General features: G+C 38.7%; 1 protein-coding gene, 2 non-coding genes and 1 pseudogene across 3 annotated transcripts; 2 read left to right on the top strand and 2 right to left on the bottom strand.

Moving 5' to 3' along the window:
* Positions 1-20,016: 20,016 nt before the first annotated feature.
* On the bottom strand, positions 20,017-20,088 carry TRNAH-GUG (transfer RNA histidin (anticodon GUG)). The gene has a single exon. It is a non-coding gene; the product is annotated as a tRNA-His (tRNA).
* A 33,593-nt stretch (positions 20,089-53,681) lies between these two features.
* On the bottom strand, positions 53,682-124,775 carry LOC149179440 (heat shock 70 kDa protein 1-like; annotated as a pseudogene).
* TRNAK-CUU (transfer RNA lysine (anticodon CUU)) lies at positions 66,747-66,819 on the top strand. The gene has a single exon. It is a non-coding gene; the product is annotated as a tRNA-Lys (tRNA).
* A 15,333-nt stretch (positions 124,776-140,108) lies between the features above and the next one.
* On the top strand, positions 140,109-141,273 carry LOC149179439 (ACT domain-containing protein ACR4-like). The gene is made up of 3 exons (XM_089422470.1): positions 140,109-140,465; positions 140,677-140,736; positions 140,923-141,273. The coding sequence occupies exons 1-3, from the start codon at positions 140,109-140,111 to the stop codon at positions 141,271-141,273; spliced, it is 768 nt and encodes a 255-aa protein (XP_089278596.1).
* The last annotated feature ends 2,906 nt before the right edge of the window (positions 141,274-144,179 follow it).

The following is a 144,179-nucleotide window of genomic DNA, read 5'->3' as shown; positions in this document are numbered from 1 at the left end:
ACCTTGCAAAGGAGTTAAATTCATGCCTAGATGGTTTTGTCAAAGTTTTGTGCACTATCATATTATAAATTTGCAAACTCATGTTGTTGCACGAATCTGGATCTGAGATCTCGGGTTGTGGAGTATCAAGTGGCCAATGATATATGTCAAAAGTGTTAAAATTAGAGGTAGATCTCAATTATTTTGTTTTTGCGGGGAAGAGATATCTGCGTCAAAATTTTATGTTGCAATCTTGTTCCGATCTCAAATTTTGGAGTTTTCATTTTAAACATATTGAGTTTGGTCAGCTCAATATGTGAGTGTGAGTTTTTTGGAATTGACCACTCTAACAAATGCTGCTTTGTGAAGATGAGAAAGCTCCAAGACAAAGATTGAACCAGATGAACAACTTTTGACATGTGCTGAGGAGGGACATGGTGACTTGTCTATGTCTGAATGATAGTCGATAGTTTGATGATTATTGAGTTTGTAGTTGCGAAAAGTTTCAATTTTGGTTATAAAAAGGGTTGATGGTTCTTAAACTGGAAGCCCCAGTGTCTGAAACATCAATTCTTGTGTGTTAGTAAAGTCAAGTTGTTTGACCAAATTTTGAACACATTCAGTATCCATACCCCCATCCTAGCAATTTTCGGATAGATGAAAGTGAAATATTTGAAAGATCGTGGTTGGTCCATAGGATGGTTCATTACTTGATGACTCTTATTGCAGAAGCCCCGACAAGTCGATGTGTCAATATTTTTGATCTTGCAAATTTTATCAACGATGGTCAGAGGCGGTTAAGTTTTAAATGGAGGTCAAGTGACAGCTCGAAGATGTGGTGATGAAAGAGTAGTGTTTGTGAGATTCCAAAGTGGATGTGAGTGTTGATGAAGAGAAGTCAAACAAATTTTCTTTGTTGTTGTAATATGTGTTGTTCATGTAAGCATTAAGGGAGGGTGTTGGAAGTACTGCTTCCATGTCATGTGTTCCATGTGTATTACAAGTTGTCAGTGAGTATTCTGAGGTTTTCTTCTAGATGTCGTTGTTTCCCATGTGTATGAGTTGTAATTGTGAATCCCAAGGAGTCAATCTAAAAGTTGTTATTCGCCTATGTGTGTGAGTTGTCTATGATTCATAGATCTACCTTCTTCATTTCGTATCATCTAGAAGTGGTGATCTAGTTCTTATATATGTAACTGTTTTATGTGATCAATAAAGTAGAGTATGTGATTTGTTGTGTGTATAATCTCTCTTGACTCTCTCCTATTTTTCTAATATATGTGTGTGTGTGTGTGCATGAAAGGAGAAACCATTAACAATAAATAAGAAATATACTCTTATATATATATATATATATAGATATATATACACCAAATAATAAACAAAATAAGGGAATAATTAAATAATTAATTCATCAATTAAATAAAAATAATGGAATAAATAAAATATAATAATTAAAAAAATGATGGAACCTAAGAAGAAGAGAATTTTGAGGAGAGAATGGGGATCCAATTTCTCCTGATTTTCCAGTTGTCATCCCTATTTAGATTTTTGGCGGCTTGTTTTTCGATCTCGATTGCCTCTCTGAACTTTCTAAGATGAAAATGAAAGATCCTAACAAGGACAGAAGCATCCTCAATGAAAATGTGATGCTTTGTTTTAATATAATGTTCAGTAAGATCTGAAGCACGAGAGCAATTATGTCTAATGTCCGCAATGTGCTCCTAAATTCTATGCTTGATAGACCAACCAATTTCACCTATATAAGTTTTCCTGCATTAACAAGGGATCATGTAGACCCCCTTAGTGTTAGAGGGGTCAATTCAGTCTTTGACAGACCTGAGGGAGGATCTTATAGTATTAAGAAGCTTAAAGGTTGTAGAGATATTTTTTTCTTAATAATACAAGCCAACTCGTCCATTATTCATTGAATAAAAGGATAGTGAACAATGGAAAAATAATTGTTAAGATTAACCTTAGCTTTAGGTCATTTTTTCGTATTTTGGAAGGCTTTCAGGCCTTGATGATTACTATAACCAGTGTTCTTAAAAAGTTATAAAAAATGAGCCTTCTCATCACTGATGTGAGAATCATCAGAGCCCCAAAGGGCTCTGGTAGCAAGGGTGTTTAAAACACCAAATTTTTGAGTCAAGTGGTGATGGGAATTGGCATGGAGATATTGTTCAGTATGAGTTTTCTTGCGAAAGACTTGATGGGAGATAGAGCCATCCTCTTTCCTAGTGATGAGGACATCAAGAAAGGGAATGTTGCCATTAACTTCAATCTCCATAGTAAATTTAATAAATTCAAAAAGGCTATTAAGATGTTGCTTAAAGATTTCAAGCTTTTCCCAACCATGGGGCCAAAAAATGAAGGTATCATCCAGATGCATTTTCCAAAGTTTAGGTCAGAAGGGAACAAAAGTTAGGGTTTTAGCCTAACTTTTAATATAACAACATTACTTGTTTAATAATAAATATACAGGGGGAAATTTGCTTCAATTAAGAGGATAGGATAGGGAGTGTTCCTAAGGTTGTAGGTTTTTGTTTTAACTATAAAATTAGTGGAAGATCTTGCTCTGATGATAATCCTTTGTAGCTTTAAGGTTTTTGACTCATTAGTGTTTGCAGTAGCTCGATGAATAGGGTTATGCCCCCGTACCCTCCCCCTGCTCCTGATATATATGGTTTTAACTAATTGGTTACGAATGGTTCGAGGTTTTAGAAGGAAAACCCTTCTCTCTTCGTCAAAAAATTGGATAAATCCCAAATGTGGAGGTATTTTTGCCTCAGTCAAGAAGTTGAACTCTGGATTTGGCTGAGCATAGCCTATTCGACTAGTTCATGGGGATTTGGCCCTCCCGCATTATGTGAGGTTGTGGGTGGAAAAAATTGGAAACCCATGATATAGGGTTTTGTCTCCTTAGCCTCAGGCAGAAAAGTGTATTTTCCTTTCCTTTTCGATAACAAGGTAGATCGATACTTGATCTTCTTAAGTGGGCTTTATTTCATGGGGGCTCAAGGGTTATATCTAGATCAATGGATGTTGGAGCCCAAGTATTATTTAAAATATTAAATGTAAAATTGAATGCAAAATGAGACGCCAATTAAATGAAATGAATTGTAAGTGTCATGTGTTGCAGGTGGAAAAAATTGGAAACCCATGATACAGGATTTTGTCTCCTTGGCCTCCAGTAGAAAAGTGTATTTTACTTTCCTTTTCAAAAACAAGGTAGATCGATACTTGATCTTCATAAGTGGGCTTTATTTCATGGGGGCTTAAGGGTTATATCTAGATCAGTGGATGTTGGAGCCCAAGTATTAATTAAAATATTAAATGTAAAATTGAATGTAAAATGAGACGCCAATTAAATGAAATGAATTGTAAGTGTCATGTAGGGTGCATTTCATGTGGAGGGAAGGAAGTTGTAGATATTTTCATGGAAAATATTAAAATATTCCCTCTAGGGTTAGGGGTTTTGAGGAGAAAGTAAGTAGGGATTCAAGTCAGTCTTGGAGGTCTCTCTCGATAGAATTAGGAGAAGGTTGTCCTGAGCTACATGAAACGAGTTTTTGAGATGTTGCGTACCCTCCCTGCTTCCATGGCAGGGAGGGATGCAACCTATGTAAATTATGTTTAAGTTAATGGAGAATCCATATTCAATGGTATGTGTGTTCATTGGTAGTAGTATGGTTTTTATATGTGTCATGTGGTTGAAACAATGTAAACTTTGAATGGGAACTGTACCGAGTACCCATTTTTTTGAGGTAGCAAAAAATCATCCGATTTTGAAAAGTGTTGATTCAGAATACACCTTTTTTTAAGCATATTTTTAACACTTTAAATTTTCTATGTATCAAGTATGAACTTTTTTTTTAAAATGTTAATGATTTTCATGCTGATTTTGAAAAGTGTTGATGAGGCATCAACCCCTTTTTTTAGAGAGCTTATTTTTGACACTTTAAATTTTCTAATGTATTAAGTGTGGATATTTTTTTTTAAATTTTGGTAATTTTCATGTGGATTTTGAAAAGCATCAACATTTATTTTTTAAGGCATATTTTTGACACTTTAAATTTTCTTATGTCCTAAGTATGCACATTTTTTTAAACATTGATTATTTAACCATTTTTCAAGTTGTCTAATTCCTCGACAAAAAATTAAAACATTAAAACATTGAAAAGAAAAAAGGAAATAAAAAATATATTGAAACATAAAAAAATAAAAAAACATGGCAAAAAATTAATATAAAATAATATATATATAAAAAAAAAGACAAAAAAAGAACATTAAAAGACAATTAATTTATAAATGATAAAAAATTAAAATATATATATATCTATATATATATGAAAATACTCCAAAAAAACATAATTTAAGAAAAAAAATTACCAAAAAAAAGTTTATATATATATATATTAATTATAGATAATTTAAATAAAAAAACTTAAAAAATAAAAATAAAACAAAAAGTAAAACAAAATTAAAAACATTAAAAACAAATAATAAATTAATATAAAACATTCAAATAAAAAATTAACAAAAGTACATTAAAAACAATTAAAAATAACTAGGGGTGGATGGTCGATTTTCAGAATTAGTCTCGCCACCCCTTGGGCCCCTTGGGCCCCTTGGGCACGGGGGTGGCGACTGCGTGCAACCCTCTCCACTACCCACCCCCACGGCCCAATCAGCCTCGGGATGCAACCCCCTCCAACCCCCACCCTTGTGGCCCAAGGGGTGAACGCTGATTTCAAGAAATGGCCCAGGGGGTGAGGGTCGATTCCAAAAATCGGCCCTCACCCTCTAGGCCCATTGGGCCATGGAGGCGAGGGCCCTTGGACGGGCTCAACCTGATTCCAAGAATCGGGTGAACCCCTAACCCGTTTCTCAGAATCAGGTTGAGCCCACATACGGGCTCGAGGGGGCAATTTTTTTTTTAATTGTTATTAATTTTTTATAAATTTAATTGGTTTTTTTTTTTTTTTTTAACTTTTTTAATGGTTTTTTGTTTGTTATTTTAAATTTTTTATATCTTAATTTTTCAATTTATTTTTTTAAATATTTTTTTGTTTGTTATCTTAATTTTTTTATAAATTAAAATTAAAAAAAAAAAAATTAATGTTTTGTTTGTTTTTTTTCTTGCTTATTTAAATATTTTTTATTATAATTTTTTAAGTGTTTTTTATTTTTAGTTGTTTATTGTTTTTGTCAGATTTAAAATACTAAGAAGGTGGAGGATGAAAAGAAGTTCTTCTTGCGCACATCTACTCTCAATTCCCTATCACCAGCCACACATCCAATCTTCTTGAATTACTAAGCCAACCCAACTATAGTGATCTTGGAATGCTTCTTTCCCTGGTCCTTGATCATAGAAACAACATTTTGAAGAATGACAATCAGACTCTCTTTTCTTGAGGTATGATAGACCATATTGGTCTTAGTGGACGTTAATCATCATCATCATCATCAGTTTGTTATTTTGAATTTTTTTATTATGTTTTTTTATTGTATTTTTTTTTCCTTAAATTGTCCAATAAAGTATTTTTTATTGTTTTTTAATTTTTTGTGTTTCTTTCATTATTATTTTTTGCCATTTTTATATATTTAATTTTTTTGTCATTTTTTTTTTAATTTTATGTTTTTATTTTTCTAATATATATTTTTACTTATATATATATATATATATATATATATATATATATATATATATATATATATATATATATATATATATATATATATATATATATATCTATATATCTATATCTATATCTATATCTCTATCTATATCTATATCTATATCTATATCTATATCTATATCTATATCTATATATATATATTTCATTTTTGTTTTTATTTGTAAATTTTTGTTTTCAATTTATTTTTATTTTTTTTTTAATTTGAAGGTTTTTAGGAGTCATGATAAAATCTTTTATGCTATTATTTATTTATACTGAAAGAAAGAAAAAATGTTATTTCGACATCAACATTGTTTTAAGGGTGTTTTTTGCACAAAAAAAAATCAACATTATTTTTAGGGTGTTTTTTGCAAGAGAAAATCAACAACACTTTTAGTTTTTGAGCTGTTTTTTCACGTTTTTTGGGTGTTTTTTCAAAAAAAATCAACAACACTTGTAGTTTTTGAGTTGTTTTTTCATGTTTTTTTCTGAGTTCTTTTTGAGTTCACATTGCTCATTTCAAAGTTTACATTGTTTAAATTTATAGCAATTCATATACAAAAAATTGTTATGTGGAATAATTAAGGAGTTTTGTTTGCATATGCTTATATTTATTTGCAGACGTTATTAATTGTGTTTTTATTTCTACAATAAGTTTTAGTTTTTAGTTTGTTTCAATTTTTTTTGTTGGCCCTCCTGGCTAGAGTTTCGTCAACAATGTGGACCAGCCGAGAAAGCTTGGTTTCCGTCTCCAGTTGGGTGGCAACAGTGGTGGAGATCCCAAGTGAACAAGTTTGTGGTCGAAAGGGAGTTGTGGGTTTGGCCAACCTACAACCTCAAGAAGAATGAAAAATCAGTCATTTCGTGGCTGGAAATTTTTTGGGTTCTGAAGATGGAGGCTGGCAAGATCATTGGTGTGTTCTTAAGAGTCATCTTTGTTGTGTTAATTTTTCTAGCTTGTGTCTTCTCAGTATGCAATAGTCTCCTATTTTCGAAAATGGCTAAAGGGGAAGAGTATGAGATGATAGTCCACACCTATAGATTGACCACCCAAAAGAGCTCACAAAGATGGTGTAAGGGAGGAGCAATATCATCACGCAGGCCATGGGCATAGGAAAAGGAATGGTCTCCAACAGGCCTGGAATTTCAAATCCTTTCTACCCGTCAAATGAAAATTTGATGACGCTTTTGCATTTTTCATGCCCTTCATTTTACGTTTTAGGCAAATTTGAGAGTGTCGACCTCCCTTATCATTTTCGTTTTGACATTTTTTAATTAAGTGTTTATTTAATATACACTTGTCAATAACGCTACATTTTTTCTATAACCATTAATTTTTTAAGAGTTAGATGAATATATGCCCTTCCAAATAAAATTAAAACCAAGCTTAATTGAATGTTGTGGTCTAAAGCATCCCACTACATTCAATATTTTTTAGGTTTTGTAGTTGAAAATTATCTAACATCCCACAACACTCAATATTTTTTAGATTTTACAGTTGAAAGTTATCTAAAGCATCCCACTACACTCAATATTTTTTAGATTTTACATTTGGAAATTACAATTTCAAGATATCTCTATCCAATTTAAGCCAAAATTAACAAAAAAAAAGAATTGCCCAAAAAAAAAGAAAAACTCAAAAATAGCCTACTTGATGATAGAAGAAAAAATCAACACATTAACCTTTTTTATAAAATCACATAGCACTAAATAAATAACAAAAACAATAAATATATTTATGTCAATAATTATTTAGTAACGAAAGTCCCATCCTTACTGGCCTATAATGAGGCATTAAAAAATGCTAGAATTTATTTTATTTTCTCCCTTTTATAATAAATATAATACACAACAAATTTAACTTAAATTTTGATGCAGGAGCATTCACCCAAGAGGAAATCATTGTAATTAAGTAGACATAGGGGGGTCATGTATTTTTAAGAAGTTGGATTCCTAAGTGATAAATTAATGTAATATTAGGCTTTTGAGCACAGAATAGGAATTAATTAGATAATGGAAGAAATTGTAAGTGCTCTCAAATAAATGAAAACATGAGTGGGAATAAATGACAAGAGTCTAAAGTCAATCAGGACTCTTAGAACAGTTCATGATTCGAGGGACGAGAGAGAGACTTTAGGAATTAATGGAAGTAGAAGTGGACAGAAGATTTAGGAGTCAATACAGAGGATTTAGGAGTCAATTTAGTATTTACCCTAGAATTAGTTCAACAGAACCAATGCTGGGTATATGTAAGCCTACGGGCAGAGTCAGAGAAGGAGGCCACTGACATTGAAAAATAGGCCTATGCGAGACAGAGAAGTCTCGAATGTAATTTTTGCTTTTACATATATATATTCAGAGTTTATTCTTGACTATGTCAGAGAGTGTGAATCGCATGTTTGTGATTAATTATGGTGTGAACTCGTAGGTTCTGTTACAGGAGATTGCAGGCAGAGTTCTGAAGAATGCGCGGAGGAGAGAATGATTTAGAGGAATCATAAGGGATCTTAGAATCCAATTGAAGAAACAGAGTAAGCTCAGGAGGGAGAGTGAAAAGCGAAATAGCAAAGGACGGGAACCTTCAAAAGAACTGAACCACAGAGGTAAAATTGAAGAAACCATAGAAAAATCAAGTAAAAGGGAAGAACAGAGAAGTGAAGTTCGACGCTCAGCAACCATTGGATCACAAGGATCAATGGTTCATATGATGTCATGAGGAAAAGGGTGAAGCATCGCATCGGCGGAATTATTATAAAGGTTAAGTCCCGCAAGCCAAAATCCAGTTTACACTGAAATTGAGTGCAAACCATAGTCGCAATTAAGTTCCGGACTTGAAAATCTATAAAGAGTAGTTTATACCCATATCGGGTCCGAAACAATATCGCATCACAGAACTACAGTGGAGAGGAACTAGCCCTTAGAAGTGCCGAAGTTCGAAGTGCGACTTTCGGATCCGAAACTATAATAGGGAGGCTTTGATAGCATATCGGGTCCACGGTTTAATCAAATCGCAAGACCCAAGCAAAAAGAGATTGGCAAGGAGACATTGAAATTGCCGATTGCGATTTCCGATAACACTACGTGTTATCGCATCGGAAAAGGAGCATTTGAAGGGTCGATAGTTAAAGCGTCGATAGTGTATTTGCGTATAGCGCAATCCTGTGGAAAACTAGTGCCGATAGTGTATTTCCATGGTTTCCTTTGTATTGTGTTCCGATAGTCGCATATCGGAAGAAAAGGGGTGATGAGGCCTATATGACCCATGAAGAGCCGATAGCCGATTGCGATAGAGGTACAGCCTCGGAATCTGTGCCGAAGTCGTACGAAAGGCGGAAAGAAGGTATGTTTGCGGGCATTTTTCTTTGTTAATGGGTTTTATAAGGAATAGCGCCTGCAAAGGGGTTTATGTATAAATATATATATTAACCAAGGTTTAAGAGGGGTGGTTGATATATATGTCAGCTTATGGGTTTATAATGTTATATAAAGGTTCTGAAGAGTTAATGAATCCTGATGGAAAGGAGGAAGGATTATAAAGAGTCTAAAGTCCTGGTAGGAGGTATTGGCGGGGTGATTGAGTTTTGATAACAAGGAACTGCTATGTAGGGCCTTAACCATTGATATTATGAAGATTTGACTCCTTTATGAGTAAATTGCCTGAGACAGTTGTGTTTATGCATTCTTATGCAATCTGTGGGTATGTGTGGGGGTAACCCTGCACTAACGTTTATTTAAATAACCATTTATCTAAACATTATTTAGGCAGCTAAGTGTCCCTTTTATATTTTATATTTGTATTATACAAAATTTTCACTGCACACTTACAGAGGTAACCCTTTATTAACGCAGACAATTATAATCATAAGAATTTAGGATAAGAATTTCTCTTTCCTTAAAACTTTCTAGATCCGAGATCCAACGTTAAGAGGAAAAACCAGAATTTTAACAAGTAAAACACCAACATTACAACATAAATCAGCCTTTAGTCGAGGGTAAACACTTGTTGAAATTAGTTAGATGTCTTTGAACAAAACACCATAATAAAGACCACACAAACATTCGTTGGATTGAAGCCAGAAATTATGCATTTTTGGTTTTTCAAGTTATCACTATCCAACTTTGCTTTCATTAGTCTATCAGCAATTGTTTTTAACTATGACAAATCTATTAATTTCACTTGTTGTTGCTCTATGCTAACTTCTATTGTTCCAAAATCTTTGTTTATTCATGATTATTTTCCCAAGAGAAAAAAGGTTTTATTGACCACATTTCAAAAATTGTACCATGCATATGAAGTTCATCTTCAACACTTTCACTCCATTTAAAATAAACTTACAACCAATCGTAAATGGCGATAGGGTAGCCTCTTTCACTAAGTAGAAATGCCTACATAAATGTCATATATCTTCAATCCAACAAATATAAGAGTAAGGGTAGGTTTCTCACCCATTATAAGTCTCTCTGTCAAAACCTTTTATTTCTGCAGCTTCAGAGACAACATTTCCAGATCTTTCTATAATGCCGAAGTCTTATGGAGTCGACCACCAGACGTTTTCTTCTCTTTGAGCACGCAGAGAGATTGAGCATAGACTCCATTTTTCCCTGCATCCAGCGAAGCTCTGAAGGCTTTGGTGTCGTAGAAGATAATACGCCAATCGATTGAAAACAAAATAACAACGAGATCTAGCTGATTTTTGAAATTCATTTTTTGTTGAAGAAATTCATTTTTCTTACTATTAAATTATTTTTTGATAGGTGGATTAAAGGAACTAATGTCGTAAATTGAACAATGAAAGCGAAGTTTCGACAATTTCCTAGTCACTGCATTTTTGAATCAGTGGTTGACCTGATGTTACGCATTATAATTTGAAGGGTAGATACTACGATGGACCATGGTAGCTCTCGATTAAATTTGGTCATAAATAACATCATTCGTATGGATAATGGTCAGATCATGGATGGTAGCTCTGTGCAAGGAGGAGTTACTCCCAACCGTAAGAAGGAAGGAATGGTAGGCACTAGGTAGTCACGACTAGGAGCATTTAAATAAATTTAAGATCGAAGTTGAACTCTTTTGTGTATGGGTCCACTGCTCCATCCACCCATAATTTGAAGGCGCTTGTAATTTTAGGTATGACAGACGTATCATAGTTTTTTATGATTTATATTTCAAATTAAACGTCAAAATGACGGGTTACAGAGGCATAAGACACGTCAAACTTGACGTGGAAAATTTTGTAATCGTCGTCAAATACGTCTTACAACTCAAAATACGTCCTGTAGGATGTAAAATTCTAGTCCTAGTCTCCAACATAATATGTGAATATCAGGGAGATGGTCATTGGTTGTTGGGACTCGAACAACTTGCTGACACACATAGAACCTAGTGCTCGTGACTGTCAGGTAGTCTCCATGACATGATTCCATGTAAGTGGGTGAGTAGGGGCAGTGAAACAATGCAACAAAGTACAAAGATGTTGCACATTTAGTCAAAAGCCTTTGGGTGTCGACGATATTCCGTCCAATGAGTGTTGTTGTTGCCATAACATCAAGCATGAATGGGATGGATCTTTCCATTCTAGCAGTGGTTACTACGGTGGTAATGGTTATGGTCAGAACGATGGGGAAGCAGGTAGTCGTGGTCAAGTAGCATGTAGCATGCGATAGAGGGAAGAGGAAGATATGACTATGAAGGGAGGGGTTTCCCTTCGAACTACATAGAAAATGGAGAAGATGTCGTAGGTGTGCACAATACCCCTAAGACTGCACACTGACAGAAGGTAAAAATCCACGCAGTGGGAAAAAATAAAAATGGTCTCTCAAACCTCCAATTCTTGCACACCATGCACAACAAAGAGGAACCTGTTTTACCCCCCGGCTATTATTTCAATGAGTGGGAAAATGCACGTAATGAGGAAGATGCCATTCAAAGTCGGGAGAGATGTCATGTTGATGGCCATCATCTGCAGGCTGACTATGCCCACGGTGGGGGAAGAATGTAAAGGATTTTATACTATCGAGTTATCAACCTCAACATCATGGCGAGACCACACACAACGAACTAGTAATGTTAATATTACGTCAATGTTTTGTAAAAATTTTGTCATAAAGAACCTATGATTTAAAAGTCCTATAGTCCCAAGTTGAAGACTAAAGAACTTTGATGAATGATTTTTGAAGTTGTTGGGTATAATAACATTATAAGAGAGATCATTGGCCTTATTGGGCAGCAACTTGTTTCTGGTGAGCCACAGCCTACCATGTGCAAAACCCAGAATTTTTTAATTTTTATTACATGCCTATTTATTTCTTGTTATTTTCAATGTTCTATTTTCCATTTTTCGGCCCATACAAAACCTACCACACATAAATGGAGTTTGGGATAAAGTTTATGGGAATTCTTTATTAAGACCCCCACGAATGTTGTTAGTTGGTCCTGATGAAACCCGCTGACACACTACATTTTTCCAATGTCCCAGAATAGTAGAAGGCCCAAGAAGAGAGATAGTTTTATAACCAAAACCCCCAACAACAACAAATAAATCCAATAACACCAGCCAATAAGAGGACAAAGGATTCAAGTAGACACAATGAACAAGGATAGAGGAAGGAGGGAGAACAATAGAGAACTAATTTAGACTGTAGTAGGCAGTAGAGTAGAGAACTAGAAAAGATTGGGGTCTTGCAAGCATGACGCTAGGATTCCCGTAGCAGGAGGAAGAAGTGTGCAAGGAGGATGAACAAAGTAGAGTATAATAAAGTAGGGGAGCAGCTTGCATTTAAAAATTCAAAGGAGGATTTGGACTGCGTAGCAACAATGTAAGCAAGCATGCATTTATGCCTGCAACTGGCTCAAGGATGAGCCAGGATTTTGTGCCAGGGGCCTATTGGAGCCCAGGTATTAATTAAAATATTAAATGTAAAATGAGATTCCAATTAAATGAAATGAACTGTAAGTCTCATGTAGGGTGCATTTCATGTGGAGAGAAAGGAAGTTGTAGATATTTTCATGGAAAATATTAAAATATTCCCTCTAGGGTTAGGGGTTTTGAGGAGAAAGTAAGTAGGGATTCAAGTCAATCTTGGGGGTCTCTCTTGTTGGAATTAGGAGAAGTTTTTCTGAGATACGTGAGAGGATTTTTTGAGAAGTTTCACAACCTCCCTACTGCCATGGAAGGGAGGGATGCAACTTACGTAAATTTTGTTTCAGTTAATAGAGAATCTGGAATCAATGTTGTGTGTGTTCATTGGTAGCAGTTTGGTTTTTATATGTGTCATGTGGTTTATTTACAACAATTCATGTACAACAACTTTGTTATGTGGAGTAGTTAACAAGTTTTGTTTGCATCTGCTTATGTTTATTTGCAACAGTTACTGGTTGTGTTTTTATTTCTGCAAGGAGTTTTAGTTTCCAGTTTGTTTTGGTTTTTCTTGTTGGCCCTCCTCACCAGAGCATCACCAATAATAGAGTTCAAATTTTAACCTAGAAATTGATGTTGAATTTACAATCCTAGTATGGGTGAAACTCCCCTTTTTTCCATTGCATTGTTGGAATTATACCACTTTCAGAAGTATTGGCCAAGCCACAAGAGGGGATTTTCTCATGCGCCAGTATCTGCATGGAAGTGAATCTGGATAAGGGACTCCCAACAACCATAAATCTCAATCTAGGTAATTGGTCCCATATCCAAGAGGTATACTATGAAAAACTTCCTTTCAAATGTAAAGTATGTCATGAATATGGCCACTTTGTAAGAAGATACAAAAAGAAATAGGAGGAGCAACAAAAACAAGGGGAGGAAGGAGAAAAATGGAAACAACAAAAAAGGAGAAGAGGCTCAATAAAACAATAGAACAATCAACCAAGTCAACTAGATCATATTTGGAATAAAGGGACGGGACCAAGCTCCTCCAAAAAAAGAAATATTGGATTCAACGAAGAAGGAAAAAAATAAAGGGAAGAAATAGAATATTAATAGCTATGAGGCGCTAAATATGGTGAATAAAGAAGGGTAAATTCTACAAAATAACCCCTCCTTGCAAGAGAAAGATCTAAAATTGGTATCAAATACACAAAGAGCTCATGAAAAAATGACGTTGTTAGAAGAAGATCCATTGCCAACACAATAGATCTTGGAGTCTTCTATGGAGGAGGAAGAATTCCTTTCCAAAAAAAACATGAGGATGGGGTCATCTTTTCCGAGTTCGAAAGATGAAAAATCAAATGTTGATAATAAAAAAGAATTAGAGAGGCTCTAACAAAAGGTAGGTCAAAAGACTAATAGAGAGGTGAGATTAGAGAAAACATAAAAAGATAAGGAAATGGGCACTCAATCAATTCTACATCCAAAACTTAGAGGATATAAAAACACTAAACGAAGAGGAAACTCTACCCCTCAGTAAGGTGCAACTCATACAAGTAGTAAGTAAGAAAGGTTCTCTTGTGGAATTGTAAGGGATTAGGGTCAGGACAAGGAGTGGAGGATGTGAAGTCACTAATTAAGAAAGAACGACTCTTAATTCTCCTGCTTCAAGAGACAAAAATGGGGGATCAATAGATATTTAAAAAAAAAACATAATATTTGAAATGGTAGTGGGATTCTTTTTGTTAGTTCAAGAGGACCCTCAGGTGATGTGTCCACCATATGGTCTCAATCATTACTCAGTTTGCTTGATCATCGATTATCCACCCCTTGGTTAGTTACCAGGTATATTCATATCCCCTCAAATTAGTTATGCTCTTTTGTAAATATCTATATGCTAATATAATTTTGAGAAAAATGAGAATGTTGGGATTCTTTGTTAGCTCTTGGGGATTCAATTTTTTGCTATGACTGCATCTTTGGAGGACATGTTAATACAACCTTGCTTTATGGGAAAATAAAATGGGACCTTCAGTTAGAGATCAATTTCAAGAAAATTTGGAAGATCTCATCTATAAATTAAATTTGTTGGACATAAAACCTTCCTCTAACAAATTTACTTAGAGAAAAAAATGTTCTAGACCGATCCATATTGTTGCTCGTTTGGATAGATTCTTAATGCCATACTCATTTTTGTCATAAAATATATTGGTTTCTTCCTAAATCCTTCCTTGGAATAGTTTGGATTACATAACAATTGTTCTTGATATCACCAAAAATATTGATTTTGGGCCCCTTCCCTTTTGTTATTGTCCAATCTAGGAAGGAATGATGGGTTTATTTGATTTGGTAAAGGAAGTCTGGAGAGAATGGGTCATGGGCAACCCAGTGATGATTTGGGAACAAAATATTAAGTGATTAAAAAACATATTAAAAAAGTGGGCTCAAGAATAATAGATAGATAGACAATCAATGATATAGGCACATGAAAAGAGAATGGAATTTATACAATCCAAAATAAAGGATGGCCCTGTGACAAATGGCCTACTTAAAGAAGAAAGGGAAGAATTTACAACTTCTAATAAAGCATTAAAAAAGGAAGAGAAAATTTGGTGTCTAAAGTATCAGAGTATTTGGTTAAATGCATGAGATATGAATACAAAATGTTTTCATAAATAGGCAAAGTTCCGAGTATTGAAAAATAAAATCAAAGAGAACAATAAGATGTACTAAAATATCAAACCTTTCTCAACTCAAGGAGGAGGTGATCCATCACTTTAGTGATTTGTACAGTGCCACGACCTTAAGAAGCTTTGAAGTGGAATTATCAATGTTGGAATAGATTTCAGAATTTGTATCTCAAGAGGATAATATTGTTTTGATTAAAGAGCCCATTGAAGAGTAAATCCATTAGGAAATATTCTCCTTCAACCCAGACAAAGCTCCAGGACCGGATGAACTTTCTTCCCACTTCTATCATCATTTTTGGAGGTAATAATATTTGATTTTTGTAGAATGGTATATTACACTTTCAAAAATAATTGCATGGGGGGTGGAATTAACTCTTCCGTTTTAGCATTGATTCTAAACGAATTAAGCCTTGCATCTTTTTCAAGATTCAAGCCCATTTCACTTTGTAATGTTTCATATAAAGTGATTTCTAAGATCTTGGGCAGAAGACTTAAGCCCCTTCTTCTAAAAATAATATCGGAAAACCAAGGAGGGTGTGTGCATCAAAGGAAAATATTTGATAACATCATTCTTCTTCAAGAGGTTATCAATTCCACTCAAAATCAAGGAGACAAAGGCATGCTTATTAAATGTAACATGGAAAATTCCCTTGACAAAGTGAGTCATGAATTCATATTTAAGGTGATGGCAAAATTTGACTTTGATGCTAAATTCATTCATTGTGTTTCTCTTGGCATAAATTTTCCTTGGATTTCCCCCCTAATTAATGAGAGAGTGGTTGGGTTTTTCTGTGTTTGGTGAGGCCTTCACCAAGGCTACCCCTTATCTCCCCTTGTATATCATTATGGCAAAATCCCTCAGCAATAGATTGGAATTTGAAAGAAGGTGTGAGCACATCCTAGGAATTAGGTTTGTCAGAGTTATCAAAAACATCGACCACTCTCATTATGTAAATGATACACTTTTCATGGGTGGAGCTTCCTCAATAATACGAGGAAGATTCAAAAGGGTTATGGATAATTTTCTTGAAGCTTTGGGAGGACAAACAAATTATGGGAAATCTCATGTTTATACATGGAATATTTCATTTAGAAAGGAAAGACAAATTGGAAGGATAATAGGCTTTCAATCAGTGGAAACATGGAAAGAATTTAAGTATTTAGGCATTCTTATTTTCTTAAAATCACACTCAACCCAAGCCTGGGAAGGTGTTCTTTCAATAATCAAAGGAAAATTCATTGCTCTGGGTGCTAGACGGCTCAATGTTGCAAGGTGTGTTGTTCTAATCAAATAAGTCCTCTTTTCTTTACCACTATATCCATTCTCAACGCTTTTTGCTATATAAAGCTTTATCTTTGTTTTGGAAAAAGAAATTATCAAGTTTCTATGGGAAGGAGGCAAAAAAAGTACAAAGAAATTTCATCTAATTAAATGGGCTACTATGAATCATCCTAAAAATCATGGAGGGCTTGGCATTAGGGACCCTATGGTAATGAATAAAGAAATAGGGGTTAAATTAGTTTGGAGATTCAGCACCCAAGAAGAAGACTGGTGGAAGGCAATGCTTAAGGACAAATACCTTAAAGAAGAAAGAATAAGAAGTCTAGATTCAATTCAATCCTCAAGAGGGTGCTCCCCAGTTTGGAAATTGGAAATTATTTGTATTAATGACCCCTCTCATTCATTCAGGTTTGTATTGGAAGCGAGGAACGTGAGGAAAATATAAAATTGTGGATTGATAAAATAATGGATCAAAAACCATTAGAGCGTTTCCAAGAGTTTCTTTCTCTAAGAGAATTCTTATGTGTTCAAAGAAAATTCGCCATAGTTGATATTTCCACTTGGGATGAGGAAGGTAATTAGATTGGATGAAACCTTAGAAATATTCCATAGAATCTTCAACACTTAGCCTTCAAGATTTGTGATCGACTGATGGGATGTATGCTATTGAGATCAGATGAAATGGATCAAGTAGGATGGAATGTATTAGTTTATTCAATGAAGGAGGGATATGTCACTCTGCTCTTCTAGACTTGAGTTCCTTCAAAGCTAAACAATTGGAAAAAAAATATGGAAAGCTAACACCAATTCAAAGGTAAACCATTTTTGTTGGTTTCTTGCTCATATAATTTTTTTGATAGTTGTGAATTTAAGAAAGAGAGGAATTCATGGCCCCCTCTCAGTGTTCTTTTTGCTTAGATCTAGTGGAAGATGTCTCCCATATCTTTCTAGACTGTGATTATGCCAAAGCGGTTTGAACGGAAACAATTGCCCCACTCTCAAGAAGAGTGAAATGATCCTTTGATTTTCAAAATTTATTCTCTTCCTAGACAAAGAATTATGCTGGAAGCTTTTAGAGGAAACCTCTCGTTAAAAATTATTGGGAAGCTTTCTTGAAATTTATATGTTGGAAAGTATGGTTGCAAGGAATAATGCAATCTTTAATAACATGAATACTCCTTCCCACAACACAACGATGTCAAAATCAATCTCATTGTGTGTTGAGTTTGAAGCTCAAAAGATAAGCCATAACTCTTCTCAACAAAAAATAGACCAAATGGAACGAGATTGGCTCATAAAGTTTATAGTTTTGGACAAATTTTTCCCAAAATACAAGATGGAATAAGCCTGAAACAAATGAAAGATGGAAACTAATACTAAGAGAGGTAGAATTAAGAGCATGGAAGAGGTCATGATAAGGCTAGCTTCTCTATTTGGATGGGGCATCCAAATGAAGCCCAGGGGTGGCATGAGGGGAAGGGGTACTCTATGGCCCCGCAGAGGAGAAGGTGTTCAAGTACTCATAGGGTCTTGGTGATATGACAAATAATCAAGCAGAGATATATGGTCTCTTTCAGGGATTTTTGTTAGCCAAAGAACATTAGGTGGACACACTTACAGTTATGGGAGATTCTCTCCTAATCCTGCATGATCTAGTCATAGGCTCCCTCCCTGCCAAAGGATAAATATATGGATAGTAGCATGAAAGGAATCAGGAAATTTGTGGAAGAAATCACATCCAAAGCATATTTCCATGTCCTTAGATACTTCAACAGAGATGTAGACAAGTATGCTAACAAGGGGTGTAAATTGAAAATAGGTGAATTAAACATTAATGGCCAAATCATGCTTGCTACAATTCCCTAATGACAGATTATTTTTATTAAAAATTTTCTGTAGTAGTATTATGTGTTTTGTTGGGGGTTATTTTTGTAAGGTATTCACCTACAAAACCTCTCTTTTTGTTGTTAGCCAGAATCACCTAAGGCTTAACCGAGGATGGCATAAGGACACAAGGGCCTGGTTAAACTATTGGGAGATCAATGAGAATGATGCTTTGCAAAACATAAATAACATTAAAGATATTGTTACTTCTAAGTTCAAAGAAAAATTGTGGTGTGAGAAAGATTTAGCGTCTAAAAGAAAATTAAGTTATTATAAGAAGGTCATCAACCCCACCCTTGAAGATCAAAAGTATCTCTCTATTCTAACTAGCTCAAAAAAGAAAATTAATATAGCAAAGATTAGAACGAATTCTCATGAGCTCCATAGTGAAACTGGCCGCTGGGTAGTTCCTAAAACGCCATGGATGGAAAGGATCTGCCATATTTGTGAGAATAGGAGCATCGAGGATGAAAACCACTTCCTCTTAGAGTGCCCTGCATACAACCACATTAGATCTCAATTTCACAACCTTTGTTACAATACTGACCTTCCTAGCCTTTTACAATGCCAAAATTATAGTGAACTCGGGAGGCTTCTCTCCAAGCTTTTTGAGCATAGGAATAAAATCTTAAATCAAAATAAATAATTTGTCTTTTTAGGTCCGATAGATCATTATTTGGTCTCAGCGGACGTTAACCATCCTCATCATCATCATCATTGTCCTCGAAAAAATCATGTATTCTTATGGAAAAAGAAAACCAAATTGAAATTTTTTAATAAATTAACTTTGTAATACTTAATTGTATTTTTTTAACTTAAATAATAATAATATTATTAAAGTAATATCAGATAACTTTAAAAATTTATTATTTAAAAGTTTAAATTTATTCAAATTGATCATATTTTAGTCTATAAATTAACTCTGGTTTTTAATTACAAACAATTAATTAATGATGAAACTTATGATTATATACATTTTATTATATTAACTTTTGATATAAAGCTTAAATTTATGATTATATACATTTTATTGCATTAATATAAACTATTAATTAATTAAAATTTACGGTTAAGTATTACACTATTAAAACTTTCTTTAGTTACATTAACTCTAAATTAATACTTTCTTTAGTTACATTAACTCTGGGTTTTGATTACAAACAATTAATTAATGATGAAACTTGTGACTATATACATTTTATTATATTGACTTTTTAGTTACATTACCTCTGAATTAATGCTTTCTTTAGTTACATTAACTCTGAGTTTTGAAATTTATGATTATATACATTTTATTGCATTAATATAAACCATTAATTAATTAAAACTTAAAAACTTTCTTTAGTTACATTAACTCAGAACTTTAGTTACATTAACTCTGAATTAAAACTTTCTTTAGTTACATTAACTCTGAGTTTTGATTACAAACAATTAATTAATGATGAAACGTATGACTATATACATTTTATTATATTAACTTCTGATATAAAGCTTATGACTATATACATTTTATTGCATTAATATAAACCATTAATTAATTAAAACAAAACCAACTTCTGATATAAAGCTTATGACTATATACATTTTATTGCATTAATATAAACCATTAATTAATTAAAACAAAACTTAAATTGTCGTGTGGCTGCTGGGATTCGAGCCCAGGTCTCCACGGCCACAACGTGGAATTCTCACCACTAAACTACAGCCACTGTATATTCTATTTTTGAAATATCGTTTTCTTTAAATGCTTTACTGAAACCTAAATCATTCCCATGGTTCGCCTATTTCAACAAGGCTCTTTTCCCTCTGGTCCGGGATTCAAGCCCAACTGTGGGCATATTAATAATAATTAATTTATAAGTTAATACGCCATCTACGTCAACTTTTTAATAATTGAAAATTTCATAAATACTTTTAAATGTGGATTAATTTAATTTCATAGATATTTTAAATATTGATTGATTTATTCTATTACTCCGCTAACTGCGTCCATTTGTACTATAAATATATAAAAACTGTAAATTCAATAAATATTGATTTTATACGGGTTAATAATCGATTAAGATATAAAATCTTGTTTTTTTATTTTATTCTATTTTAAATTTCATGATTTAGCTATGGAAGTTATTTACTAGTTGTTGGGCATTTAGGAGGTAGATTAGTTTAGATTCATCTTAATTTTAGATATATCAAGTGTAAAGAGTGATCAAATCTCTTTTCATTTTAAAAGAGGTTTCCACTTCAAAAGATTTGATCACATTTTATACTTAGTAAATATAGACTAAAAGATGGATCTAGGTTAATTTAATTACCAACCTAGATCCATCTTAACTTGGGATCTGCCAAGTGTTGAGATGGATCATCCTTCTTTAAGTGGGCTATATTCCACATGAATATCATAGGTCCTCATAAACTTGAAACTCAAAAACCACTGGAAACTCAATCAAGTCATATTTACCTTAACTACCCAACAAAAATGAATAAAAATATATATATTAACTTTTATATATATATATATATATATATATATATTATTTTTATTTGAAGTTATTTTTATTTTAACCAAGGATTATTTTCTTTTATTTTATTTTATTTTGACTAAACCAAAATGTTTAAAGGATATTACAACATCTCTATAATACTAGGATAGAGAGTGCTCAATTACTATAAAAAATAACATTTAAATGGAAGATCAAAATTTTACATTTTATATTATCAATTAATATAGATGTTTGATTCAATGATAAATTAATAATCATTTTATTGTTGGTATAATTTGTTTTTTTGGGTATATATATTAAAAATAAATGTATTAAATATAAGAAAAAATTAAATTTATTAAAATATTTAAAAAATGTTAAAATTCCTCTTACATATTTCATCAATTTAAAATTGCAATAATTATAGCTATAACAAAATAAAAATTAGTGATAATCCAGTTAATGTTATTGGATTGTATATAGTTGAGAGTATCATGAATGTCTCCATGTACCTCAGAAATGATTCTTAAAAGGATTACTTAATCTCCTTGGTGTCTCTTGATATTTAAATCTCCCCCATGTATATTTTTTCAAATTAAAAATTGTCTTCATATATTAAATTATTGAAAGTGATATATTAGTTGATTGTTTTATATTATAAATTTTATATTTGAAAGTATTGTGACAAGGTTGTATGGGAATGTGAATGTTAAGTTTAAGATCATCGAGGATTAGTTGAAAAAAATTGGCTACAATATTTGAGTAAAGTAAGGGTGTCCCTTGTCCTCTACTTTTTTTAACATATACATTAATAAGTTAGAAGAGTGTGGCCTCATTCTTATTGGTACGATAATCACTCTTGGGATGGTGCATGAAGATGATGCCCCCAAAATGGCAATTGGGCCATTAGGAATGTGTATGTATTCCCAGGAATGCACGGATATTCCTGAGCGTCTAGGATCGACAAGACTCGAGCTGCTAACTAGAATACCAATACCAATCAGGTTGCTAGCCCACAATCCATATTTTACCCAATTGGGAACACACGACTTATTTTTGGAAGACATTGAGCAAAATTCTTGCTTCCAAAACAACCTTGAGTGTCAAATCAACATCATACCTTGTCTTTAGAAACCATGTAAGCATTCTAATGTTTTTTTTTAATATTTGGTTTAAAATTGTAAAAAATAACCAAATTAATACCCTCAACACAATCATTGCATTGAATTGTAGGGAAATTGGGTAATACGAAACCTAATCATAATCCAAACCCACCATCATGAAACGAAAAATTAGAACAACCAAACCCAAACCAAGAACCAAGAAATCCAAATGATGAAATTAATGCATCCTTAGCTACATTGAGGTCACATATATAAGATCTCTAAAACATTAGAGAGTTGCCATGAGTGTCTCTTGCAAGGTCATTAAACTCAATTATATCATTCATCTCCAATGCTCAAACCTAGTTAACGGATATTTCTTATTAAACGACTAGAATGTATGAACAATATAGAACTAGTCTAAATAAAGACCAAATCAGATACCTTAATATTTTTTTTTTCTAAATAAAATTACTATATTAACATTAAAGGGTATAATTACATCTTGACCGAAGTAAAAAACAACTACCCTGAAGGAGAGGCAGAGAATATCAGAAACACTGCCCATGACAGAGAACTTAGTCGAGAACTAGTTATCAAATCCCACGCAGGGGAACAAGTGTTGACCTTCTTGATATTACAGAACTTACAGAAATTCACAAAAACTTGCATTTTGAACCATAACTTGTAGAGATGAACCCACGAATAAGCTTGAACAAAAATTTTCCCGCTATTATGGGCCGCATGACATGAAACAAAAGCAACAGAGAGCGAACTAATCATCTGGAGGCTCTTCCACAATTCTGCACCAACCGAAATCAGGCAGATCCCTTGCACGAGCAGCTTCAGTTTTAGAAGGACCAGGATCCGCCGGCGCCATCACCACGTCAAGAGCATTGCAAGCTTGAACCTCTGGAGCCTGCAAAGAAAACGGATTCGGCACAGAGACAGAGCCAGGGCCCTCCTGATGTGAGCTAGACTCTCCCACCTGGGCTTCCTCATGAAAGAACACTGAAATGTGAGTTGTAATCCTTGGACGATTCAGAGAGCAATTGAAGGTGAAAATCACAGAGCCAAATGAGGGAGAAGACGTGGAGTCTGGAGAACAGGGCTCAGGGTAATGGCTGGGCAGATGAAGACGCCCTCTCCCACTACGAGTGCGAGGGTAATGGTCGGCTATGAAATCACTGGAGAAGGAGGGAGAATTGGAGGACGGGCTGGAGGGTGCACGCCGAGGAGTACCCCTGTGGCACCTCATTCTATGGCGAAGACGGGGCATAGTGAAAACAGCAGTGGCGCTATGAAAAACAAGCCGAGCAACCACGATGAATGAGCGCGGGCAAATCAAATAGTCATCCAAACGAGGGCCAGAGGCCCTAGAGAGAAACCAGGGAATTGACGGAGGCAGCTCCTCAGGGTTACCAGAGCCTAGCTCTAGCTTAGTTGCCCCTTTCAATCCGCTAGAGCCAGCACCATACAGACCATAACCAGACCAACAAAGCAACAAAGGCTCCATAGCAATCCCATGGATGAGCCTAAATTTATCTCCCTCAGTCTTGTCTCGATAGCACCCACCATTCCTATGGCATTGAAGAGAGCCGAGGTCCAATGCAGTCCAGACCGTGCGGAGGCAATAGACATATCGGAGGACAGGCTGGGAGGATCAGAGCCGCTTGAGGTGAAGCCAGGGAACCTTGCGATCCCCAAATGCCGAGGTTCTTCCTTCGTCTGGAAATTATCTGTGCGGTACAGGGCAGGCAGGTGTCGTCCCACCTTGCCCCACCCCTATCCCATCTCATTAACACCCTGGCGTGGCACCCGCATCCAGGGGAGCTACATCCTTTTGGACTAGAATTTTGCATACCTGTTCTTGATCATGATTCTGAATCATGTCTAGAGCTCCAGTGAGAAGAAAATGCCCATTTTCCACTCCCAGGTTGGCCAGTAGGTCAGCGACCTTGTTGCCTTCCCGCTTAACATGATTGAATATGATTGCTCAGTTGGTGCTGAGTGATTTTTCTATGGCATCCAGTCTGGCTTCAAGTCTCCAACTGTTGGCAATTTTATGCTCATGAGCCCCATTGAGAAGTTGGTTGGCCAAGTTGATGAGGATTAGGGAGTCACCTTCTATTTCCAGAGGATGGAAGCCATGTTGCTGGGAAAGGAGTATTCCTTTCCAGAGACCCTCCAGTTCAGCTAAGTTATTCGTGTCCCATCCAATGGTGTCGAAGTAAATAAGGAGAGGCAAACCCTTATGATCTCTGAAAATGCCGCCAAATCCCGCTTTGTCGGGGTTGCCCTTAGATGCTCCATCAAAGTTGAGTTTGAAACTATGCCTTGGAGGGGGGGACCATAAGTGCTTTCTGATGTTTATGTTTTCTGAAGGTTTGAGAGTGGGAGTTCCTTAAGGGAGTTGTACAAGGATAATTTTAGGGGCGAATGTTCGCCCTTTGGCGAAATTAAGGGGTTTTAAATTTTTAGTGGACGAATATTTTGTATCATAGTACATTTTTACAAATCACATCAAATAGCCCACCTTATTTTAAGGGAGAGGGTAAAAAAGGTAAATTTAGCCCTTGAAATTAGGACTTACAACCTTCCATTCGCCCATTTTCAAGAATAGGTTTTATTTAAGTGAATCCATTCGCCCATTTTCAGGAATAGGTTTTATTTAAGTGAATCCTATGGGCCAAATACCATATTTATAAAAGAGGTATGGTAAATTAATAAAAATATAAATAAATGAGAGGTATGGTAAATAAATAAAACATTTTTTATATTTACTCCATAAGTCACCTTATATACATATAAGGGTGTAAACAAATAAAAATATAAGTAAAGTGGAGGTATGGTAAATAAATAAAACGTCTTTTTATACTTACTCAAAAGGTATGGTAAATAAATAAAAATATAAATAAACTAGACGTATCATAAATAAATAAAACCTCTTTTTATATTTAGTCCATAACCCACGTTCTATTTATGAAGGCTCAAGAAAGAGGTTTTATTTAAGTGAATCCTATGGGCCAAATACCATATTTGTAAAAGAGGTATGGTAAATTAATAAAAATATAAATAAACGAGAGGTATGGTAAACAAATAAAACATTTTTTTATATTTACTCCATAAGTCACCTTATAATTGAGTAAAATATTCGCCATGCCTGGTGAGAGATTCGCCAAAAAATTATATATACATATTATATTATTGATAAAATCGCCTTCAATTTTTCTTATATACCATGGAGATTTGCCCATTTATTATATTTATAAATTTAGGGGGGTTCTTAAAATTTTCCCTGGAGTTGTATGTTCCAGTTTTCCCAAATGGTTGCCTCATTTTCCAGCATGGGGAAGTCATCCGGAAGCCTAGATTGAAGCGCCAAGGTCTCTTTCAGATTGAGACAAAAGTTGCCCCAAATGATTTCTAAAGGAGTGCTTTGGTCTTTGAAAATACGCTTGTTCCTTTCTTTCCATATTGTCCATAGGAGAAGGCCGGGTATTATTCTCCATAATTGGTTGAGAAGTGCGCTTTTATAAGGGCTTTGGTGCCAATGGCGAATGGAGTTGATAATATCCTCGGACACTTAGCATTTTCTTTGGCAATGGAAGCTTCAGTTGGTTGGCCAGTACAGGAGTCCAAGAGATGTTGAAGCGATTCCTCATGAGAATGGAAATTGGGAAAAATGGGCGACCCATGAATGTTTCTTTTCCTTAAATTGTCCCAAGTTAGGATTTTCCAGTGCCCAGTGAGCTAGAGAAATAAGGATACTTTGGGCCAAATACCCGGAGCCCAGATTCTTCCCCAGATAGGATCCAGAGGCATTGAGTCTTTGCATTTAATTTTGTATGCCTCTTTGGTGGTGAAGGAGCCCCTAGGGGTATATCCCCATCTCAAGATATCTTTGCCTTCGGAATATCTAATGCGATGTTTTTGGAGCTCACTCTCCAAGACCTCTTTAGTTTGGTTATCTGCATTTCTGATCAGCCTGTCGATCTGCTTCCATTGTCTGTACCCTTGTTCTGTCTCCGGAATCCACTGTTGCTTAACGGATTCCTTTTGTTGCTCCTCCCATTCTTGGCAAGGAGGCGGGCTGAGGATGTCGTTGAGCTTTGGGAGCTGATTCCAGGCGTCCGTCCAGAATCGGGCAGTGCTGCCATTTCTAATTTCCCAAAAGCTGTGTTGTTGGATCAGCAAGAAGTGTTGTCTAGCAGCGTTCCAAATTAGCGATCCTTTTTCAATAGGAGTGAATCTAATAAGCTCCTTCACTAGTCTATGATTGGCGTATTTAGCTGTCTAGATGGCTGCCCAAGGCTTATTGGGCGCAGAGAGCCATTGCCACCATATTTTTGCGCCCATGATTTCGTTAATATGATTAGGATCTTGTAGACCTATGCCCCCTTTTTCTTTTGGCTTGCATGTTATGGTCCATTTGACTAGGGCCCATTTGCGATTTGTGTCAGATGCACCCCAGAGAAAATCACGTTGTAGAGCTCTGATTTTTTTAAGGACCCATTTAGGCGCTGCCAGGATTGAGAAGAGATAGAGAGGCATTGCCTGAAGCACAACTTTGATTAGCACTAATCTACTAGCTATGTTCAAAGTTCTGTGAGTCCATAAAGTGAGACGAGATTCAAGTTTCTCAAGGAGCATACGCCAGGAGGCGTGCTTGATTGCAGAGTCTATAAGGGGGGCGCCCAGGTATTTGGAAGGCAGGGAGGCTATGGAGAAGCCGAGAATGCGGGCAATAGCATGTTGAGTAATAGGAGGGGTGTGAAAAAAGAAAATCTGCGATTTTGCCTTATTTATGCTTGTTCCTGAGGCATCAGAGAAATCATTCAAGAGGGATTTAAAGATGGAGGCTTCCTGAATAGAAGGGTACCCGAATAGCATGTTGTCATCAACGAATTGTTGATGAGTGATGGCTGGAGAATTGTGAATGGATATTCCTTTGAGATGCTGGGAGAGAAGGGCTTGCTTGATATGGCGACCCAGACCTTCAGCCATTAGAACGAAAAGGAATGGGGATAGGGGATCTCCTTGCCTGATGCCTCTGGAGGGATTGAAAGGTCGAGAGGGAATGCCATTTATGAGGATTGAGAAGAAGGTTGTAAAAATTAAACTCTGAATCCAGCGAACCCACATTGGTGAAAAACCAAAGGAATTTAACATTTTTTGTATATAAGTCCAACTTAACTTATCAAAAGCTTTGGAAAGGTCAATCTTGAGAATCGTACCTACCTGTTTGGTGTTCTTGAGGGAATGTATGATCTCATGAGTGAGGATAATACCGTCCAAGATTTTTCGACCTTCAACGTATCTGGATTGTTCAGGCGATATGAGCAAGGGCAGAAGCGGCTTCAACTTGTTGGCAATGACTTTAGATATAACCTTGTATATAACATTGCAAAGAGCAATAGGGCGAAATTTATCCGGAGTGAGGGTGCTCTCTTCTTTGGGTATGAGGGCGATAAAAGTTGAATTAAGAGAGGGTAGCAGCCAATGTAGAGTGTGCGATTCCTCCACCACTTGCCACACTTCCTCTTTTATAAGATCCCAGAAAGAGTGGAAGAAAGTAGTGGTGAAGCCATCCGGACCAGGAGCTTTGCCTTCCTTAAGCTAGTTCATAGCCTGATCCACCTCCTGAGGCGTTACAGGTTGAAGAAGGAGATGGTTGTGTTCTTCTGTAATAATTCTTGGCACATTTTGAGTGATCTTTTCTATAGCCAACTATCTATCAATTTGGGGTTCTTGAAGGACCTCCTGGAAGTGACTGATGAGTTCCTGTTCAATCTCTGCATGGTTTTCCACTCTTTCCCCTCCTTGCTTTTGTATGAAAGAGATGGTATTGTGCATTCTTCTTTGAATTGTAGTTATGTGGAAGAATTTAGTGTTCCTTTCGCCTTCTTTCAACCATCGAATCCTAGATTTCTGCTTCCAAATAATTTCTTCCTGCTTTCTCCTCTCCTCCAATTGATTGTGAATGTGCCTTTCCAGTTCCAAAGTTCTGTCCCTGTATCCCTCTGTGATTATCTGTTGCTGGAGATCTCTCATTTCTTTGTTTAGATCTTGTTGAGCCTTAAAGATGTTGCCAAAAGTCTCTTGATTCCAGCGTTTGATTTGGGCTTTCAAGAATTTGAGTTTCTGTTGAAACTGGAACATTTTTTATCCTTCTGGCACTGGGAAGTTGTTCCAAGTGGATCTGATGAGATCGTTGAAGGCGGGATGGGAGAGCCAAAATGCCTCGAATTGGAATGGACATCTGGTTGAGTTGCCTAGCCTTTGCCATTGGAGAGAGATTGGCCAATGGTCGGAGCCAGAATATGGAAGAATAGATGCTAAGAGGTCGCCGCCGAGATGCACTGCGTTATCAGAGATGAGGAATCTATCGAGTTTTGAAGCAATTTGTTCCGCCCAACCCTCCGATTGCTCCAAGTGTGCATTCCATTGGACGATTGCATATCTATTAACAAGTTGTTTGGATAAATTCTTTGAAGTGGTAATTTTCCTGTTCCAGCTTGGCTCGACCTCCATTATTTTCCTCTAACTTGCTGATCATATTGAAGTCTCCTCCAATGATCCATAAAGGATGGACTCTATTGAAGTTAAGTGCTTCTATTGTTTCTAGAAGAGCGATTTTGTTGGCTGCTTCCTGTGGAAAGTAAACATTTGTGAGATGACCATGAATGTTGGTGCCGATTATATGAAACATTGCTTGTATAATGTGATGGGAGGCATGGAAATCTGAAAGCATTATAGCTTGCGTGTTCCAGGAAATTTCCATTCCTCCGGAGGCGCCCGAAGCACAACTGATTGACAACATGGCCATGCTTTTGAGAGGATGTTTCCCAGGGTGTTACTGTTACATTTTGTTTCCTGCAAAAAAAATATCTGGGGTTGTTCCTGCTTTATCATATTTTTTATCATTCTGAGTTTCCCAGGGCTATTGAGCCCTCTTAAGTTCCATGAAGTGAGCTTCATGATTCACTGTTAGTGGTGGCTTGTAATACTTTGTCAATTTAGCATATATGCCTGAGTCAACCAGGATTTTCCCTATGGAAATAGTTCTCTGGAGATCTGTCTTTCTTCCGCGTTTTTTGGAGTCTTTAGGGAGGAAGCAGCCATCCCATTGACTGCCCGACTGTATTCCCAGTTGTTGTTGTTGATAGGCCCTGGATATGATAACTTCCAAAGTACTGAGCTGATGCGCTTGAATCTTATCATATTCCTTCTTTCTGCATACTTGTTCCAGCTCAAAAATGTCTAATCCGCCCAAATCTATGCTTTCTGACTCTTCATCCATGTGTTGCATTTGACTGCTTTCCGCTGAGGTGAGAGCTAAGTGCATAGTTTGGCTGGGGAGACCATCAACATCCATTTCATTGGATTTCCCTTCAGGGTTCTTTTGAGTCACCTTAGAAGTTCCAATGAAGACTTTTGGAGGCAGAGGAGTGGGAGAGGAGGTAGAAGAGGGGCCGGAGGGGAAGGGATGATCAGTGGTGGGATTGGCACAGAGTTCTGGGGTAGGTCTACCGAAGCTTTAGCAAGAACCTCGAAGCTGTTGCTCGTGGAGGGGATGGAAATAGCGTCCTGCTGGGATTTTTTTCCAGAGGAAGGTTTTTTTATGTGAAATTTTGCAGTTTGCAACCTTAGTGAAGCCCTCATGGTCCGCCTTGCCTGAGGGTTCAGAGGCTTGAGGTTTGGCATTTAGAGGGCAATCTCTGAAAAGATGCCCAAGGGCATGGCACTTACGACAGCGAAAGGGAACATGTTCAAAATCTAAGGGTTGAATCCATTCATAGTCATCATGGAAGAGACTTACCGAGTCTGGAAGGGCTTTGTCCAGGCGCATGAAGACACAAATGTGGGCGTAGGAGGTATATCTATGCAACTTCGTTTCTTCAACAATTTTGATGAACTCTCCTAGCCCCTTACCAATGTCTCTGAGCAATTCTTCATCCCAATATTCCAATGGGAGCGAGTACATCCTGGTCCATACTGGCGCCCAACTGAGATCCTCCTTGTCAAGGTTGAATCTCTCTCTCCATGCCCTTAAATATAGTCCAACAGAGTTGAAAAAGTAGGGACCTTCATCCATGACCCTGTTCCAATCTTCGATGCAAATAAAAATCGCCGTGAAAAACCCTTTTGGTCCTAGCTGCAGGGTAACCTGTCCCTTGGGTTTCCATTTGGCAGAGATCCATCCTTGCAGAGCTTTTTCCGTCGGCCAGAATCCAATGAATTTTCCAATGAGCGCATGGTCCTTCATGTATTGGATCTGACCATTGATTCTGTGGCTAGGAAGTGCTATTTTGGGTCTTTCAGCTACTATGGGTCTACATGTCGCTGAGGTAATCTTTGGTGTTTCCTGTTGCTTGGACTTTCCCTCTTGTTCTTCATTGCTTCTGTCAGACTGCACAGTGGAATCTTTTGTCGTTTCCTGCATCATGGGGTCCCATTTGTCTGTGTCGTCCTGTTCTGGTCCCGAAGGCCTGGTCGTATTCATCGCTTGAGGATCGCTTTCTAATGAGGGGGAAGGCATTGAAGCCCCCCCTGGGGGAAAGCCATTGCAGATTAGGGTATAACAGCAATCTGCTGTCACTGGGAGGAAGGCGATCGTTAAGAGGAGTCAGAGAAAATTCAGAATGCGTCGTTGCAGAGACGAGCCAAAACCCTAGGTTACAGAGCGCCTCCAGATGCCACCAGGTTTCCGAGATACCTTAATATTACTAAACACGATTTATTGTCTTTCTTTGTTGACCAAAGAGACAACCAACCGAGACCAGTAACCAAAAAACACATTCGTATGGATTGGTGCACCTATCAACTATTTCTAGACAATGGAAGGGTAGGTGATTTATGGATTTCGATAAACCTCCTTGTAATAATATAGAGGTGCCACTATACTTCTTGAGGAAGTTATGGGAATTGTTTTAACTAGGACTCCATGTCAACTACATTAACATGGAAGAATTCTAGGGGGTGGGTTGTAGGTCTATGCAAGATAGACAAAATTCCAGGCACAATCCAACACTAGGTCCTCATAAGCCTAGAGGTAGTCCTAAGCCCCCCTTCCTAACATCTTCCATTTATGGATAACATTTTTGAGACCCAGACGATGACAACTTCATTGAATTGCATTGTTACACAAAATATTGTCACCATGACTATTTGCAGTCAGTATGGGTCTATCATCACTTATATTGTCCTCTTAAGCAAGTCTCAGACCTCGTCTCTTCATGTCAAGCTTTGAAAATGAGAGAAAGACATTAAAAATCAACAAAGCTCTGGTTCCGCACTTTCTCTCACTATTGCCTGCGGTCCCACACCCCCTGTTCACATTACCTGCGGACCTGCCCGCTCTGTCTCTAAAGGAGTGGGTACGGACCCCTGTGAAAGTAAAAAAGGCGCAAGTTTATTCTAAAAAACTCACTTTGGGTTAATTTTATATGATTCTAGAAGGAATTTTGACGTGGATGGTTCACTCTTAGGTGGTTCATGCATCCCAAAAGAGAAGGAGCTAATCCCTTGATGAGAGGAGCTATCCCTTTGAAGGAGGGCTTTATCCCTTTGAAGGAGGACCTAGTAACTCCCCTCCATTGCACTATAAATTAAGGTATTGGGCTAGTTGCTAGGGAGGTTAGAAGCTGAACATTTTTGAGGGTAAATGCTGGTGGAATTGAGACTTCCTAGTTGAGCTTAAGAGGAGAGATCACATACCTTTTGGCTTCATTGGGAAGAGAGTGAAACTTGTCAAAGTAGAGGAGACTTCTTGTTGGACCCTAGGAGGAGCTTGTACAACATCAAGGCACAGGTTGTAAAGTTCTTCTTTGATTTGAATTAATACAATCAGATTCATTTTTCTCAACAAATTGTCTTATGTCATTTGTTCCATGAATTCCTTGATCACCATGATAATTATTCTTTATGATATTGGCTTTTCAGGTGCTATTTAATTTGTGTGCTTGTTTGTGTTTGCCGATTCGCTACAAGGGAGCTCATTTGGATCAAAGGAGCGAGGCTTCTACAAACTTGCATTGGACCCAAGGTGGGCCTAAAACACTTGTTTGCCTTTGTTTATAAATTGCATATTTGGAGAAAGATAGTTTTTGATTGGCTTGCTTGTCACTAGATATCATTAGATACTAGGGAGGTCGATCTTGTCCGCAAGAACGACGCATTCCGTGTGACAAAATGGCGACCATACTGGGGACTTGATTTCTTGATTTGCTTTACTTTGACCTGAGAAACTGTGTTTTTGTTTCTGTTTTTGGCTTGTTCTGTGTGGAATTGGGTAGATTTAGTAGATCTTGGATTATTTTTTGTTTTTCATAACTTTGGGAGAGGACCGCACCCTTGGCTTGCAACACAGTTGGACCTATCCACACTTTTGCTTTTCACACAGAGCGGTACCGCACCTGTGTGAACTGCGAGCCTACGGACCCTACTAAATTTTTGAAAAACTTAAGATTTTCTCTTTCAGTCAGCTTAGTTTTTGTTTAGATGTTTATATCCCCTGCCCAGACCTGCATGTGACTTGTCAGGAACTTTTCTTAGGTTAATTCCATTGGTGTTAGGGTTTTAGGTGAAATTCCTAGAAGTTTTGGTTGCCGGGCTTGGTTTCCATTTTGGTCTTGTAGGAGCTCAAAGCTTAGAAGCTGTAGAAGCCTCAGATCACCTTGGTTTTTACTGGCCTTCTTATGAGTCTGATCATTTGCAAAATCTACCTTTTTTGAGGAATCCATCTTGTGTTTCTCATTGCAAAACTTCGAAAATACTTGTGTTAAAAGTTTGGATTTCATTTTTAGAAAAGAAAACAAAAATTGGTTGTTTTTTGACTGATTTGTGATTCTGGACAAATTAGTCCTTAGTTTTCTTATAGCTAAGTAAAACATCCTTGAAAACAAATCTTGTAAGCTTTTTCCATAGTTTTGAGTGTTTTATGAAAAATAAAAAAATCTCTTTTGAAAAAGTTTGTTTTTGTAGTATTTGAGTGTTTGAAAGAAAAGGGAAATTTTTGTGAGCATAACTAGTTGTCTCGTTTTGAGTGCATTGGAAAAGACAAAAAGCTCTGCTTTTGATTTGTTTGTTAGGAAAATATTTGTGTTTACAAATAGTTGCATTCTCAAACTCTTTCCTAGCTAGAAATTTGTTGAAGGGAAAAGATTTCTTATCATCTTAAGTGCATTTTTTTATAGTGATTTCAAGTCGAGTCTTCACACCATAAGTTTCATCTCCGCACCGCTTGACTTAAAGAAAAACCAATAAAAATAACACTTAAAGTAAAATCTATCTAGTAATCTTTTTATTTCTAGGGCTCTATTACACCAACATAGCTTAGGCTAGTGTCTTGGGGTAGGGAGTAATTAACTCTCCAAGACAGTAAAACAAACAAGTAGATGTATCCTGCAGTAGGAGAAAATTGTTGCATCTATGCTCTGGGAAAGCTCCTCTTAAAGGAGAAGCATGAGATCGTGTCTGAACCAGTGTGGGAATCAATCCTTCCTCATTGGGAACGACGCCAGATATTCATGTATTAAAAACGGTAAACCTTGGATTAACCATTGTCGAGGAGCCTGGGGTCACTTGTTGGTAAACCTTGGATTATGTCAAGGAGCCTTCAAGGGGATTGAGCTTGTTACTTTGCCCTTGCGTGCGTATCAGATCATAGACTGTTCCCCCAGGTATATTTGTTTCCGTTGGTAACCATAGTGACCATATTCTATAGGATTCCTCCTAAGGTGACGGTGGTGGGAAGATCCCACTGTACCTGGAGCAGACGTCGGCTAGACTCACTTGGATTTTCTGGGGTTTCTCTTCACTCGAGACGGTTTAGTGGAGAAACTTGTGTCAGTCTGTTCATTAAGAAGGTTGTCGGGGCAACTGTTCCAACCGCCATTTCTATATTGAACTCTCCGACGTTGGATTTCATCACCAACTAGTGTTTTCAGTACAGAAAGTTACTATTTGTGTGTGGTTAGATATCCTAGATTCTTTAGGCGTGTGATTCAATTTGTTTGGTTCTTTAGAGGCTTTAGGTGGTTTGCATTGAGATTTTACTTTGTTTGCGTGTGAAGTAGTTAAAATATTTAATCATGGATGAATTACCAAGGAAGTCCCATAGACTTCGGGGCCAACCTCCTGAGTTTTCACCGAGCCAGCCTGAAGGGTTAAGAGCCCTTGTAACTCCTAGAGACAGCTGAGTTGGGTCACCTGAAGAAGGAGAATCTTCTTTAGTGGTACATCCTGATTATCAAGCTCTAGTAGCAGATTATAATCCACAATCTGTGTCTGTTTCCGAAGTTACTGGTAGTTTTTCATCTACTAGTGATTTAGGTGAGGAATCTGAATATCTGAACCTGAAACTGAATTTGTTGCTACTCCAACATCGGGATTTACTTCTCCAACTTCTAGTGGTCTTGGTTCACCCAGGGTAGAAAAAATAATTACCCAAAATCTTCCTTTGGACTTATAGCTATTGAAGAACTTGCTACTCTGGAAGAAGAAGGTATCCCTATCCCTGAAAATCAACCTGTTACAGAATGTAGGGAGCATGAATCAATATTTTACAATCCACCTAGGAGCAGTGCTTGGTATCTTTCATTGACCAATTTTTTGGAAAACCCAGGACTAAGTTTTTCACCACCTCGTATTCCTTTTCACCCAACACTTAGGGGTTACTATCCTTCGTTAAATATGTCAAGACAGTTGTCCATGTTTTCTCAATCTCCAGAAACCTTTTTGTACGACGTTCCTTCTGTTCCCTCTGGGTATCAGTCACTCACTGGTACTTTTTCGGGAGCATCTCCTCAACCTATTGAACAAGGGTTATTAACTGGAAATAATGGAACTAAGTCGTTGAGTGTAGAAGATATTCTTATGATGTTAGGTACTATTCCTAATCCTCAACCTCAAGGTGGCCAGTTACCGCCTAGGGGGCAGCCTCAAAGTCCTCAATTATCGCCTTGGGGGCAACCTCAAGGTACATAATTTGCGCCTGGGGGGCAACCTCAAGGATAGTACATACCTACGGGACAATACGTTCCTCAAGGTCAACCCCAGACTCAATATGTACCTCAAGGTCAACCCCAGTATCAATATGTACCTCAAGGTCAACCCCAGTTTCAGTATGTGCCTCAAGGTTATCAACCTCAAGGTCAGTACCTGAACCAAGGTTTCCAACCACCTTCCGGTCAATCATATGTCCAAGGAGCTGGAAATGTACCTTTGAATTATCAACCCTACCCTCAACCCGGTTATGGTCCTCAATATTCTCAGCCTATTATGGGTCCGTACCCCGGAATGAAATTAGTGTGGGATCCATCTCAAACTCAACAGGTCTTGCAACCGAATGTACAATTGTCATCTCAAACTGGACAACCCTTGGTCTCTGGTTCACCCCAGCAACCTGTCCAGTCTACTATTCAAACTTCTACACCTTCTGTAGTTTCTCAGCCTGGGCCTAGTACGCCTCGTACTCCGCCTCAAATGGCTACTGTAACTGCTGCAACATCTGTTCAATCTACCCCACCTACTTCTGGAGTATCGACAACTCCAGTTTCTACTGTTCCTGTATCAACTCCTCAGACATCTTTACCTCAGTCTGGATCTACAATTAAAAAATCGGTTCAAATGCCTGTAGGACAACCTGGTTCAAGTATGGTTATCACAAGTCAACCTCAATTTACTTATCAACCGTACTAGGGACAGTACCAATTCGGTCTTGCTGTGCAGCAGCCAGTCTATCAGTATCAACCATACCCTAGGTATACATATCAACAACCTCAACAACCCCAGTACGGTCTGGTTAATCCTGGTTTTCCAGGAGGATATAGTATCCCAAATGCAATTCCAATTCCTAGTTATCCTGGATATCCTCCTCCTGGGGCTGGTCTCATGACCCAGAGTTTTAGGGACCCTAATCGTCAATTACCGTTTATCGCAACTTTGGACTTGCCTGACTTGTCACGCCTTACGAACGATCCAATTAACTATCTTCTATTTTGGCCGCCTATGCCGAATAAGTTGCCTAGTGATATTCCTAAGTTTGAAGGCAAATTAGGAGAGGACCCGTCGAACCATGTGATGAATTATCACCTCTAGTGTGCGTCTAATTCCATTTCAGATGATTCAATCCGTTTCAGGCTTTTCTAGCGCACTCTAATTGGTCTTGCAGCCAAGTGGTACATTGAGTTACCGCGAGCCACTTTTTATAATTTTAGTTAGCTAGCTACTTCATTTTTAACTCATTTTCAGTTGCCTGTCAGATATGACAATGGCACGGAATTATTAACTTCATTAAAGCAGTCAACGTCCACTTACATTTCAGATCACATTCATGAATGGAGACGTCGACGGCGTTTAGGGAAGGTTTTTATTCCGGATCAGATCTTAGCTGAATGGTTTGTAAAATATTTGTTCCCGAAGATCACTAAGGATGTAGCTAAGGCCAGAGTCGTTACTAAAGAGCAAGTAATTTCTCAAGCTTAGTACCTTGACTTAGTTTATACGCAGTTAGGTACGTTACATGAGAAAATCCCCGATTTTCCTAAACAAAATCAAATCGCTGTAGCTCCTTCAGGGTCTCATGCCGTTGATGGTATGATTGGTATGGTTAATACCAAAAGTAAGAAGAAATCTTCCAAGAATTCTTCTCCTATCATAACTTTACTAGATTCCCCGACAGGAGATTCTTTCGCGGAAATTTCCGCTAATATTCATGTTGTAGAGTCATCTACAGCCAAATCAAAATCCGGCAGTAAGAAGAAAGGGAAGAAGAAAAATAAAACAGATAAAAATTCGAAAGAGAAATCAGAAAAAGCGGAATCAAATGATGAGAAACGAAAACCTCGTTATCCTTGTCTCATTTGTGACTAAGAGCATTTTACAAGAGACTACCCTCATCGTGCAGAGGTTGCGAAAATTGTCAAAGATTCCCAAACGCCTGCTGTTTTGAAGGATCCTTTTCCAAGTCAAGACAGTAAGATGATAGGTTCTTCCTCAAATGCCTCCGAAGAACCCATAATGATGATGTCCCATGTTAGGATTGCGACTCGATCGCATGATTATGGAAGTAAAAGTCCTGTTGATGGTACGGAAGCAGAATCTTCTCATTCGAACCCATCAACTTCAACTCCCGGTTCCGATCCACTACATATCGAGAAACCTAACCCAAACTTAGTAATCAAACCGCCCGCCAAGGGTATACTCCGAAAGTCGGTTTTCAATCCACATGCGAGAGCAACTCATAACTATAACATTGTTGAAGATTTAGCTGTTTCACCTTCAGCAATGTTGGCTTTGGAAGTGCTGCAATCATGTCCAACACAGCGTAAATTACTATTGTCGGCTATAGGAGCTATTGACTTTCAGGACTCAAACCTTATAATTTTTGATCTAGAAAATAGTACACCACACTTACCTCATCAATTCGCTTTCCAGATCCCAGTGTTAGTCAAAAACAGACCTTGTTATAGGACTGTGATTGATGAGGGAGCCTCAACGTGTATTATGTCGATACAGTGTTGGAGATCTCTTGGTTCTCCTTTGCTAAATCAATCCCAAACGATTCTAAAGGCCTTTGATGGTCGTGTGTTTCATCCTTTTGGCATTCTACAGGATCTACCTATAGGGGTTGAAGGCAAAACTGTTAATCTAGATGTGGAGGTGGTTGATGCCCCTCTAGATTACAACCTTCTCTTGGGTCGTAGTTGGTCTTACGCTATGACAGTTGTCGTTTCATCGGTCTTTCGGCTTATAAAGTTCCCTCATAATGGAAAGATCATAACTATAGACCAGCTGACTTACTTTTCATCCGACCCAGCCTCTTCTGAAAGTATTCAGCATGTCGGCAAAACAACTATCCCGTATAAGGATGTTGGAGTAGGACTAGTTAAAGATTCTAGTTTACTGGGAACTTTTCCTTTTCCTCCTATCAACGCATCGTCTTCTACTGCAACCATTCATATGATTTCGTCAGACACTATTGTTTATGATGATCCTTGGATCGTACCTTCCGAATCTGAGATAGACTCATTTGGTGATGTTATGCCTTTGAGTCCATATGAAATTGCGTATCAGGCCGTGCAGTCGTTTTCCGACCCATCTTCAACCAAAATTGACTTAATGAATGTGGTCCATGAGGAATCACTTTCAACATCAAACTCGGATTCAACAATGTTTTTCGAACTTGTTCACACTGATGAGCAAATTCGTGAAATCCTATGTGTCGATGATTTACCATGGGAAGATCTTAATCATAGATCTTCGTTTTTGCTCGAGAGCGATCATTTTGAAAATGATTTTCATCTATTTTTACGACTGAATATGTCAAGGAACCTCAGAATCCAATGAAAAATCCTGATTCAGAGTTAAATTTGGGAAACATTTCTCGAACTATTCCTATTGATATTTCGATTAAGCCTGGAATTGTTGAAAACATTCATATAGGTGCCTCATGTACGGAAGATGAAATGAAAATATATAAGGCCCTATTTCAAGAATTCTGCGACGTGTTTGCCTGGTCATATGAGGAAATGCCAGGAATTGACCCTAAAACTTTTGTTCATGAAATCAAAACTTACCCGGATGCTAAACCCGTCCGGCAATGTTTGCGTCAGATCCACCCGTGAAAAGCTGCTGCTATTAAAGCAGAAGTTGAAAAATTACTCAAAGCAGGTTTCATTTATCTGATTCCGTTAACAGATTGGGTATCGAATATTGTTCCTGTTAACAAAAAGCAAGGGAAAATAAGAATATGTATCGATTATAGGGATATAAATCGAGCCTGTCCAAAAGACAATTACCCAACTCCCTATATCGATCAAATCATTGATGATTGTGCCAGCAGTGAAATATTTTCCTTCATAGATGGTTTTTCCGGATACAATCAAATCAATATTCTACCTGCTGATCAACCAAAAACGACTTTCATTTGTTCATGGGGGACATTTGCTTATTGCAAATTACCTTTTGGGCTCAAGAACATTGGGGCAACTTTTCAAAGAGCCATGTCTTACGCGTTTCATGACATCAAGCACATTGTGCAACCCTATCTCGATGATTTGCCTGCTCATTCATTACATCGTGTTGATCATCTCATCCATTTACGAGCAATCTTTATGAGGTGTAGGCATTATCAGATTAGGTTGAATCCACACAAGTGTGTTTTTTGTATAGAAACGGGTTGGTTACTGGGGTTTGTTGTTTTGAAAGCCAGCATTTGCATCGATCCCTCGAAGGTTGAAGCTATTGTCAAATTGCCTCCTCCTTCGAGTCTTCGCCAACTCCAAAGTTTGCAGGGGAAAGCAAACTTTTTACGCCGAGGCATTCCTAACTACGCCGAGATCACAAAGCGTTTTACCCGGTTGTTGAAACAGAATACTCCATTCTTTTGGGATGAGATAGCTGATAAATCTTTTGATGCACTAAAACACGCGTTGATCCATGCACCGTTATTGCATCCTCCCAACTACAACCGAGACTACTTCTTGTATCTCGCCGCCTCCCATTCCACCATTGGAATGGTGTTAGTTCAGGAAGATGAATTTGGTACTGAACATGTGATATATTACCTTAGTCAAACTTTAAATCCAACTGAGCTAAAATAAACACATGTGGAGAAATTGGCCTTGGCAGCTGTTCAAGTTGTCCAACGTTTTCATCATTTTACTACGTAAAACTACAGTAATTTCTGATTGCAACCCTATGATCTATCTTTTAACCAAGCAATTGCTAGGGCGAAAGTACTCCAAATGGATTGTCATCCTGCAGGAGTTCGACTTGGAATTTGAAAAGTCTAAGTCGAAGAAATCTTTAGTTTTTGCAGAATTAATGTGTGACTTCCCGCGTGCTGACACGGAGACTGTGGCGGAGGAGCCCATTGCAGACGAATCCTTGTTTCTAATCAACACTTTAGATCCATGGTATGGGAATATCATCGTTTATCTCTAGACCCAATCCTTTCGGCCAGAAATTTCAAGGTCAGAATGTCGAAAAATACGATTCCAGTCCCAAAAATTCAGAATCATTGGAGATACTCTTTATCGTCGTGGGGCGGACTCTGTTTTTCAACGTTGTTTAACTCATGAGGAAGCTGAAAGGGTTCTGAATGACTGTCACTCTGGAGCGTGTGGCAGTCATATGTCTGGGTATGCCACAGCCCAAAAGATATTGCGCGCTAGCTACTTCTAGCCGTCTTTGTTTAAAAATTGTATTAACACAGTCCGAAAATGCCACAACTACCAAATTTTTGATCGAAAGATGCGTGCTCCACCTGCTCCTCTCCACCCTATAATTGCCGTCGGTCTGTTTGCGAAATGGGGTATCGATTTTATTACATGTAACCTCACTCGGCTGGGGGGCATGCGTATATCATCATTGCGGTATATTATTTTACCAAGTGGGCCGAGGCGATGCCTACACTTGAGGCAGACGGCAAAACAACTGCTATTTTCGTGTTCAATCATATAATTGCTAGGTTTGGTGTTCCACAAGCGATTATCACTGATCATGGGCATCATTTTCGAAATGTTATGATGACTGAACTTACAGGCCAGCTTGGCTTGCATCACAATAGTTCAACTCCATATTATCCACAAGCTAATGGTCTAGCTGAAGCCATCAACAAAGTTCTAGTCATCATGATCCAATGAATCATTGGGATTCATAGGTCGAATTGGCATAACATGCTATTTTCAGCGCTTTGGGCGTATCGAACCTCAGTAAAAACGTCAACAGGGTTCACTCCTTTCCAACTAGTTTATGGTCTGGAAGCTGTGTTACCCATTGAATGCGAAATCCCGTCATTGCAAATGGCCATCGAGTTACTTCCAACCACTTCCGAAGAGGAAAAACGTTTGTTATACTTAGCTCAGCTAGATGAGAATTGACGTGATGCTGCATTGGCGATCGAAACTCATGCAAAATGTATTAAAGCTCAGTATGATCGAAATGTGACCCCTTGAAATTTTTCGGAAGGAGACCTAGTCTTATTGTATGATCAAGAAAATGATAAATTAGGCGCTGGAAAATTCGTACCTATGTGGCATGGTCCCTATGTTGTTAAGCGAAAGCTAGCAAAAGGGGCCTATGAATTGGTAGACTTTGACGGGGTCTCTTTAGGTAAACCCAGAAATGGTCTTTACCTGAAGAGGTATTATGCTTAAAAAATGGGTGTGGAGATTTTTAGTTAGGTTAGTTTTCTTTCTAGCTGGTGCGTTTTAGTTTAAATAGTGTGCTAAGCTTAGAGAGTGTTTTTCGTCATTATTCCTACTTATCTTGGTTTTACTCTTGATATTGCAGATGTGTTGAAAAGTGTGCAACAAGAAATGCTTGTTGAGAGTGCAACAAGATGATGGAGCTTAGTGAAAAGAGTCGCCTTCACTAAGTGGGCCCGCAGGCTATTTTTGGCGCAAGTCTATTTTTAGACTATGTCTATTTTTAGACATATGGATCATGTCTATGGATGATTGATCAAGTTGGGAAAAATAGATGGACTTCTATTTTTGATGAAAGTGTGAGTGATCACAGTGTGAGTGATTACAGTGTGAGTGATCACAGTGTGAGTGATCAAAGTCAAAAATAGAAAAGTCAAATATTATTATCTCACAATAATATTTGGACTATAAACTTAATCTTATTCTCTTGGAGCACTTCAGTTTGAGCTACGGAAGTGGCACATGCAGCTGTCAGAAGGAAATTCGTTTTTCTTATGAGTCAGTTGAGTTGTTGCATGCATGACTTCAGTTAGAACTCAAGTGAGTTGAGTTTAGTGGACTGGAGGTACAGTTGATGGAGTTGTGTTCAGTTTAGCTTTGTTAAACTGGTTGTATTTAGTCTAACTGATCAATAGACTAAAGATGAGTTGGGTGAATTAGTTATTAATTAATTCACAAGTTATTAACTCATAATGCAACTATAGAATACATCAGTTAACTCAGTTGCATGTCAGTGCATGTTCAGTTCAGCAGGGACAGGTGTTAGAGGATCAGATTGCTATCAGTTGTGACTATAGCTGTGCATGATGATTTGCACAATCAAAGGATTGAGTATGCCAATGAGTTTGCTCACGTATCTTCATGATATTATAGCTGTTGCTCACGTCCAACATAGTGTGGGTGACTATTTTGCAGTGTAAAATCGAGTTTGGGAAGCTATTCTCATCAGTTCTCGAGCAGGTTTGAGCAGTGGAGGCAGGCAAGCAGCGGGAGAGATTTGGAGATCAAATCTGAGCTGTATTGTGTGTAACAGGTGGAGATACTTGTGAGAAGTATTATGCTTTGTATTTTTACATGATTCAATCAATATAATATACAGATAGTGTGGGGTTTTTAGCGAGATGCTTTCCCCGGGATACATACTGTGTTTATGAGTTTGATTGATGCTTCTATGTGTGCCTGTGAATGTTTCTGCTTCTGTAAATTGATGATCAACGTAGAGGAGATTATGTATTATACATGTTCCACTTAAATTGTATGATCGAGATAATCTCTGTTGAATATGTGTCATATTATTCAAAATTTCTACATGGTATCAGAGCTAGATGATTTGTAGAAAATTTCTACATGGTATCGGAGCAGCTTGATTTGTAGAAGAGATTTTTTTACAGGATATCAAGCGAGGATTGATCATCGGATCTATTATTCAGGAAGTGTTTACATTTTATTTCTTCAGGAAGAGCCTGTAATCGGGCCAGGTAGCCTCTGGATTCATCCTTCCTTTGGAAGGTGAAATATCCGGTGAAAGCCCATACAGTCAATCTCTGTACGAGAAATATTGTGTTCTCACGAATTCTAGATCGGAAGCGGTTGAGTTTTGAGCTGGTGGAATTCGAATTTAATTCCAAAGCAAGAGATAAAACTCAGAAACATTCAGTTCGAGAATGGAGATAGTATGCCCCAGTATCTCACGAAGTTCACCCAATGCCGGGATGAGCTAGGAAGTGTGGGGGTGACTGTCGGATGAGGATGGTGAGTCTAGGACTCCTTGACCTTCCTAAGAGTTGGCATAGCTACCAGGACTCGGTGAATGGAAGGGAGCAACTGCCAAATTGGGAACGACTATGGTCGGATTTGATGCAGGAGGAGATTAGACGGTGCACCAGAGACAGTTCTTCATCTATGCATGATGAGGAGAACTGTGCCTTAGCGAGTAAGGCGAAGAAGGGGAAGGAGAAGGTTTCTCTTTTCGAATCTTGTTCTTTCAGTGATGGGAAGAAAGTTGACAAATCGAAGGTGCGATGCTTTCGTTGTCATGAGATTGGTTCATGGGTCAGGAACCTGTATGCTCTTGAGGTTCAAGATGCATGCAAAGCCTTGAGCAGCGAGGTAACTGATGGAGACTTGGTGGTTGAGAGGGAGCGTATATTACCTCTCAACATGCAGAGCCAGAAGAAGTCTCAGACGATTGTGGAGGAGCCACGATTGGTTCAACAGCTTCAGGAGGTTGTGGAGGAGCCACAACAGGGGAAGTTGAAAGGAGATCGAGTAGAGACATCTACTCATCCAGAGACCTCCAGTAGGGGGAAACTTCAAGCCAGGTGGGCTGAGGGATCGCATGCATCCATACCTCCAGGTAGGAGGTGGGGTGATGTGGATTGATTGTCCCAAGGAGGAGGGGCAGGATCCTTGAGGTACCCAACCTCTTGGATGAGACCTTGCTACGGGAGCCCTGATGTGTAGTAGCAGGAACTGACTGATTGGGTAGAGACAGATGCGGATGGAGCGGCAGAGAGAGCGACAGTGCAGGGAATCCCAGGACAGCGCATAGCTAGCAGGCTGTAGCAATGCGAGAGGCACAAGTGTTTTGCACAGTGCTAGGTGGCACAGAGAGGTGTGCAATGGTGCGAGATGCATGGAGATGTTGCAGTAGCGCAGATGTCAGAGAGGGAGCACGTGTCAGCTGCAGGTAGAGCTTCAGCATCAGAGGATGTTTCTATCCCAACAGGGAGGTCAGTTGGGAGATGCAGTGTGGATGCAATGCTGGGAGATAGAACCAGCAGCAGCACGGATGCAGTCAGAGATCAAAGTGACAGAGGCTAGAGCAGTCAGATACTGAAGAGCACAGAGATGCAGAGTTTCAGTCGACAGAGGAAATAGCAGTCAGAGACTTTGATGATAGAGCAAGTGGACCGGCCAAATGTGTTGCATGGAGAACATTCCAGAGTTACAGGATCGGGTTTGAGAGGAAGCCTTTCTTGTTGAGAGGGAGTGTTGAAAAGTGTGCAACAAGAAATGCTTGTTGAGAGTGCAACAAGATGATGGAGCTTAGTGAAAAGAGTCGCCTTCACTAAGTGGGCCCGCAGGCTATTTTTGGCGCAAGTCTATTTTTAGACTATGTCTATTTTTAGACATATGGATCATGTCTATGGATGATTGATCAAGTTGGGAAAAATAGATGGACTTCTATTTTTGATGAAAGTGTGAGTGATCACAGTGTGAGTGATTACAGTGTGAGTGATCACAGTGTGAGTGATCAAAGTCAAAAATAGAAAAGTCAAATATTATTATCTCACAATAATATTTGGACTATAAACTTAATCTTATTCTCTTGGAGCACTTCAGTTTGAGCTACGGAAGTGGCACATGCAGCTGTCAGAAGGAAATTCGTTTTTCTTATGAGTCAGTTGAGTTGTTGCATGCATGACTTCAGTTAGAACTCAAGTGAGTTGAGTTTAGTGGACTGGAGGTACAGTTGATGGAGTTGTGTTCAGTTTAGCTTTGTTAAACTGGTTGTATTTAGTCTAACTGATCAATAGACTAAAGATGAGTTGGGTGAATTAGTTATTAATTAATTCACAAGTTATTAACTCATAATGCAACTATAGAATACATCAGTTAACTCAGTTGCATGTCAGTGCATGTTCAGTTCAGCAGGGACAGGTGTTAGAGGATCAGATTGCTATCAGTTGTGACTATAGCTGTGCATGATGATTTGCACAATCAAAGGATTGAGTATGCCAATGAGTTTGCTCACGTATCTTCATGATATTATAGTTGTTGCTCACGTCCAACATAGTGTGGGTGACTATTTTGCAGTGTAAAATCGAGTTTGGGAAGCTATTCTCATCAGTTCTCGAGCAGGTTTGAGCAGTGGAGGCAGGCAAGCAGCGGGAGAGATTTGGAGATCAAATCTGAGCTGTATTGTGTGTAACAGGTGGAGATACTTGTGAGAAGTATTATGCTTTGTATTGTTACATGATTCAATCAATATAATATACAGATAGTGTGGGGTTTTTAGCGAGATGCTTTCCCCGGGATACATACTGTGTTTATGAGTTTGATTGATGCTTCTATGTGTGCCTGTGAATGTTTCTGCTTCTGTAAATTGATGATCAACGTAGAGGAGATTATGTATTATACATGTTCCGCTTAAATTGTATGATCGAGATAATCTCTGTTGAATATGTGTCATATTATTCAAAATTTCTACAATCGACGCCTCTCCAAACATACATTGGTTTTGCTGATGGTGCTTGTCGTAATACACAGAACATTTCTTCCGCAACTTGGGTTATTTATTCGCCCTCTGAGGAGTTTGTATCTATGCATGGGGTAAGCCTCGGTCAAACAACGAACAACATTGCAGAGTATAGTGCAGTGATTGAGTTATTGTCTGAATCTATTTCATTTGGGATTCAGAGTTTGATAGTGAGGTTAGATTCTGAACTCATTGTATTACAACTTAATAGAGTATATGACATTAGAAATCCAGTGTTATTAAGATTATTTTTGAGAGTGCGTCTCTTGGAACGTGAATTTGACTATATTGAATATCAGCGTATTCCAAGATCTTTAAATACATTAGCAGATGCAATTGCTTCTCGAATGTTAAGTAGACATTTGCAATAATCATACAAGTAAATCTAAAAGCGTTCCATAACATGTTTTACAAGATAAGCCGGTAATACTGATATAGTATAATATAGGAGTGTGTCAAAATATACATCGTTCTCGATCATAGGTTGAAAAACACCTTATGATTGGCAAAAATGATAGTACAAAAATAAAAAATGTCATATGTGTCTACAATAGGTGAGCATCCTATCACTAGTGATGATCTCGATAAGAAACCACTGTACGGGCCACCTTACAAAGGAACCTCCTGAAAGGTCCTGGGACCCCAATCACATAGCGTTGTAGTCGAAGAGGAATGTCATCTATGCCGGTCTCTGGAATGTCTCCTGTCAAATGCTCTAGATGGCTCTCCAATTCGGCCAAGGTCTCTACTGATTCGTCCTGTGGGGCTAGTGCCGCTGCAGCTGGTTGTTTCCTCTTATAGGGCCGGAGAGCGGTTGGTCACTGTGGACCCACATCTGCATTTGAAACTTTTACTATCAATTTTGGGACGAGATAAAAACAAAAAAAAAAATTAAATTAGGAAAATGTTGAAAATGATTTTACTTGAGTCATCCCATTGCTCTCTTGGTGGAAGAGCCATGTCTGGGTCACCGCGAAAATCTACCCCAGCGTAAGGAAAGTCCTGAATAGAAAAAACCTGGTTTTCCAACCAATGGAAATACTCAGGTGTGAATCGAACGACCTCTGTCCCCTCCTCAAGATGACGGGCCATAACTACAACCCATTGCATCAGTTTGGGCTCTCGAGGAAGTCCAGCTCCAACAGTGAGGTGCTGTGGGACCAACATTGGGACCCTCTCCAAACCAAAGCTCATGACTAAAGCACCATATCCAAAGGTCTTCAGTTGTCTGTTCTTGGCTCTAGTCAGTTGGCCTTTTACATTAGCCAACACAGCATCGCACCAGTTGAAGATGGTGCCTCGAAAGCAGTCAACTGCCATCCGCATTTGGGATCCAGTGGCTATATGTAGTGCTGCGCTCCCGCAAAGCCTGGTAACAGTAAACGCGATTACCATGAGTTCAGGAAGGGATATGGTTTTGATGTCTATCCCTTTGTCTCTAGTCTGGTTGTTACAAAACTCTAGCCGGAGGCTATCGACAGACTGGCCACTTGGCCTAGTCCCAAATAGAGTCAAATGTTCACCTCTCTTAGGCAAACCAGTCAAAAAGTATATGTCTGTCGGCTCCATTTCGAGCTGGTGACCACCAATGAAGAAGCACTGGTCCTGTATGCTCCACCTGTCTACCAGCCACTGCAAGAAGTCCACCTGGGCCCTCATGCCAGGTATGGCCCAGAATTTGTATAAGCCGCATGCCTTCAATGCATCAATCGAAGGTTGATGATTTATCGCGGCAAGATCTACGTCCTCATGCTCCCGTTCTTTCCAATCAAGCATGATGTATACTCTACATTCAACAAAAAGGCGAATTAGAATGTCTAAAAGCAAAGTTTTTGGGTGAATTTTGTGAGATTTAGGTTTAAAAACCCTTGCTGCGGGGACCGCACCCTCTCTTTTAGAGACAGTGCATGGGCCCGCACCTTACCTTCACGGCAAGTGCGGACCCCCGATTTTTTTCCCATTACGAAAAAGTTGGAGTCCGCAGGCTACCTGTGTTGTGCCTGCGGGCCCCTGCGCGCGGGTTTCTAGACTAAAAATCCTCTAAAAAATGAAATTAAAACCTAAAAACAAATTTGAATTGGATGAAATTAAAGAGTAGGATGATGTGGATTACCTGGAGGAGACGGCGTTCGATTCCAACGGACGGATTTTCGGCAATCTTCATGGGAAGTTTCTAACCAAAAGCTCTATTTTCTCACCCAAAACTCAAACGGTAAAAATGAATTGACGAAAGCCCTTTTCACAAGTTTTTTGAATAAATGAGTTGTTAATTTGTTTATGTTTCACTTTAAAAAGGTAACTTTTGCAGCATTTTTATCCATGTTAAACAGGTATGAGTAATGTTTGAGTTTTTTGTTCAGGATAATGGATTTTTTAGGCGAAATCGGTCATTTTCGACAGAAAAACATTAGAGTCACCTTTAAGCTCTTTTCTGACTCCTAAAACATGAAAAGATTGCCGAGTTTTTCTTTTTAAACTCGTTAAAACGGAACTAAAAAGACGGTCCACTTACAACTCTTTTTTTGACCTAAAAACATGAAAAGATTGCCTGATTTTTGTCATTTCAAATTCGATATTGGTTATAAAACGACGTGTCATTGATCGCTTTTTTACTTTTTCGGATTAGAGACACTAATTACGAAAAGTAATCCTTGGTCGTAATGATCAAGCGGTTCTCTCAAGTATTATTTTATACTTTTTCGGGCTTGAGAGACACAAATTTACGAAAAAGGTCAACCATGGAGTTTTTTAAAGTTTTTTCAGACTCTCTAAAATTGAAAAATGCTGAGTTTCTCCTATACTGGACTCGTTAAAATTTAACAGTAAAGGACCTGTTCAATTACAAACAGGAACGGACCACTCCTTCTTAGGGTTCGAATTTAAACTAAGTTGGACTCATCCGAGGGATGAGCTTATAATCAAGCAAATGTTATCCTTCTCAAGCTTGTCAAAAATAAAGAGGTACTTGCCAGAAATGGTGGGGGAAAAGAGAGAAAAATAAGCATGTTTGTCATACTTTGTAACCACTCTTGAACACGACACTTTTATTCACCTGGGTTGGGAAATCCTTTGCCTAACAGTTGATAAAACCACATTGAAAGTCTTCAGCCGGTTTCTGGGTATTAACTTTGGGTCAATTGTCACCAAACCATCTGATGTGTCGTTATGTGTTCAAGAGGTCAGTGCAAATAAGTCATTCATCTGCAAAATATCTGTCATCCATCTTGACCATCCCTGAGTCAGTCCTTGCAACTAAATTTCTTCAAACTTGATCTATGATTTCGTGTTGTGGGCTTGCCCACGACGGATCGCTTTCTATCGACTTCAGCTCATTATCTAGAAAGATGATCTAGAAATCGTCAGTACCTTGGGATCTGCATGCCTCAAAGGCAAGTTTCTCGCCTTCGACGATAGGTTGCATCATTGACCTTCGATCAAAGGATTCCGTGACATGTTCGACATCAACACATCTATTCACATCTCATGGATTGTACTGAGTACTTTGAGAGCCATTGACATTACTGGTGGTTTCTCTCACACTTGTTAATGATTTACATCATTGACTGGTAATCAAGTGGTTTCTACCATGTTCGACTTCAACACATTCATTCGCATGGATAGAATCGTACTGTTTCGGGAAGTAGAAATGAAGACCCTGGATCTAGTTTCTGCCATCCAGGCTGTGAGGAATTTTGTATTCATTATACCGTGGACTATTCATAAACAGATGGTTGCATCCATATTGTGTCTACATGTGTCTATACTTGTGATGTATTACAAGATCATTCCTATATCAGAGCAGTAGTTAGTTTGCTAGTCAGTTTTGATCTGAGTATGGGAATTCCTACCTCAGTGATGATATGATCTCATATATATATTTTGCATTGAATGTTTTTATAGGTTCCAACCGGGCTCTCTGCAAGATGATCCTTGAAATGATAAAGTACTTCACTCTTCCTAGATGATAAATGAAATCCTCATCTACTACAGACTTCGCACTTTAGGGGGCAATCTATTACACAAAATATTGTCACCATGACTATTTGCAGTCAGTATGGGTCTATCATCACTTATATTGTCCTCCTAATCAAGTCTCAGACCTCAGCTCTTCATGTCAAGCTTTGAAAATGAGAGAAAGACATTAAAAATCAACAAAGCTCTGGTTCCGCACTTTCTCTCACTGTTGCCTGTGGTCCCGCACCCCCTGTTCACATTACCTGCAGACCTGCCCACTCTGTCTCTAAAGGAGTGAGTGCGGACCCCTGTGAAAGTAAAAAAGGCGCAAGTTTATTCTAAAAAACTCACTTTGGGTTAATTCTAGATGATTCTAGAAGGAATTTTGACATGGATGGTTCGCTCTTAGGTGGTTCATGCATCCCAAAAGAGAAGGAGCTAATCCCTTGATGAGAGGAGCTATCCCTTTGAAGGAGGGCTTTATCCCTTTGAAGGAGGACCTAGTAACTCCCCTCCATTGCACTATAAATTAAGGCAATGGGATGGTTGCTAGGGAGGTTAGAAGCTGAACATTTTTAGGGTAAATGCTGGTGGAATTAAGACTTCCTAGTTGAGCTTAAGAGGAGAGATCACATACCTTTTGGCTTCATTGGGAAGAGAGTGAAACTTGTCAAAGTAGAGGAGACTTCTTGTTGGACCCTGGGAGGAGCTTGTACAACATCAAGGCATAGCTTGTAAATTTCTTCTTTGATTTGAATTAATACAATCAGATTCATTTTTCTCAACAAATTGTCTTATGTCATTTGTTTCATGAATTCCTTGATCATCATGATAAGTATGCTTTATGATATTGGCTTTTCAGGTGCTATTTAATTTGTGTGCTTGTTTTTGTTTGCAGATTCGCTACAAGGGAGCTCATTTGGATCAAAGGAGTGAGGCTTCCACAAACTTGCATTGGACCCAAGGTAGGCCTAAAACACTTGTTTGCCTTTGTTTATAAATTGCATATTTAGAGAAAGATAGTTTTTGATTGGCTTGCTTGTCACTAGATATCATTAGATGCTAGGGAGGTCGATCTTGTCTGCAAGAACGACGCATTCCGTGTGACATGCACACTAGTGAGGCATGGAAACTTGGTGACATCGTCGTGCGAGGAACCACCAATAAATAATGTTGTGGGTGGGGTTGGACCATCTGAATTCGTAGCAGGGCTTGACTAGCAGAGGCCACATGGAGGATCACGTGAGCCTCACAAATGTACTAGCTACAGGTAGACTTGTAATAGGCTAGATGGAGGGTAGCAAGAAACATAACTTTATGGAGGAGGTTATTATATTGACCATATTTACATTATTTATTTCATACATACATACATATAAACTTTATTGCATAATTTCTCTATCTATCTAATTATATGTTGTTTGCAGTTGATATGCCCTAACAGAACTGTCCCTAGCCCTATGGATGTATTAGTGTCGGTTTTGACCAATGATGTTTTAGTTGATACCACCTATTTATTCGAGGTAGTACACAATCAGGTATGGCGAATTCAAATTTTCCCTCAATTTTTTTTTTCATATTTTTTAGTCTATAATATAAATTATTTTAGTTTTTGGTGTAATTTTAGAATTCATTTAATGTTTTATATATTGCAGTAACACTAGGGAAGGAAATAGGCCCACTTGAGTAGGACATATGTTACCCTTCTTAAGAATCATGTGTCAAATTAAATTTTGTTTAAATGTTTATTTCTTTATCTTAATTTGGTTTACTAGTTGAAATATTATAAATGTATATGTAGGTTCCTCCATTTTCTCAGTTCTCCATTCTTATCCCTCCACATCATTCACCACCATCCATTTTTCACCCACCAATTGTCCACTAATATTGTCACATTCCTGCCAATATTTGAGATCCAACTTACCTTGACCGAGGAATTTTCTTCACTAGTATAACCCATGGGTGTTGATCATCACTTTCCTCCACCACCTTTGCCATCCCATCCACCCACAGAGTTTTCATCCATATACCATCTGACAACCTCTAAGAAAGGTGTATAGTCGAGTGCTCCACCCGTGAATGAATCTACATCATTGGGGGAGACATTCACAGTGAGATCATTCATTGATGATTTTTTTTATGATGAATTGAATTTATTCTAGACATTTTTTATTTAAATTCTATGCTCCAACTCTTGTGACTATTGCAAAGTGGTATAGCTTAGAGGTTAGGGATGCGGAGGAGGACAACAACCTTTGAGTAATTATAGCATCTTTGGTGAGTTTTGTGGGCATGAATGATAAAGTATTAGTTTATAAGTGTTTAATTTATTGTGGAAAAAAAATCTAATGAGAATGTTGTTTCTTTGTGTAGTCCCTAGATAGACGAAGCATGTCACAAAATAAGAAAATGCGAGCTCCTTATTCTAGTAAAAGTAGGAATGTCAACTTCTTGGATCCAAATGATGATGGTCAGTGTGGAAGTGGTCAATAAGTGACCAATGTGACCTATTTTACATATACATCATTATATGCCATAAAATCATGATATAGTTCACGATATGCCATAATTCTGTGTTTAGGCTTGAGGTGTCATTTTGTATATTGGGCATACTATGCCATTTTGTTGAAAATGTACATTTGAGACAATTTCATGGAACATGATCTATGAATTGAAGTGCTTGTTTATTTGATGTTAAAGTGTTAGATTGCTAGGTTGAATTTGCATCTATGAAATTTACACTGTAATAGGTTGCATTGTTGAAGGTGTTTAGATTGGGTTTATAAAGACATTTCAATTAGGTATATTCTTCATTGTACATGTGATAGATGACCTCAAACAAATCGTAACAAGTTTTATGCATTAAGGAACACTTCTCCAAGCATATACCAAATCTGAAAATTACTTTGTTACAATAATTTATATAATAGAAATATGTTTTTTTATCTTCAATTTTTATATTAAATCACGTAATAATATGAGCCCTATGTTTTATCAAATTAGCATGCATGATAAATCTTTGAAATTACTTAAAAAATTGCAAGAAGAAAAAAGACAATAAAAAAAAAATCAAATTTGCAATTGCATAAGTTTGGATAACAAGATATTTTAAACATATATAGAAAAAATGAAATACATATAAACATATATTCTTATATTTACACATTAATATTATTATTGTCATGCAAATTATCTATTACCAAACTAAAAAACAAAACCGGTTAACTATTATCTAATATTACTTTTCTTGTAGCAATAAAAGTCGTAAGAAATTATGATCATTATTGAATTTTCATTATAATATAACTAGCATTTACACCAAAAGGGTGCAAAGGCACATTGATAGAAATGTAGATGAAGTATAGAACAAAGGAGGAAATATTCCTTGGGAAGAAAGATATATGCAAGTAGTTATAGTTGTCTTTGCACCCTTTTGGTAGCATATATTAACTAGATTCTGATATCTCAAACTATTGCATTGAGAATTTGGATTGCCAAGTTCTTGTAGTCAAACCTAACAAAAGTTCAAGGACGAATCTACCTTAGCATGGTAGAACAAATTATCAAATCCAATTCTACAATATTGTTAGCATTGCAAGCATCTAAAATGGATTTATTTGAGCAACGTCTCTACCTGTGTGGCTCCAACATCATACCTCTCAAATGGAAAAGCATGGAAAAATTATTCGAATGTTAATTTCAATCGATGCAACAAAGTTTTGAAATGGCTCCTGCATAAAATCTTCACTAGTAATCCTCTCATCTCTAGTCGCCCAGAGCTTGCACATTGCTGAAGTCACTAACCAAACTACTTGGATTCTCTGTTGGAGTTCTCCAGAAGTGGGAGAACACTGGAAGTAAGTGATAAATTATGCAAATAAAATATTGTCGACACCTATTTGGGCACTTTGTACTTGTGCATGATTTCATATGCAATGCCCTAATTAGTTTCCAGTTTTGAGGGGACTTGCAGACACAGTGTCCTTCACTTTCTCCCTATCATTGCATGCTGGCAATCTTGAAGGTTTTTCAATGAAGCAGTTCCATTCATAGTGTCCTTATTACAAAGCCTTTCATATAAATATATGCATGTTTCAAAGTTTCCCTGCAAGGGAACAAGTACAAATATGACCAAAGTCTCCTATCAATTACAGTTTCTACAACAGAAGATAGACTTTTTTTTCTCTCTCGCATTCTGAGCGGAGTCTCATAAGGGATTTTGCATTTGTGCTCAAGTCCTTTTTGTTTCTTCTCTTGAACTGTTGGACACAATAATAGATGATCATGTTATACAAATCCTCCCCCTCCAAAATGTATGTCCCCTCCAACAAGCTTCATGTCAAATTCACCATTCTCAACAGTAAGAACATAGACATCAAAGGTACCTCCACCTAGGTCAAAAATTAGGATTGTTTTTTTTTCTTTGCAGTCGGTACAAAACCCATAAGCTATAGGTGCAACTATGGGTTCGTTAATCATTTTCTTGATCATGAGGCCCGCAATGATGACAACATATTTAGTAGCCTTCCTTTGATAATCGCTAAAATAGGCAGGAATTGTGATGACAACATTCTTGACATCAAATTTGAGGTAAGCTTCAGCTATCATCTTCATCTTTAATAAAACCATGGAAGATATCTCCTTTACTGAAAACTCCTTCCTTTTCCCTTTGTAATGGACTTGGATAAAAGGCTTACCTTTGTCTCCATAGATGACAAAGGCCATAGTTTCATGTCACTCTGCACACAGGGATCGTTGAGTCTCCTTCCAATGAGTCTTTTGACATCAAAGATAGTGTTGTGGGGATTTGTTATGGTCTGATACTTGGCACCACAGCCAACGACTCTCTCAAAAGGTTTCAATGCAACCATGGAAGGGGTGGTTCTGTTTCCTTTCTCTACTGCTACCTTAGTGAACCAAGAGGAGCACCGACCATATACTTCTTCTTTATAGAGATCTCGAACTGCGGCTATAGAGACTAATGACCCTGCTCTTGGAACTTGGTAACCTGCTTTTAGCTATCAATCTGTAACCCCCTCTCTATCTTTCTCTGCGACCCGGATACGCTGCTTCTTCAACGAGTTGGCTATCAGTGGAACCATATATCCATATATAATATACCCATATATCAAGCTAGTTGGTCCCTATCGCTTCATCATCCTCCTATTGCAAATGGTGGAACAGCAAGATCTCGATCTCGAACTGGAAGGTACGCGTAGCAAGGTGACTATGAATCTGGTTCCTCGACCGGTGCCTCCGTCATTGCCCACGCCTTTGCTCATCATGTTGGTGTTTAGAGGTCAGGTTACGGGTCAACTCCAACTCCTGCCGTATTCCCCATCGCTGGTTACTACTCGGATGCTTACTTTGGTACTGGTGCATCTGAATCTCGATATGGATCTGCTACTACTTGTTCAAGAGATGCTGATAGCTATGTGGCTCTCAAACCACCGAATACAGGGGTGCCTTTGCCGCTGCTTATACTACAGACTTAGCCTTTCCCGTCTCTGCTGCGAGATCTACTATAGGTTCAGGATCTGTCTTTTCTTATGGTACCGGATCTAGGTCAACTGAGTCAAGGTCATCAACAACCAGATCTCGATATCGATCTAGAATAGGAAGGGACATGCTAGAGGTAGCCTTGACACTTGATATTGACTTATGAATCAACAAGTGCTGGCTTTGGATCGAAATATGGATATGACACTCTAAGAAATGGGTCTGGTTCGGATGCTGTAACTATAAACTGGCAAACAAGCTAGCTCCTCAGCTGGGACTGGTTCAATGCCTATCCCTCAACTATGACAAAGCCGGGTTGTTGTGGTTCAGGTACCATATCCCTATCTCCAGTAGGTGCTGGTTAAACCAGCTAATAGATTGGTCTATAGATATGAACTTTTGATATTTGAAGGCAGCAGCACTGGATACTAGCGTTCTGAGAGAAGCCTCCTCTTCTGAAGCACTGGATACTAGCGTTCTGAGAGAAGCCTCCTCTTCTGATGCAAATACCACCAAACTTCGAGCTATATCTCTCTCGTGAAAATGCAATACACCGGCACGGTAGATTCTACCGCGGAAGTCCATGAAAGCAGGAAAATGAAATCGATAGCCATCGTAAGCATGAGCAAGACTCAATACAAACCCCTCATAGCGAGCTCGCTGCACCCGCTTTACGAATTCAATCATAAGACTATCAAAGCTTCTAACTTCCTTAATACCCTCGAAATTGTTATAATAGGTATATCTCAATAGATTAGAAGCCTCTTGTAGATTAACCTTCGCTAGATCTCTCCTCATAAGAAGACCCGCTTCTTCTAAGGTCTCACGATTGCTCCGAATAAAATTCAATACATGACTATTTACTTTAAATCGCTGTGACTGCATTGTATTTAATACATCGCACATCTGCTGTGGATAATGCAATTTAATATAGAAATGGGTTGTGCTCTTAGAAGTAAAGACACGAAATCGATTATAAATGGCTCCTGTGAGTCCACTTAAGTACCCACCTTCAATGTCTTCTAATGTTAATGGGTTAGCTACCTTTGATTTCCAAAGCAATGGCTCGCAAACCATGGGCAGATTGAATTTTATTGGAAGAATAGTGAGATCAAAGTTACACATGGCAAAGCATCCTTTTTGGCCCTTACCAGTCTCCGTATAGTTAAATGTGGTGTCAAGAGTAATTAATTCTCGCTCAACTAATAGTTTAACTAAGCTAGCCCCAATAGCATAAGGTTTCCTAGTAACTTGCTTACCCCCTTTTGCAGCTTTTGGCATACCCAGATGATAAGCTTGAACTCGTACTGCTGACTCAAGATGTTGGATCAAAGTAGAAAAAAGTCATACCCCAAAAAAGTGATTAATCAAATTAGGCCCTATAATGCCCAAATTAGAGCATTTAAGGTAAGGGTCAAATTTAGCCCTATTACCCTATTGCTCAAAAAAAAAAAAAAATTAGCCCTCGCGATAAGGTCATTTCAGGAAGACAAAAAAAATACAAATAATCCTAAACCCTAAACCCTAAAGGAAACCCTAAATCCTAAAGGCCAACCCAACCTCAGATAAACAGTTCGAAAGCCAATATCAGTAGATCCCACAGAGGCAGAAAAGGTTGGAGCAAAGATAGCATCCCTCCCATTTCGAGAGGCATAGCCCGTAATTCCAGTCCCTGTTGGAATTTACCCAGCTCCCCTATCCCCTGTCTGTAGTTACCAGCTCTTTCGGGCTACACTACTTATTTCCCTAACTGTCGAAAATGTGATGGCACATGCACGTAAGTAACAATCCTGTACCGAATGCGCATCAAAGAGGAAACTCGGAGATAGGACAGGAGGATATCTCCCGGGCGGGTAGCGTTTCTCACCGGGAGAAATTGGTGGTATACTGTGACCCGACTGATAGGATACACGACTGATGGAACCTACGACTAGAGAGCCTTGCTTAAATATACGAGGAGTTCCCCTAACGGACCTCCAAACGACCAATAATAACCTCTATAGTCGGAGGGTGGCGGCATCCAGGAGGGAAGGGGCTTCATAGGCACTATCTGGACAGAGAGAAAGGGGGGGATAGTACCCTTAGGCCCATTGTGCGATTCGCCGACATAGGATGTCGATTCACCGACATAGGATTCCCTTCGGTCAATTTGGCGGTGATAAACTAGATTACAATGAACCAAATCGAGATTAGAGAATTATTAACGAGTCGAGTTTCCATATTAACAACGACAGGAGATCGACCCTAAACCGATCAGTGGAATAAGTGGTGGTGTTGTGGGAAGGTCCAGGGAGGTCCTTAGATTGCCCAGCGAAGTGGCCTGGTTTTTAAGACCTTACTCAGTTAAGACCTTACCCTCACTACTCACTAGTGATTTCACTAGTCTAGTTGCTATTATTCTCGTTAGACTCACTCGTGCTTTATTACATGTTCTGGCTATTGTTTCACTAACATGATAATTATCACTTGCTTATTTAGAACCTCATAATTTAGCTATCATATAACTTACATGATAGTGAAATTGACTGCTCAATGCTTGTATTTCATAGTGGAATTGATATCTTTCTTAAATAGTAGTTCAGTTTGCTTGTTTCCCTATCTCGACATTCTTGCTTGTCATGCATCTCTTGCCTAATTGACTTTCCGAAAGGATTTGGATGCTTTGAAAGGCAGGATTCTACGACGACACGCTGGCTGTCGGTAGGAGCTCATCTCCCAGGCACAGGGATGGAGGTTTATAGGGCTGGGATCATCAAATGGAAGGGTGGAATGAGCCCTCGAAAGGGGAATTCTATTGGGGCAGGTAAAAACGCCCTGTGTGAAGTTAAGGTGGTGTGGTGGTGTGACTTACCACTTAACACGGTCGGAGGCGGTCGGTGGCCGGTTCCACGAGCGTGCCCAGACACGTCATGGGAAACAAGCAATGCGGTGCTGCTCCAGTTCTTACTCCTGTAGGTACAGTTTTCGCTCCTTCCCCGATGCTATCAAGGGCTAAACGCTCCTGTAACTGTTCTAGCTTAGCCTGTAGGTTTGCCATATTGTGCACCTGTTGTTTGTCGAGATCAAGACCCAGTTTCTATTGATGATCCATATCCAGATTCTGTTGATCCAGCAGTCAATCCAACAGCAGCAGCTTATCCAGTCCTAAAGTTTGGTTCGCACAGTATTATTCCTCAGCCTAGGTCTGTAAGGTCCTTTGATGGATAAGACCTCGGCTAACTATAACCGCATCCAGATTGTCTTATGGTCTATAGGATGGTTGCACTTATATGGTATAGGTTATGCTATTCATAAGGCTGGATGGGTGGGGTGAAAAAGAGAGATTCTATCGATCCATAATATAGTAAACAGAGCATGCCGATACAAGCTTGACACGAAGTGCTTCACGGGGCATTTGGGGGTGTTTCATTATTTTATTACCTTAACTCACCTACCCCAGCTTGAGTTTCATATAACCATATCAAGCAAGGTAGGTGGGACGGGAACCATAACCAACCCCTAAAGTCTGTATGCCGTTCAGCTTTCAAGCACTCGATCAAGCACTCGAGCCATTATGCCGTTCAGCCTTCTCTGTCTCGGTTGTTCTTGCCATCTGGTCACGAGCGAGCCTTCCATCTGTATGGCACTCGAGATCAGTACAAGCCTGTATGCCGTTCAGCCTTCTTTGTTACTATGGCAGCCATTCAGTATGCCCCTCCCGAGGTATGCGCCTTCTTGCCGTGACAAGCACTCATCAAGGATAATGACCCTCGTATCACGTATCTAATAGATGGTTATGGAGTTGGTGGGAGTGGAGTTTCGTCCTTGTATTCGATCGACCAATGTTGGATAGATACATCCTTTCTTCAGTCACGACAACCAACCATAGATCTCTTGATCGGTAACGGCAAGAATCACTGATCGGTCACGGCTTGCCCCCCCACCCAATAAGTAAAATGAAGGTGCGAAGCCGCCAGAGAAGAAATAGGAGGGGCAAGGACCCGGAGGGGCTTGCGCTTCCTAGTGCAAGGAATTATATAAATTACCATAATTTCATAGATAAATAAAAGAAGGTGCGAAGCCGCCAGAGAAGAAATAGGAGGGGCAAGGAATAGAAATGATTTTCCCATAATATCAAATGAAAGGAATGAAATAGAAATTAGATCTGCCTTCGTACAATGTTCAATGCATAGCTTCGCTTACGTACGCTCAGATGAGATGAATAGATCGATTAGGTTAGGAGTGAATATCCACCTTCCTTCCAGTCACTCTTCATCTCTGGTAGGGAGATCTAAAGGCTTACTCACCATCAGTAATATAGGTCAATACTATCATATAGGTTCGTATGGGGGTGTGTCCGGATAGATTTCCTTTTACTTTCTGTAGGGGCTTGCCTACACGAACACGAAAAAGCTTGCCTATAGGCTTACCTATAGGTCGTTGTATCATAGGTTTACCTGCTCTGGTGAAGGCAACCTATAGAACGAGTCACTTGATGAATGATGCATAATTACATATGAAAGAATGACCAGTATGTTTCTGTTACAACGGGCAACAGCAGCAGCATCAGTAGTTTAAGCACCAGCATAAGCAGCATATCTAGCAGCAGATCAAGATCGATACCCATAAGCACAGCTAGCAGCATATCCAGCACCAGTAGCATCATAGGCAGCATCTTATATAATAGATCCAGAAGCAGAGGAAGCAACAAGCACAGTAGCTAGATTAGTAGTATATGTCCCCAACCTAAACTAATCTAGTTGGGTACCTGAAGTAAAATGAGTGTAAAACCGGGTAGCTCCAAGTATAGGTGCTGTCGGCTGCCTGGGTAGCTCCTCGTTCATTCTGTGGGCTGTCCTAAAGTCGAATCGAAGGGCCTAAACTTAAGCGGTCTCTTGGAACTTAACCGGGCTCAAGTAGATGGATGCTCTGTCAAGGGACTGTCCATAAGCTGACTTCCGGATATAAACAAAGGCTATAATAGTCCTCCCTCGAGCTGCTTGCCTTCCATAAGAAAGTATCCCAGGGAAAGAATCCAATTCCTGGTGATGTTTAGCAGTTGTTCTGGATGGACCTAATGGGCCTACAATTCTAATGCTTCTGAGCTAGCAGAGATAAAGGAGTAGGGTGGGTGCCTATCCTTCACCCCCAGGGAAGAAGAGATCTCAAATTGTGGATAGCTTTCCTCACCTTCCTAAGTCAGGTGAGCCATCCTTCCTTATGACTAGAAGAACATAAGAGTATCGATCTTTTCCCCATTATATCTTATATTACCAGACACTCACACTCACACTAAATCAAGCCTGTCTTATGGTAAGGTCAGTTGTATTAATCATGAGCCCGTATAAGTCGTAGTATAAATAAGTCGTTGTCAGGGATATATATTCTGTATCCTTTCCTTATCACTTGCCCTGTCCTTATCTCTAGATGCATGGCTTTTGGCGGCTTTACCCGCCTCACCGAAAGGGCAGAGCCAGTTACGAGAGCCTTAACCAACTCCCTTCAAGTCAAGGGTTGAGTGCTTGCCTACTGAACTAGGTTCATCAAGTACTTATAGGGAGACAGGGAGACAGACTGGTCACTTATTAGGTCAAGTACTGAAACGTATATAAACTTTAGCCTTGAAATCAGATGTTGGTTTGGTTTTACTATTAGTTGTAAGGGGGCTTTCAATATACCTATGTGTAGCCTAGCTTTCAAATTTGGAATATTGAGCAACGAATGAATGCATAATTACATATATAATGAATGAAATGAACAGATCCTCACCATCGGAATGGTGAGCCCCTCTCCTCTCCTTATCAGTCGAGCCCCCTAAAGGGTCCTTATTAGTCGAGCGTGCTACGCACCCTACCGGTCCTCCTCTTTCTTTGACTTCCTACAAACTACTCTAACTTATCTTTCCTCTTAAAAGTCATACCCCAAAAAAGTGATTAATCAAATTAGGCCCTATAATGCCCAAATTAGAGCATTTAAGGTAAGGGTCAAATTTAGCCCTATTACCCTATTGCTCAAAAAAAAAAAAAAATTAGCCCTCGCGATAAGGTCATTTCAGGAAGACAAAAAAAATACAAATAATCCTAAACCCTAAACCCTAAAGGAAACCCTAAATCCTAAAGGCCAACCCAACCTCTGAGGTTGGGTTGGCCTTTAGGATTTAGGGTTTCCTTTAGGGTTTAGGGTTTAGGATTATTTGTATTTTTTTTGTCTTCCTGAAATGACCTTATCGCGAGGGCTAATTTTTTTTTTTTTTTGAGCAATAGGGTAATAGGGCTAAATTTGACCCTTACCTTAAATGCTCTAATTTGGGCATTATAGGGCCTAATTTGATTAATCACTTTTTTGGGGTATGACTTTAGGCCCTATAATGCCCAAATTAGAGCATTTAAGGTAAGGGTCAAATTTAGCCCTATTACCCTATTGCTCAAAAAAAAAAAAAAATTAGCCCTCGCGATAAGGTCATTTCAGGAAGACAAAAAAAATACAAATAATCCTAAACCCTAAACCCTAAAGGAAACCCTAAATCCTAAAGGCCAACCCAACCTCTGAGGTTGGGTTGGCCTTTAGGATTTAGGGTTTCCTTTAGGGTTTAGGGTTTAGGATTATTTGTATTTTTTTTGTCTTCCTGAAATGACCTTATCGCGAGGGCTAATTTTTTTTTTTTTTTGAGCAATAGGGTAATAGGGCTAAATTTGACCCTTACCTTAAATGCTCTAATTTGGGCATTATAGGGCCTAATTTGATTAATCACTTTTTTGGGGCATTAGTTCGGAACCCTAGAGAATAGAAGGAGAAGGTTTCGAAATCTGGGGTGGTACTAAGTGACTTATTGGGTGGGGGGGCACAACAACAAACATGGATGGATTCAACTGGTTGTTTCTTTTCTTTTATGTTCCCCGATGGAGGATAATAATTATATGGGTCATCCAACCCAATAAAAATAGGTTTCATTGCTCAACAAAATGATACGAAGTTTCTTGTTTTTCATATTATCTTTTCAAAGAATGGAGACTACTAATAAATTCCTTGCCCTCGGAAGCGCAAGACCTTCGGACCTTATATTTTTTTATTTTGGAGAGGAAGGAGACTATAGCTCTTATTTCATTTTTTTTTTATGGAATTTACATAGAAATATAGCATTGACACCGGACATGGATGGATGGGATGGACACAACCTGCTTATTTGCTGGAGCTCAGGGAGAAAGGTTGGAATAAAGCTAGTGGAATCCCTGTGCCTGGGAGATGAGCTCCTACCGACAGCCAGCGTGTCGTCGTAGAATCCTGCCTTTCAAAGCATCCAAATCCTTTCGGAAAGTCAATTAGGCAAGAGATGCATGACAAGCAAGAATGTCGAGATAGGGAAACAAGCAAACTGAACTACTATTTAAGAAAGATATCAATTCCACTATGAAATACAAGCATTGAGCAGTCAATTTCACTATCATGTAAGTTATATGATAGCTAAATTATGAGGTTCTAAATAAGCAAGTGATAATTATCATGTTAGTGAAACAATAGCCAGAACATGTAATAAAGCACGAGTGAGTCTAACGAGAATAATAGCAACTAGACTAGTGAAATCACTAGTGAGTAGTGAGGGTAAGGTCTTAACTGAGTAAGGTCTTAAAAACCAGGCCACTTCGCTGGGCAATCTAAGGACCTCCCTGGACCTTCCCACAACACCACCACTTATTCCACTGATCGGTTTAGGGTCGATCTCCTGTCGTTGTTAATATGGAAACTCGACTCGTTAATAATTCTCTAATCTCGATTTGGTTCATTGTAATCTAGTTTATCACCGCCAAATTGACCGAAGGGAATCCTATGTCGGCGAATCGACATCCTATGTCGGCGAATCGCACAATGGGCCTAAGGGTACTATCCCCCCCTTTCTCTCTGTCCAGATAGTGCCTATGAAGCCCCTTCCCTCCTGGATGCCGCCACCCTCCGACTATAGAGGTTATTATTGGTCGTTTGGAGGTCCGTTAGGGGAACTCCTCGTATATTTAAGCAAGGCTCTCTAGTCGTAGGTTCCATCAGTCGTGTATCCTATCAGTCGGGTCACAGTATACCACCAATTTCTCCCGGTGAGAAACGCTACCCGCCCGGGAGATATCCTCCTGTCCTATCTCCGAGTTTCCTCTTTGATGCGCATTCGGTACAGGATTGTTACTTACGTGCATGTGCCATCACATTTTCGACAGTTAGGGAAATAAGTAGTGTAGCCCGAAAGAGCTGGTAACTACAGACAGGGGATAGGGGAGCTGGGTAAATTCCAACAGGGACTGGAATTACGGGCTATGCCTCTCGAAATGGGAGGGATGCTATCTTTGCTCCAACCTTTTCTGCCTCTGTGGGATCTACTGATATTGGCTTTCGAACTGTTTATCTGAGGTTGGGTTGGCCTTTAGGATTTAGGGTTTCCTTTAGGGTTTAGGGTTTAGGATTATTTGTATTTTTTTTGTCTTCCTGAAATGACCTTATCGCGAGGGCTAATTTTTTTTTTTTTTTGAGCAATAGGGTAATAGGGCTAAATTTGACCCTTACCTTAAATGCTCTAATTTGGGCATTATAGGGCCTAATTTGATTAATCACTTTTTTGGGGTATGACTTTTTTTCTATTAATTTCAATTCTATCGTGCTTCCATACTCCTACGCAACTGTATGTAGTTCCAATATCAATGCCAATAGCCTTACCTTCACCTTTGGCATCGATCGCCTGTACTAATAGCAATTCCTAATTAACACAAGATTACAAATTCTGACTTACAAATCTATCATGGGAATGGAGAATCGGAAAAGGATTCAAACAATCCTCCTTATCGGTGTCTTGTGTTTGCACGAATTGGCTGTAGAAATTTATTCAACGGAAATTATTGTAAGGTACATGTTGGGGGAAAATCCAGCAGGAGGGTGGATTGTGAATCAAAAACCCATCCAAAAGATGAAGGCGCGGCTGAAAGAAGGGGAATCCGATGGCAAGAATTGCAAGGCACAAATTTCCTTTCCTGAGAAAAAAACCACCCATGACTAGAGGTTTGCAGATCTGTTTGCAATTTCAATTGGGAGAAAACTACTGGTAGAAAGAGATTTCAACATGGGGAGTGCCCTACAACCTTTACACGTGTGAATAAAAACCAGCTAGACACCCAAATTTTATCTCTCCTTTGACTTCATTAGTTTTCTTCTTATCTTGGCACAAAAATCAATGTTTTGTGTGGGTGAATGAATAATCTCTAAAGTGGTCACGCTGACTCTATATATACATGTCCAAGAGGGTCGAATAGTTCCCCTAGGGTCGATTTGTCTAAGGAGTGTCGACTTGGTCTTGTGAAGACACTTTGACTCAAAAATAAAATTTGTTTTCTTTTCTTACAAAAAGTCTAAATGGGACTTGACTTAATTACATTTCTTTTGACTCATAAAATATTCTTTTTGACTCAATTGACCCTATAAGCATGAAGACCATGTTTTGACTAATAATAATAATAACAATAATGAATATAATAAATACATCAATGATACATTTGAATTATATTATGAAGACAAACACTAGTTACATTTTCAGCTTATAACTCACTAAGTTTGGATATTAGGGGTAATGTGTCCCATAGATCTAGTCTAGCTAAAGCTAAAACCTGCTCCCGTTTTAGCAATATGTGGAGTTATTAAGGTATTACTCATGTTTTTGCTTGTCACTATTCATGTTATGGCCAAGGCCAGGCAGGTGATAAAGCTCATATTAACAAGCACCAAATGATGCTCAAACTTGTGCTTAGAATAAGTGATAATCACAAGGTAATGATTGCAAACAAAATTTCCCACAAAAATAAAACAAATTCATCAATTGAAAACTTCATTTGTAACATTGGTCTTCATCTGACAATTTTGATGGTACTAAAAATGCACCTACATGTTTTTATTGATCTTTACAACACCAAACATGTGAGTGCACTAAATGTATGATCCATGAATGATTTTAATCTCGAACTTGCTAAGTTCAATATTAAAGAAATTCCAAACATCCAAAGCATGGGGATATTGTAAATCATTTCAAAATTGACATAGAAACAAATGCAATAATGTTCTTTATTTCTAGCACCACTTTATATGCAAGTTAAGATGGTTTTATATGACAAGTTAAGCCTTTCTAACAAGTAAATGTCATCCATAATTTCAGAGTGCAGTGCAACAAAGAAAACTAATTTAAGAAAATTGGGCGGGTAACTAAAGTCCATCACCGATCTTATTATTATTGAGTTTTTTTTTTACCGAGGAAGGAAAGGAGGTAATTATAATATTTGATTAATACAGATAGAACAAAAAATGTCCTTGTTAGATTTTTGAAAAATATCTAAGAATCTTTTGAAAAATGGATACTTTCCATGAATCTATGTAGTTGCTAAGATTCAAGCCCAAGTATCCATGACCATAATGTGGAATTCTCACTAATAAATTACAATCTCATAGTGGCAAATAGTGGCACCACAAAGACTCAAGAGAGCATAGGCAAGTAAAGTGAGTTATTGCAATTTCCTTTATGTAAAAGAATGAGTAAACTCACTTGAATCTTATGACATTATAAATGAGGGATGTGGTGTATTTATACTACTCCATTAGGGATAAAGCATTAGCCTTAAGGAGAAAGCTAGATATAATGAAACATAGTATAATGTAATAAGGGTGCAACTACCCACTACTACCCTCAGATCAAGTCATTGAGACCCTCAACTATCCACTATTACCAAAAGGTTGGCCAATTGATACCTTCAATTACCCTAAAAGTGGGTTGGCACATGGCATGGCCACAAGTGAAGATTAAACAAAATATTTTAACAATTCAAACGAATACCTAAATGCAAATTTCAACCCCCTAGTAGTCATTCATTCCTCAAAAACATGATAAAGCACAATGTTCTTTAAAGTTCCAATTACAACTACTTATAGAAAATAGGCACCCTAAATTTTGCATATCCCGTGCCATGGCTAAACAAAGCAACATAAATATTTAACCATAGCATAACCTTTGTGAGAAAAAACTTAAGTTAAAATAAACAAATAAAAGTTATAACCTTCCATAAAACACATAAAACCAAAATAAAAGTCTAATATATACCGATAAAAATACCAAAATCTTCTCCAAAATCATTATACAAGTAGTTGAAATATACTAAAAACCACATTACAACAAAACAATATTGCAAAACAACAAAAACCTTATTGCAAAACAACAAAAACCTTATACAAATTCAATACTAAGCATAAAACCAGCCCTCCATAGAAATGTCACCAGAAAAAACTATAAATTAAAGAAAATCAACAAAAAAATATCTAATTAATAATTGGTGGAGATACTTTCAACCATCCTTCGAACTTTTTCCCAATAAATCACTCTGTAACTATTTTATTAAATGTTAATATTTATGTATTTTTTTATTTTTTATGTTCTCTATATTTATCCTTTTTATAACCTAATTAAATCCACCGTATTTAGTTATACCCATTTATTTATTAAAGCCAGTAGCAGGTATCACCATTCCTCCTGAATCATAAACCCATATTACTTTTAACTATTTATAATAACAAATGTTACCGCCTTCAGTTGACATCATACCATCTGCCACCGCGCAGAGCTTCAGATAAAAATTCTATACTTTATGATAAATAAATTTCATTCAGATTCTCACAAATTTTAGTCCGCAGCGGGAAGGAAAGAAGAATTCAGAGATATCTGAATGAAAATATACAATGCAAAGTGGCTGCTGGGATTCGAGCCCGGGTCTCTACGGAGTACAGAATTATGAAAAAAATAGAAACCCAAAAAATGAATGTTAAAACTTGTTAGAGTACATATTTCCAAAACATTTTTTTGTGGCCCGTCTAGCTCAGTTGGTAGAGCGCAAGGCTCTTAACCTTGTGGTCGTGGGTTCGAGCCCCACGGTGGGCGCGAATTTTAATGTTCATCTATTCATTTTCGTTGGCCTACTTTATACCTAATAAGTTGCTTTTATACCTAATAAGTTGCTTATTTTAATGTGATTTAAAAAGAATACAAATAAATTGCCTATTTTTTTTCCAGAGAAATAGGCAACCTATTTCGGATATTGATGGGGAAATATATCAAAAAGAATAGAAATGAAAAGATTTCAGATAAAATTGATGGGGAAATATATCAAAAAGAATAGAAATGAAAAGATTTCAGATAAAATTGATGGGGAAATATATCAAAAAGAATACAAATGAAAAGATTTCAGATAAAATTGATGGGGAAATATATCAAAAAGAATACAAATGAAAAGATTTCAGATAAAATTGATGGGGAAATATATAAAAAAGAATACAAATGAAAAGATTTCAGATAAAATTGATGGGGAAATATATCAAAAAGAATACAAATGAAAAGATTTCAGTTAAAATTGATGGGGAAATATATCAAAAAGAATACAAATGAAAAGATTTCAGATAAAATTGAATGCGAAATAATAAGTTGCCTATTTTAATGTGATTTTAAAAGAATACAAATGTCAGTGAGGCAGGGTATTATATTATAATAAATTTGTGTGTGATTAGTTTGCCATTAAGGAAACCATACCAATCACACAATAAAATAGACTCTTGTCTTTTTAATGTGATTTCAAATAAAATTGATTAGGAAATATATAAAAAAGAATACAAGTGTCATTTTTTTTTTTTTTTTTTTTAATGTAAACTCGGAAACCAATAAGTTGTCTATTTTTTTTTTTAAATTGACTCGCAAATATATAAAAAAGAATACAAATGTCAAATATTTTTTTTTTTAATGTCAGCTAGGGAAGGTATTATATTATAATAAATTTGTGTGTGATTAGTTTGCCATTAAGGAAACCATACTAATCACACAATAAAGTAGACTTTGTGTGTGATTAGTTTGCCATTAAGGAAACCATACTAATCACACAATAAAGTAGACTTTGTGTGTGATTAGTTTGCCATTAAGGAAACCATACTAATCACACAATAAAGTAGACTTTGTGTGTGATTAGTTTGCCATTAAGGAAACCATACTAATCACACAATAAAGTAGACTTTGTGTGTGATTAGTTTGCCATTAAGGAAACCATACTAATCACACAATAAAATAGACTTTGTGTGTGATTAGTTTGCCATTAAGGAAACCATACTAATCACACAATAAAATAGACTTTGTGTGTGATTAGTTTGCCATTAAGGAAACATATAAAAAAGAATACAAATGAAAAGATTTCAGACAAATTGAATGGGAAATAATAAGTTGCCTATTTTAATGTGATTTAAAAAGAATACAAATAAGTTGTCTTTTTAATGTGATTTCAAATAAAATTGATTGAGAAATATATAAAAAAGAATACAAATGTCAGTGAGACAGGGTATTATATTATAATAAATTTGTGTGTGATTAGTTTGCCATTAAGGAAACCATACCAATCACACAATAAAATAGACTCTTGTCTTTTTAATGTGATTTCAAATAAAATTGATTAGGAAATATATAAAAAAGAATACAAATGTCAATTTTTTTTTTTTAATGTAAACTCGGAAACCAATAAGTTGTCTATTTTTTTTTTTTAAATTGACTCGGAAATATATAAAAAAGAATACAAATGTCAAATATATATATATTTTTTAATGTCAGCTAGGCAAGGTATTATATTATAATAAATTTGTGTGTGATTAGTTTGCCATTAAGGAAACCATACTAATCACACAATAAAATAGACTTTGTGTGTGATTAGTTTGCCATTAAGAAAACCATACCAATCACACAATAAAATAGACTCTAATAACCATTTCGACAATATTTTATGTTAATTCTACTATAACTAACTTTATTGACTTTAAACCATTCTTTTTCTCCTTATACGCTTAAAAAGAAACTAGACATATTGTTATATATGAGCAACATGACTAATTCATTGAGAGGGTTAGACCACTTGAGTGGTTACAAGCAAGCTGGTGTTGTCATCTAAGACTAGGGGTCAGACCACTTGAGTGGTTACAAGCAAGCTGGTGTTGTCATCTAAGACTATATACATTCCAATTTTTCAAAAGCCCAAGCCATCTTAGTCACTTTGATATCTAGCTTCTTCATTTTCATTTGTGCTCATCCAAGCATAGAATAATTTCTTGTTGCTGCTTCGACTGCTCCACTAGGATTCAACCCATTATAGTTTTAACCTGTCAATATACATCAACCACTTATATGTATATGGTGTTTCTAGTCCTCATTGTCCCTGGAATCCATTTCCCCACTTGAGCAAGTACTTCTTCATTTGAAATAAATAAACGTTCAACTCAAGTTGCATCCTCTGTGTTCTCAATTCATTGTTGGACATCTAAGGGAGTATTGATATGATACATCTGAGCAGAGCTCTTAGTAACCCTGAGAGCCCTAGATGAAGAGGGCCTTGAGCCACGTCATCGACCTCTATGACAATGGCCACCCCTACCACGTGTCATGGGAGTAAATTGACAGTAGGGATGTGTTGACAGTGTTCGATGCCACCAACAGCTAGGGGGTCTCCCCAGTGTGAAATCCTAATTAGACCTCACACCATTTGGGATAAGAGTCCCATCTAGTATGTGGGCTTGACTGCCACCATGAATGTTTCTCTCTTGCTTGTCAAATGAGGAGATGTTGAAGTGAGGTCAAGGGAGAAATGCCCATAAAGTAGGGATGAGGTCAACCTAAGATTGACGACTTGAGGGACGAGATACAATGCAACAACAACAATAATAAGACACATGCCACAAGAGGGATTAGTGATCTAAAACCATCTTAGACACACATAAGAAGAAAGTGTTAGAGGTTAACTACAAATGAGTTCACAATACGTTATTGGCATTGCGTGTAATATGGAAGCAAAGATTCAAAAGCAAACACACTTGAGATAGCAATGAAATAGTTCATAGAAAAATCACTTGTATGCGGAGGCACATAATGGAAACACTGAATAGCCATTATAACCACATGGACATGCATGGGAATCAATGCCGAAAGCGGAGAACTTCCCATTAGTGTTGCTGCAAATGCAACTACATATCCAAAAGCATCATAGCCTAGTAGTGGAACATGGGCTGCTCACACTATCTCTCAAGGCCAAAACCCTAGCCTCACCACCACTTTCTCTACTAGTTGCAAGAGTTGAGTGCCTCTAGCTCTTTAAGCAAAGATCAACTATCTATTGTTAGTCCTAGCTCTCATGCTAAAAGTCCCCTCACAATGAGGCATGAAGGTATACTTATAAAGGTGAGGTGACTATTCTCCTACCATGACTTTTTTCCTGCCCTCACGACTCTTGAGCATCCTCATTGCTCTCTCTGATCTAATGATTGTTACATGCTCGAATCAATCTTAGCATAGCTGCTAGTAATGTGATAAAAAAAGGATACAAAGGGTTATTGGAAACCCTAGAATATGTGTTTCCCATATGTTGCAATGACTTGTAGGCTTGCACAGGTTGAATAAGGTAGCGATGTCCATTTGTCATGCGTCGAATGTACATTCACCTACAATTGCATATGTCATCGACATCTAGATGTAGAATGTATGTCAGTTGTCCTTGCACCTCACGTTCATGGAATTGATCTTTCAACTAATATCATGTGTCCAAGAAGTATAGAGAGAAATTCTTCCTCAGGCATCAGTGCTACAAGCCCACAAATGTTAATTAAGAATTCAAATATTAATCAAATAAGATATAACTATCACATCCTAACAAAATAATCTAATGAGAGATCATAGCCCTAAGATAATGATTTCCAAATAGTTGACTTGTTCATCCTCTGCCCCTTATCATGGTGGTCGTTGTCAATTTTCTGAGGGATTCATGTTCCTTTTACTACATTTTAAATGTGATATGTTGTCTTGGTATCCCTTCATTTCAGTGGATGTTCATGGTTTTCTTCAATACAGGGCTAGAACTCCTTTGCAATGTACTTGGCTTTGTCTATTTGCAGCACCCACCTTGCATACTTCCAACGCATGTGTCATTGTGTTATTGTAATATTACATTGCCTTTGTATTCCTGTATTGAGTTCCTGATTGTGCGCATAGCATAATATGCTCAAGCCTTCATATGTTTGTTTTGTTGTCACCAAAATGATTGGGAAAAACCATTTATATGTTTGACATATTATACATGTCTTTGGTCCTATTGTTCGTGTCTTTGGTCATTGCACCATGCTAACAACATTAAATATTCCCTTTAAATCTACTAGCATCCCTTTGAATTGTCTTCATGCATAAAGCTTCACCTTCTCTTGCATACAATTCTACCCCAAAATTCTTGTGTATCTTTGCACTCCATAGCCAAATTTGTGTGCAAAACAATTTAACTTAGGAGAAGAAACGATAGTTGCTATGGGGCATTTAAGCTTTAAGTAGTGCTTGAAATAAGGAACATGGGAAAGTTCCTCATTGTAGTTTTGTTTGGCATATGGCAGTTAGTCCCATCTCCTTTGTTCCTTAGCATATTGGTTATCGGTTGCAAAGTTGAGTGTAAATGTAAGTCGCAGGTCCAAGGGTTAGGGGAGGTCACATTTTGGGAAAGCGATGACCTAACAACGACCTACAACCTCATAAAATCGTCCAGTCACAACAATAGTTGAGGATGGGGTCATAATTATGGAACTAAGGAAATTGTGCGACTTGCGATCTAAGGATGGTTGCACTTCATCGTTATGTTGTAGGTCGTATTATGTATGAACAAAACAAGTCACATTCCATATGGGCTATGGAGGTCGTAGTGTGGATAGGTCAATGAAGGTTGTAAAATGGGAGGGGTCGCAAGAACGCAACAAAGGCGAGGTTGCAAGGTCACAATAAAGGCGAGGTTTCCATGATCATTGAATTTTCAACTGGGGTTTTGTGAGTTAGCGACCTCGGGAGAGGTCACATAGTCACATGATGAGCTTGTTCGCATGAATTGTCAACTATTCCAAATGTAGTTTTGGAGCCCTACAACTTTAAGGGATCAACACGACCTTTCTCAACACCCTTTTCATTATGTTGCATTGCACGAAATTGTATCTAGCCTATGTTGGCAAGTTCTTTTCCCACCATTGTTTCCCTTTCAAGCTCAACTAAAGCAGGGTTTTTTCAAATCTTGTATATGGAACCATTCTAAAAGAATCACTGTATACCCCTGATCCAAAATATCACAACAATTGAGGTCAAACTGCTTATGCCCTTGCATTTTGAAATAATTACCCCAAACTGCATCAACTTAGATAATTGGATCAATTGTTAATGACAATGAACCCACCATGACAATCCCAACTCCTATTTGTTCTGCTATGCTTATCGATGTCAACTCTAAGGGGCTCATATATGCTAGGGAAACTCTTGTTTGTAGGTTCATCATCAATACTTGTGTTTGAAAATGCAAAATGAGGTGGAGGGGAAAGCCATGATCTTGGCTATCTGCATGTGCTCTTATCATCATCACTTGGCTTTGTTTCAAGAATGTCCTTGTAGCTATCTCTATAGCCAGCTCTAAAACTAATGGAAAACAAACATAGAGTGCTACACCAAGCTCAAGCTCCATTTGCATAAGATATGCACAGCAATGGTGGTGTTGCCAGAGGTGGAGGAGGAGCAAAGGGTCCCTTAGCATGCAGATGATTTCAAGGAGAAAGAAACCTTTTAGATGGTGTGATTACTGGAGGTATTTAAGTTTTTCCAAGGTGATAAAAGGGAAATTTTGCTGGTGATTAAACAACCCCCTAACACACATCACATTCTCATAACAACCCCCTAACACACTTCACATTCGCATAACGCTCCAACTACAAGATGTGCACTATATTATGATGTCGACATATGAACTTTTAAAAGGGATTTGCAACCTATGCATCCTTCTCGCAAAAACGATATGCCAAATGTTCTTCTACTTTGTCTTGAGTGCATCCTTTGTGTGTATACTTCAATATTGACGTCCCTTTAATTTTTACAATAGCGTCTCATCCGTTCTTGACACAACTCCGCTTGGAAAAATGTAGCAGTCATAACCTCTTGCGCTTTTATCCTTTGTTAACTGAATGATTTTAACACCCCTTCGTTTGTGCTACCTCTTCTTCTAGCGTTGTGTCAATCTATAACCTGGCGTATGATGCTTTTGATGGCTTCAATGCTGGTGTGTTTTTTGATTTCAGGTGCCATCTCGTGTGATTGTATCTTTCCATACCTTCAACGTATGTTGTGTCCTGCACCATGCTACTCCAAGTTTCACACAAATGTCTACTTCATTCCTGTCCTATCACACCAATGAAACTACAATTGGCATAACACCTCTGTGTAGTCGTTCAACATAGAATTTTGTTGTCGTGTCCATGTGTTGTTAGTATGGGATTTTAATGCAACATATATATGAATATAAAACTGCATTCCCAAAGTCGTTATCTTAGGTATAAATGTCCATAGCTCTAGCTTGGCAGTTGCTTGAGTATATATGTGATGCGGTGACATGCATACCCATATTTTTGTCTTATATTATATTTCATATACACCTCTCCATTGCTTCTAATGTTAGACCAAACAATGCACAGCGGAAATAAAAATAAACATACATACACAACACATACAAAATCACAAAACCATAACACAAAGATTTTAACGTGGTTCACCCAACTAATTTGGGCTACATCCACCAGAACAGAGGCATCGACAATCTTATTATTCAACAGGAGATTACAACAATTTTAATTCTTCACACATACTCTCAGCTCACCCTATTTTCTCTACACTCTCTCACAATCCTCTACGGGATTACATTTCTTATAGCTGGAGTATAAAACTGAATCATAAATTCCCTCACAACAAATATAGGATGCATTAACTCCTCCTCAAAAAATACTGGAGCTAATATAACAACTAATCCTATTGTTGTCACATACATGAGATTTTTTCCAAAATTAATTAAAACAAAAAATCTCAACAATCTCCACCTTGACAACAATTAGCCTGATACCCTGTTCATTTATTATTTTTATCTTTTCTGCAAGCCAAGAGAAGCCAGACACCAACATAGCTTCTCTAACAAAACTGGTTTCGTGAACATGTCTACATAGTTTTCCTTCGTATGCACTTTTTCAAGAGAAACACCCCTTTCAGTGATAACCTGTCTTACAAAATGGTACTTGATAGGTATATGCTTAGATTTACTATGATAGGCGAGATTCTTAGCCAAATGAATTGCACTTTGACTATCAAAAAATAACTTGATGTTGTCCTGTAACCTACCAAAATCACCAATCAAACCTTTCAACCAAACCGCTTCTTTGCAAGCATGCGAAGCAGCTATGTATTCTGCTTCAGTAGTGGATAAAGCAACAATATTCTGTAGCTTTGACATCCAGCTAATAGCTCCACTTGCAAGAGTAAAGACATACCCTGAAGTTGACCTTCTCTTATCCAAATCACTTGCAAAATCGGAATCAACATATCCGCAAACAAATTCACTACTTCTGTTATAAGTGATACAATAATCACTTGTGCCTCTCAAATACCGAAGCACCCATTTCACTGCTGACCAATGTTCTTCTCCTGGATTTGCCATATACCTGCTGACAACCCCAACTGCATGTGAAATATCTGGTCGAGTACAAACCATCGCATACATCAAACAACCTACTACATTGGCATATGGAATTCGAGACATATATTCCTTTTCTTCATTTGTATTAGGACATAAACTTGAAGAAAGATTAAAATGGGAAGCTAAAGGGACTGCAACAGGCTTCACATTGTTCATACCATACCTCAAGAGTATTTTTTCAATATACTTCTGTTGTGATAGCCACAGCTTACCATTGCTCCTGTCTCTGAAAATCTCCATGCCCAAAATTTGTCTTGCTGCTCCTAGATCTTTCATATCAAATGTCCTAGCCATCTGATCCTTTAACCTGTTGATCTCTGTTATGCTTTTGCTTGCTAAAAGCATATCGTCAACATATAACACTAAGATAATGAACATGCCATTACTTAATTTTTTAAAGTAAACACAATGATCATATTCACTTCTTATATAATTTTGACTCAACATGAAAGAATCAAATTTCTTGTACCATTGTCGAGGCGATTGCTTCAGGCCATACAATGATTTCTTGAGCCTGCAGACAAATTTCTTGTTGCGATCTTGAACAAACCCTTCCGGTTGTTCCATGTAAATATCCTCATCTAAATATCCATGTAAAAATGCAGTTTTAACATCTAGTTGCTGTAATTCTAAATCAAGTAAGGCAACTAATGCTAATATAATTCGAATTGAAACAATTTTTACAACTGGTGAAAATATCTCATGAAAATCAATGCCAGCTTTCTGAGAAAAACCTTTCGCGACCAGCCTTGCTTTGTACCTGTCCTTTGTACCATCAACACCCCTTTTCAATTTGTACACCCATTTACATCCCATAGTTTTTCTGTCTTTAGGAAGTTCTACCAGATCCCATGTGTCATTCTTGTCTAATGCCACCATCTCGTCCTTCATAGCTTCTTTCCACTTTTCACTTTTAGAACCTTCTACAGCTTCCTAATAGCACAAAGGTTCATCATCGTTAGCGGTTAAAGCAACTGAAGTAACATAATCATCATACCTTCTAGGAGGACGTTTAATTCTCGTGGACCTCCTTAAAGATGTTTCTAGTACTTCCACAATTTGATGATTATTATCTGTAGGAACTTCTTCATGATCTGCATCTAAAATATGTTCATGATCTACATCTGAAACTTGTTCATGATCTGCATCTGAAACCTGTTCGTGACTTACATCTGAACCATGTTCATCTTGATCATCATCAGTATTTGAACTGGTTTCAAACTAAATGTGTTGAAGCTTAGATACATTATCATGTTTCAATTTATTATCTACATCTGATCTTTCAATTGAGGATTCATTAAATTTAACATCTCTGTTAATGATGATCTTGTGAGTAGTAGGATCCCACAATCTGTATCCCTTAGTCCCATCACCATATCCAACAAAGATATATCTTTTTGATTTAGGATATAATTTAGAACGTTGATGTTTTGGAACTAGAGCATGTGCATCACAACCAAAAACTTTCAGTTTAGAATAATCACAAGGATGACCTTTCCATACCTCTTAAGGAATTTTGCATCCTATTGCAGTTGATGGTGATCGATTTATCAAATAGCAAGTTGTAGCAATCGCTTCTGTCCACAATTCCTTCTGCAAATTGGCGTTACTTAGCATACTTCTTGCTCTCTCTAAAAGGGTCTTGTTCATGCGTTCAACAACTCCATTTTGCTGAGGAGTATACACAGTGGTTTTATGTCTTTCAATCCCAACTTCCTTGCAATAATTATCAAATTCCTTTGAAGTAAACTCACCACCATTGTCAGTTCTTAGACATTTAATAGTTCTTCCAGTGATGTTTTCAACTAATGCTCTAAACTGTTTGAAAACTGTAAACACATCAGACTTCTTCTTTAACATGTAGACCCACACTTTTCTAGAGAAATCATCAATAAAAGATACAAAATATGACGAACCTCCATATGAGGTTGTAGGAGACGGACCCCAAACATCAGAATGGATATAATCATGGATTCCCTTACTAGTATGTTTTCCAGTTTTAAATTTCTGCTTGCTTTGTTTCCCAAATAGACAATGTTTGTAGAAATATAACTTATCAGACTTTAAATTAGGAAGTAACTTACGATCAGATAAAATCTTTAAACCTCTTTCGCTCATATGGCCCAACCTTTGATGCCATAAACGAATAGAATTACTGTCGTTTTCAGACACTGTAGAAACATGATCTGACTTTGTTCTTCCTTCTAACTGAAAAAGATTTCCAACCTTCTTTGCTTTCATTACTAGTAAAATTCCTTTATAAACTTTCATTACTCCACCTTGAATAAAGGTTTTATATCCATTAGTGTCTAGTACTCCTAGTGAAATGAGGTTTTTCCTTAGTTCAGGTACATGTCTTACATCAGTTAAAATTTTATTTGTCCCATCAAACATTTTAAGCTGAATGGTTCCAATTCCCACAATGTTACATGTGACATCATTTCCCATGTAAAATACTCCATCATTGATTGGTTTATAAGTTTTAAATCATTCCCTATGAATGCACATGTGATTTGATGCACCAGAATCTAACAGCCAATGTTGATCATGACTAGACAAATCAACTGATAACACTTCATCACTCATACCTGTCTTGGATGCCGAACCTGTATTTGTCATGTTTGCTTCTTTCTTCTCTGTTGAAGAGTCTTCTTTGGATGCTTGTTGTCTCTTCCAACAGTCCTTCTTCAAATGTCCCGATTTGCCACAAAACCAACACTTTACCTTACTCTTCTTCCCTTTCGATTTTGAACGCGAGTCGCTGTGCTTACCGGAGCGTCTTTCTCTAGAACGACCTCTAGCCATCATTGCTTCTGATGTAGAGGTTTCGGAATTTGACCTCTTCCTTGTCTCTTCGAACAACAAAGCTCCAACAACATCATCAAATTCAAGGGGTTCTGATATACTTAGACTTATAGAAGTAACAAAATGATCCCATGACTCGGCAACGAGCATAATAAAGTTATAGCTTTATCTTCTGATTCAAATTTTACTTCTATACTTTCTAATTGCACCAGGAGAGTATTAAAGACATTCAAATGATCAGTAATAGCTGTACCTTCCTTCATGCGCAAACTGTACAATTGTCACTTCAGAAGAATCCTATTAGTTAAGGATTTTGTCATGTACAGCTTCTCAAGCTTTGTCCACAAACCAACAACAGTTTTCTCTGACACAATGTTAAACAAAACATCATTCGCCAAACATAGTCGAATACCGCTCAGAGCTCTACCATCCAATTCATTCCATTCATCATCTGGCATGGTGTAAGGTTGTTTGGATTTTCCCAACAATGCCTTCGCCACGCCTTGTTGCACAAGTAGATCATGCATCTTCACTTTCCAGATTTCGAAGTTATTTTTGCCATTGAACTTCTCAATCTCAAAATGAGCACTTTGAGTTTTTGCCATGTTGTAACAAACAAAATCTCCAATTCCAAATTAAAAATGCCTTTTCTTTATACTATAAAATGCCTCTGTCGTACCGTGTAATTACAATTTGAAAAGAAAAACAAAAATTGCAGTTTTACCAAAGCGAAAAATGCTTGGCGCGCCGAAAGGGACTTGGCGCTTCCTTGACAGCAGAAGGTCCGCGCCAGAGACAAAAACGGTATAAGTCACAAAATTGGCACGAGTATACCTGTCGTTTCCACGCCAATTGGGATCCTGGCGCACTGGCGCGAGTATTACACTCGGAACCGCGTCAATTGGCACGCCTGTTCCAAAATAAATCACGCCAACCCATTCACTATCAAAATTGGCGCGACTGTTTCTGACGAAACCGCGCCAACGGCAAAGCTCCACCTTCCGCAGCTCTGTCACACGTACCAGCTCCACAACCAGAGACCTGTAGGTTATGGGCCCTCCACGCTTCCGCTGCGCCGCTCTGATACCAATTGTTAGACCAAACAATGCACAACGGAAATAAAAATAAACATACATACACAACACATACAAAATCACAAAACCATAACACAAAGATTTTAACGTGGTTCACCCAACCAATCTGGGCTACATCCACCAGAACAAAGGCATCGACAATCTTATTATTCAACAAGAGATTACAATAATTTTAATTCTTCACACATACTCTCGGCTCACCCTATTTTCTCTACACTCTCTCACAATCCTCTACGGGATTACATTTCTTATTGCTGGAGTATAAAACTGAATCATAAATTCCCTCACAACAAATATAGGATGCATTAACTCCTCCTCAAAAAATATTGGAGCTAATATAGCAACTAATCCTATTGTTGTCACATACATGAGATTTTTTCCAAAATTAATTAAAACAGAAAATTTCAACATCTTATCGCCGTAGTAAGAATTTAAGTGCGTTGCCTAATATGTCTCTTTTGTTTGATGGCTTGCATTGGCACCAAGCATTGCCTATTAATTTTCAATAGGTTTGAATGATGTGTTGGCTGCATGCCTCGCTCTTAAAATTTGTATTCATTCACCAAAGTTGCCAGTGCTATTGGCAGGTGGATTTTAGTCATAGCAGTTGTCGACGTAGTAGTGCAGCACGTCCATCACAATAGTATGTCTGTATACTATTTATATGATGGGTATGTGCATCAATTTAATGGGGTTCCATCTTCTTATTATGTGACCATGATGTGTAGTGTTCTCTTTGTACGTTGGTATGTTGCATCGTTCTTCTTAATTCAAGCACCCACCATGCCATGTATCAAAAATTTGCCTTCCCCTTGGATATAGGTGTTCTTTCTTCACAAGTTGATATCCATATATTTAAATAATCTTCCCTTTTAAGTGGTGGCTTTTCATATTGTTTAACTTCACCCTTATTCATTCAATATGTATTCAAGATAGCTCCATTTCAAAACCCTAAAAGAAAAATGGAATAAATAATTATTTTATTGAACAAGTTCATAAGTAAGCTAATAAAAACAATCCACTTAAGCCATATGCAAGTAATAGTGTAAGTAACCAAAGAAGGCATTATGAATCATGCCATCTCAAAACTCAAGAACTAGCTTAACAACCAGAGGGGTTGAAATAAAACACAATATTCCAAGATGAGAACGCTAGTACTCATGAGGGTCAAGACCTTATCGAAGCACCCACTCTCTAAACCCTAGTGTCGTCGAATGGATGAGGACCGAGGTGGATTGTAACCATTGGCACCATAATCTGCATGTCATTTGAAATGTGTATTCATAGAAAGATGACACTTGAAAGATATATCATAATGATGACGATTCAACAAGCCTCATGCATATGATAGGAAGAAACTTCACAGAGGAGGAAAGTGAGTATGAATAACATTCATCATGAAAGTATGGGTATTAGGGTTTTAATATAAATGGGTCATGGGGAGCCTTGCCAATCCAAACATAAGTTTAGTCACTGGGAACTTGACAAGCATAAGGGGGGACCTGAAAATTTTGGTGATAAGTGAAATTTTTGGGTGTTGTTGTAGCAACTATAATAGGATGTAATACACAGACCAAATAAAACAAAGGATTGTTAAAATGATATGTCACAGAAAGGCTAGCATAAGGACAACAAAGAGGGTATGTCATGAAGGAACCTTCTGAGAAACCTCTACGAGAATTCCCCTAGAGAGAGTATTGATAATAGATATGTGGTTCCTTGTCGATTGCATGATTATTTATTACTAAGGTTAGGGCTTCTAAACTTGGACCCAAATTTCTTGCTTGAAGGTGAATTGGGATGAAATGAAGCCAAAAGTGCAAGACCGAGATAAGCTTAGTCCCCAGGGATGTGAGAGAGAAGGATAGGATCTGGAGCTTGAAGTTAACAACCAAGACTAGTTGCATGAAAGTAGATAGTGTTAAATTTTCTTGGGCTATATTGTTCATTGCTTTAGATAATTACATTTCTTCATTAAATTCACCCCATTGCATCATATTATTATTCATATTTTCAACATTATTCAACAACGTATGCAATTATATAGAAAGAACAACATCATCATCAATGCAGTGGAACATAAAGGAACAATAGAAGAAAATCATTCACACATAGAGACACCAGGATTGGTCGGAGACCAGGGAAAAACCCACTACCGGGAAAACCCTTTCAAATTCTTCCTCTTATTAGATTGTCATTGAATGATTCAACAAAAGAGAGTACAATGATCTGTATCTTTATCCATACAACTATCCAACAACATCAACTAAACAATATTCATGAGATGAACCCAACAACGCTAATAAACAAAATCCTGCTTTAAAAGCCTGTGATCAAATGTCTCTGTCTACGGTCAATTGCCGAACACTATGGTCATTTGAGGAAATTTGTGGCCAACTGATAGAACCAAACCCTAGGTCCCAACTGTATGCAGAGAGTGATGAGCGTGCAATTAAAACCCTCCAACTGCACGCATGATCCCGCGTGCCTGTGGTCATAGCCGGAAATGACTTGTTACATTCCTATGGTTGGAAACCAAAACCCTAACACACATGTGAGCTTCAGACCCTGCAATCTTGGACTAGTGCGAGCGGAATTCCACGAACCATCTCAGACTTGTGCGAGCCAAACCAAAGAAAGAACAATAGAATAAAACTTCATGATGATGTCCAAATGAGGGTCACTTGAATTGTATTTATAGCCTTCCAAGGGAGTCCAATTTGCTTTAAAGTCGACTTCATCAAATATGCAAATGTGAGGCTTAATTCAAAAATACAATTTCCCTTGTCCAAATTGAACGCTTCAATAGTCAAAATTGGTTCTCTCGCAAAGAGGAATTTCATCACATGGTTGGAATTTGTCACTGAGCTACAAAATTAACAGATAAAAGACTAAAAATAGGATTGTGAAAGTCGATATCAAAACATAGAGACTACCTCAAGACCAGATGAAAAATGCTAACTTTTTTTGTAAAACCCCTCCACATACAAGGAATAAAGCGCAAAAATAGAAAAAGGCACATAGTGAAGACATTACTAAGAATAAAATAAGTTGAAGCAAATGGAAACAATAGAAAAAGGCACATAGTGAAGACATTACTAAGAATAAAATAAGTTGAAGCAAATGGAAACAATGAGAAAATAAAAAAACACACCTAATTTAAAAACACATCACCAAATAATGACATATCATTTTGGAAGAGTCCTTGCTCCTCATTCTTTAGCTTGGTTTCCGGACTTCTCTTTTGGACTCCGTTACTTTTATTAATCATTTAACCAACCCAAACTATCACCTTGATGCACTAGTACTACTTAACAACTATGAAATTCCATGCCTTCCATTGAATTGACATGGTTGATGCTCCTCCACAAGAATACAAGAATGCTTAGGGTGATGAAGCAAGATATGGCAACTCTGCATTAAAATTTAACTATGCTAATCCAATGTCAAATGGAGGGTGTCGTCTCACTCCACCTCTTCCTTATCTAAGAGACCATCATCCTCGTTATTGCAATGTTGAAGTGCCTACCATATAGAAAAAAACATCAAATAATTAATATGATTATTGATAAAATCTATACTCTATTGAAATCAATTTAGTAGATCGTTTTACACTATTGTGGTTTTTTTGGGTGAAAGCTGATTGCCCAAAATTGTTCATGGTATGCTCGAAAGAAGATGAACAAGACGATTTCTTATCTCATGGAAGAGATCAAACTATAAGTTGAGTGACATAGGATTTGTATTTCACACTCATCTTTACAATGCCCTTGACTTTTGTAATTGTGAACTATTACTATTTTCCACATATTTGGTATTTGTAATATATGGGGTAGGTGTAACATTTCAATATTCCAAAAGTATTATTCTTAAATTTTTAATAATAAAAAAATTAAATTTAAATATAAAAAATTGATGTTTAAAAATATTAATATTAAAGTTATATTTCTTCTTATATTTTTAAGAAATATTTAAACTATTTCTTTGATACTGAGATTACCTTTAAGTTGAAAATATAAAATTGAGTATCATGCATTTTAAAAGGTTAAAGCTAAATATATTGAATATATCACATATGTATATGTATTTTAAAATTTAGAAATTTTGATTTATTTTTATATTAAATATTTTTTTAATCAAATTATTTAATAAGTATTTTTTTTAAATGTTTAAGAATTTAATTATATTTAAATTTAAAAATTAAAATGATTTGATTATTTAAGAAAAAAAAATGTTAATGATTTTTTATTAATAGTTGTTTGGTTTCGGTCAGAATTTTTTACATCTTTTGTAAGTGTTTCATCAACAACATTCATAAACAACAAAAAAAAAATATTTTCTTTCCTCTTAGTCTGGCTATGTAATACGTTATTAATCTGACAAAGCCTATAAATTAGCTAAAATACTCCTAATATGGCAACATACTTGCTATAAATAATTTAATAAACAAAGAGTTTAACTAGCATGCCCAACGACACCAGAATTGGGGTTGGTTTCTTGTTGACTCTCAGTCATCTACCTCAATTATAGAGGGGAGCAATGATTGGGTCTTCTTCCACCATTACAACAACATTTTGAAGCATGTCTCCCCTCGCGGCGGGAAACACCATCACATTCCCTCCCTCAATCATTACTCATATGTTTCCAACTACACTAATCCCCGATGATGCTTCTAAATTAGCCAAGCAATGCTCCATGGAATTAAAGTTCAACAACAACGTTTCAACCTTCGTCTGCAAAAGACCAATTTTCTGATTCAAGAAAACTAATTGAACCTGCATACCAGAGGTTCTCATCTCTTCTTACCCATTAAGTAAAGTTAATATATATTTTGTAGACGTCGTGAGATAGTCCAAACCGATTAGAAAAGTCATCCTTTTGAGATCTAGGTGAGTGATCCATGATGCAAAAAAATCCACAATACACCATGCCTACATGCAATTTGATATATCCTGCAAAGATTGTAGATGAAACAACAATAAATGGGTTCTTCTTATGACCTAAGTCTAGTGCCTCCATTTCTATGGTGCGCTCTTCAATTTCAATGACAATAAGTACTCTGCACAGTAGAAGGATAAAGCGAACAAAGTTCCTTCTAAAAATTAATTACTCCAGAAAATTTGGAATATAAATATATCCATGAGGATACAAATATTATATATTAAATGTGTGAATAATAATGAATGAATTACAATGAGAATGAGAGGCTTGCTTATATATCAAGCAAGTGTCTCTTCATGAAGAGTCATGTCTCAATTAGACATGCCTTTTCAACCTAATTACTACTTAACTAATAATTATGTATGTTTATTATCATTTATATTATTTTACATTATTTATATATATTTTATTTGTTACATTGCCTCCTTCCTCAAAGAGCTTTGTCCTCAGAGCTTGTCGTTAACAAAAGGCTTGATCTCTTTTTCGGCTTCGAGTGTCTTTCTGTTTTGGAATAGTCATCCTCGTCGATATAAGCTGATATGATCTTCTAAGTGACAAACAAAATTGTCGCACTGAGAAGGGATCGGACCATCCTAGATTAATCTTCTGTGTAGTATTGTGATCACTGGAATTTTGTAACAACTTGTTAGCATAGGACTGGATTGAGATTACATCACTATTATCTAGAACATAAGTTTGTTGTTTCAGTTTTGACTGGTTCAAATATGTAGCATGGTTGATTCGTCTGCTCTCATGATTCGGATGCCGATATTGAACTTTTTCGGTTTGATTTCTCCTTACTGGGCATATGCCAATTTTTATATTTTCTTCTAGCAAAGATGTTGTTGAGATGGTTATGGAACATTCACTTGGGATGTTCATTGACTGAACTGCAACATCTATGTGTGTTGTTTCTTCAACTGACTTGTCTTCTTGAGTTGTCATATTCACTGGATCAGTATTTGTTGTTTTGTCATCAACTTGAATTCCTACATTTGATACTTCTTTCTCGATAAATTGTTGTACCTTGTTTTCTAATGACTTCTTATCCTTCTTAAGTTTCTTAATTTGCGTCAATAATTTTTCACTATGGTTTTTAAGTCAAGAAACTTCTTCATTTTTGTCAATAGTGATTTTTTCAATTTCATTTTTCATATTTTGTAATACTTTTTTACCTTCTTGAGAAATTACTTTTGAAATATCTGATATATCTTCTAGCGTTACTGAATTAGATTTCAATGTAACATCTTGGAGTGTTATTTTCTTCTTCTTATAAGAAAATGTTAAAAACTTTTTCTTAGTATTTAGAATAAAGGAACCTAGAGTTTTCATCCATGGTGATCCCAAAACAATGTCACTATCGTTAAAACTTAAGGTTTTCACGGTGAATTGTGAGGTAAAAGTATAATCTCCAATATTTATGTGTAGATTGCTTATATCGTATTGTTTGCCAAAAATATTTGTTTCAACTATATTTGATTCAGGAATCACCAATTGATTAGCACATTTAGGACTAACATAATTACTTCTTTCAGTAGGACTGATAGAGATTATGATGTCTCTTCCTGCGAGTGATCCTTTGATGTTAAATAGTGTGCAAACACATGTACTATGGGTTTCAGGAAACCTTTCATTACTAGTCTCCATTTTTGTCTTGATGTTTTTACGTAAACAATATGTCAACTGGAGCTATTTTTATTATAAAATATCACTTATTTCTTCTATATATATTTTTTCAAATATTCTCCTTTAATGTGGATTGTTTAAAACTTGAATACCCTTTTATTAAAAAAATACTCCTTTATATTGTTTCCCTCTATATATGTATGTATTTCTTTATATTAAGACCCCTTTTCAAAATAACTTTATTATCTTATAATAATAATAGTTTCACTTCTTTTTTTTAAATAATAAATTGGTCCCTTTTTTTATATACTTAATTACTCCCTTGATAACTTTTAATGTCACCCCACTTAATATAAAAGTCACACTTAATATAAACTTTTATGATGTCACCACACTTAATAAATATAAAGGTCACGTCTTTTCATATGACACGGTCACGATGTTCACAATACTTTTTAAGTAAAAAGTAATATTTATCTTTCACGTAAGAGCTTTTGTATCCCTGTTTTTTCTTTAACTTTTAAAATACCATGGGCTATTACCATGGGTTGTTTTTAAAACCTCCTGTAAAAAGTAATATTTACCTTTCACGTAAGAGCTTTTGTATCCCTGTTTTTTCTTTAACTTTTAAAATACCATGGGCTATTACCATGGGTTGTTTTTAAAACCACGGGCTTCTCCACGTAAAAAGTTTTAAATATACTTGGTATGAGATTTTGTATCCATTTTGTTTTTTCTTTTACTTTTTTTTTCTTCTTCTTCCTTTTTTTTTTAAATTTTATTTACCGTTTTTTGTTTTGTTTTGTTTTTTATGGCCAAAGGCCTAGAAAAATGGAGAAAAGGAGAAACTCTCAAATTCTGAGCAAAATTATTCAATTGTACGACAACAAGGTTGACGAATTTCAATAGCCAAGGACCTGGATTGGAGAACGAGCTCTGTGCACCAATTAAACAACCTAGAGGACCGAACTGCTTTGATACCAAATGAAGCAAACAAATTTCCTTCTAAAAATTAATTACTCCAGAAAACTTGGAATATAAAGATATCCATGAGGATACAAATATTATATATTAAATGTGTGAATAAGAATGAACGAATTACAATGAGAACGAGAGGCTTGCTTATGTACCAAGCAAGTGTCTCTTCATGAAGAGTCATGTCTCAATTAGACATGCCTCTTCAACCTAATTACTACTTAACTAGTAATTATCTATGCTTATTATCATTTATATTATTTTACATTATTTATATATATTTTATTTGTTACAAAGGACCATACATTCAGATGCAATATTTATTTTCTACACATTCCCTCCATCTCCATAGGAGATTTGCACTTGAGGCATGTTTGAATCTCCTCAAAGTCAAATTTAACCACCCTTTCCATTCTTTCAAATTTAATGAAGAATTGGGCAAAGATCCATCTATCCCTTCTAATGCATGCCCACGCATGGGGAAGCTAGGTGGACATCTTGTTTTGAAATTTGTCGAAGAGATAAAGAAAATATAGGTATAAGAGATGAAGCATGTGTCTAGCAATAGTCCAACTTTCTGTCAGCTAAATGATAACCCTTATATCACTATTTAAAGAGAACAAAACTTTTTCCCCCAATGAATACTTTGATTTTTCATGGCAATGGTTTGAATGCTTTATTTGAATTGTCTAGGACTAATATTCTTTGTTCAAGAGAGGTTCCCTTGTTTTCCATTGCATCTAACTAGAGTTGAGATGACGCCTAACATGGAAGAACTCAACCTTCTCAAAATTTGACAATTGTAGTCATATTCTCTGCAAGATGTAAAAATGAGTCTGCTTCATATTCTTTTGAATATTTCTCACCTGTTGAATGACAATCATAGAGTCTCCATAGACCATCATTTTTCAAATTCTTCTTGAAATAACCAGATCTAGCCCTTGCCACAAGGCTAAGAATTCAACTTGATTGTTGGTTGCTTTTCCCAAGCCCCATGCATATTGAATATTTGTTTTTTCATCAGGGTCCAAAATAACCCCTCTCACTCCCACCTCCCCTAAAATGGCTTGACCAATCATTAAGTATAATAACTAGTTCCTTTTTAATCATTTTTTTTTAATCTTATTTTTTAAAGAAAAATTAGTCAATAAATTGAGGATAGTAAAAAAATTCTAAATAACAAGTTAACTTGATATATAAACTTGTCACCCATAAAGTTATGGAAGAATATTGTAGATACAAAAATAATTTCATATCTTGTCTTGCTAATTTTATAAAAGGATTCAACATCATGCCTAGAACCAAGTTATGAAAAGCATTGGAAAAACAATAGGTATCCCCTCTGAAATCTCAATAGCGAGTGATTAACATATACAAAAATGTTGTCGTTAATATGAAATGTAATAATGGTGATCAATGAGACATTAACTATATTCTTGTTAAGTAAACATGCGCTCTTTCTCTTGGACATTTTGGCATCTTTATTGATAAAATTGTGTATTTTTTAGAAAAGGAGGGTTGCATTGATAGTAATATAGCTGGACTTGTGGTTGATCTTCTCTTACATTGATGATATTGTATTTCTTAAAAAAACTATTGATGTGCTTCATAAACAACTCAAATTGCTCGAGGGATTTCGCCGAATTTAAAAATTTACCATTAATATTGATAAAATCAAGATTTTGATAATTAAATATAGGAAAATAATGCATACTCCGACATAGGGATAACACACTTGAAGAGGTATAGTCTTAAAAATACTCGTGTATAAATTTCAATTGAAATTTAAATTTGAACCACAATGTCAATAGGAAATTTATTGGAGGTTGGGTCATATTTTGATCTTGAAATTATATGTAGAAACACTAAACTTTGGGATTAGGATTGAAAAAAAAAATGTGACTTTCAACCATTCAATTATCCTCATTATATTATATGACTATGAATTTTTCATCTACAACATCTTCATGAGGTTTGGAAAAATTTGAGCAAATTTAAATATACTTGTATGACCTATCTTTCAAAATTAAATGCAATGTTCCTTACTCTATTCTCTTAATTCAAGTCAAGTGTTCTTTCATGGAATTCAAATCTATTATTAGATATTTAGAATATAATTATATGCTCATGTTAAGTAAGGGAGAATAAATGGAGTTAAATGTATATGTAAAGGGTAATTGTCTATGTAATAGGGGTTCACCTAATAAATGACCCACATGTGCAATAAGTGAATAGGTATATATAGAGGTCATATAGTCACTATTGGGATGAACAAATGGACATATGAATGCATTGGGGTATTTAAAGGGGATTCTCTTATTATTTGAGTTTATTGTGTATCTCATATCTCTTACTATTTTGGAGTTTGTACAAAATTTATAGAAATTGCAACTGCTCAAGATTCTAACTTGAAAACAAGAGACACAATTCTACTCTACTGATTTGTGGAATGAAAATCACAATTTATAGCAACATGCATAGACATCCAATAAGAAGAACCCAAAATACAAAGTGATTTATAGGGGAACCCAACTCGAAAAAACCCCTCAAGCATTTTTGCATTAATTGATTGAATAGAGAAACTATTACAATTGCTAGCTTCAACTCTGAGCTCAACTTGCAAAAGAATATATTTTCTCTCTGCTCAATGAGAAACTATGACCAATACTTAACTAATTATTTGCTCATCAATACTCCTATTTCCTTACGCAATTCCTGAGGAAATTGGCCCTTAAAATATATGATTTTCCTCGAAATTGATTGCACAATTCCGAAGGATTGATCACTAATTGCATGCAACCCTTGTACACTCAAACTAGTTTACAATTGATGTTACGCTGCCTTGTCATCTAAAATCTCGCTGAGGAATTCAAATTCCTTGCATACATTAGCTATTTTGGGTTGTTTAATCAGTTATCTGACACATCTCTGAGTTAGATTGTTGTCCCACTGCACCACTAACCTTCAATTGACTCTATCAATAGTTAGAGGTCAGTTAACTGAATACAACTGAATCAAATTACTAAAATTTAGAAATCACACATGCATAACTGAACTCCAAGCTCTCTAACTCAAATTTACTAAGCTAACTGAGTGAAAATATCCATTTCATACTACTTAATTGCCTCCAAGTTGTCCTGCTGATGTGGAATTTTGATTTACTCAATTTGACTAAGTCTAAAGTCAAATTGATCCTTTCTTGCTACATTTCTTAACACTCCCTCTTAGAAAGAAAGGGATTTCTATCGACCTTACCCTGCACCTGTGGTATTTGAATTTACCTCTTGAAAATGTCTTTGTCAAGATGTCAAAATCTTGCTCCTTGGTTGGAATGTATCGTAGCAACATAATTATCGTCTGCACACAGTCTCGCAAATGATGATACAAAATATCAATGTGCTTGGACCTGTCATGAAATACCAGATTCTTAGAGAGCTTAATGCAACTCTGATTATCATCATAAATCATTGTCGGATCCATCTCCTGATTGAATATTCCCACAGGTATTTTCCTCATCCAGATTGCTTCACATGTTGCTTGGCTTGCAACCATGTATTCAGTCTCTGCTAATCTCTGCACCACAGACCTCTACTTCTTGCTGTACTAGGAAATAGTTGTGAACCCAACACTGAAGATATCACCTGATGTAATTTTCATGTTGGATGGAATTCCTACTCAATCGACATCGGTGAAGACTTGCAACTTCACTCCCTCTGTATGTCTATACCATAATCTATACTATGTAGTGCCTCTAAGGTACCATAACACGTGCTTTGCTGTCTTCCAATATAATTTGGTAGGCATCACCATAGCTTGGCTAAGTTGGTTGACTGCATTGGACATGTCTGGTCGCGTGTTCACAGGATACATCAGTGAACCCACAAGATGCCTATAAATGGTAGCATCAACTTCTTCACCCGAATAAGTATACTCCTTCCTGCAGCTTATAGCTAGAGGTGTGTCCATGGGCTTACAATTTTCCATGTGAAATATTTGAAGTATCTTGGTAGCATACTTGCCTTGAGATGCAAAATTCGAACTCACCCTGCCATACTTCCAGCCCAACGAAGTAATGCATGAGGCCCATGTATTTCATATCGAATTCCCTTGCAAGATCCTTTTTGCAAGAGTGGATCAGTCACTCATCACATGTCAATATTAAATCATCGACATACAAAACAAGAATAAGAAACTTACCATATACCACAACGTGATAGAGGTTTGCATCTACTTCAATTTTGGTGAAGCCCAATCCAATGAGCTAACTATCGATCCGAGTGTACCATGCTTAGGGCACCTGTTTACAGTGTTATCTTGAGTATGCACACATGTGACTCTTGATCATATGTCTTAAATCATTTTGGATTCTCTATGTAAATTTCCTCCTTAATGACGCCATTGAGAAAGATGGTCTTCACATCCATCTAGTGGATTGTCCACGCCATCCAGTGCATAACTAATGCTAGAATGGATCTAATTGAGGAATATCTTGCAACTGCTGCAAAATTTTCCTCATATCCCACTCCCTCTATATGAGAGAATCCTTTGGCCAAAAATCCGGCCTTTTACTTCTCGATGCTCCTATCACTTGTATGCTTCACTTTGTAAATCCATATCGAACCAACCATTGATTTCCCTTCTGGTATCGACACCACCTCCCATACGATGTTCTTCATAATGGATTCATATTCTTCCACCATGGCATCAACCCAAACAGGTTGAGAAACTGCTTCCTCAAATTAAGAAGGTTCTGTCTTAATGAGCTCTGTCATGAGAGCCATGTAACCAGTGTACCTATCAGGTGATCTTGTCTACCTGTGTTGTGATGTGGGGGCTCCCACATTCTCCCTTGCATCTTGCAATAATCTATTAGCTTCTTTGCTTCTCTTTCTCTCCTCTTTGGAAGATTCTAGTTGAGTGGGCATCTCCACGCTGCCTTTTGTCTGCTCCTATGCATGTGGCTACTCCACAACCTCCTAAATCTCACCATGAGGCTCCTCCTTTGGAGCTAAAAGCTCATGCTCCAGTGGGATACTTAGCTCTCGTTCCAGAGAGCATATCATAGCCTTGTCCTCATCGAACTTGACATCTATCCTTACAATAGTCATCCTTAGTGAAGGAAAATACACCTAGTAATTGTGTGGAGTTTCGGTGTATCCTACAAAAGCTCCCAAATTTGTTGTAGGCTCAAGTTTCTTCCTCGAATCATTGGATACATGACAATAAACTGAAGATCCAAAAATTCTGAAATGAGACACATCAGGGTTTCTCCCAGAGAAATCTTCCTCTGGTGTGATCATACCAAGTATTCTATGAGGACTCTAGTTCTTCAAGTATACTATGGTGTTGCATGGTTCTGCCCATAGATGCAATGTAAACCATGATCATGTAACATGGCCCTTTCTTCTCCCACTATGCTCCCGTTCTTCCTCTTAGTTACCCCATTTCGCTGTGGGTTATGGGGTGTTATTAGTTCCCTTTGAATACCTTCTTTTGCACAGAAATCCTTGAACGCGTGTGAAACAAATTCACCTCCATTGTTTCTTCTATGAGCCTTCACATTCTTCCCAATATCCTTCTCAACCAGTGCCTTGAATTCATCAAATTTTGAGAAAACTTAATTCTTCTTCCGCATGAAGAAGATCCAACATTTTCTGGAGAAATCATCAATAAAAGTAACACAATACTTATGTTTTGATGTGGAGGCTATAGAAAAGGGTCAAAAAACATCAGAGTGGACTCACTCCAAGGTTGCATCTTCTCTACTATATTGGCCATTGAAGTTGAATTTGACATATTTCCCCAATGTGAAACCCTTGTAGACATCCTATTTCTCAAGGGAGCCTTTATGGAGACTAGTGGTAATTTGTTTCGTGGTTTTTAAGCAACCATGGTCTAGATGACCCAATATCCTGTGCCAAAGTTCTCCAACATCATGACTCTGCACTTTTTCAACGTTACTACTCAGTGAAATGCAATCTCCCACCTCAAGTTTGTATAGGTTCTTGACTCAAACTCCAATATGATTCACTTTCCTAGTATCTATGTGTCTCCGAAATGCTTTCCCTTTAATGAAAATAACATCATAGCCATGATCCTCCAATACTGCTATGCATATCAGGTTCTTCTTTAGCCCGGGTAGAAACATAACATCTTTGAGGCAAAGAGGAGAGGCTTTCTCCCTCTCAAAGGTGATAGTACCAATTCTTGTAGCACTATACCTCCCATCATCTGCCATTTGATATGCATCTGGAGGTACTTCTCCTCCAAGCTACTGAAAAACTTCTTGCACCCTGTCATATGGAACGAGGCACCAAACTCAAGCTACCACACACTCCCCATAACAATATTGGCCATGCATGCTATTAGGGTGAAGTCTAATTCGAATTGCGAAGCCAATGATTCACCTATTGTTCCTCCTAAAGGCTTCTTGGTAGACTTATTATGCAAACATTTTGTTGCATAGTGCCCAAATTTGTGGTAGTGGAAGAATTTTATCTTGCTCAAGTCTTTCTTCTTGCCATTATTTTGGCTGGATTCAAGTTTTCTTTGGGTCTTCTTTCCTTTTCCCTTCTTCCCCTTTCCAACCAATGAAAAATTCTCTTCATCCTCAGCTTTGGATGATGTTCCATCTCTGTTATTTCTCCTGAACTCTTCTTGAACCAAATTAGACCACAACCTTTCCCAATTCGGTAATTTTTCCCTTCCATTCACAGAGTCCTAGTAGTTGTGCCAGGATTTTGGAAGGCATAGAAGATATAGGTTCACCCGGTCATCTTCTACTACATTCACCCTGACCCCTCCAAGCTCATCTCGAACTTATGTAAACCCGGAGAGATATTGTGGAATAATATCATTCTTTTGCATTCTTATGTTTCAAAGTTTATCTTTCAGGGCCAATTTTCTATGGTCACTGTTATTTTCGAATAGCTTAGTTAGTGTCTTCCACATAGAAAATGGTGTCTCTTTTCCATGGATATTTGAGACCACATGGTCTCTCACACCTTCCAGAATAATTCTTCTTTCCTTTGCAACATCCTTCTTCAACTGGGTTAACTGTTGTGCATCTAACCATGGAGATTTTGTAATATCAATTTTAACATATTCTAACACACCATTGTCATCATGCACTAGTTCCATTTGATCCTTCCACGCTATGTAATTTGAACTACCCTTTAGGGTGTACTCCAATCTCAGACCATTGAAAGACATTCTCCCAATCTCAAAGAAAAGCTACTACACTGAAGCTGCTACTTCAAAATTGCTGAGAGACAAGTTCAAAATATTGGTTCTAATGTGATTTCAGGGCTCTGATACCATGTATAAATTTGATAGAAATTGCAATTGCTCAAGATTTCAACTTGAAAACAAGAGACACAATTCTACTCTATTGATCTGTGGAATGAAAATCACAATTTATAACAACATGCATAGACATGCAATAAGAAAAACCACAAATACACAGTGATTCTAAGGGAAACCAACTGGGAAAAACCCCTCAAGCCTTTTTACATTAATCATTTGAATAGAGAAACTATTACAGTTGCTAGCTCCATCTCTGAGGTCAACTTGCAAAAGAATAACTGTTCTCTCTACTCAATGAGAAACTCTAGCCAACACTTAGCCAATTATTTTCTCATCAAGCCTCTTATTTCCTTGCACAATTCCCGAGGAAATTAGCCCCTAGAAGATAAGAATTTCCAACAAATTAATTGCGCAATTCTTGAGAATGGATCATTGATTGCATGCAACACATGTACACTCAAAACTAGCTTACAAGTGATGTTACATTTCCTTGTCATCTCCACTTAAGCTAAGGAATTCGAATTCCTTGCATGCATTAGCTATTTTGGGTTGATTTACCAGTTAACTGATAGATCTCTGAGTTAGTCTATTGTCCCATTACACACTGATCTTCAACTGACTCTATCAATAGTTAGAGGCCAGTTAATTGAATACAACTGAAAATAACTGAATTGGATTACTAAAATTTAGCAATCACACATGCATAACTAAACTCCAAGCCCTTTAACTCAAATTCACTGAGCTAACTGAGTGACAAGATGCATGTCATGCTACTTAACTTCCTCCAAGTTGTCCTGCTGATGTGGAAATTCGATTTACTCAATTTGACTAAGGCTAAAGTCAAATTGAGCCTTTCTTGCTACTTTTTCTAACAGAGTTGTGCTGCACACTCATATTTGGTGTACATTATATGTACTCTAGTTTATTTTTCTAAATAAACTCAATAGAGGCTATGCTAAATATCAAAGGTGTAAGAGTATCAAACAATAATCATTGTTATATGAAATATACCTAGATATCCTCCATTATATAACAATGGAGCATGCCCATTGTTAGCTAATATAACTATAAAAAATAGGAAAATAAGAACTTACATAATCTTACAAGTCACAATAGTTGGCTCATTGGAAAATGTAGTTTTGAAAAATATCACCACTAACAACCCCTCCCCCCAAAGTGACTCATAGGGAGTAAACATAAAGAAAAATTGGGTCCCGGAAACAAGGCCTGATAGGTACCCAATACAAACTCTCATAAATAGAGAAAAGGATAAACACTCATAGGAAAAAACTCCTCTTCAAAAGAGAGAAAGATGAAAATGTTCATATAAACGTAGAAGCTAATTAATAAATCCCACAATTATCCATTGGATGGAAAAAACAAAAACCCACTCCAATTAGGAAGTAACAATAATATTTGAAGATGAGAGCCAAGAAACCTCAATGAACTTGGTTGAACTATGAAGTAGAAGATGTTGCAGACGCATAGGAAAGGAAAACACTGATAACCACCTCATAAAAACTTCATAAAGTAGGCATTAGTAATGAACCAAAACAAAGGCTTCATACATAAGAAACTACCATCGAACATAAGATGCATAATGAGACTTATAACCAATGAAAGGTCCACACAAGAATTATGGAAAACGCAACTTGGAGGAGAAAAAATTACATAGCATAACTCCCCACCTTAATTTGTCCTGATGGTAAAAGTTGATCAAAACACGGTACAATAATACCCATAAATATTTTTGAACAATATCATAATCAACATAAGTAATGAAACACTATCAAGGCAGTCAACAACAATACAACAAGATAACAACGTCCAATTGATTAATTTATTAGACAAGAAAGAAACAACAATTGACAGTGTCTATGATAGAGATAATATGTGTCATCATAAAAATTCCCCCCTTAAACATAATTGAGAGAGTAGCAACAATCAAATCTCTATCGATAAACAACCTAGTGGAAAAATACATTCGAATGTCATTTATGATTGATCCTTGGTCAACCATTTCCAAGGCAATCAACAACAAACAAGAGGAACATTGCACCATTACGTATTTGATGATACAAAACAATATGAAGTCTAAAAATACCTATTCAAATGTTGCCATGATCCTCCATCAATCTAATCACACTTGATCTTGATGGTTGGTATTAGTCCACAATTTTTTCTTTCGTGTTGCTTTTATAATGATTTGAATGCAAAGCTACTGCATTTTTTTTTTTTGGGTGAATTCACTAAATTCCGATAAGGTTGTTGATATGGTTTATATTTTTTTATATATATAGACTCAAATCTTGATGCAATAGCTTTTTCATCTACATTGACATTATCAACCATCTCATTGATTTTCACAACATAGCCAATAGGGGGTTTCACTTCTAACAATGAAATCTTAACTCCACCTGCAACAAATGACACCTTCCTTGATTCAACAAAACCAGGGCTAAGCATTGAGTCAGTATCAACAATATATGCAAGAGATTCTCTAGATGTCTACAATTTAGGTCAATAGGAACAATAATGCCCTGTTCATTCTTCCCAAGTCCTCCTCTGATATAGCCCATTTTTCTCAACAATCAAAACCCAATACTAGTAATGTGTTTTTCAAAGTTAGGTGAAACAAGAGCATGTGATGAGACACAAATATTAAATCAAGGATACAATCAAGATTGCTAGAGGTGGAAGAAGTAATAAACGAGCTTGGTAGCTCAATAACAGCTATCTTCTTCTCAACATTTTATTGTTAACTAACTTCTAGTTCAAGCTTCTATTCACACTCCTATAAACCCCGAATAATGTTATTGCTCTCAGTCAACTACAATAAGAGGGAATCATAATATTCTTTCAAAGCTTGATATTTATCTAGTCATATATTGTTATTTGCTTGAAGAGGGCGACTTCTTCACAGAACACTTCCATTCAATCTTTTAAATAGGCAACCTTAATAGATAGTTAGACATTAGTCTCCTCTAGCTTGCAAATTTCCTTCTTCAAGAAAACATTTCCTGAATGAGGGAGAGCCTTAACTTCCTCCTCCAAATGATCAAGAAGGTAGGCAATATTGGTATCAAATTCTTATTTGTGATTCCTGAAAAATATTTCCATGTCTATCAACCTTGCTAATTTTCTCAACCAGAGTAGCTTGGAACCGATTCTTGATTTTTGCATTCTTTATCTACAAGAGAGAAATGACTAAATGCAAGTGAAGGACCTCATTACAAAGTTGATCAATTGCCTTCTTCTCTTGAAGTTCCTGCAATACTTTACCCATCATGACAAATTGTTCACGACATAATAAGTTGGGAAATGAACTCAAGGCGGAGTAACCATTAATTAATGCACAAAAAGTCAATTATGTATGAGGCCATGCTGCGTAGGGTATGAATTGATCTCCAAAAATACATCATTTATATCATCTTATCAAATACAAACTCCTCATAATTTTTGTTATGAATAATATATATATAAAATAACACAAATAATATAAACATCAATAATGATAATTAATGATTAATTAACTAGTAATTAGTTAATGAAGAGGTATGTCCTTAAGGACATGACTGTTAGTGAAGAGGTATCTGCCTAGGGTATATAAGCAGGCCCTCGCCTTCATTGCAATCATCTCATCAATTATTTATCTAATATTTAATATACAATTACTTGTCCTACAATGGATGTATTTGTCTTCGAAGTATTCTGAAGATTACTCCGCTACGTATATGAACTTTGTTCGTTACATTGGTATTATAACATTCCTTATGAGTACACGAGTTTTTCTCGTTACATTGGTATCAAAGCCACGTTTGATTTGCACTTTGGCCATCAAGTTTGTCAACCTTATTTCCGTCACAATTCAAGTGTTTCACTACACAATTTATTAGAAGTTCTCTATTTCGCTCTGAGGCCTTTTGTCATTATAAAAAAAAGAGAAAGAGAGAGAAATATATATATATATATATATATGGTGAAAAGAAAGTAAAAAAAAACAAACAAAAACAAATTTGTTTTTTATTTATTTATTATTATTATAAAAAATCAATTATATATTAATTTTTTTCCTATATCATTCAATAAAAAACCAAAAATAAAAAAATAAGTCAAAATCTAAAATCTAAAATAAAAAACCAGCTTTAAAAAAACAAAGACAAAAAAAAGAAAGAAAGGAAGGAGATATTACTAGCATAACAATCGTCCACCGGCAATAAATCCTTGCCACATCCTTCGCCATTAGGCCACTATCCACGATGCAGGTTGCGTATTTCGGATGCCAACCTTTTCATGTGGTGCCACATGTGACATCACTCCCACAAAACAGAGGTCGTTGTGAGCCCTATTCTCCCCCAACTAGTTTCTTTCTACACCGTCGTTTGCACTCCAGTACCGTGCAACAACACACAATTCACCTGTGATCACCACCAAAACAGTACTTGCTAGGAGCCACCCACTGAACGTTGCCGGTGGGAGCCCAAATACAAAAAAAACTTAGCGACCCGACCACACAGCCACCAGGAACCCTAACCGTTGCGGGCCATAATCCTATCTATTGCTAGTTGTTTCTACATATTCTCTAATTGCAGCAACAATCCATAGCGTCTTAAGCCATTTGAAAATTGCCATTACTCAGTAACACACACCAGTCCATGTGTCCCGCCTTCCTATACTTGAGTCAACCATCTCTCTTTTAATTTTATACATGATTTAATTTACAACGTATTACATTGTACATTCCATACTAACACGTCTATTCAATTGCCAAAATTCATAAAAATGTTTTTGTATTAACTTGAACTGTTTATTATGTAAATTATAAACGGAAGATATTTCAACTTTTGATAAAATGGTATATATATATATATATATATATATATATATATATATATATATATTCGTATTCGTATTCGTATTCGTTTATTGAAAAAGGAAAAAATATAATCGATAAACTCTCACTCTCACATTCAAAAAAAATTCTTAATACAAGTGTTGAAGATACATTAAAATTAAAGAAAAGGGAAATTTAACCCTAGTTTTCAACTCAAGAGGAAAGTTATTAAAAAATATATTTCTTGGATATTGATTTCTTTTTGAAAAATACGAAGTATTAAGGTTCATTTTAAAAATTAAAAAGAAAAAGTATCACATGTTTTTATTAAGGTAAAAAGGTAAAATGAGAATTACAAAAAAAATAAAGTTTAATTAAAAAGATAAAAGGGAGAAAATTCCATTTTAAGATTTTAAAAGAGTTATATTTAAAAAAGGGGTTTGATGGAATAATAAGTAATCTTAAAATTCAATTTAACAATATTGATCAAGTTGTGAAGTTATAAGGGGAATTTAAATTAAAGACAATTTCTATAAACAAATCAATATTTTGGACTAGACGCCTATTTTGTAAAATATAAATTGGGTACTAGTGGATTAAAAAAAATGCAATTTATGTTATCCAACATATAGGGAATTATTTAGTACAGAAGAACGTCAAGATAATGAATAGATGAAAATGAAAAGATTAAAGGAAGACCTCACAGAACTACAACAAAAGAATGAAGCATCAAAAAAGAAATATAAAGATCTTGAAGATCGGTTTTATGAAGAATCAACAGAAAGTAATGAAGAAATTTGGCGTCTAAGGGACCATAATAAAAAATTACTTGAGAAGGTCAAGAAGTCCAAAGATATAAGAAAAAAATTAGAAGAAGAAAATGAATGTCTCGAGAAGAAATTCAACAAGAATCTATTAGAAAAAGAAGAAGAAAATTTGCGCTTAAAAGACCTGAATCAAAGGTTATTAGAACAAATTAAAAGTATAAAAGATAAAGAGAAGGATACTAAGGACAAAGTCAATGATTTAGAAAATGACAAACTTTTACGTCTAAGGAATCATAACCAAAACCTTCTTACGCAAATAAAGAAGCTTAAAAGTGACAAGAAGTCACTAAATGACAAGTTAGAACAACTTACTCAAGAAGAAGTATTGAAGTCTCCATTTGTAATAGTCCAAGTTAAAGATAAAGGAACAAATATCGATCCATTCAATATCATAACTCAAGAATATGAAGAACCAACAAAAGTTAAAACATATTCAAATGTTGCAGTTCAAACAATGACAATTCCAAGTGATGATTTCTTAGCCAACTCAACAAAAAAAGTACCTGAAGTAAATGAGGAAATTACCACACACAGGATAAGGGAGATTCCAACCAGAAGAACTCCTTATCGACATCTGAACCATAAGAGCAGACAATTAAGCCAGTCTATATATTCGAACTATTAAAAATGGGAACAACAGATTTATGTTCCAAGGAATAATAAAGTTTGCAGAATCCAGTCCAATAATAATAATTCATTACAAATTTCTAGATTTTGCAGAAGATTAATCTAGGATGGTCAGATCCATTCTCAGCTTGACAATTTTGTTTATCATTCAGAGGATCATCTCGACTTATGTCAACGAAGATGAAAGCTCTGAGCCAAGAAGATTTTCGAAACTGGAAAATAGATCGAGCCCCTTCATCAGTAAGCTTTGAGGATAAATATTTTTGAAGAGGACGACAATGTTATATATATATATATATATATATATATATATATATATATAATAATAAATCAAATATTATAAACATTGATAATGATAATAATGAATAATTGACTAGTAATTAGTTAATGAAGAGGTATGTCCTTAAGAACATGATCGTTGGTGAAGAGGTATCTGCCTAGGGTATATAAGCAGGCCCTCACCCTCATTGTAATCATCTCATCAATTATTTATCTAATATTTAATATACAATTACTTTTCCTACAATGGATGTCTTTGTCTTCGAAGTATTTTGAAGATTACTCCATTGTGTATACGAACTTTCTTCATTACATTGGTATCAAGGCATTCTTCTGAGTATATGAACTTTGTTCGTTACAATTTCAACAATAGAAATCCAAATCTTAATGCCCTCAATCAACAACGATTCAATGCTTTAGTGTCTAACACTTTAGTAAACCTCAGGTTTTAAAGTAAATCCTTGGCCCAAAACACAATTCAACTTATATCTCAATATAAAACCTTATTGAAATCTTTGGATAATTTTTTTCCCACAAAACAATTTTTAAGGATTTCCTTTGAATATATATATATATATATATATATATATATATATATAAAAGCTACCCAAAAGAAACTTTATGAAAAAAGAGTTGCGACATTCAAAAAGGGATTTTCCTGGGCTATTCAAATGGTGGACTCTTGGTGGTTTGAAGTGAATTACGAGGATTTCGTCACGCGGACAAAAGGCTTAATCTTGTGCCAATAGGATGTGGATGAAATATGAAGAAGAGTCTGTGGGACAAATAGGACTTTCACATATCTAGATGAGTATGAGTAGAAATGGTAAAAAACTATAATAATTTCGAGAAGATCTCATTACCAAATGGAAATCTCGATCCATTTCTAGATTTAATCACCATGCCCTCTAAAAATTAAAGCTTGGGTTCTAGCAACTCAATGCATGTCTCTTATGGCCTTATTTTGATTAAATTTGATCTCTCAACTAAAGCCTATGAGGGAAAACATTTTCAAGATGATCATGGAAAGTGAAGATGCCATAGATAAGATTAGATCCAGTTTCAGTGAAAATGTCTTTGACGAAAATCAAGGCCAACAAATAGTGAAGAGTTCTCTAGTGAGAGCGTAGGATAGTAGTGGTTGAAGAGCGAAGACTAAGAAAAAGTGGGTTAACTCTGGAGATGCAAAGTTGTAGGGCACCTACTTGTCTCTTTGCCGTTAGATCAACGATCGATGCCTAGGGCTAGTGGCCACAGTGGCTATGCCTTGTTTATGTTCCATAGAACTTTTGAGGCTCACGAATATAATAAAAAGAGTAGCCTCTGCATTAATGCACAACCAAATTTGATGGCCTCCCTCATTAAAGCTCTTCAAGTAGATCTATAGGTTTGGAATAAAAGACTGGGAGTTGTCTAATTATTACATGTTTTTGGAGTTTTGGGTCGGTTCAATTAAACAATTTCTAGTAAAACCTTGATATTTTGTTTTTAAAAGCTTGGTTTTAACTGTATACATAGATTGCCTTGAAAAATTCTTGGGGCACTCATATTGTTGAGAGTTCACAACTCAATACTGCGATTCAAACAAATCCCTGCTAGATTTTGTGAAAATTCTATTAGAAAATCTTCCTAAAACCATCAAAACATCTAACAAATAGACTATGGCTAAAATAATGTGTCAAACTACACTCATATTTAAAAAATGAAGATCTAAACAAATCAAGTCAAGAAGGCGTTTGCTCTTATACAATGGAAGAGGCCCAATGTTAGTTAAAGATCACTATCACAATTCAACAAATAAAAACGTCCCCGAAATTACAACTCACAACCGTTAACTCATTGAAAACCGTAGTGTTGAAAAAGACCAACACTAACCAAAAATTTAACACAACAATGGAACACTAAATAGATCTATAGGTTTAGAACAAAAGACTGGGAGTTGTCTAATTATTAGACATTTTTTGAGTTTTAGGTCAGTGCAGCGAAACAATTTCTAGTAAAACCTTTGTTTTTTAGTTTTTAAAGCATGTTTTTAGCTGTATATATAGATTCAATGCCTTGAAAAATTCCAGGGGCACTCAAATTGCTGAGAGTTTACAAATCAATATTGCGATTCCAACAAATCCCTACTAGATTTTGGGAAAATTTGATTAGAAAATCTTCCCCAAAAACCTCTAAAACATCTAACAAATAGACTATGGCTAAAAAAAATGTGTGAGACCACTCATATGTAAAAAATGGAGATCTAAATAAATCAAGTTAGCAAGGCACCTACTCTTATACAATAGAAGAGGCTCAATGTTAGCTAAAAATCACTGTCATAATTCAACAAATAAAAACCTACATGAAATTACAACTCACAAAAATTAACTCATTGAAAAATGTAGGGTTGGAAAAGACCAACAATAACTAAAAGTTTAATACAGTAGTAAAACAAGTTTTGAATATAAAGAAAGACAATCAATATAATAATGACAATAAAATTGAATCTTACTAACAAATTAACAAAAAAAACCAAAATGACAAAATCATTATCAATAAAAATAAACTGATTTACTATAACAATTTCAATCCTAATTTTACCAATGAAAGCTATTTTTTCTTTTTTTTGATCAAGTAAGAGTAGGAACTTCTATTAAACTTAGTCAAATATACATAATTTACATGGAGCCACACCCGTTCTGTGAGAGTTCAACAGTCTGCCGGGCCGGCCAAACCAAACCAATCACCCAAAACAAGAGAACCTAAACCGGAAAACCGAGGAGAACCACCAAACAAAGCACAAGGAGCTAAGAAAACCTTGGAGGGCAAGTCCATAACTCACCATGGATCCATAAGAGGACCCACCACAAATCAAACTGAAAACTGGCAAATGGACAAATGGACCTGACAGAAGTTAAAGCATAACACTTTAAACATTTTTCGGGTCCAATCAAAACGCACCAACAATCGCCGCCGTTGATCCACTGATTAAGATCCAACGGTCATCGTGGATATCTAAAGGACGAGAAACACGAGGTTTTCTCTCTCCTTGTTCAGCAACGTGTCGCTCAAAGAGTGGAATCGGAGCCAAACACAGAAAAACCGGAAACTGTTCAGACCCCACCCGATATACTGCTTGTGGTATTGAACCGTTTGACTCGCGTGAAAACAAACGTCTTATCGCCACGTGTTGTCCTTTGATTCCTTCCATGGGGTAGTGCCTGAGCCAATCCCAATCACCTGGATTCTCAGTCAACCACCACCTAAGCCAAATGACAAGGGCTACCCCACCCCGTGGAACAATCCGAGTCAAACCATTCATCATTCAAACAAAGGGGATCCAGACCTTGGAATGACTGAACCATGGCAGGTTAGACTATGTGGAGCCCACCAACCTCCCGTTGGTCTTCAGGGTTCCTCTGATCCAATCTGTTAGTCCATAGTTCCATATCCTGGGTAGCGTGACAAAGACAATCCTCCTGCAATTTACCTGGGGGAAGCGAATCCCAAGCATACCTAGGATCTCTGTCCCTATTTGTGACTCCATTCGCCAAACGATCTGCTAACATGTTAGCCTTCCTTTTCACATGAGAAAATCTGATAGTTTTAAGGGTTTGCAGGTGAGAATAGATGCGGTAAAAAACCTGAAAGAGCTTCTAGTGCTTCAAAACTTTGTCTGGAGAGGTTCCATTGCTAATCTTCTTAGCCGCTCTAATAATTAATTCCGAATCCGCTTCAATTATAACATTGTGAGAACTAAAATTCACCAGGATTTCCAAGCATTTCTCTAATGCCATGAGCTCAGCCATGTTGTTTGTGGCCTTCCCCAAGTGGACATGGAAGATTAGCTGTAATTGTCCATGACCGTCTCTTATGGCACCCCCAAAGCCTGCTAATCCTGGGTTACCCTTAGCTGCTCCATCAATATTAACCTTTAAGAAACCATAAGGAGGAGGCGTCCAGATGGTAGCACACGTGTTTAGAAGGTTCACTGTCTTCATTATACCTAGGGGATTAATAGATTGGAGACCCAAGTGAAGTAAAATTATCTCCTCATGGGGCAGGGGAGGATCTTTAGGAAGGGTCCTCAACAAGCTTCTTACTGTGTCTTTGAGCTGCCTTAGAATTTGCTCAATTGTGTGTTGGGGCCTGTGTGTTTTGGTTTTGAAGATTCGACTGTTGCGTTCTTTCCAAACATGCTAGATGACAAAACTTGGAACCAGAATCCAAGATTTATTATTATCTCATTCCATGAGAAGTTCTTCCTCCAGTTCTTTAGAGTGTTGGATATGCTGAGACTATCCCTATTAGTTTGTCTAAAAATAGCAACCACCCAGTCCCACACCTTTGAAGTGAAAGGACAGAGGTTGAGAAGGTGTTCAATCGTCTCCTCATGAGCGCCACAAAGGTAACACCTGGAAGGACCAATGAAGCCTTTCTTGAGGAGATTCTCCCAAGTTAAGATCTTCCTTTGATGCACTAGCCAGATGAATAGCTTTATTTTCATCCAATGCGGACTTTGCCAAAGTTTCTTCCAGATCTGATCAGGATTCACAAAGTTAAATCCTGTGACTTCCTGTTTGGCCTCTTTGAGGTTAAAGTTGCCTTCAGTGTTCTTTCCCCATCTTAATTGATCCGTTGAGGAAGAAACAAGAATCCTTCTATGCTCTAGCTCCTGGGTGAGGGCTTCTGCCTTGGTTTTCAGCTGGTTTTCATCACTGTATCCTAGATCCTTCCACTCCCTCCATTTTCCATTATTCCTTCCCTGATCCCAGAAGTCTTTTACCAGAACCATACCTTTGCTGTCTGTGTCATTTTTGAGATCTGAAAATTCATCCCTATAAAGGTTGGGTTCCTGTTGCCAGTTATCCTCCCAAAATCGAGCAAGATCCCCTGCTCGAATTTCCCAAAAACAATGGTGTTGAACAATGTTTTTATTATCCCAGGCAAGGTTCCAAATATGGGAGCCCCTAATTTTCCCTGACATTCTAATGTGATCCTTCTCCTGCCAGTGCTTGGTATATTTTTGTTTCCAAAGTTTATCCTAGGGGGCATTCGGTTCCTTAATCCATCTCCACCAAAGTTTGGCTCCTGAGACTCTGCTGAGGGTCTCAGGATCATGAAGCCCCAATCCACCATGGCTCTTGGGCTTGCAGAGCTTGTCCCAGACTACTAAAGCCCACTTCTTTTTCTCTTCCCCTCTGCCCCACAGAAAGTCCCTTTGTATGTTTCTTATTAGCTGCTTAATACCTTGAGGAGCAGGAAGAGCTGAAAACATAAAAATGAGGATGGCCTACAAGACTGCCTGTGTGAGCAGAAGGAGGCCTGCCATATTTAGTGATCTGCACTCAGAGGATCATGTTGACTTATGTCAACGAAGATGAAAGCTCTGAGACAAGAAGATTTTCGAAACGGGAAAATAGATCGAGCCCCTTCATGAGTAAGCTTTGAGGATAAATCTTTTTGAAGAGGACGACAATGTTATGAATAATATATATATATATATATATATATATATATATATATATATATATATATATATATATATATATATATATATATAGATATATATAATAAATCAAATATTATAAACATTGATAATGATAATAATGAATAATTGACTAGTAATTAGTTAATGAAGAGGTATGTCCTTAAGAACATGATCGTTGGTGAAGAGGTATTTGCCTAGGGTATATAAGCAGGCCCTCACCCTCATTGTAATCATCTCATCAATTATTTATATAATATTTAATATACAATTACTTTTCCTACAATGGATATCTTTGTCTTCAAAGTATTTTGAAGATTACTCCATTGTGTATACGAACTTTCTTCATTACATTGGTATCAAGGCATTCTTCTGAGTATATGAACTTTGTTCGTTACAATTTCAACAATAGAAATCCAAATCTTAATGCCCTCAATCAACAACAATTCAATGCTTTAGTGTCTAACACTTTAGTAAACCTCAGGTTTTAAAGTAAATCCTTGGCCCAAAACACAATTCAACTTATATCTCAATATAAAACCTTATTGAAATCTTTGGAGAATTTTTTTCCCACAAAACAATTTTTAAGGATTTCCTTTGAATATAAATATATATAAAAGCTACCAAAAAGAAACTTTATGAAAAAAGAGTTGCGACATTCAAAAAGGGATTTTCCTGGGCTATTCAAATGGTGGACTCTTGGTGGTTTGAAGTGAATTACGAGGATTCCATCACGCGGACAAAAGGCTTAATCTTGTGCCAATAGGATGTGGATGAAATATGAAGAAAAGTCTGTGGGACACATAGGACTTTCACATATCTAGATGAGTATGAGTAGAAATGGTAAAAAACTATAATAATTTCAAGAAGATCTCATTACCAAATGGAAATCTTGATCCATTTCTAGATTTAATCACCATGCCCTCTAAAAATTAAAGCTTGGGTTCTAGCAACTCAATGCATGTCTCTTATGGCCTTATTTTGATTAAATTTGATCTCTCAACTAAAGCCTATGAGGGAAAACATTTTCAAGATGATCATGGAAAGTAAAGATGCCATAGATAAGATTAGATCCAGTTTCAGTGAAAATGTCTTTGACGAAAATCAAGGCCAACAAATAGTGAAGAGTTCTCTAGTGAGAGCGTAGGATAGTAGTGGTTGAAGAGCGAAGACTAAGAAAAAGTGGGTTAACTCTGGAGATGCAAAGTTGTAGGGCACCTACTTGTCTCTTTGCCGTTAGATCAACGATCGATGCCTAGGGCTAGTGGCCACAGTGGCTATGCCTTGTTTATGTTCCATAGAACTTTTGAGGCTCACGAAGATAATAAAAAGAGTAGCCTCTACATTAATCCACAACCAAATTTGATGGCCTCCCTCATTAAAGCTCTTCAAGTAGATCTATAGGTTTGGAATAAAAGACTGGGAGTTGTCTAATTATTACATGTTTTTGGAGCTTTGGGTCGGTTCAATTAAACAATTTCTAGTAAAACCTTGATATTTTGTTTTTAAAAGCTTGGTTTTAACTGTATACATAGATTGCCTTGAAAAATTCTTGGGGCACTCATATTGTTGACAGTTCACAACTCAATACTGCGATTCAAACAAATCTGTTGGAGAGGTAAATCCCCTCTACGGATAGAGGCGATCCCTACTAGCCCAGCAGGGGTCTAGCAACAATCACACAATGCTGCTACGCATGTTCCTAATTACAATTAAACAAGAGGTAAAGAGCACCTACTTGGATTCCTGCGCTGTCGTTTGACGAGGAGATGTTGCCTTCGCTCCTCCGCTTCGGCTGGTCACAATCCTCCACGATCTCCGCGAATAGATACCTGCACACACGAAGGGGAAACAAACACAAGCGTGAAATCTAGTAAAAGCAACCATACATCAGTCAGAAAAGATGTAATTCACATTTAACCATTGCATAGACAAATGAGAATGGAACAATAATAGCAGTCATCTATTATTAATTAGAATAGAGAAGAATACAACCAAATGTTCTGACGTCGGTAACCTTCTCAGGAGGGGCCAGTCAGCATGTATCTTAAGCATTCACCTTTGAGGATGATTCTCCCGAGACAAACAACCCTCTCTCTCACACAAATAGCACAAAACAACCTTCCCTAAGCAATCAATCACTTCCACACCTAGCACACCAAACCTATAGCAGCAATCTGAGCACTACAAGCTCTGTACAATCCAAGCTATTCCAAGCTAAGTCTAACTATCCAAAAACTAGCTGCCCATGGTAATGGTGAGAGTTTATATAGGAGAAGGAGTCTCCCATAAGGGTGGAAGGATGAGCTTATCTTCAAGGGAAGTGGTTGCAAAGGGTCGAACATACATGCCAGAGAAGGGAGTCGACATTCACAAAGCTAACAACCAAGCCTGGAGTTATCTGGAAGGCTGGTTGTTTGAACAAATTCGCCCAAACTGGATCAGCGCGGATTATGAGGAAACTGACGCGATGTCGCCGCGTCCACATAACTAGGACAGTCATGTCAGCGCGGAAGAACACCGGAAAGGCGCGCTGGCGACCAGCGCGGAAAAGTGATGTCCTTCCGAGCTGGCAGCGCGCGGAATACACTATGGAGCGCCAGTCATCGCGGGTATTTTTCAAACAGACGCGCTGATGAACAAAACTTTAGGAAAATGGGTTTTTTGGGCCAGTTCAGAAGGCATGAAGCTTAGTGATTGGCACAGCAGGGTGACTGACAGGAAGGCAGTGACAAATTACTGTGTAACAGATGCCCCCTAAAGCATGAAGACCGAGAGAGTGGGAGGGGTGAAATGCTTTACAACACACGCCGAACTGGAACACCACTAGGAAGGACCGAAATATCTCTGATAATCAAGTACATGCAGTCTAGGCATGGGCGCAGCCATCCAAAAGACATGCGAAAAGGTCTGTGGAATGGACGTAGCCACCCAGCTAAAGAGACCATAATAATGATAAGGTATGGTCGCAGCCATCCATGAAGACTTAGGTATGGGCGCAGCCATCCATCAATGAGTCATGTAATGATCATCCACAAAATCGCAACCTGGACCATAAACAGACAGGGATCCAGGGTCTTGCGCTCCGTCCCGATCCGAACAAAGTACAAGTTCAAGCATGTGAATACATGGGTTGAAGTCGAACATGCATGAACATCGTCTGATTACCAGTCAACGATGAAAACTGTTAACAGACGCGAGAGGTACCACCAATAATGACAATGGCCCTCAAGGTACTATAGGTACAATCCGCGGCATGTGAATCAATGAGCTGGTGTCGAACACCCACGGAATCATTCGATCGGAGGCCAATGATGTAAACCTCGCGTCGAACACGAAGAACCTGCCATTAGGGCATGCAGGCTCTAAGGCACCTGAAGGGAGTCTCTAAGTCACCTTCCCGGATAATGAGCTGAAGTCGACAGGAAGTGACCTTGATCGAAGGTGGGCCATAATGATTCCCACATCATCGACGCGAGACAGAGGAAAAAATGATTTGTGTGAGATAGCAGATGAGGTTGTATTATTGCAGAGGTCAACTTCTCTTGAACATATCGGCGGCACTGTAGCGGGTTTGGCAGTATTTGACATCAAATGAGCAGAGGGTATAGTAATAATGGCAATGGGCAGATGAGAGGTCGAATAAGATAACCCAAACCCACGGAGGCCAGTGAAAAACAAGATGAGATGGTCCCACCCAGACACGAAGCAGAAGAGTGCCATGTTCAAGAGCGACATACTGCCGACACGACTATGATTACAGTTCCATTTTCCCCACCATTTCTGGCAGGTACCCCGGTTATTTTTGGATGACAAGCTTGACGGGGATAGCATATGCTCGAAGAGTGTCATTTCGACAATACCCGATGTCATCAAGTGTTTAACGAGCCTGACAAAGGAAAAACTCGGCGTCTTTTCTTGTTTAGAGAGCCTGAAAAGACAGCAGAAAAGAAGACTCCAGGGGGGTCCTTTTTCGTACAGTTGTGTCTCTCGAGCCCGAAAAAGTATAAAACAATGCTCGAAAGAACCGCCCGACCATTACGATCGAGGAGTACTTTTCGTAAATAGTGCTTTTGACCCGAAAAAGTAAAAAAGCGGTTGAAAACACGTCGTTTTAGGGCCGATAACGAGTGTGAAACGACAAACACCCGGCAATCTTTTTAAGTTACACGGTCCGAAAAAGAGCTTAAAATGACCGCCTCTCGTTCCCTTTAACAAGCTGAAAGGAGGCTCGGCCATCTTTTCTTGTTTTATGTCGGAAAAGAGCTCAAAGACGAAATTGTTGGGACCAAGTGATTTCAGGACCATGATGATTTTCACCTTTTATTCGAACCTGCACAAGAGCACTACCCGCATAAATCCATTCGATATGTGTAAAAAAAACATATTGAAACATGCATTTAACAAATTCAGGGCTAAATTCATGGTTGAAAATGGCAAAAACCCAAAAAATATGACAATTCATGAGTTTTTACTATAAATAGGGGGAGTAATAAGTCATTTTTACCATTTTCCTATTTTGGGACGTGAAGGACGTGGAGAAGCCAGAAAGTTGACGGAGTGATTTCCAGCCCGTACGGACACCATTTCTCGAACCGCTTCTTCCAGGTAGGTTCTCGTTCCCTTGCCCTGCATTTTGGTTGTTTTTGGTAGGATTTTAACGGTTGAATTTGCCCAATCGGGCGAATTCTTGGTGCATGGATGCGCTCTCGGTCAGCGCGGATATCCCACGCGGGTCCGCGCTGGCCGAAATAGGACAAAACGTGACCAACTTCGGGTCAGCGCGGAAAACCCGTGTTCTTCCGCGCTGACCTCGAAAAATAACGAAGGGTCGCCATGGCCAGCGCGGCTGTTTTTAAAATAGCCGCGCTGGCGCGGAAAAGATTTTTTGTTTCAATTTTGAACGTGAAAAATCCTATGTCAGCACTTCTAATTTCTTTTCATGGTTTGTGCAGGACGTAATGGCTTTCCAATGGCAGGAAAGAGTGCACGATGTCGAAGATATTGCTGCTTGGGCCAATGTGGATTGCTGCAATGCCATGCGGGCTTGCGGTTTTATGAAATTTTTCCTCACACCTCGCCTAAGAGCTCAGCATGATCTTCTCGAGCTACTGATCAGGGCATGGAACCCGGTGGATATGAAATTCACTATCCGGGGCCAGGATATCGAATTTGACCACATGGATATCTTCTTTTTGACTGGGTTGTCACGCTGGGGTGCGCGGCCCATCATAGAGGGACAGCGACCTGGCGGCGGTCCTCTAGATGATCTCATGGCTCGAGTATGCCCGGAGGCTGAGAAGACGAGGAGTGGGAAAGTAGCAATCCCCACAGTGGGAAACATAGTCCTCCGCACCATCCTGTTCATGGTGACCCGGGCAACGGGAAGCATGGCCAACCACGAGGCTTCAAAGACCCACCTCATGCTAGCTCTTGATTGCCTTGAGCCTACAGTGTTTGATTGGTGCACAACAGTGACCAACAACATGAAGAGGCAGCTGAGCAACTGTCGTCGCGGGGAGACGAAACAGTTCGACTACGGGTCTATCTTAGTCCCGCTCATTCTAGAGCGAGTGCCAGCCATGCGGCTGCAGACGATGGCCGTGGATGCTCCTAGGGATCCTCGGGAGACGAGGGCCACACGATGGGCTCGTATCATGCCACGCGGAGGTGGCGGCCGGCCACATGCCTGGGGGACATTCTTCCGGGACTGGCTAGATCAGCAGGTTGTCTTCGTGGAGGACTGGCCATACGCGGGTATGGATTTCCGCAATGACCTTGATATGGTGCTGCCCCCAGGTGAACAGTGGGATGATGCAGGTATAACACTTGACTTTTTTGAGTTTTGTAACGTTTTGGAATTTTTTATGTACATGTCTTAACAAATGTCATGGTATGCAGATGTGGGGCCCACTAGACCGATTGGCCTGGCTGCCACGGCACGGAGAGAAGGGCAGGGGGCCGGGGCTTTGGCCTTAGTCCCTCCAGGGGTTGACACATCAGAGACTGTGGCTCGCAACCTTGAGGGGTTGCTGGAGGGAGTGCCTGATTACCAGGGGGTCGAAGAGGTCCCCTTACAGCATCAGATCCATACAGTGGGGGTGGAACCCAGGGTGCACCGTCTTCTGAGGCGGGTAGCACGAGCAGCTGTGTACTACAGAGAGCATCATCCAGCTGAATAGTCGCCTAGGCTTTATTTCCACTGTTATTTTGAGACACATGACTCAGACGTACTGATATTTTGGACATATACACTTATTTTTGAGCGCCTTAGTGCGCCACACGATATATATATATATACATACCGGTTTTTGGATGGATCATTGTTACATGTGATGATGTTTTGCTTATGTTATGCAATTGTTCAGTACAACTGTGATCTTATGTATGAATTCGCACGACACATGACCCATGAATTTATATATTTTTTTAATGCAAGCTTAAAAGCACACATATGCAAACTATGCTTGAAATGATTTATTTACATATGCTTTACTCTATTATGCTTTCTATGTCTTCTTGCATGATGTTATCTGTTCCGCAAATGTCTGTCTAACACATGGTTTGCCAATGCATCAGTCAATGTGTTTAATCGTCTCGGAATATGCTGATATGTAATATAATCAAAGTTCCGTTCCAACAATCTTACACGTAGGTACAACCTTAGTATGCGTTGGTCTCTGACGGAATATCACCCGTTAAGTTGATGGACGACCAGCTGGGAGTCCAGGTTCACCACTAATTCTCGGATGCCGAGGTCAACCGCTTCGGCAAGTAATTCAATTACAGCGCTGTATTCGACAACGTTGTTAGTGGTACGACCTAGGCAGACACCCTGAAGGTCTAACAATTCTCCGTGAGGATCATAGATCACCCACGCCGCAGATGACAAATTGCAAGTACTACGGCAGGCGCCATCAGCGAAACCAACATAAGGTGCACTAGACATCTGCACAAGAAGAAGAAAACACAATAAGAGGCAAACACGCTTTCACACCAAGGCAAAAACGAAAACATGCACAACACACAAAACACACGTATATACAAAGTGAGTGCGCGAAGTTATGCATAATATTTCTTCAGGTACAGCCCGTTGCGGGGCTTGTCAAGAGGATTTCCTTCATAATCAATCAACTCATATGCGCCCTTTTGTAAAACTCTTTTCACGATGTAGGGACCTAACCACATGGATTCGAGTTTTCCTGCCCCCAGCTTATCCTTAGCTTGATCGTAGAGCAGTACTAAGTCTCCCTCAACAAAGGAACGAGGACGAATATTCTGGTCGAAGTGAGCCTTGACTCTCTTCTTCTGTGCTTCGATAGCCAGAGAAGCCAAACGACGAGTCTCGTCTAACCGTTCTAGGTAAAGAAGCCGTTCCTCCACCGGAGTGGTGTTGGGAAGCAACTCGACAGCTAATTTTAATGAAGGAATCTCGCATTCGACGGGAAGGGTAGCCTCCAGTCCATAGACCAGTTGAAACGGGGTGAAACCGGTGGCATCCTTCACAGAAGTCCGGTAGGCCCACAAGGCTGGGAAAAGCATAAGATGCGAGTTCGACTTGTGTGTATTGACAGTGCGTTGGAGCATGGTGATCAAAACTTTGTTCACGGCTTCGACTTGACCGTTCGATTGAGGATAGTACGGTGACGAACTATCTTGGCGCAAGCCTAGCTGGGTCGTTAATTCCGTCATCATATGATTTCGGAAATGCTTTCCGTGATCTGTAACAATAGCCTGAGGGACTCCGAAACGAGTGATAATATGGTTGAATACAAACTGCGCCGATGTATGACCGTCTTTGTTTAATGTAGGCATCGCTTCGGCCCACTTGGTGAAATAATCCACAGCAACGATAATGTACCCATGCCCCCCAGCCGAACGAGGGTTACAGGACGTATAATCGATGCCCCATTTTGCAAATGGACCTACGGTTACGACAGGGTGCAGTGGTGCAACAGGTGCACTCATCTTCCGGTGGTAAACCTGGCACTCGTGACATGCACGTACGGCAAGGATGCAATCCTTGAAGATGGAAGGCCAGAAATAACCAGCACGGAGGATCTTCTGAGCGGTAGCATATCTGGACATATGGCCGCCACAAGCGCCGGAGTGGCAGTCATTCAAGACTCGCTCAGCCTCCTCAAGGGTTAAGCATCGGCGAAGAACAGAATCGACGCCGAGGCGGTACAGGGTATCGCCCAAAATGCGGTATGGTTGAGCTTGGTGACGAATTCGTCGTCGAGCATCTTTCGATGTGTTGGGACGAAATGAAGACGTTTGTAAATATACGATAATGTCCCCGTACCACGGGTCGAGAGTGCTGATGAGAAATAGCGTTTCATCCGGAATATGTTCCTCTGAGCGAAATGGTGTACACTGAGATGGTAAGGAGCAGAGCAGTTCGGCGAAGACCAGCGATTTCTTAGACTTGGCTGCAGTGAATTCCAAGTCGAACTCTTGGAGGATTACGATCCACTTTGAGTATTTGCCCCCCAGCAACTGACGTGACAAAATATAGGTCATGGGGTTGCAATCAGAGATCACGGTCGTCGTGCGCAACAGGATGTAATGACGGAAACGTTGGACGGCACAGATAGCTGCCAATGCCAACTTCTCGATGTATGCATAGCGAGTTTCTGTATCCAGAAGGTTGCGGCTAAGATAATATACAACATGCTCGGTGCCATCATCGTCGTCTTGCACTAAAACCATGCCGATGGTGGTATCGGCGGCGGCCAAATAAAGGGTGTAGTCACGGTGATAATTTGGAGGTCTTAGGAGCGGAGCTGAGACCAGAAGGTCTTTAAGACGCTCAAAAGATTGTTGAGCGATAGCGTCCCAGCGAAAGGGCGTGTCTCGCTTCAATAATCGCGTGAAACCCTTAGCCACCTCGGCATAATTTGGGATGAATCGTCTGAGAAAATTGGCTTTCCCCTGCAAGCTCTGTAACTGCTGTAGAGAGGCATGGGGAGGAAGATTCAAAATGGCCTCGACCTTAAGGGGGTCCAGACGGATACCTTCCCGGGAGACGATAAACCCGAGCAGTCGGCCAGATTCTACGCAGAAGACACACTTATGCGGATTGAGTCGAATACGGTAGTGTCGACAGCGGAGAAAGATTTCGCGTAAATGAGATGGATGGTCTTGACGTTTAGCTGAATGAGCTGGTAGGTCATCCAGGTAAGGCTGTACGATGTGTCGGATATCGTGAAAAGCATACGACATCGCACGCTGGAAAGTGGCACCGGCATTTTTGAGACCGAAAGGTAGCTTCTTGTAAGCGAAGGTGCCCCAAGGACAAATGAAAGCAGTCTTGTGCTGGTCTGCGGGGGCTATGTTGATCTGGTTGTAACCAGAGAAGCCGTCCATAAATGAATAAATTTCGCTTCCTGCGCAATCGTCGATAAGCTGATCAATAAAAGGCGTAGGAAAGTTATCTTTTGGACAGGCGCGATTGATGTCGCGATAGTCAACACAAACCCGAATAGTACCCTGTTTTTTATTCACAGGGACTATATTAGATACCCATTCCGTGAGAGGAATGGCATAGATGAAACCAGCTCGAAGGAGTTTTTCGACTTCGGCCTTGATGGCTGCAGCCTTTCGAGGGTGCACAGGGCGTAAACGCTGACGAACAGGCTTAGCGCCGGGATAAGTAGGGATTTCGTGCTCCACGATACTGGGGTCAATGCCAGGCATTTCCTCGTAAGACCATGCGAAAACGTCACGGAATTCACGAAATAAATCGGTATAAAGTTGAATTTCCTCAGGAGTGCATGTGACTCCAATATAAATATTTTCGACAACCCCTGTTTTGACAGAGATGTCGATAGCCAGAGTTTGCGTAATGTTACCCATGTTTCCTTCCGAAGACACTTGATACAACTGAACAAGCGTTTGGAGAGGGATAGATGGGACACATGAAGCAAACCGCTCGAGACATGTGGCCATTTCCGAATGAGGAGGGAGAAACGAAGAGCGATGGTGGTAATCTGACCAAGGGAGCTCCTCGGGAGACATAGTCTCAATGATAGCCTCGTCGGAGGGAAATGATTCCTTCAGGGGATCCGAAGTGGCCTCTTCTCCCAACCAAGGGAAGCGGTCATATGAATCGGGAACACTGCTTGGAAAAGCAGGTTCAGGAGGTGGAGCCGATGCAGCGACTATCTCGATGTAGTTGAGCTCGGCGGGACTCAACGGCATCCTCTCGCCCCAAGAGTCTTCCTGATTCAAGGGAGGGAGCACCCATGGATCGGAACACACTGCGATCATGTTAACGGAGGTGAGATTTGGAGGTGGGAGGGGAAAGACTCCCATCAGGGAGGGATCTTTAAATAATCCAGCACCCACACTCACTAGCGATTTGGAGGTATGTTCTATGAAAGGCACATTCCCTTCAGAAGAGGAAGCGAAAAAGGACAGCTGGTCCACTGTGACGATTTTCCCTTGATGGGGAAAACGAACGACACGGAACAAAGAGGAAGCCACGGCGTGCATGGCATATGTCCAGCTTCGTCCAAGGAGGAGGTTGTAAGTGAGATTAGCGTCAACGACTTCAACCTCGACTTCTACCGTTTTCCCTTCTAAAGAGATAGGCAATCGCGGGAGGATACCATATGGACGAGATTCTCTTCCATCGAAAGCCTCTAGGGTGGTAGGAGACTGGCTCAGAGCAGGGGAACCAATAGCCTTCCAACAAGCAACCGACATGATGCAGGTTGAGGCACCTTCATCAATGACTGTACGATGGATCGTTTTGCCATTGATGAGAACCTGTATAAGGAAGGCCACCTGGTGAGGCAATCTCTGCGTAAAACCCTCGAGATCAAAAGAGATTAATTCCGAATCTGCCGGGTCTATGCCACCAATCGCTGATAGCAGGGACTTCCTCTGGGAGGGGTAGCTCTGGAGGACTTCTAATGCGGACATAGCAGACGGAGCCTGAGCTAAGTCCTCGACAATGCTATAATGCTGTGCAGCACGAGCATTGGGGTTATAAGATGACTTCCTGAGTACACCTTTGGGAGGGGGTCGGGGGATCGTCTCGGTGCTGGGCCGTTCAATGTGAAGGGGACCAGAATTGGACGGAGGAGCGCTGGAGGGAACCTCCGGCTCTTTCCCGGCTGAAGATGGATAATCTTTCGCTCGAGTCGTGACATGGATGGGGATGGTTCCAGCCATGAACACTTGAGAACCGAACGAGGAAGAGGATTGAGAGGGATCTGCCACCTGATGCGTCTGCTGGGACGGGAAAGGCTCTTTAAGCACGGCAGGGGGCCCTGGAGCACCTTTCAAAAGCCGACTAACCTCGGACCGCCTGGGGCAATCCTTGGTGTAGTGATCCTCCTCGCAAATGAGACAAGGATACTTAGGCTTCCGTTTGGCTCCTTCCTCGGAAGGAGGTTTAGGAGGGTTCTGCTTGGGCTGTCCAGATTTTTCTTTGGCCTTTCCTTTCTTTTTGCCTTTCGAGGATTTGTCTGCCGCGGTGGATTGAACGGCATTTACCTCGGAGGTATTCCCAGGAATAGATTGGCTCTGAGAAGCATTCTCGTTAGAGGCATTTTGTTTCTGCTTCCCAGGATTCACGGTCGATTTCTTAGATGATGAATTTACGGAACTGATAACTCCATCAACAGAAGGCTTTGGTGGAGCTTTGGGTTGTCCGTGCCTCGGGGCATCTGGCAAATACTCATACAAAGTACCTGACTGAGAATACACTAAGTCCAGGTATTGAGCTCGCGCGATTGCTTGCTCCTCAGTTACACACGCCCCCATTGCGATATCTTTGGCAATTTTAGGGACAAAGGACGTGGTAAACCAGTCAGTCAGGAGTTGATCAGGGATCCAAAATTTAATCAAGCGACGACGCCTTCTCCATTCATGTATATGATCGGAGATGTGCGTCGCCGTGTCCTGTTTTAGAGACGTGAGCAGATGAGTCCCAGTCTCGTACCGAATGGGTAACTGAAAATGAGTTAAAAAGGCCATAGCCAACGAGTTAAAATCTGAAAACATGCCGCGATTGAGTTCGATGTACCATTTAGCAACTGAACCAGTGAGAGTCCTCTGGAAGAGGTGAAGTCGGATAGAATCATCAAGCCATGAGTTAGATGAGCACCAAAGGTGATAAGTCATTACATGGGCCTGAGGATCCTCTCCGGCTTTGCCGTCGAACTTTGGACAGTCACCTGGTATTTTGGTTGGAACCGGTGGCCAATATGGATTATGCAAAATAGGGTCATTTGTTAACTTGGACACATCAGGTAGTTCCAACGTTGCCAAAAATGGTAGCTGCGGGTTGAAGGACATCTGTGGCTGCGGATTCGAGGCGACATTAGGGTTCCACCCAGATTGGGGTTGCCCCCACGAACTTTGTCCGGACGGGCCCGGCCCAAAAGGACCTGGCGCGTAGGAATTTTGTCCCGATGGACCTGGTCCATAGGGAGTTTGTCCGTAGGAGTTTTGTCCGTATGGATTTTGGCCATATGCGGACGGCTGTCCCTGTGTCTGCCCCCCAGCTCCCCATGTATTAGCAGCTTGCCCGACAGGTTGACCATATTGATAATTTTGATAAGGAGTGACCTGTGGTTGCTGATAATTTTGATAAGGAGTATACTGATTTTGCCCCTGGGGTGGCTGGTAGCCAGATGACTGCTGGGTCCCATACGGAACCTGGTAGGCAGGCTGCGTTTGGTATGAGGGTTGATAACCTGTTTGAGTTTGAGGCCCAGAGTAATGTCCTTGAACCGGCTGAGGTTGAACCATATGTCCCGAAGGTTGACTTGGTCGGATTCGAGATGGACCTGGTTGGCCAGTAGGGTAGCCTTGCTGGGCACCAGGTTGTCCATGTGCCACCAAGGGTTGTCTTTGCGGAACGGATGGTCGAATTGGCTGGATAGCTGGTTGACGTCGAGGTTGGCCAGCTTGTCCAGGTTGACGATGAGGGTGGACAACGGGTTGATTTGGCTGTATAGACGGTTGGCCCGTTTGTCCCCCAGCGTGAACAAATTGAGAAGAGGGCTGGGCTTGCTGTATGGCAGGCTGCCCTCCTTGGTGCATGGGCTGAGCAGAGGGTTGGCCTTGCTGTATAGCAGGTTGCCCCCCTTGCCCAGAAGGATTCATGATTTGAGGGGTAGGTTGGCCCTGTTGAACATAGGGTTGTCCACCCTGCCCAGGGAATTGACCAGACTGGGCGGTAGGTTGACCCTGTTGTACATAGGGTTGTCCACCCTGCCCAAGAGGATACCCTTGCTGGGCCACTGGTTGATTTGGAGGATTGTAAACTGAGCCAGTTTGTCCAGAGGGGTACCCTTGCTGGAAACCGAGTTGGCCTTGTTGAAAAGAAGGTTGCTCTGGTTGTCCAGTAGGTTGATTTTGATACGGATATGGCGGACCTCCAATGCCCATGGGTTGTTCCTGGTAAGGTTGACCTTGTGGGCCCCCAGATTGTCCTGGGTCAGGCGGGCCATAAAGTGGTTGCCCCTGGGGGGTTTGCACGTAGAATGGCTGGCCTTGATTGGGTGGTCCTATGGGCTGCCTGGGAGGATCCCGGTTCCCTATGAACACATGAGTAGCGTAGTCGTACGTGACATTCAAGGGTTCCTCGTTTTCTTCGAAAGGGTGATGAGGGAGGCCTGAGATGCTCTCAAGGAACTCACCGTTTTCATCATAGAAAAAGAAGGGACCTTCGTAATCCGGGTCCGTTATGGGTTCCCCAAAAGCATCATACGGTCCTGATCCTGGAATTCCACCAACAAAGGAACCAGCTTGAGGGTTTTCAGACGAGGAAACCGGTACGGTACTGACGACCGGAGTCGAACGTGCTACACAGACAGTAGGTTGAGTGGGAACTGAGGTGACGGGCGTGTTAAGCCCTGTCGTAAGGGGTGTACTAAGGGGCTGCGAAACAAAAGGCCCAGTGGAGGCAACAAGACTAGGATCCCATATAGTAGTAGAAGTCGTTCTAGCGGCATACCTATCCCTCACTGATTGATATCGTGGAGGGAGGGGAGAGGAAGCCGGGATTGGGGTCTCGACGTCTGTGACCACGGGTATCTCACCGGTGCTGGAAGCTGTCTCATCCATGTGGGAAGAAGACATTGGAGACGACATACCGAGAGGGGTACGAGGGGTACGGGGGGTATAATCGGGCTCCCAGATGGGATTCCAATCCTCTATGTAATCTTCGTCGCCTGGGGCACGTACGTTGATAGGCTGGATACTCGGAACAATGGGAAGAGTACTGCTTACAACTGGTATCTCTGGAGCAACAGAGGACGGAGAACCTTGATCACTTAGACCGGGAGTTGATGGGTCAGCCAGGATGACCAGACCCCTTAGAAAACCTAAAGGAAACTAACGATAAAACCCTACTCAAAACTATCGCACACAAGATCTAAAATAGGTGATGTTATCGTGGCCAAATTAATTTTAAGACACAAGAACCAGACTTGACCTTTTCATGTTTCAGGAGTCGAGAAAAGGACGAAAATATGACTCCAGTCTCCTTCGAATGTTTAATGAGCACGAAGTGACAAGATGCTCACAGGCACCTTTTCATTTAGGGAGTCCGAAAAGGATCAAAAGTGACTGCTCTGGAACTCTAGGTAGAGGGTGTGCCAAACTTTTCGCAAAACCACAGAATACTTTTTAGGGTACAGGTGGTCAATCTTCGTGAATGCTGTGTTCATTGCATTGCGAATCGTAGGGCGGCCGACTCGGCTTCCTATGGATAAAGGATAAAAGCCTAGTGGGGTCTCCCTATATACGCGACGGTACGTGGGAGCGCAGTCCGTGTTAGACCACTATCGAGTCACAGAAGGAGGAATCACCCAACCTAATGTGAAACAACAGTGACTATGTTTAAAGACGCCGGAACACGTCTCTAACCTAGACCTCTAGATATTTGCGTTTAGTTCCAATGCGTTTTTAGATTCATTTGGTTCATTTTACAGTTGATCTTGAGATTAAGTTTCGATTTCAAGCTCTATCGTATGTTCGCTCACAATTACCTAGATGCAATCTATATGCCAAAGAATTTCGTTTTGTTCGATGAATTCTAGCTACGAGAGGGCAAGGAATTTTTAACCAAACAAAACAAGTACAAGCAAACAAGCAACTTAATGCAACTAAAACGAGGAAAGGAAACTTTTTCTTTTTGAAGATGCAAATAAATGAAATGTTCTTTTCCTTTTCAATTTTTCAAAGCAAAGCTACTGGTTTGATTTCTTTTCAATGACACAAAGCATCTAAATGAATTTGGAGGAACCGGAACACCAAGTAAACTACTTAATGAAAGCACACAAAGTCCCCGAAACACTCAACCAAAGCTTCCAAATCAAAGGAAAACAAAATCCGCACGAGCTATGTGATCTAAGCTCTTGCAAGACAAGCGAGGATTGCAAGCAAGGAGGAAGCGAAAGACCGCTCGGAAACACAATCCAAACACTCCAACAATCACTAAACAAGTGCATAAACAAATCTGAAATCGGCTGGTCGAACAAGCAAACAAGATCCCCTACGGTAGGCTTGACACACACACGGCCTCTAGATGTCCTAGGGCTAGAGTGTGAAATCAATAGAGAAAAGCGAACACCCGAAGGACGAGAGTCACAACCAGTCAACTAGAGACCCAACACAACCCAGCAATTGCAAAAGTAACGATGGAAACACGAACCAAGCAGCGAAAGCAAAAAGGGAAGGTATTTGCAAACTTAAGAGCTGAGCAAAAACGGAACCCTATGGAACCAAGCTCCACAATCAAGCAGTTCAGAGTTCAGACAATGAAAAACAAGTCATCAGACAGGTGGAGAGAAGAAGGGAAAGTCACAGCAAGAGGTTCAAGAGGCCAATTTGGTCAAAAATGAATTTTACAGGATCAGCGCGGGTAGCCTTCAGCAACTCGGCGCTGACAGGGGGAGGCCTGTAGCAACTTTGCGACGTCAGCGCGGAAGAACAGGGATAAAGCGCGCTGTCTTAGAAAAACAAGGTCAGCGCGGAAATAAAACACACAGACGCGATGACAAAAACCACAAAGAAGCGGGGGCGCGATGCCAGCGCGGAAGGACACGAATAAAGCGCGCTGCCCTTGAAAATGAGGTCAGCGCGATTGTTAGACGTACAGACGCGATGGAAAGAAAACCAAAGAACAGGGTCGCGATGTCAGCGCGACTGTTCGGAATTAAAACGCGCTGAGAGCAAAAAACAAGGAAGGCCAAAATAAAAACTTCCCGAACCAAAGGCAAGAGCCTTTTAACAATAAAGATGCTTCCCAGAAACACCCAGAAAGTTCATAAGCAAAAGAGACAATCCCAAAAACTCGAAAAGAGATCAATCAAAGCCAAACACAAAAGTGGACTCAAGAGACAAAAAGGCTGATCCCCAGCGGAGTTGCCAAATTGTTGGAGAGGTAAATCCCCTCTACGGATAGAGGCGATCCCTACTAGCCCAGCAGGGGTCTAGCAACAATCACACAATGCTGCTACGCATGTTCCTAATTACAATTAAACAAGAGGTAAAGAGCACCTACTTGGATTCCTACGCTGTCGTTTGACGAAGAGATGTTGCCTTCGCTCCTCCGCTTCGGCTGGTCACAATCCTCCACGATCTCCGCGAATAGATACCTGCACACACGAAGGGGAAACAAACACAAGCGTGAAATCTAGTAAAAGCAACCATACATCAGTCAGAAAAGATGTAATTCACATTTAACCATTGCATAGACAAATGAGAATGGAACAATAATAGCAGTCATCTATTATTAATTAGAATAGAGAAGAATACAACCAAATGTTCTGACGTCGGTAACCTTCTCAGGAGGGGCCAGTCAGCATGTATCTCAAGCATTCACCTTTGAGGATGATTCTCCCGAGACAAACAACCCTCTCTCTCACACAAATAGCACAAAACAACCTTCCCTAAGCAATCAATCACTTCCACACCTAGCACACCAAACCTATAGCAGCAATCTGAGCACTACAAGCTCTGTACAATCCAAGCTATTCCAAGCTAAGTCTAACTATCCAAAAACTAGCTGCCCATGGTAATGGTGAGAGTTTATATAGGAGAAGGAGTCTCCCATAAGGGTGGAAGGATGAGCTTATCTTCAAGGGAAGTGGTTGCAAAGGGTCGAACATACATGCCAGAGAAGGGAGTCGACATTCACAAAGCTAACAACCAAGCCTGGAGTTATCTGGAAGGCTGGTTGTTTGAACAAATTCGCCCAAACTGGATCATCGCGGATTATGAGGAAACTGACGCGATGTCGCCGCGTCCACATAACTAGGACAGTCATGTCAGCGCGGAAGAACACGGGAAAGGCGCGCTGGCGACCAGCGCGGAAAAGTGATGTCCTTCCGAGCTGGCAGCGCGCGGAATACACTATGGAGCGCCAGTCATCGCAGGTATTTTTCAAACAGACGCGCTGATGAACAAAACTTTAGGAAAATGGGTTTTTTGGGCCAGTTCAGAAGGCATGAAGCTTAGTGATTGGCACAGCAGGGTGACTGACAGGAAGGCAGTGACAAATTACTGTGTAACAAAATCCCTACTAGATTTTGTGAAAATTCTATTAGAAAATCTTCCTAAAACCATCAAAACATCTAACAAATAGACTATGGCTAAAACAATGTGTCAAACTCCACTCATATTCAAAAAATGAAGATCTAAACAAATCAAGTCAAGAAGGCGTTTGCTCTTATACAATGGAAGAGGCCCAATGTTAGTTAAAGATCACTATCACAATTCAACAAATAAAAACGTCCCTGAAATTACAACTCACAACCGTTAACTCATTGAAAACCGTAGTGTTGAAAAATACCAACACTAACCAAAAATTTAACACAACAATGGAACACTAAATATATCTATAGGTTTAGAACAAAAGACTGGGAGTTGTCTAATTATTAGACGTTTTTGGAGTTTTAGGTCAGTGCAGCGAAACAATTTCTAGTAAAACCTTTGTTTTTTAGTTTTTAAAGCATGTTTTTAGCTGTATATATAGATTCAATGCCTTGAAAAATTCCAGGGGCACTCAAATTGCTGAGAGTTTACAAATCAATATTGCGATTCCAACAAATCCCTACTAGATTTTGGGAAAATTTGATTAGAAAATCTTCCCCAAAAACCTCTAAAACATCTAACAAATAGACTATGGCTAAAAAAAATGTGTGAGACCACTCATATGTAAAAAATGGAGATCTAAACAAATCAAGTTAGCAAGGCACCTACTCTTATACAATAGAAGAGACTCAATGTTAGCTAAAAATCACTATCATAATTCAACAAATAAAAACCTACATGAAATTACAACTCACGAAAATTAACTCATTGAAAAATGTAGGGTTGGAAAAGACCAACAATAACTAAAAGTTTAATACAGTAGTAAAACATGTTTTGAATATAAAGAAAGACAATCAATATAATAATGACAATAAAATTGAATCTTACTAACAAATTAACAAAAAAAACCAAAATGACAAAATCATTATCAATAAAAATAAACTGATTTACTATAACAATTTCAATCCTAATTTTACCAATGAAAGCTATTTTTTCTTTTTTTTTTTGATCAAGTAAGAGTAGGAACTTCTATTAAACTTAGTCAAATATACATAATTTACATGGTGCCACACCCGTTCTGTGAGAGTTCAACAGTTTGCTGGGCCGGCCAAACCAAACCAATCACCCAAAACAAGAGAACCTAAACCGGAAAACCGAGGAGAACCACCAAACAAAGCACAAGGAGCTAAGAAAACCTTGTAGGGCAAGTCCATAACTCACCATGGATCCATAAGAGGACCCACCACAAATCAAACTGAAAACTGGCAAATGGACAAATGGACCTGATAGAAGTTAAAGCATAACACTCTAAACATTTTTCGGGTCCGATCAAAACGCACCAACAATCGCCGCCGTTGATCCACTGATTAAGATCCAACGATCATCGTGGATATCGAAAGGATGAGAAACACGAGGTTTTCTCTCTCCTTGTTCAGCAATGTTTCGCTCAAAGAGTGGAATCGGAACCAAACACAGAAAAACTGGAAACTGTTCAGACCCCACCTGATATACCGCTTGTGGTATTGAACTGTTTGACTTGCGTGAAAACAAACGTCTTATCGCCACGTGTTGTCCTTTGATTCCTTCCATGGGGTAGTGCCTGAGCCAATCCCAATCACTTGGATTCTCAGTCAACCACCACCTAAGCCAAATGACAAGGGCTACCCCACCCTGTGGAACAATCCGAGTCAAACCATTCATCATTCAAACAAAGGGGATCTAGACCTTGGAATGACTGAACCATTGCAGGTTAGACTATGTGGAGCCCACCAACCTCCCGTTGGTCTTCAGGGTTCCTCTGATCCAATCTGTTAGTCCATAGTTCCATATCCTGGGTAGCGTGACAAAGACAATCCTCCTGCAATTTACCTGGGGGAAGCGAATCCCAAGCATACCTAGGATCCTTGTCCCTATTTGTGACTCCATTCACCAAACGATCTGCTAACATGTTAGCCTTCCTTTTCACATGAGAAAATCTGATAGTTTTAAGGGTTTGCAGGTGAGAATAGATGCGGTAAAAAACCTGAAAGAGCTTCTAGTGCTTCAAAACTTTGTCTGGAGAGGTTCCATTGCTAATCTTCTTAGCTGATCTAATAATTAATTCCGAATCCGCTTCAATTATAACATTGTGAGAACTAAAATTCACCAGGATTTCCAAGCATTTCTTTAATGCCATGAGCTCAGCCATGTTGTTTGTGGCCTTCCCCAAGTTGACATGGAAGATTAGCTGTAATTGTCCATGATCGTCTCTTATGGCACCCCCAAAGCCTGCTAATCCTGGGTTGCCCTTAGCTGCTCCATCAATATTAACCTTTAAGAAACCATAAGGAGGAGGCGTCCAGATGGTAGCACACGTGTTTAGAAGGTTCACTGTCTTCATTATACCTAGGGGATTAATAGATTGGAGACCCAAGTGAAGTAAAATTATCTCCTCATGGGGCAGGGGAGGATCTTTAGGAAGGGTCCTCAGCAAGCTTCTTACTGTGTCTTTGAGCTGCCTTAGAATTTGCTCAATTGTGTGTTGGGGCCTGTGTGTTTTGGTTTTGAAGATTCGACTGTTGCGTTCTTTCCAAACATGCTAGATGACAAAACTTGGAACCAGAATCCAAGATTTATTAACTATCTCATTCCATGAGAATTTCTTCCTCTAGTTCTTTAGAGTGTTGGATATGCTGAGAATATCCCTATTAGTTTGTCTAAAAATAGAAACCACCCAGTGCCACACCTTTGAAGTGAAAGGACAGAGTTTGAGAAGGTGTTCAATCGTCTCCTCATGAGCGCCACAAAGGTAACACCTGGAAGGACCAATGAAGCCTTTCTTGAGGAGATTCTCCCAAGTTAAGATCTTCCTTTGATGCACTAACCAGATGAATAGCTTTATTTTCATCCAATGCGGACTTTGCCAAAGTTTCTTCCAGATTTGATCAGGATTCACAAAGTTAAATCATGTGACTTCATGTTTGGCCTCTTTGAGGTTAAAGTTGCCTTCAGTGTTCTTTCCCCATCTTAATTGATTCATTGAGGAAGAAACAAGAACCCTTCTATGCTTTAGCTTCTGGGTGAGGGCTTCTGCCTTGGTTTTCAGCTGGTTTTCATCACTATATCCTAGATCCTTCCACTCCATCCATTTCCATTATTCCTTCCCTGATCCCAGAAGTATTTTACCAGAACCATACCTTTGCTGTTTGTGTCATTTTTGAGATCTGAAAAATCATCCCTATAAAGGCTGGGTTCCTGTTGCCAGTTATCCTCCCAAAATCGAGCAAGATACCCTGCTTGAATTTCCCAAAAAAAATGGTGTTGAACAATGCTTTTATTATCCCAGGCAAGGTTCCAAATATGGGAGCCCCTGATTTGCCCTGACATTCTAATGTGATCCTTCTCCTGCCAGTGCTTGGCATATTTTTGTTTCCAAAGTTTATCCCAGGGGGCATTCGGTTCCTTAATCCATCTCCACCAAAGTTTGGCTCCCGAGACTCTGCTGAGGGTCTCAGGATCATGAAGCCCCAGTCCACCATGGCTCTTGGGCTTGCAGAGCTTATCCCAGACTACTAAAGCCCACTTCTTTTTCTCTTCCCCTCTGCCCCACAGAAAGTCCCTTTGTATGTTTCTTATTAGCTGCTTAATACCTTGAGGAGCAGGAAGAGATGAAAACATAAAAATGAGGATGGCCTACAAGACCTCCTGTGTGAGCAGAAGGAGGCCTGCCATATTTAGTGATCTGCATGTCCATTTTTTGATCTTGTCCTGAAGTTGATTTAAAATAGTTTCCCACACATTCTTGCTTAGCGGTTTGTCAGTAAGAGGAATGCCAAGATATTTGGAAGGTAGCTGATCTCTTTGAAATCCAAGAAATCTGGTAATATTTCTTTGAATAGTAATATTAGTGTTAAATAAAAATACTTTGGACTTGTTAAGGCTTACCTCAGTGCCTGCTGCCATGGAAAAGTCATTTAAGATATTTTTGATTGCTCTGGCCTCCCTGACTATAGGTATGCCCTGCAACATAGTATCATCTACAAATTGTTGATGAGTGTTTGCCTCTCCATCTGCAGTGAGTTTGATACCCTGAATTCTTCCTTCAACATTAGCCATTTTAATCACTTTACCTAGCCCTTCCATCATGAGGATGAAGAGGAACGGTGAAAGCGGATCTCCTTGTCTGAGCCCTCTGGAGGGAGTGAAGGTCCTTGATGGAGCTCCATTAAGCAGTATGGAAAAATTGGTTGAGGTAACTAATGCCATAACCCATATTATCCAATTCTGATCAAAACCATAGGCTTTTAGAATTGCTCTTATGTAAGCCCAACTCAATTTTTCATAGGCTTTCGCGAGGTCCAATTGAATGATCATGCCAGCTTGTTTGTTGCTTTTGAGAGAGTGTACCACCTCATGAGCTTGGATGATATTGTTGAGGATTTTTCTTCCCTCCACATAGCCTGTTTTCTCCTTTGATATGAGAGAGAGTAGAAGTGGTTTGAGGCGATTGGCTATTACTTTAGAGATAATTTTATACACCACATTACATAAGGCTATGGGCCAAAAACCATCCGGAGTCATGGCATTTTCCTGCTTTGGAATCAATGCTATGAAGGATGCATTCAGAGCCTTTAGAACTTTTTTGGATCTTCTTGAGTCTTCCACAACCTCAAGGATATCATTTTTGACAGTTTCCCAACAGGCCTTGAAGAAGTCTACATTGAATCCATCTGGGCTTGGTGCTTTTCCACTCTGCATTTCATTAATCACTTCACTGACCTCCTCTTCCGAAACTGGCCTGTTGAGATTGTGGTTGTCCTCTCTGGTAACCAGCTGAGGGATATACTGAGTGAAATGGTCAATGAACCTAGATCTGTCCTCTAGAGGCTCCTTTGTAATGTTGCAGAAGTGCTGAACAAGGACTAATTCCATATCACTGTGAGAAACAAGCTCAATGCCTTGAGAATCTTTGATCTTTGTGATTCTATTGTGTGCCCTGTGAGCCATAGTGGTTTTGTGGAAGAATTTTGTGTTTGTTTCTCCCTCTTTAATCCATTGTATTCTTGATTTATGACTCCAGAAAATTTCTTCTTGTAAGCATCGATTCTCCCATTCTTCCTTTAGAGAGTCAATTAAATTTTTCCGCTCTTCGGTGAAGCCATCTGTGATGATGATCTGTTTGATCTCCTGGAGCTTTAGTTCAGTATCTCTTTTGGCTTTGAAGATGTCTCCAAATTCATTTTTGTTCCAAAACTTAAGACAAGATTTGATATGTTTAAGTTTTTGTTGGAGCATATACATCTTTGTGCCCTGAATATTCAACTCCTCTCTCCACCATGTCTCAACGTTATTAGTGAAATTAGGATGTGAGAGCCAGGCATTTTCAAACCTGAAAGGTTTGTTTCTGGGAGTGCCCATAAAGGTGGCTTCCAGCTATACAGGCCAGTGATCTGATCCTCCAAAGGGCAAAATGGAGGTTATCATGGCAGGTCCTGAGAGAAAGAGGTCCTCTGAAATCATGAATCTATCAAGTTTGGAAGCAACTTGATGGGCCCCTCCCCTTTTGTTGTTCCAAGTGAAGGTTCCATTAATTATTTCAGTGTCCACCAGCCTCATGTTCATAATGAAGTTTTGGAAGGCCATGGAGTCTCTGCCTAGCTGTCTAGTGCCTCCTTTTTTTCCGAAAGAGATCTTATCATATTGAAATCTCCTGCAACGATCCAGGGAAAAATGGGATGTCTCGCTCTTAGTTCCTCCAGGGAAGTGAGAAGCTTGAGCTTGTCTGCTTGCTTTTGAGGTCCATAAACATTTGTAATCATGTATATCTCCTTGTCCCCTACAGGTTGACATATCAGGGAGAGATAGTTCCTGGATGCTTCAACATCCAGAATTCCAAATTTCTGTGGGTCCCACAAAGTGAGAATCCCCCCGCCGAGTGATTTGCCTTAACCTATAAATACTCATATTTGAATAACCACTTATTATGAATACCTCTTATCTTTTCCATCGAACATTTTGTCTCTTGAATGAAAACCATGTTTGATTTTTCTTCTTTCATTCTGTTACTAAGATTTCTTTGTTTCCTTCTATTCCCTACTCCTCTAATGTTCCAGGTTGTGAACTTCATTAAGAAAGGTTAGTAAAGGAATAACTGGTAAGATCTTTCATCTTACCTGAGTTGATCAACAGTTTTCCACATTCGTTCAGCAGTTCATTCTGCCTCTTTCTTCCTCTTTTCCTTCCCGAGTTCTTTGGAGATTGTGCTTGAGGATTCTACATCATCTTGACCCCACTTGGCTTCTAGCCTTCATGATTTCTTTTGACTCCAGTGCCCTTCGCTTGTGACCTCTAGAGAAAGAGTTGTTGCACTCTATCATAGTCCTCTTTTGGCAGGGAATCCACCCCTATGTTTTTTCCTTGTTCCAGAAATTTCTCTAGATCTAGATTTTTCCTATCAAGAATCTCCTGTAACTCATGGTCCTCTATTCTTGCTTCACTTGGAGTTATCTCCTGTTCCCTACTGATCTCCATTAGGCTTGGTAGATCATCCTTTTGCTGGTTGTTTACTGTGACATCCTCCATGTCAGCTACCCTATCTTGTTCCTTTGTTACATTCTCCATGTCAGCTACCCTATCTTGTTCCTTTGTTACATTCTCCATGTCTTGGACTATCTCCTTGTTCCCCTCTTCTTCCTCCAGGATATTGAAGTTGTTTTGTCTTGTGTGTCTATCCTCATTTGCCTTCTTGTGTGGATGCTTTCCTCCTTTTCCTTTACTCCCGACTTTGGTGAAACCCTCACGGTCTCTCTCCCCAGTGGTTTTTGGTTATCTTCCCTGTTGATTGTGGGGCAATCTCGGTATAGATGCCCATGTTCATGGCATTTGTGGCATCTAAATGGTATGTGCTCATAATCCACTGTCTGTACCCATTATTCATCATATACTTCTAAAATGATCGCTTCCAGTAGGGCTCCACATAGATCCATTTCCACACATATTCAGGCAAAGGTGGTATATCTTCCTTTCAGAGTTGCCTCTGAGATTTTTAGAAAATGTCCCAGCTTGTTGCCTATGGTTTTCAAAGATTCAGGCAGCCAATAATCCAGAGGAAGGGAATATAGTTTGATCCAAACCGGTATTGATGTGAATGTTTCACGTTCCGAGACAAATTTTATCATCCATCGCCGCATGTAGAGTCCTGCCGCAACATAGAAATAGGGTCCCCCTTCAAACACTCTGTCTTTGTCTTCTAGGCTTGCGAACACTGCTGTGAAAAATCCCTTAGAACCCAGATGTAAATGTATTTCTCCCTTTGGCTTCCAATGGCTCCTTATCGAGACATGTAACGCCCTTTCTATCGGCCATAGTCCCATGAACTTGCATATTATTGCATGCTTCATCATATGATCTCTATGAGCTTGTATCGCTAGGTCGCTCAATACGACCCGAGGAATAATGCCTGACTTGGGCTTGCAGACTCCAGTAGTATTTCTGGAAGCCGATTTTTCACTATTGCCTCCATTCTCCTTTCTTTTCTCATTTCCTGTTGATTCCCTTCCTGATCCTGATCACTGCTTTTTCCAGATGTCCCCTGACTTCTGGTTTCAGAGATCTTGTCCAGTGGTTTTTTGAAATGTTTCTTTCCTGCATCCTGACTTCCTCCTATGACTACTTGGCTGTAGGAGAGAGCAGCACTCCCCCCTGCACTCCCCACCATGGTACCTTGAATCCAAAACCCTGTCTTCAACTCCAACCCTAGCTTCTCCACTCCCCAAAAGCTCTCAAAAAAGTTAAAAAAAATGAAAGCTATTTTTTCAATATAATCAAAATTAATAATAATAATATCCATAGTGAAATAGCTGACCTAGCCCATCCAAAAATATTTGGGAATGAGTAAAATATGTGATACGGTGTGATACAATGGAAGTTAAAAGGAAAAACATAAACATTTCTTTTTAAAAAGCTCCACCCTTAACTATATAAAATATAATTTTATAATTTAATTATTCTTTAATTACTCAGAATTTTTTATATATAAAATTATAATGATATTTGTATTTTCATTTTCACCCATTCACATACAAATAAATATTTCACCCATATATATATATATAGATATATTTTATTTAATAAGTAGTTTAAAATTTCAATAAATACTTGCGTTGATTTTTGTTATCGATGAATTTTAGTTTCAAGCAACTTTTGATACCTTGTGTATAAGACTTTGCGTAATTGTAATCATAATATTTGTTTTTTTATTTACTAATCTTGGGTTAAGAATTTTTTTAAATGTTCAATAATTTTTATTAAAAACAGGGAAAAATAACATATTGTGCATTTGCTTTGGGATAATTGATTTTTTATAGTAATTACGCCGTAAGGCGTTTCCCTCTGAAATGAACTCCCCTAAATGCCTTTCTGTCCTAATCTTAACCGTCAGATCTATTGTTAAACAATTGAATCCCTCTGAAATGAACTCCCCTAAATGCCTTTCTGTCCTAATCTTAACCGTCAGATCTATTGTTAGACGATTGAACAATTATCTGCCGTCCAAAGAAAACATTAAAAAAACAGTTATTAATTAAAAAATTAATTAAACCCAGCGCATCCCGTCCGTCTACCTAGCCGGTCCGTCGTGTGCTGCACGAGCTTTTTCTGCAGGAGGAGGGCCACGCAGGGCGGATTTTTCTGCAGGAGGAGGAGCGCCAAGAGGATGAGGAGGGCCGCGCAGGGCGGATTTTTCTGCAGGAGGAGGAGCGCCAGGCCAGGTTTCTTGCTTTTGCTTTTGTTCTGTTTTTAAGGTTATCTTTTTTTTTTGACTGGTTTTCTTGTTTGTGCAGGGATGCAAGCCAACGTTTGCCAAGGATACGTCCACATACTAGAGGCTGTGATAAATTTGTCAAGTGTCTCATTGTTCATGGAACAGCTGAGCTGCAAGTTAATAGAGATTCACGGGATTATACAGTTTATTTGTTTGGTAATTGGCAGGACATACCCAAATCCTGAACTCAGACTTTCAATCCAACATGGCCTCAAAAGAGCTAGAAGCAATAAAAGTCCCAGACTTTCAGCTACCCAACAACTTCACCAATGTTATTGACATAGCCAGGGTCTTATCTCCAGCCCAAGCAGTGAAGATTTCACAAGAGTTGTAGGCTTTGGAAGACAAGTCAGAGTGGAAAATGAGAATCTTTACAAGGTCTGGGCCATCCCCATAATGTACAAAAATTTGCAGGGAATCGCAAAGCTATCCACACCCGTGAATGGAGAGAAGCGGTCATCCGCTTTGCTCAAAACATTCCAATGCCTGTTCTTATTGAAGAATTTAAGCGTTATTATTACACATCTCCAAAACGCAAAAGGGTTTCCAGAGGCACACCAGATCAAGATTCCAGGCCCCTTTGCGCAAGCGATTGCCCTGTCATTCAAGAGCTTCCAAATGGTATACTGGAGAACATTTTTTCAAGAATCTCACTGGCTGATTTGATAACTTCAATATCAGTTTCTAATGATTGGGCTACTGTTTATGCTTCCAGACGTTTCCAATCGGTCTATGACAGAACAGATAGATGCATTTTCATTAATAACAATAACTTGACATATGGGCTTTCAACATTGCCTCAACTCGTTGGTTTGAGCTGAAGGTTCCCTACAACTGGGATAGGTGGGGCATGAAAACCCTAGGTCTCAAGGCTTCCTGTGATGGTTTATTTTTGGTGGCTCGGTCTGACTTTACTTTATTTGTTGTCAAACTTCTCACTGCCAAGTTCAAACATTTTCCAAGGATACATCCACATGCTAGAGGTTGTGATAAATTTGTCAAGTGTCTCATTGTTCATGGAACAACTAAGCTGCAAGTTAATAGAGATTCAGGGGATTATACAGTTTATTTGTTTGGTAATTGGCAGGACAGAAGGGAAAGTTTTGTGCATGTTGCTAGGTATACCTCCACTACAAAGTTGTGGACAGTGCAGCCAATCTCCATGCTTGGAAATGGTATACCTCTCTTCTCCACAATTTTTCCCTCTCCTCTGTGGAGTTTTCGCCGTGATAATGTGATTACTTGTGTCTCAAGCACCCGTGAATACTTTCATTATTCATGTGATAATAATAATAATAACAACCAACCCTATGCCATGGTCAATGGAAATTTGTTATTGAATGGGCCGACAATGATGGACTTCGAATATCGTCATGGCAAGATATGTTACTGTAATGTTTCACTGCCCACTTTTGTTACCTGTGGTGGACGACTGATACTGGTTTGGTTTTGTTAGGATTTTTGAGGGATTTCAGTGGATTTTATTTTTGTTTATTTGCTTCTTTGGATTTCTTCAAAGACCATGTAATAATCCTATTGATGGTAGAGCTATATGCTGGTTATTGTCCTGGGGCTTGGTATTTGATGTTCTGTAAACTTGTCTGCTTTTTGATCTGGATCTCTGTTGCTCTCAATGAGCTCTCTGTTGATCTCTGTAATTGCAATTTGAGTATGCACTATACGGTTTTACTGTCTCATTGTTATGGTTTCTTACAAGGGACTTGATTTTTCATAGGATCTTTGTTTTTTTTCAAATGTTTATTTCCTAATTTGATTTTGTTAAACCAGGTATAGGTGGTTTCAGATCACATCCCTAATGGGATTAATATTGAATCTAAATTAGGTTAAAGAAGAGTTGGGGAATTATTTCCGTTCTTCTCTTTTGTGATACAGGAGTACTACATCAGGCATACTGATGGTTGCCCCGTGTATTCAGAAGCAAAGAAGCAGTGTGTGATTCAGTGTTTGGAGGCCGCCATTAGACGAAGAACATCAGAGGTATGAGTCCAAGGATCGAATCCATGGTGGAAATTTATTCAAAACCCTAAGACTTGGGATTCCTGGTGCATTCAAATTTGATCCTTTTTAAATTTTAGTTATCTTAGTGTGAGTTTTGTTGATGATATTTTATGAATTCAGGGTATGTGACTGGAACTCTACACCAACGACCGTGTTGGGCTTCTGTCGGAGGTGACTCGCATATTTAGAGAAAATGGGGTGTCAGTTACAAAAGCAGAGGTGTCAACGCGGGGTGATAAGGTAGCTGATGTGTTCTATGTGACTAATACAGCTGGAAACCCCGTTGATGCCAAGACAGTAGTAGCTGTTCGCCAAGAAATTGGACTAACAATCTTGCAAGTAAAAGACGACTGTATGCATACAAAATCTCCTCCAAAGGAACCTGCCATCTGATTCTCTCTTGGTGATCTCTTCAAATCAAAGTCAGAGCGTTTTCTCTACAGTCTTGGATTGATAAAATCCTATTCTTAGATGTTTTATTTTGGGCCTCTTGCAATGGAATTAAGTAATTGCCTTTGAAGGTTGTATGTATGGACGATGGTTCTCTAAAAACCATCGTCGTTCATCTGTTTTCCACTATGACAATTACCTTGCTAAAGACAGAAATTGGGTACAGCAATGCCAGGATCTAGAAAGCACAATACCACTAGGATTTTCCAAATATGATTTGTTGATCATCGAACAGAAGACCAGCAATGGAGAACTATTCACTACACTGGCCGAACATGGCCCTGTCATTTTTTTTTTCTAAGTAAAGACTGTCTAATATATTAAAAAGGGTAAAAAATATTTACAGAGAGGTATAGACCTCTGAGGGGGCAACAACCATCCCTCTATCACAAAAACTGCTGCATACAGCTCTGAAAAATCTGATGACAATCCATCATGCAGTTTTCAGAAAACTAAAAACCCAAAAAAGAACATCCTGCTTTTTCCGCCATACATCAGTCCTGAGACTTTTACAAAAGATTAGAAAAAAACTCCTATAAGCTGGAAGATAGTAGTAATCCATAGTGAGAAGACTGGAGATAAACCACTGTACACAAATTCAAACAAAAACTTCATTCTGAGACTGCTCAAGCCTGAGGTGGCATGTCTTCATCCGCGTCCATGTCGCAACCTGTGGAACTGACCCATTCGACCCCCATTTTCTCCTCTGGAACCTGTTCTGCGCGCTCCGGCAGAGACATCATGTGTAGCCTATTTCCTGAGTAGGAAGCTGGAGCGCATGGGATGATATCTTCATTAGCAGAGATTGAATGCAGGGGCGAATCCTCGTGCTGCTCTTCATTCCGAAGCGGGTCTGGGGCATTGAGAATGTCACCAGCTTCATTTTCATGAGAATTGCTGGGGCTATGGGAGTGAGGACTGTCCCTGATGTAATCATCTGAGCTTGAGGAGTCCTCTTCTTCCTCGGAAAAAATAACAGTGAGCAGGGCAGAAATGGTGGGTTTGTGCAATTTGCTTTTGAATTTGAACCGGCAGGAGTGAAGGGAGCTATGCAGGGAAGGACCAGAATGTTCAGAGGACGAGGATGACGGAGATTTGGAGGCGAGCGGGACTATACAGGGAGGAACGGGCTCTCCTCTGCCCCTGTTACCCCCACGCCCACCATAATTACTACCTCTGCGGGGAATTCCGCGCTGTCGGGGAGCCATTGCAGGGTGGCGAACCAGATTATGGGCTCGAAAGCACAGCCAACACCAAACAAACCAGTATCCAAAGGATTGGACACAATTAGGACTCTGAACTTCTAACTCTCCCTTTAAACCTTCAAGTCTTGGTTCAAATTGGAAACAAACGACCGACCCACAAGCAGATACGTGAGCAATGCCAGAATGAAGCCAAGAAACCAGATAATAAACATACCAAATGCAAAGCGTGTTCGAGGTTAACCAGGTGATGAAATTGGCCAAGCGTCTGCGCCTCTGCAACCAGGGAGGTTTCCAAACGCGCCCCTCTGCCTCAGGAACACGCGTACCAAATCTCGCAGGAGCGTAATCGCCGGAGGAATAAAAAATTCCTGAACGTTGCCAGAGGAATGTCAAATGCCTGAGAGCATCCTTGCGGAGCCTATTGCCCATCTTGTTAAACAACCCTCGCCTGCCATGAGCCAAGTGAGGTGTTAAATCACTTAAATGCTCTGCCATGACCATTAATCGCTGCAGACTCCAGGCTGCCAGCTGCCGTCCTCGCGCGCTTGGTCATTTACATTATGATGCCACCCGCATCCGGGGACATGGCCCTGTCATTTGATGACCCAAGAATTGCGAAATTGACCTCATCATGGAGAAGAGTGCAAAATTGGTAGAACTAAAAGAAGACAGCGCTAATTACAGTGGTGGTAGGAGAAAGGAACTAAATCCACCTAATCTAGAATTGCTTATACAAGTTGTACAAATTACAAGCTGATAAATAGTCTTTGTTCTACAGAATGACAACTCTTCAAACTACCCAGGTAAAGACGATTGATGAATCACAGTGTTAACATAGATTCTAGTTCTTGACATAGATTCTTAGCACTTCTTGGCCTTGTAGGAAGTAAAATACACCTTTTAGCCACTAGAGGTTTCCTTTGAAAAGTAGAAGGCACGATCCCAAGTCTATCTGCAAGAATTGGGCAGACTGATGGAGAAGGCGTTGGATACTACTGGAATTCTCGCTGAACATCTAAATTTGAAAGGAGTGTGATTTGGTAGGAGATTGGTACAGCACGAGGTGACAATTTGGGGCAATTGCTGGTATTTTTTGCTTTCCTTCATCGAATAGGAACTGCACCCCACCTTTCTGTTTAGAGATTCCTGGTCAGTGGTATGTTTTTGCTGGATCAGCTAATACAGTGCTTCCCCCTTCTTTCTTAAATCATTTGAATCCACTGGCACTTCTGATCACTTGCACTTCTTATACCGTTGTATTGATGATGTAAAATATGTAAATAATTGTATAGCAAATTCAATGGAGTTGGCCTCTGGATGATCATAGTTCATTGTTTGTGATCGACTTGACTGGGGGTTGGCCTCTGTATAGCTCTGTATCCTCTGTCTCTTTATCAGCCCATAATAATAAGAGTTTATTACAAATGTGTGTGGTGCTTGTTTGTGCTATTGTTCTTTGTATTATGTTTGGCACCTTTTATGAAGTAACTGCGATGATGATACTTCAGGTATTTCGTGGCAATGTTGATTTGCTCTATCTGATTTATAAGATTTCTGTTGTTATTTCATGGGAGGTTGCTATGCGTTGTATCATCTCCAAGTGCAGCTGAGGATAGTTAACAACAAATCGTGAACTCGTATGGAAAATGAGCTTTCAAAGGATCTAAAGAAAGTGAATTCTCAAGGAATTTATGTCTTTAAGTATGGGGGATTTACGCAGTGCATTATATTAGATATCATTTTTGGGATTCAACTGCGTTAAGTAAGTCATTCAAACGTATGACCATTTCCATGAGAGGTAGTCGTAAAGTGACTAATTTCTCATGATTTTTGAATAGTTCACTTAGCACTCATTGCATCGGGTGATGCTCACAAGGGTGAAGAAGTGGGATTGAAACTAGTGAAATGTGGAAAACGAATCACATAGCATCAATCATCACTTCCGGGGCTTGCACCCGGTAACCAGGACTTCCCAGGAGGTCACCCATCCCAGAACTCCTCTGGCTCAAGCGCGCTTAACTGTGGAGTTTTTCCCACAATCAAGCCCACTTAGCTTGCTACCCCATTTGCAAAACCTTAGCAAGTATTGTTCCTCATGAACCATTCAAGTAGAGATCCCTTGACTCTTTTTGTTAAGTATGGGGGATTTACGCAGTGCATTATATTAGATATCATTTTTGGGATTCAACTGCGTTAAGTAAGTAAGTCATTCATTATACGTTTGAATGACTTACTTAACGCAGTTGAATCCCAAAAATGATATCTAATATAATGCACTGCGTAAATCCCCCATACTTAACAAAAAGAGTCAAGGGATCTCTACTTGAATGGTTCATGAGGAACAATACTTGCTAAGGTTTTGCAAATGGGGTAGCAAGCTAAGTGGGCTTGATTGTGGGAAAAACTCCACAGTTAAGCGCGCTTGAGCCAGAGGAGTTCTGGGATGGGTGACCTCCTGGGAAGTCCTGGTTACCGGGTGCAAGCCCCGGAAGTGATGATTGATGCTATGTGATTCGTTTTCCACATTTCACTAGTTTCAATCCCACTTCTTCACCCCTGTGAGCATCACCCGATGCAATGAGTGCTAAGTGAACTATTCAAAAATCATGAGAAATTAGTCACTTTACGACTACCTCTCATGGAAATGGTCATACGTTTGAATGACTTACTTAACGCAGTTGAATCCCAAAAATGATATCTAATATAATGCACTGCGTAAATCCCCCATACTTAACAAAAAGAGTCAAGGGATCTCTACTTGAATGGTTCATGAGGAACAATACTTGCTAAGGTTTTGCAAATGGGGTAGCAAGCTAAGTGGGCTTGATTGTGGGAAAAACTCCACAGTTAAGCGCGCTTGAGCCAGAGGAGTTCTGGGATGGGTGACCTCCTGGGAAGTCCTGGTTACCGGGTGCAAGCCCCGGAAGTGATGATTGATGCTATGTGATTCGTTTTCCACATTTCACTAGTTTCAATCCCACTTCTTCACCCCTGTGAGCATCACCCGATGCAATGAGTGCTAAGTGAACTATTCAAAAATCATGAGAAATTAGTCACTTTACGACTACCTCTCATGGAAATGGTCATACGTTTGAATGACTTACTTAACGCAGTTGAATCCCAAAAATGATATCTAATATAATGCACTGCGTAAATCCCCCATACTTAACAAAAAGAGTCAAGGGATCTCTACTTGAATGGTTCATGAGGAACAATACTTGCTAAGGTTTTGCAAATGGGGTAGCAAGCTAAGTGGGCTTGATTGTGGGAAAAACTCCACAGTTAAGCGCGCTTGAGCCAGAGGAGTTCTGGGATGGGTGACCTCCTGGGAAGTCCTGGTTATCGGGTGCAAGCCCCGGAAGTGATGATTGATGCTATGTGATTCGTTTTCCACATTTCACTAGTTTCAATCCCACTTCTTCACCCCTGTGAGCATCACCCGATGCAATGAGTGCTAAGTGAACTATTCAAAAATCATGAGAAATTAGTCACTTTACGACTACCTCTCATGGAAATGGTCATACGTTTGAATGACTTACTTAACGCAGTTGAATCCCAAAAATGATATCTAATATAATGCACTGCGTAAATCCCCCATACTTAACAAAAAGAGTCAAGGGATCTCTACTTGAATGGTTCATGAGGAACAATACTTGCTAAGGTTTTGCAAATGGGGTAGCAAGCTAAGTGGGCTTGATTGTGGGAAAAACTCCACAGTTAAGCGCGCTTGAGCCAGAGGAGTTCTGGGATGGGTGACCTCCTGGGAAGTCCTGGTTACCGGGTGCAAGCCCCGGAAGTGATGATTGATGCTATGTGATTCGTTTTCCACATTTCACTAGTTTCAATCCCACTTCTTCACCCCTGTGAGCATCACCCGATGCAATGAGTGCTAAGTGAACTATTCAAAAATCATGAGAAATTAGTCACTTTACGACTACCTCTCATGGAAATGGTCATACGTTTGAATGACTTACTTAACGCAATTGAATCCCAAAAATGATATCTAATTTATGTCTTATTTTTAAAATTGGGGTTTTAAGTATATCACAATGTTCTTTAAATGTCCTCAAGTCAATGGTAATGGTTGTTAGAAAGCCGTGGACTTACGGGAACGAAGAATAATGAATTTCAAGAAAATTTTGTGTTCAAAGATATATTTAGAGTGTTGAAGTACAAGTAAGCATTGCCTGATATAAAATGGATAACTAAATAATTTTAATGATAAGACAATTGGTATGATTTATATATGGCTTAAAATTAAAAGTAACTCATCTAAAATAGGAAAAACAATCAATGTTAATCATCTTAAATGCATTTGGATCTTCATCTCACATACTTTGGTTTGCAAAGCTTGGGGACCTATCTTAGATAATTTGACTTGCAAAGCTTGGGGACCTATCTTAGATACTTCGACTTGCATAACTTGGGGACCTTGGACGAATCTAACCAATTAGTAATTTGACCTTCCATTGTGAATCAACAATATCCATAAAAGGTCAAATTGTATGATGAAATTGATGTTTCAAAGCTCATTTGTCAACACAACTATTTGAAACTTTTTAGAGGTGAAATTGTCTTATGTACACTCTGCCATGATTGCAATTTTTTAAATCCAAAACATAGTTCAAAGTTTTGTAAACTTGTCTTTTGTTAATGACTCTGGAAAAATATTAATGATGTGATCACTTATCTTGCAATAAATAAGATTCACAATATCTTTATTTTGTCAAATAATGGGCATGAAGCCTCCACATACACTATTTTACTATGAACAAGAAGATTCACAATATCTTTATTTTGTCAAATAATGGGCATGAAGACCCTAGGTCTCAAGGCTGCCTGTGATGGTTTATTTTTGGTGGCTCGGTCTGACTTTACTTTATTTGTTGTCAATCCTCTCACTGCCAAGTTCAAACGTTTGCCAAGGATACGTCCACATGCTAGAGGCTGTGATAAATTTGTCAAGTGTCTCATTGTTCATGGAACAACTGAGCTGCAAGTTAATAGAGATTCAGGGGATTATACAGTTTATTTGTTTGGTAATTGGCAGGACAGAAGGTATTTGATGTTCTGTAAACTTGTCTGCTTTTTGATCTGGATCTCTGTTGCTCTCAATGAGCTCTCTGTTGATCTCTGTAATTGCAATCTGAATATGCACTATACAGTTTTACTATCTCATCGTTATGGTTTCTTACAAGGGACTTGATTTTTCATAGGATCTTTGTTTTTTTTCAAATGTTTATTTCCTAATTTGATTTTGTTAAACCAGGTATAGGTGGTTTCAGATCACATCCCTAATGGGATTAATATTGAATCTAAATTAGGTTAAAGAAGAGTTGGGGTATTTATTTCCGTTCTTCTCTTTTGTGATACAGGAGTACTACATCAGGCATACTGATGGTTGCCCCGTGTATTCAGAAGCAGAGAAGCAGCGTGTGATTCAGTGTTTGGAGGCTGCCATTAGATGAAGAACATCAGAGGTATGAGTCCAAGGATCGAATCCATGGTGGAAATTTATTCAAAACCCTAAGACTTGGGATTCCCGGTGCATTCAAATTTGATCCTTTTTAAATTTTAGTTAGCTTAGTGTGAGTTTTGTTGATGATATTTTATGAATTCAGGGTATGCGACTGGAACTCTGCACCAACAACCGTGTTGGGCTTCTGTCGGAGGTGACTCGCATATTTAGAGAAAATGGGATGTTAGTTACAAAAGCAGAGGTGTCAACGCGGGGTGATAAGGTAGCTGATGTGTTCTATGTGACTGATACAGCTGGAAACCCCGTTGATGCCAAGACAGTAGAAGCTGTTCGCCAAGAAATTGGACTAACAATATTGCAAGTAAAAGACGACTGTATGCATACAAAATCTCCTCCAAGGGAACCTGCCATCCGATTCTCCCTTGGTGATCTCTTCAAATCAAAGTCAGAGCGTTTTCTCTACAGTCTTGGATTGATAAAATCCTATTCTTAGATGTTGTATTTTGGGCCTCTTGCAATGGAATTAAGTAATTGCCTTTGAAGGTTGTATGTATGGACGATGGTTCTCTAAAAACTAGCGTCGTTCATCTGTTTTCCACTGTGACAATTACCTTGCTAAAGACAGAAATTGGGTACAACAATGCCAGGATCTGGAAAGCACAATACCACTAGGATTTTCCAAATATGATTTGTTGATCATCGAACATAAGACCAACAATGGAGAACTATTCACCACACTGGCCGAACATGGCCCTGTCATTTGATGACCCAGGAATTGCGAAATTGACCTTATCATAGAGAAGTGTGCAAAATTGGTAGAATTGAAAGAAGACAACGCTAATTACAGTGGTGGTAGGAGAAAGGAACTAAATCCACCTAATCTAGAATTGCTTATACAAGTTGTACAAATTACAAGCTGATAAATAGTCTTTGTTCTACAGAATGACAACTCTTCAAACTACACAGGTAAATACCATTGATGAATCACAGTGTTAACATAGATTCTAGTGCTTGACATAGATTCTTAGCACTTCTTGGCCTTGTAGGAAGTAAAATACTCCTTTTAGCCACTGGAGGTTTCCTTTGAAAAGTAGAAGGCACGATCCCAAGTCTATCTGCAAGAATTGGGCAGACTGATGGAGAAGGCGTTGGATACTACTGGACTTCTTGCTGAACATCTGAATTTGAAAGGAGTGTGATTTGGTAGGAGATTGGTACAGCACGAGGTGACAATTTGGGGCAATTGCTGGTATTTTTTGCTTTCCTTCATCGAATAGGAACTGCACCCCACCTTTCTGTTTAGAGATTCCTGGTCAGTGGTATGTTTTCGCTGGATCAGCTAATACAGTGCTTCCCCCTTCTTTCTTAAATCATTTGAATCCACTGGCACTTCTGATCACTTGCACTTCTGATCACTTGCACTTCTTATACCTTTGTATTGATGATGTAAAATATGTAAATAATTGTATAGCAAATTCAATGGAGTTGGCCTCTGGATGATCATAGTTCATTGTTTGTGATCGACTTGATTGGGGGTTGGCCTCTGTATAGCTCAATATCCTCTGTTTCTTTATCAACCCATAATAATAAGAGTTTATTACAAATGTGTGTGGTGCTTGTTTGTGCTATTGTTCTTTGTATTATGTTTGGCACTTTTTATGAAGTAACCACGATGATGATACTTCAGGTATTTCGTGGCAATGTTGATTTGCTCTGTCTGATTTATAAGATTTCTGTTGTTATTTCACGGGAGGTTGATATGCGTTGTATCATCTCCAAGTGCAGCCGAGGATAGTTAACAACAAATCGTGAACTTGTATGGAAAATGAGCTTTCAAAGGATCTAAAGAAAGTGAATTCTCAAGGAATTTATGTCTTATTTTTAAAACTAAAGTTTTAAGTATATCAAAATGTTCTTTAAATATCCTCAAGTCAATGGTAATGGTTTTTAAAGAGCCGTGGACTTACAGGAACGAAGAATAATGAATTTCAAGAAAATTTTGTGTTCAAAGATATCTTTACAGTGTTGAATTACAAGTAAGCATTGCCTGACATAAAATGGATAACTAAATAACTTTAATGATAAGACAATCAGTATGATTTATATATGGCTTAAAATTAAAAGTAACTCATCTAAAATAGGAAAAACAATCAACGTTAATCATCTTAAATGCATTTGGATCTTCATCTCAGATACTTTGATTTGCAAAGCTTGGGGACCTATCTTAGATACTTTGAATTGCAAAGCTTGGGGACCTATCTTAGATACTTCGACTTGCATAACTTGGGGACCTTGGACGAATCTAACCAATTAGTAATTTGACCTTCCATTGCGAATCAAGAATATCCATAAAAGGTCAAATTGTATGACGAAATTGATGTTTTAAAGCTCATTTGTCAACACAACTAGTTTCAATCTGAGATGATACAAAATTTTGACATTTGACGTAGATTCATCCAGAGCTGCAAGCTCCAAGCTAGTGTCCTGCAAATCTAGAAGGAGATCCCCAATTACCATTGGAGCATCACTTACCTCTTCCTCTGAGTCAAATTGGCAGCCTCCAAACACTGAATCATGATTAGATAAGCCATTGCTTGTAGTCAATCATGCATGGATTCATTTGACTATGAATTGGCTCTGGATAATACAAATGTATTGCCTACATTCCAAATTGTGGTCAAGGAGATTTACACTAATGTGAGCAAGAAAATGTTGAATTCAGATTCCTATAAGCCTCAATTGTCTCTCAACAGAGTTAATATTATGGATGTATATGGAGATGGGGATGGAGTGGAACCACCCAAGACAAAGAATTCTTGCTGCCGAGGATTCAGAGAAAAAGCTCCTTGTTTCTGGGCCTTCTTCAAACAATTGTCTGTGTGTCCTTAATTGGAAGAACAAATATGCATCATAAGCTATCAACATGATGATGTTGCTGACTCTAGACAGTTGTAATGTTGATACAACTGCTTCACTATATGCCATAGATTGTTGAAGGGCCAAGGGTAGCATGAGACACAGTGAAGCCATCATGAGAAGACTGGAGTCGATTCCATAAATAACCTACGTCATATAGCAATACAACACCCATGGTTAGGCCCTAATGAATGAATATCATGAGCAGGTCGGACTTGTTTTGGTGGCCTAAGTTGTTAAAGAAAAACTAAAAATATATCACATGCCTTGTCAAACCGTTGTTCTTTTTTCATGTTGGCAATTCCTCCACAGAAGAGAGATGTGCCAAGCACAAAAAGTAAGTTGGAAAGCATAGAGCCTAGTAGAGAATACTTGACCACATTGGTCTTGCCATGGTAAAGTGCAAACACTGCAATGAGCATCTTTGTTGCATTTCCACATGTGGCGTTGAGCAACCCACCAACTATAGGAGAATTAATTAAT

This window comes from Pinus tabuliformis, chromosome 4_1 (genome assembly GCF_031772625.1).
Source record: "Pinus tabuliformis cultivar Carrire ecotype Pingquan chromosome 4_1, CPIR1, whole genome shotgun sequence".
In the NCBI taxonomy this organism is placed as follows: domain Eukaryota; kingdom Viridiplantae; phylum Streptophyta; class Pinopsida; order Pinales; family Pinaceae; genus Pinus; species Pinus tabuliformis.
The sequence above is the reverse complement of the archived record's forward strand: the minus strand, read 5'-3'. Positions and strand labels throughout refer to the sequence as shown.

Coding starts and splice junctions, on each gene's coding strand:
- LOC149179439 (XM_089422470.1), top strand. CDS start 140,109: ATGGGCATGAAGACCCTAGGTCTCAAGGCTGCCTGTGATGGTTTATTT. Junction 140,466..140,676: donor ATCTGAATATGCACTATACA/GTTTTACTATCT, acceptor TTTGTGATACAG/GAGTACTACATCAGGCATAC. Junction 140,737..140,922: donor CAGAAGCAGAGAAGCAGCGT/GTGATTCAGTGT, acceptor TTATGAATTCAG/GGTATGCGACTGGAACTCTG.